Consider the following 104,610-nt stretch of genomic DNA (forward strand, 5'->3'; position numbering starts at 1 on the left):
CCTTGGCACACATGTGTTGCTCTGGATGTAAAACTGGGCTATCACCTTTCCCCTTTATTACTCTATTTTCTTTCTTATATCCCACACAAAGACCAAACACTTTTCAGAAAGATAAAACATGTCTGTGTGTCATATTAAAGCAAACAATTTTAGATTACTTTAAAGATCAAGGTATGTATTGTGAATAAACATTTATGTGCGCTATTCAAAAATACTGTGCTAAATTTATAATTGTGTAAGCTGCCACAGGACCTAAACTTTTGTGTTCTCACTCTATAGTTTACTACAAACATTACAGTCTACTGGCCTTGATTTTAACTATCATAACCAAACTTTTTGCAATATTCTTTCATTTCACAAGTGTCTACAATAATTAACCAAACACAATCTTTTTAGCTTCACATGGGGTAGGAATAACTTTTCATCTATTTTATATATGTGTATATTTATATATTTATATATATGTATATAACAAAATAAATTAAGTTTTTGCTTACATAATTATGGTCCAGAATTAAAGAAAAGTCATAAAAATAAATAAATTCAAGATTTTTATACCAAGATATGTTAAAATTAAAACTGGCTCAGAACAAACAAAAGTAGTACTGTACGCAGGCTTGTTAAAATTCCTGTAACAAGCATACACTTAAAATGTGAAAGCTTATTAACCCATGTATGACCACAATAAGAAAAATAAGAAAATATTCTTATTTTCTCTGGCAAAATATTTTCCTCATACCCACATACTGGTTTACTGGATATTTATAATTTATCTCGGAAAGAAAGCAGGAATTAGAAAAGCCACTTTTAAAAAATCATGTTATATTCAAGAAATAAATGACTTTTCAAAAATATGAGGAAAGTTTTTGAACTCAAGGGGAAAAATTGTAAAATAGTATCTCCCATAGACAATACACCTTTAAGTCTGGAGGTTTATCAGCAAAAGCTAAACATCATCTTTTAGTAATAGATTTCCATTATATAGATTTTTAATTACATAAGGAAATCAGTGTTTCCTTCAAACCATATTTAATTATTTGCTTAGGGTAAAATTACAATGTTGCTTTCCTACCTTTGGCACAGCAACTTTATAAGATAAATCGATCAATATCCTGTCTATTTTCATAAATGGAGAACTTAACCCTGCAGTCTGTCTTATTCGGTAAAAAGAACTTTCTACTTTATTTTTATTTAAGATACTTGTGTTTTCTATCATAAGAGCCACAGAACCTAAATGACATAGCTTGAAGAAGTGCATGCATGTGTATATTAGAGATTCTTCGTTACATAAAACTAGTTGTAAAAAGGTGCAACCAAAAATGCCATCTGATACCCAACGGAATGATCAAAGGTAAGAAAAGAGCAAGAGATAGGCTGCTGCAGACATCAAAATGCAGCCCAAGAAAACACCACCACTAATGAGAAGGAACATCCTCCATGCACACTGGAAGAGTCAGCTTTAGATGTAAACTGGTTGTTCCTGTGCAGTCAAGAGTCTGTACATGGCAGCTGGCATAGTCTTCATATGAATCTGGAAGAAAGGAAGAACTATTCAGTTGATGCTTCATCCCGAATAGTCAAAAGGACTGGGGCATTTGCATGGAGTCAGGAGTAGAATAGCTTCAGTACTCTCCATTCAAAAGACATTTGAAAGAGGATGATATATATGTTCAATTATAGCAATATACAATATACAATATCATCTGTTAGCTAACATATTAGTATAAGCCTATAAATAAAAGTTCCATTCAATATTTAGATCAATGCTAAACGTATGGATATATTTTAAAATGGGATATTAAACAGCAACTCAAATTTTAATGGGAAATACATGGAGATATGTCCATTTCAGGAGTCAGTCTATTAAATCATTGGATGTAAAGTTAAATGAGAAAATAACTAAAAATAGCTGTGCAACATATAGGGGAAGGGCAGGGAGATAATTTTTCCTTCTATATAATGGAAGCTGTTATTCTGTTACGATTGTGACTTCCGACTTCTCGTCCGAGACCCCACTCGGTTTGTTTCTGGGAAACTGGAAGGAAGATCGTCAAATTGTGATCATGTGACTGTGGGGACTCTAGCTGTAAGTACAAGATCTAGCCCCAACTACCCTCATTGTAAATTTCAACAGCCACTAAAAGAGTAGATTAAATAAGGACCACCTACATGACCTAAAATGTGATCTGTTCTCCACACAAGCTCTAAAACTAGGTAAAGAGAACCCAATTAAACAAATGTGTCAAAAGGGTTCACACACTTTTAAGCACCACTATAATTATGCATCTATTTAAAAAAAAAAAAACTTTCTGTCATCTTTCATGCCCTTCTAGTTCGTAAACAATTGAAAGAGAAAATGGAGCCAGTTGCATTAGTGTAATTCACTTTAAGTTTCAGTGTAATCCAGATAGACTTTTTGGTGTAGTGAAGGGCATATTAGATTAAATAGGTTCAAATTCCTAGTCTGAATTTTCATTTGGTTACCTTATCACTCAGCTAAAATAATCATATGTAATGGGTAAATCCATCCATGCATAAAAAGTATTATGGCATATACTTGCCAATAAGCCCATCTGTGGATAAACTGAACCTAATTTTCTGGGTGCAATTTGGTTCCTAAAATTCTAAATTTGTCTATGAGTATATATAGCAGGACTATCAAACTCCCAGCCCACGGGCTGGATGTGTCATGTGCTGGCCACGCCCACGCCCGGTTTAGCGGAGGGGAATATAGTCCCAATACGTCACGTGACGACATGAGTTTGACACCCCTGATATACAGTATTTTATGACTCTTATAAGATCTAAACAGCTTGAAAGAAAGGGGTATAATCCTGAACCCATCAAATACACAATATAAAAAATACAACAGGCTCAGGAAAATTTAAAATACTACTATCTGTATTAAAGAATGTCCTACAAGAATTTTAATTTGTGGCAGCAATAATGCAGCCAAGCCAAGCTTTCATGGGGCACTGATGGATGCCAGCTCTTACCTCACCAACAGCATTTGAGAGAACATGAACAATCTTTTCATGAGGTGTTGCTACAACACTTTGTCCATTTATTTCAATAATTCGGTGACCCACTCGGACTCCTCCTCGTTCTGCAATCCCTCCTCTCATAAGACTACAGATCTGGAAAGATATAAGAAATTAACAACATTGAAAAGGTACAATAGCAGATGCTTCAATAAGGCCAAGCATTAATTTGCACTTGTATGATTGCCAATTTGATGCAGGGATTGAAATGCTGGCATGAAAGCTGGCTGAGTGTTTTTGGACCAGTCTCTCTCTCTGTCTCTCTCTCTCTGGATAAAAATATAGTAATAATAAGATATCATGCTCAGTATTCTCATGACATGAGAATGTTTTAACAGGAAGCATTTTAAAAATATTTGTAATAAATAGGATTACGAACAAGGAATGATATTGAATATTACTTACTATGCCATTCTGTACACTGAAGCCTAGTTGATATCTGAGGTCTGGTCTTCGAATGAGTACAGTAGTTACTGGAGGACATCTCACTATGTTCAGTTTCACCCTGGCTTGTGTTTTTAAACCCTGGAATGCAATAAAGCAGGATTTTCACATTATTCTTTTGAAATCTGCAATGGACCTTAGTATGGCAAGTATACTTTAAAACAGGGGTCTCCAACCTTGGCAACTTTAAAACTTGTGGATTTCAACTCCCTGAGTTCCTCAGCCAGCAAAGCTCTGGGAGTTGAAGTCCATAAGTCTTAAAGTTGCCAAGGTTGGAGAACCCTGTTTTAAAAGAGTATTTTGGTAGCATTACATTTAATTTATTCTTAACATAAAGCAAGGCATACAAAAACAAATAATGATAAGATCTGCATCAGTTAAACCAGAGTGGGCAATTGATTTTCCCAAGAGGCCACCTGAGAAACTGGGGCTGTTGTGGAAGACTGCTGCCACTCTGGACCCGCTGCCATTCCTAAGTCCTGCCCTGCTAATGCTGCACGTTCCCCTCTGCAAATACCATCCTGGCCCCCGATGTCCCGCACCCAATGTGGCAAGCGCCATGGGCTGGACTGGGACTGCCTGTGGGCCAAGTGTGGCCTGCTGACCACAAAATGCCCAGGTATGAGTTAAACCCTGTGCTCTGAAATGAACACAGGGAGGACTGCAGATTAATCAGACTATGGTACAGACTCTTCAAGCTATTATGAAGTCCCTGGGCTGTGTAGCGATAACAGAATATTGAAGGAATTAGCTGAAGGGATGTTGGGACTTTTGTAAATTAACTTTGACAAGTCTTGGACAATTGGAGAATAGAAAACACAAGAAAAAAGGAGACTATCCTAAAAATTATTGGCCATTGAACCTAGTCTCAGTACCTATGAATTAATGCCCTTACATTGAGTTGGACAGTGGAAACCATTTTGACCCATTGGGACCACTTTTGGGGCCAATACTATTCAATATTTTAATTGATGATCTGGATTGATGGGTGGATATCCCATTTTCAGATAATATAAAATTTGGAGATCTGGCTAACATTCAGGATGCAGAATGAGATTGCAATCTAATCCAGACAGATTGGAAGACTGAGCTGAGTGACAAAGATGCCCTTCGTAAGGGAAAAATGTGTTATTACTTCCATATAGGAAAGAAAAACTTAGACCACACATAAAAGACAGGGAACTTTGTGCTCGGAAACCACTATATTGGAAAATGATTTGACTGTGGTCATAACATAAGAGCGGCGTGAAGCAGCTCTAGCAAAGTTAACAGAGTTCTGGGCAGCATCAGAGGTTTTGTATCGAAGCTACGTAATAGCCTTAATCACGTTTACATTTACAAAACCACATGTGGAATACTGTGTATGATTCTGGGCAACACATTTTCTGTAGGATTGTAACACCCTCAGAGGACAGCAATATAAAGGTATTACAGGAACTTGAGGTCATTGCTCTATGAGGACAGGATGAAGATACCTGGCATCGGTCTGGAGAAAAGACTAGGGAGACATGGAGGAAGTTGACCTATTTGAACTGATTGGATGGGCAGATAAACATGGGAGATGATCTCTCTAATAACCCTGGTAATGATTGTAATGATAATGACAGCCATATCTCAAGGTTGGTTTCTCATTCAGAAGCATTTAGAAATACACTTAAGCCATCATTGTATTTTCTTCACACTTTCCAGGGCCTCTTCCCCCTTGCCTTTGTATGATAGATTCATAGGGGTCCAAGGAGAACTTGACTCTTGATGAATGTATCTTTTCTTTTATGTATACTGAGAGCATTTGCACCAAGACCTTGTGTGTCCAATCACACTTGGCCAATAAAGAATTCTATTGTATTCTAAGAGAACAAGTAATGAAATATGTGTTGTGGTCTTATGATACAAACACTGCATTTTACATCTGCAGAATGTCATAGTGTATGTATGAAAAGATGGCACTTCTTGATAAATCTTCAATATATATGTCATCATTTTGATTTTATCTTATAGTAGCAGTCACTTATGGTTTTTTTTCCTTTGTGAGTTATTGCTTTAACTTATAAAGGGAATACTTAGTAATATTTCTATCAATGACTTTTATTATCTTCAATTCTTACATACTGAGTTATTTATTATATTTTAGTATTGCTAAATAGAAAAGGCTCATGTTGGTTAAGTAGAGTCAGGATCCTGCTTTAAATAAACAAAAAACAAAATCATTTTCTGTACCTTTATGATACTCTGGCATGTAGAGAGTGGTAGGCCAACTAAACTAGTCCCGTTGATAGACATGATCTGGTCTCCAATATTCAGCTTTCCAGATTTCTCTGCTGGTCCCCCATGCATCATATTGGCAATGATAACTGTAGGCAAGATGGATCCCCACCCGGATTCTACAATCACTACGCCCAGAATTTCACCTTTCTGCTTCTCAATGAAAACCTGAACAAAAATCAGAAATAATTTTCTGTTATGAAATGTAGTAATCCTGCAAAATAGCCCCAATTGGCAACACTTTTGCCTTACCCATACAACTACAATATGAACATTAAAAAAATGACTTTAATAAACAGTATATAAAGCGATTTTGTGTGTAACCATTGAGTGGAAATAACGCAAGTAAATATATTAGGATTTTACTTGAATATAAATATTTCCAAATTACAGGTACACTGCCTATTCTTCTACATGTAGTGCAGGGGTATCAAATTCGCGGCCCGCAGGCCAGATGCGTCACGCGCTGGCCATGTCCAACCCCGGTTTAGCAAAGGGGAAAAAAAGTTGTGACACATCACATGATGACGTGACATCATGAGTTTGACACCCATGATGTAGTGTTTCGAAAGTTATATTTAAAAACAGCTTTAACTGTATGTAGACTTTTAAATAACTTTTCTTACAAATATTTTACATCAACAGGAGAGAAATTGATGATAAAATAACTGGCTTTTTTCCCTACTGCCACATCACAGTGGTGTCCAACATGTCAAACATTAGAAAATTGTGTCTTCAACAGAATGCACTGCAAACCATGTTAATCCAAGGTGTGAACATTTTTAAAGATGAAAAAAAGGAGAAAGGGGAAGAGAGAAAATAACTGTTTTTTCAAACTCTAAAAGTAAATAAAATTCTGTATGGTATTGAAGGAAGTCACTCATTAACAGAAGCTTTATAATTAGCTGCAAAAATTAGGTGAGAGGATTCTTAGCTGAACAGCATTGCAAATAAAGAGGTGCATACATCTTTGCAGTTTTCAGACTTTGAGAAGTGGATCAAATCGTCATTGTACATATCTTGGGTATTGAGGAGGTCACTATATTCCTTCTGACTCAGGTCTTCAGGATTTATTCCATTTGCCCTTAAGAACTCCTGGTATGCCACACTGAATGCCTGGCCAATGGACTGTGCAATTAATTGTGCCTATAGCAATTGTAAAAGAAAAAAACATAATAAAATAGTTAAGGAAATCCAGTAGGAGCAGAGAAGTTTTAAAAGGTGGTTCAACCCCACCATAAGCTGGGTGGCGAAATATATGCCAAGTGCACTATATCAAACAATGCATGACGCGTGAGTGAAACCCAGGGCTTACAAAGAGCCTGAAGGAGGTAGATGAACCTTAAAATGTTATGTGGGTCCTCAATTTGAAAGGCTGCTTCAAATTATTGGCCTCAACAATTCCATGGATGTAGCACTTTATGGATTAGCAAGCATGAGGGAATAATTTTATTGTTCAGAATGTCTACTAAGCTCAAGCAATAAACACTCATCTGTACCCTCTGAGATTTTCCTTCGAATGTGGTGAAGCTTTACAGAAAGAAGTTCAACCCTAAAGCAGACAGACAAACTGTATTTACAGAGCGATTTTCCCTTCTATGTGTTTGATCTATTCACCTCTCTCATTTACCTCACCATTGTGCTCCTCAGCTCTAAGCAGCCTTCTTGTTTGTTCAACCCCCTTGGCATTAGAGTTCTATTTGAAAACCATTTCAGAAAAGAGGACTTATCCATATCTCTGTGATTTCCGTGGTCCTAGAGAAATTGGGAGAAACTAGAAGACTAGAAAAACTGACCACCTTTTTCTTACTGATAGGTTCCTTTCTAGCAGGATCAGCACACGCATACTTTCATGCCCTACTACTACTGACTGCAACAAACAACCTGATGGAAGAGGAGTCTGTATTAATTTCAAACACGGAAACAACAAATTTCCTTACATCTTCAGACTCAAAAACATGGCAGATCATTTTGTACTGCCTCTTCCCATCCTGAGAAGGATGAGAGGCCTCCACATTATCTTGAGAATTTGATCTTGGCATTCGCCTTCGAGCCATCAACACAACTATATTTCCGATATCTGCAATGTAGGAAATGGTCCTCAAAGGATGATCCATCATTGTTTCCTTAAAAAAAAAAAAGACCCTCGCATTAGTATTCTTTATCACTAACACAGTCATTTTAGAACACTGGCATTCCATATCAACATGTTTCCAAATTAAAGGAAATCTACATCACCTATACAAATCAAGGGAAGAATCAGAGTTGCCACCTGCCTGCCAGATTACAAGAGTCCCTTGTAAAGTACTTATCAGGACCATGACCTGTACAGGTAATCCTTGACTTACAACCAGTTGTCTGAGGATTATTTGCAGTTACAGTGGCCTCAGGATAGATGCTGTATGGCCCATAGAGCACTTCCAGCCATCATAAAAGTTGTGCTGCCCCTTTCACATGACACTGGGCAACCAGTTGCCAAGTGCCTGGGAATGACCAGTTGCCAAGTGCCTGGGAATCACAAGACTACTATTTGCAAACTTTTCTGCTGGCTCCTCCAGAAAGTCAATGGGCAGGAAAGGGACGTTGGATTTTGGGTCTGTTCCTTAAGGTATTTCCCCTCAGCTGTGTAGGGATCCTTCTCCATGCTAAAGGAACAGACCTTACATTTGGCGAAAATGCTATTGTTCTGGAAGGCATTTTCCTCTCCAGATAGTGAATGCCAATGTTCTGAGCTTTTCAGGATGATGATCTTTGCTAGTGTTTTCACTAGGTTAAAAGTGAAAAGCCTCCAGCGTCGCAGGGGATCTCTCCTCCAGAGTGGGGGGAAAACCCTCATCTCCCCATCTGATAAAAATGCTAGCAAATGTCATCATTCTCTTGACTGTTCTTCCTGATGGGGATTTAGGCTTCCTGTCCTACCAACTGGGAAGTCCATTTAATGACTCACAAGGTTGCTTAACAACTGACCAAAGAGAGCAAGGATTGAAATAATTAAGCAAAGCGGTCACATGGCATCTTGCTTAATGACCACTTTGCTCAGTGGCTGAGATTCTGGGCCCAGTTATGGTCATAAGTGGAGTACTACCTGTACCTTATTTTGAAGAGGAATAACTTAGTTACTATACATGAATTATGACTGATACTATATATGTAAGTTTAAATAGTTTAATCTAGGACTGTATTTTCCCCCTTGAAACTGTTGCTTGTTGGCAGTCTTGATCACTTAAATAAGCAATCATTGCAAAAGTTATGTTTAAAATAAGAAATGTAATTAATTAATGTAAACAAATTTGGAAGCAGTTAATTATTTCATCATCTTATAGAAATTCTAAACTAGGCTTTTTCATAGTAAGGCAAGAAGTAAATGGAAATAAAGAAGAAACAGCTCCATAGTATATTTCCAATCCTTGTAAAATAGACTATAGAGAGTTTGCTGTACCTGAGTGTCTGCATTTAGCACTTTTATTCTCTGTGTTGAAATGAAAAGATCAACTTCAGTCATGGGCTGAGATTCACCTTCAGGAACCTGCAGTTGAAAACATTTTTAGTTAGGAAGTGTATACTTCAGAAGCCATACTTTTAAAAATATGGGATTATATATAAATAAAATAAATCTTACAAAATATACTATTTGACTGTGAAGTTAATAAGAAGAAATTGTATGAAATATGAGTGATGGACAAAATTGTTAGTTTCCTCCCAACTCTGGTCCGTGCAATATTTTTTCTTGACATGAAAACACATTCTCCTCTGTCCTCTTTCTGGCATAGGGGCTCTCCCTGGATTCTTTTAAATCAGTTCAACAGCCAATCTTTCATTAATTATGGCTATCAAGGCACAGTTAGATAGGGATGAAGAGAGGTGGCATTATGCTGTTTTGGCTACCCAAAAAGAAGAGGGAAGAAAAACGAGCTAATGCCCTCCATATGCTCAGTATTCATTCCCCTCTTTCGCCAAAGTAAAAGCACAGTCATAAAAACAGGTTTTCATGTGTATTCATATTCATGACATTTTGTTTTAGGTCGAAGCATGAACTGCAAAAATGGTAAAATAATCTCACTTCCAACTCCCACTACAATAAAATTGATTGAGGATTGATGAAAAAATTAATATAATCCCAATGTAGAACTTGCTACAGCTATACAAACAGAAGTATTATTATGCTAAAATGAGCTATTTGTAACATATGTACAATGCATGCTAAATATCACATTATTTTTTGTGGTTCCAGCCCCACCAATTACTGTGGTTAAAAAAAAATATCACATGCCAATCACCAAATAATATTGATATTATTTTTTTATAACTAAAGGAGCAATAACTAAGTTCATTAAAACCTCAACTGGCATAACACGTCTATTTGTTGAAAAAAATAATTGTAAATGCTGAAAATGTTGGTCTTAAACAATGCTCTAGAATATCAAGTTATTGTATTTTGCTGCCTACTGCTGAACTGTATTTGCATCAATATACTTACTATAATGTGTTTTTATATACTGCATATAATTATAGAATTTAAATTTTATATAAGAAAAGTAAGTCATTTGGTTGCATCCAGCAATTTTGTTACATCCATTAATTAAGTGAAATCAAATTTAAATATAAAACTTATAAAATATAACTTGTCTTTTTTGGAAAGAAAGATTTCATCAGCTCTAAATTTGGGATGTGCTTTTAGCAATAGCATGTTTTCATTTCATTAATAATTATCTTATTATGGTAATGAAATGGCTAATAACAAGAAAATTGGGCCACTTGTTATCTGACGTGTGTCAATTTACATGGTGGTTCAAACATTTAATGAAGAACATTTGCTGGATGCAGTTTGTTTTTTTTAAAAATGTGACAAAGAGAAATGCAGAAAAAGTAAAATGAAATAACAAAACCTAGACAACACATCAAGCTGATGAAATTGTACTGCACCTTCTTTCTGCTTTTGGCTAATTTCTGGGCCATCTGCTTAGCATGAAATAAACAAAGAAAGGAGAATAGTTAGCTAACATCTTGTAGAGACTCTATGTCAACCAGGGATCTATAGCAGTACACCTGTTGGTGTCACCTAATTAAACTGTGTATAACAGTACATTAGAACAGCCTTTCCAACCTACAGTCTCCCATTTTTGTTACATTACAACTTTTATACATTTCAACATGGCTCTTGGTGTTGACTAGGAACTATGGTATTTGCAGTACAATACATTGATATCATTGTTTTTCAACCTTGAAACTTTTAAGATGTGTAGATGTCACCTTCAGCACCTTCACCTTCAACAACAACACCATGACATAAAACTAGCAACTATCAGTGGATATTATTTCCCCAGAGGCTACCTGAAAGAAACACAGCTGGATGGTTTGCTATGTTGATCCCTTTCTCACTATAAGGAGAATCTTATTAGTTTAAACTTACTTCTTAGGGACTGTGGCCTCCTTATAGAGCAGAATTCAATAAATGTCATCCATGAGATTATTTTCAAAATAAGGACATTGGGGTAAATCAATTCCAAACCAAACAAAAACAAATAAAACACTTTTGGTCTGCTTTAGATATACGTCTTCATGTCACAATGTGAGATTAAGTAATTATTCTGAATCGCAAATTACATATTAAAAATATAAAGTTTATTTTAATAAAATTCTAGGCACGGGGTTGAATTATTTCCTGATTTTTAATAAAATAATTTATTTAGTCCTGTTTACTTGATTTACTTGATTTATATACAGCCTTGCAAGCTCAAAGAAGACCACAGAGAGCTCCTTCCTCCTCTTTTCTCCCCACAATTAACAATCTTGAGGAGGATTGGCTGAGAGAGAATGACCGACCCAAAGCTCCTGCTGTTAGGATTTAGGGCTCCTTGTCCAATATCTTATCACTACATACACCCTTACAAATGCTGTTAGAGATGACAAATGCATTTCTATGAATGCAAGCCAAAAATATCATCCAACACTATTGCTCATTATGCAGTGAAATTCCAGATCCTGATTTCTGAGCAACGGGTTACCAGAAGATTTAATTAACTAGTGAAAGGAAAGTTTAACTATTAAATAAGGCTGCTTAATGTAAAAACAATGCATATCCTAAGCTGACTAGACTGTATGAAGTTTGCTCAGGAAGACGCACAAAAAAATAGATGCAAAAGGAAGTGCTTTAATTTATGATACACTGCCATCCCCATCTGCTCCCATTGCACATAGGAGTTTGTGCTCCCTCTTTCCACATAAACAAGAAAATGCCCATTAAGCAGAAACAGATCATATGAAAATATATTTGTTAATTGAGTTGCTTTCTTAATTCCAAGAGAATGAGAATATTAGATTAGATTATCTTTTTTAATAGACTGATAATGCACCAAACATTAAGAAACATTTTGCAACTTAGCTCTAATTTGAAACCAATGTATTATTTATGTTTCATCTGTTGTATGGTGGTTGATGAAGAACAGCAAAATGATGTGAACAAAGCTGATTTTGATTTCAAAAGAACCTCAAATATTTAGCAATATTTCATCTTTTTTTTTCACAGAGAGCATACAAATGTAAATAGAACCATGGGACAGACATTTGTCATACAAAATTATACAAATATACAAAATAAGGTATGACTTATTTCTGTGTTAGTAACTATTTGAGGTACTTTTAATGAAATGTTAGTTTCGTGCCACTTTTGACAATGTGAAACAATTCAATTTATAAATATTTACTGCTTTTAACGTGTAACATATTTCACTATTTGTTGTATTGCCCAAACTTCAGCCAAAGTTAAGCATCGTTAACCATCGATTTGTTTTAAGCTTAACAAAATCAATGAGGTTTAAGTAAGTCTTGCTGGATTGAGCAGTACCTATAAATTTCTAACATCAGTTATTTAAAAAGTTTAAATCACTTTTATAGAAACCAAACAGTGCCATTATTTGCATATATTTTATACAATTTTAAATTCTGCAGTAAGAGAGAAAGTACTCTGCTGATTTGCTATAGTACTTTTGTTGTATAATATTTTAATTACCATATTAAGATGTCCGGTGCCATAATCTAAATAGTTACCTAAAGACCCAGATGTATTATGTAAAAAGTTCTATTGAATGTAAATTAATCCTATTTTATGAAACATCGTCTGAATTGTATCTCTTCTATCCCTTGTAATCCCTGGTTCTTTGTGGACTCTGATTCATATATATAAATTCTGCATTTGCATAATAATTTAGGTTGGAATATTCTAAAATTTGAGATTTGGCAGGTCCCATTTTACTCTCGACATGTTATATGGGAAATAAGCTGTTCTAATCAAATGCCTAGGTTCCCTTTTAACTGCTACGTCTTGGCTTGTTGTAATCTATTGTTTCTGAAATCTTGTCAATCATTTTTGGCAATTTTGATTTTCGGGGCCCAGCTGCTGTTTGCAAACCAACAACTGTAGAAACAATATTCTCCTTTCAGATGAGCATTCTTTGTCTTTGGATAAAGGGAAGATAAATTTATTTGAATGTACTAGCTGCCTACTGCACTCAATTATAACAAAATATTAATCTACAAATTATGAAAGCAGATGGTGCATAAAAATAACAAACATGTCAATTCAATAATAGGACCATTTCCAGAGTATGGTTCATTACAGAGATAAAGTATGGATTATTCAGAGTTACAACTCAGGCATTAAGAGAATGACTGATTTTCACCTTAATTCGGCTCACTGCTTCCTGAGCCTGCATCATTCTCACATTCTTGGACGGAGTTTTGTCCGAAAGGAGTTGAGTAGAGCCAAGATAATTGGCAGCAAATATGATTCCATCAATTAAATCTTCAGGATCACAAGGCCCTGGAACTACAGTACATGAAAATTGAATTATTGGGCAAAATTATATTACTTACAGGAAAATAATAGAATACATTATTATCAGTATTAGCATATACAGGATGGAATTCTGGTGTGGTTAAAAATCATCATTCCCTAAAAGATTTGATACAATCAGAAATGAACAGAAGGACTATCTTCTCTATCAGAGAAAACACTTGATAATCTAATTTATTTTGACATTTGTTTGTTCTGTTGTGAGAGAAGTGCCCCTTAAGCGAAAGAACCTGAATGGATTTTTTTCTCTCTCCCCATCTCAGAAAGGCACAGAGTGCACTCATGCCTCTGCCCTAGCAATGGCCCTTATTCTTTAGTCTTGATTTAAGAGGCTCCCGATTAACGAGCGGCTATGCCCCTGTGACAGAGCTGAGGTTGAAACTGTGGAGCGTGTCCTTTTATATTGCCCTATGTATAACGCAGGCAGATCTAAGTTACTGTCTCTCCTTGAAACAGACCCTTCTAGACCCAATGTTAGTAATTTGTTCTTATATTGTCTAGGGCAGTGGTCCCCAACCTTTTTTGTACCAGGGACCGGTTTCAAGCAGAAATTTTTTGCAAGGACCGGGGAGGGGAGAAGAAGAAGGAGGCTGCTCTCGCTGCTCCACCAGCCCAGGAAGAAACTGCTTCAAAGAAGCGGGAGGGGGGGCTTTTCCTGTCGCCGCAGCTATTCCGAAGCGCCCGTTTCACCCCCCACCCCCACTCCGCACGCCCGCGCGCGTGCGCTTCAATCCACAGTGTCCCGTTCTGCCTGCCTGCCTTAGTTTCTGGTTGTTTGGGAGCAGCTTCGGCTGAGAATAATAACTATTCGCCTCTTTTACTCAGCCGAAGCTGTTCCGATTCAACCATTAACGAAGGCAGGCAGGCAGGCAGGCAGAACGGAGCACTGGGTTGAACCCCGCGCGTGCGCGGGTGGGCGGGCGGACGGGGTGGGGGTGGGGGAGAAACGGGCGCTTTGGAGGCGCTGCGGTGACAGGAAAAGGCCCCCCCCCCGCTTCTTTGAAGCAGTTTCTTCCTGGGCTGGTGGAGGAGCGAGAGAGCGACTGAGAGCGCTGACCCAGAGAGAAGGACAGGCTTCGGTTGCTTCCTCCCTCCCCTTCTTTCATTTGTGTCCTTGATCCCCGATCCCAGCAGCATTCACCGAAGGTGAAGAAAGCCGCCATTTTTTTAAAAAAAAAATTCTTTGCGGCCCGGTAGAGAGTGCTCCACGGCCCGGTGGTTGGGGACCCCTGGTCTAGGGGATGGCTCCTCATATATCACTTCTTTGGCTTCCAAATTTTTTTTAAGAGCTGTAACCATCAGAGGAGAACGCTGTAATTCCCCTTGGTCAAGTTTTTGGTGACCAATTGTTCATGATTAATTTTCCCATGTTCTTCTTTTGTTGTACTTGTGTTTTGATTTGTGACCGCAAATAAAGTATTATTATTATTAGTCTTGATTATCCATCATTAGCTTGAAAGGAAAGCAATACCAACTGACATAACCAAAGTTGTGGGCAAAAAGGAAATTAAATAATGGCCATGTATTAGCTTCATGACATGGCCAACATTCATCTTAAACAATAGCAACAATCCATGGAGTTAGATAGGCAGCTAGAAGTAGACATCGATGGACCAGAGATGAGCTCTGTTGATTAAAATTGTTTTCTATAAATTGAGATTATTGTTTTAACTTCAGACATTGTATTGTGAGATTCTTGCTGTTTTAACTTTACACGTCACCCAGAATCACTTCCATGAGATTGTGAGAGGGGGACATATGAATACATAAATAACTAATAATGTGTTGCCGCGAAGAGGCTCTGACATAAACATCTATCTTAATTATGTATCTGACATAGTAATACAAATGCATCTTTTGAAATGTGTGCAGTAACTTGAAAAGGGCAGAGGGGGAGATGAAAACTCTAGTTTTTCTTGTTTTAGTTAGAAATGTTTATACAATAGGATTAGCTGGATCATTATTGAGGCATTATGAAGACTTCTGAAAAGCCCCTCCTAGCTTTCAATAATGTATCCTTTCTCCAGACTGCCCTCAGTTTTTAAAACTTTCTTGGCCACAAAAAGAGGACAAGATTTCAAAATTCTCACAATTCATTGTGTGTGCATGATGATTGCCTGGACAAATCAGAAGTGATTTGCCATTATTTCCTACCTAGGGTTAGGGTTAGGGTTAGATTAGGCTGAAACAGAGTGATTGTCCCAAGGTTACCCAGCTGACTTTGTGACAAGGCAAGAACTACCATTCATCTTGCCTGGTTTCAAGCCCAGTGCCTTAATCACTAGATCAAATTGGCTTTCCCAATGGTTCACTTCTGCTTCTAAACCATGAAATGTACATATATACTTAGATTTAATCCTAGGGGGAAAAAATCTCACTTTGACTGTTGTATAGAACTCATACATTTTTAAAGCACTAATTCCTAAAACATGTTTCAGTAATTTATTTTATCAATAAGCGAATTAACAGGCTTGCTAATATAAGAAAATATAATACATTTCTCCTTTGGTCCTATTGATATGAGAAAAGACAGTAAAAAAGTAACCTTCTGATTGATATAGTTTGATTTGAGAAGTAATTTTATGCTTCTGTTGTCCTTGGTAGAAGGAGAATTCACAGATGAAAAGGTAGTATGCTCAAATAAAATCGGGTTCCAAAGAACATCTACATATGCATAAAAGAATACCATGAAGTATTAGAATTACTGCCTCCTCATTTTCTGAAGCTGTGGGGGTGCAGTGGTTAGAATGCAGTATTACAGACAAACTCACTGCTCAGTGTCAGGAGTTCAATCCCAGATGGCTCAAGGTTGACTCAGCCTTCCATCCTTCCGAAGTCAATAAAATGTGGACTCAAATTATTTGGGGCAATATGCTGGCTCTATAAACCGCTTAGAGAATGCTGTAAAGCATGAAGCAGTATACTAGTATACAAGTCTTGTTATATATATTCTTGCTATTCTGTTGAAAAAGTTATTTGCTTCTTCAGCAGTGGAATTTGTGATAGGGAAAACAGACTAACAATTCATATAATCTTCCACTTGAATCGGTACTATCACCTTGCTTAATAAAATAACACTTTCTAAGAACATACATTCAATAAAGTTGAGCAATTCAAATTGTTCAATTCAATTACGGTACTTTTTGTAAACTTTACTAAAAAAAGTTTAGGATAGAAAAATGTTGGGGTAAAAGACAAAGATAGATTTAAATTAAAACATCTATAAATACTTCATATTTTTAATTAGTTGTTGCTAGTATCACTAAGAAATGTAAATGTCATTCTAATTATATTAAGTTTTTTTGAAGATTAAAACAAATTTACTCTAGCAAATTAAAACGCAAAGCATATAGTAATTAGATCATGGAATTGAATCTTTTTGGTTCAAACAAAAGTCACACAGATCAAAATTAAATATGACAATGTAATATAAAATTAATATTCAACCAAAATTGCAATGGTTGAAATCAAACTATGTTGGCATAATTTCAAAAAGCCATTTGAAGCTTGGCCTGTGTAATTAAAATGTAGGTGCCAATAACTGGAAGAAACTGTTATGCAAGTATATTTGGAGAAGCATATCTTAATATGCTAGATGCAATTCATTCTCCAAGAACACATAGGATTGTAAATAGCCTAATTTATTGTTGACCTGTAAGGCAGTGATTGCAATAAAACTTAATTAGATTTTATTTACAGATCTAGAATATTCTGAAGAATGTTCAGAACAAGAACTAGTGTGCTGTGATAGCAAATGTTTCAGAGTAGGACTGCAAGATGCACCCTAACTTATTCTTGCATTGTGTCATTGTCCCACAAATACTATTATCTCTGGGGTTTGTGGTGTTTAAAAAAAAAGGGAAAGCGGAGTTTGCTGAATCCAGCGCTTTGCACAAAAGGGGTGAAATTTGTGTTGTAATGTCACAATACATATTTTGTTTCTTAATCCCCCATAGACAAGCACAGAAGGAGGGTTCTTTGGGCATATGGAGTAAAATAAAACATAATCCACCCAATAAGGTCTATGAATGCATAAACCAAAGGAAAAATAAGCAACTTACTTCCAAGGGAAAAATAAGCAATAAAAATGTAAGCCACTAGCTATTTCAGGTGCTATTTATTCAATTTTCAGGTCTGGGTTTCTTTTAAAAAATCTTTTTTTAAACTACAAACGTCCATACATAATATGTTTGAACATAATTTAGTGTACAGCCAGAGGGCATGCAGTTATTACTCCTTACTGTTGCTTTCAGTGCTGAACACCAGCATGCACAAACAAAACTCGCTTTAAGGTGTGCATAGATTCAGTTTATTTCGACGTATTATAGAGGCAAATTAGCAATGCAGAATTAATGATACATATATTGGACCTAATAGCTGACTGTATAGCACAAGTATCATATCACCATTTTTTTTAAAAAAGTAGCATTTTCAGATATGAGTTGATAAACATGATTTGAATCTAAAATTTATATGCCTTTTATATTGAAATGATTGTGTGAGTTAATAAAAAGGGCTAGATACCAATCCTTTACTATAGTTTGACAAAGGCACTAGATAGCACGTCAATTTAAAGTCAGTACAACGATTGTTCACTAGCCACTTACTATTAACATCACAGACTCTTGATTGTACAGATATGCAAACGAGAAAAAGATGTAAATGTGATCGAGATGGAGTTTCTTTCTTGAATCTGGCTAGGAAAATCATTATGTTCAAATCCTATACTAGATACAATAAGTAATGTAATGCCAAAACAGAGGTAATGTGAAATGTGTGCTTCCCTTTTCTCTGTCAAATAGCAGGTAAGAGGAAATTGGTGAAGGAATAGTTGCTAGTTTTGCCACCAATTCAGTCCCAAATAAGGATCCCTTAAAGGAACCTGACTGCCTGCACAGAACACCAACTTATATCCCCACTAAATTGGTACCTATTTATCTACTTACATAGAACATGCTTTCAAACTATTCGGTGGATAGAAGCTGAGTTGAGTGACGGGAGTTCATCCCACCACAGTGCTAGGGCTTGAATTGCTGGAGCAGACCATCTCCAGCATCGTTAAGCCAATGCACCTCTAAAAGAACTGATGCATTGACCAGTTTTAAGAACAGTTTTAAGCAGAAGGCAAAGATGGTAACAAAAACTATGAAGACATAAGATCAAAAATAATGAATAAAATGGGTTTTAATATTGAGAAGGAGGTAAAATACTTGATTTGTATTTTATCTCAAAATAATTATGCTAAGATGTGGCATGAAATTAAAAAAATATATGTTAAGATGGGTGAAAGCACAAATGTCATTGCTGGGGAGAATTTCTACAATTAACATGGCTGAGTGCTACGTTTTATTTTATTTATTTATTTGATTTGTCAATCGCTTACAAGATAATAGGTATAAGCATAAACATAGTGATGAATACATGAAATGTATACATATAAGAAAAATAAAAAGAAACAATAGGACAGGGTCAGTAGGCACGTTGGTGCGCTTATGCACGCCCCCTACAGACCTCTTAGGAAAGGGGTGAGGTCAATAGTAGACAGTTTAAGGTTAAAGTTTTTGCGGTTTGGGGAAGAAACCACAGAGTCAGGTAGAGTATTCCAGACGTTGACCACTCTGTTGCTGAAGTCATATTTCCTGTAATCAAGTTTGGTACGGTTAACCTTGAGTTTTTATCTATTGTGTGCTCTTGTATTGTTATGGTTGAAGCTGAAGTATTCATTGACAGGTAGGACATTGCAATGTATGATTTTATATACTATACTTAAATCGGACCGAAGGCGGCGTAGTTCTAGCTTTTCTAGGTCTAGAATTTCGAGTCTGGTGGCATAAGGTATTCTGCAACGCGTAGAGGAGTGGAGAACTCTTCTTTTGAAATATTTCTGGACTTTCTCAACTGTGTTAATATCAGATACGTAATGTGGGTTCCAGATGAGCTGTATTCAAGTATAGGTCTAGCAAATTTTTTGTATGCTCTAGTTAGTAGTGTGATATTATCAGAGAAAAAGCTATGTAGGATTAGGTTAACAACTCTTAATGCCTTTTTGGCTATGTAGTTACAGTGGGCTCTAGCACTTAGATCATTAGAGATGAGTATTCCAAGGTCCTTGACTGAGTTTGGATCATCCATAAGGTCTTGACTATTCAGCTTGTATTTTATTTTTTTTACAAAAGTTCTGTTTAGGACAATATTCACTTGATCATTGTATATCAATTATGTGGAAAATTATATCTAAATTTGTGTGGCAGGGGAAAAATCATGAGTTAGATATAAGGTGTTACCAGATACAAAAAAACAAAAAGCAAGACTGGGGTTACCTGAGTTGAGATTATATTTTGCAGGTTGCCGTTTATAGTTTGGATGAAAGAGTGGATGTTGCTGTAAACAGGGCTTTTGCAACTAGAAGAACATGATCTGAGATTTGGAAGGCATGGATATTTATGATATAATAAAACTAAGATTAATGTAGATTTTAAAAATAATTTTGTTAGATGTGCAATATTGAAAATATGGAACAGACATGAACCCAGACTGTGCCTAAAAATATCTTTGTAGCTCTTAGCACTAGAAGAATTTCACTGAAAAAAAATGATAAGTAAATACAAATGACTAATTTATGGTGATATTGCAATTTTTGTCAGGAAGAATCCAAAATAAAATAAAGAGAATATTGGAAGAAGAAGACTCTAGTCAATGGTTTTCTCATGTACAATTATTAGAAAGATTTAGGTATTGGTCTCAGTGTTAAGACTGAGTTTGAAATAGAACTGTGTACAAAGGATGAACATGTTATTATTAAATGTATAAATTTATGTTAAAAAACAAGTGAAGGAAGATATAAAATAGGCTAAAATTTGATTATAATGTATAAATGGAACAGTGGGAGAATATGCAAAAGGATTAAATATACATTATAATCTTTAAAGTGGATTTTTAATAACATGATTTATTGCTGGTATATTTCAATTAAAATAGTCTAGAATATATAAAAGTATTTCAAATTTATGATGGATATTTTAGCATACTTTATAGTTGTGTAAAACTTCTGGAAATTTTCAACTCAGTAATATTATATCATAACATATATTAATTCAGAAGATTTTAAAGATTAATATACAATTGAAACCAGAGGTATTACTTTTGGAACCAATCAATAAACTGTTGGAAAGAAGTCAAAGAACTTTATTTTTATACAAAGGTGAAGTTTTGACATTACCCAAAATGGAAGAATGGATGGTAAAGATGATAGAACTTGCTGAGATGGTCAAATTAATTGCTTTGATCAGAGAAAAGAGATTAAGTTTAATGCTGACCGGAGACTTCTTACAGACTTTTTGTGTGAAATAAAAAAAATTAAACTATGACATATGTTCTATTCAGTTTAATGAATAGAAAAAAAAATGATTATAGAAAAATGTGATGTAAGAAATGCTGTAATCCAGAATAAGAGTTAATTTACATCTATAGCTATAACTGCTGTAAAAAAAATCAGAAGCTACTTTTTAATATTTTGTTTCTTTTTTCCTGTGCTTTTGGCTTTGCCTTTTCTTTCTTTCTTTCTTTCTTTCTTTCTTTCTTTCTTTCTTTCTTTCTTTCTTTCTTTCTTTCTTTCTTTCTTTCTTTCTTTCTTTCTTTCTTCCTTCCTTCCTTCCTTCCTTCCTTTCTTTTTCTTTTTCTTTCTTTCTTTCATTGTTCTTGTTAGTTTTACTTTTTCTTTTTAAAACTTGTAATAAAGTTATTTAACTAAAACTCTAATTCAACTGCTGACAGACAAAACAATCAAAGTAGCTACTATTCTAATCAAGTTTATTGTTTTCTTTCCAGTGTTATTTCTTTTAACCAATTCCTATTTCTAAAAATCCACAAATTTTGAAAGTTGTTATTTTTTTAAACAGATGAATCCTTCAGGGATGACATTTCTTTCTCGAAAATCTCAAGTGATAAAGTCCGCTTCTTTCTCAGGTGTTCTTCCATTCTTTATGCATAAATAGAGATCTCAGAAAACATTCAAATGAATCTAAAAACTTTTCAGTTTAATAATTCATCCCACTTTATATATCTGTACAGACTAATTTAAATTTAAACAAAAGACAGGTTGACAGCTTACCTTCAACATAAGTTGGGAAAGAAGCCAAGCTCTTCCTTGACTGTAATTAAGACAAACAGGATATCAAACCAAGCTAAGCATGCTGAGGTTTGCATTAAAAAGCCTTTCATGCAGACCTGGCAAATTCATCACACAATGACAGTTATTACCCAATCTCTGTAGACAGCCTATTAAGAAATACTTAAACATGATTCAAAGTATTAGTTCTTTATTAATAAGTTATTCTGCAATGTATACCCTTAGCATTAATTAAGGCTTTCCAGATTTACATATGTATATAAATGTTAATATTTCTAACACACAAGATGTTATTAATAAAAATAATGCAAAAAATTCAAGGATTTCAATATTGAGGGTTTCCAGGGAAAAAATAATGAACGGAAGATGCCTCCGCTAAAAGCAGAGCTAACAAAGTGGCAGAATGAAAAGTTACTGAATAGACCACCACTTTGTAATTCCTCTCTGGACAAGGAGAGGACTTGAGATGATACACAAATGGCCCCGCACAAGGAGACCTCAAGACAGCAACCTCCAGTGGGTGTGAAGTCTGGATCTTTGTTCAAATTATGGATGGCGGCTTTATGGACACTGTGATGGCATACTTCCATTTCTAATCACTTTTGAAACTGCTTATTATCTGCTTTTCACCCATTAGGAACTTTTGTATCAATATGTTTTATAGCACCAGGTGAGTTTCCTTTAATCTTTAGCAAGAGAAGTTTTAAATATAAATTTAGGGACTTTAAAAATCATTTTTGGAATAAACAGCAAAAGGGTTATTAGAACTTGGATTTTGGAAACTTAAGAACAGATGAAGGGGCAAAATGCCTTTGAAATAAGATTTTGAAATTAATTGTAAGAATCCTTCCTGTTGGAAAATCCTGTTGTTTTTCAATTCTTTAAAAAAAAATGTTAGGATGGAACCTTGAAAGCTGGACACTAGACGGAACCAGAAGGAACTAAAGATTACAATTAAAGGAAAACGCTTAAATTTGACTTACTAATACAGAATGGAGCAAAATACTTTAACATGGGCCTACTGAAAAAAAAATTGTGTACAACAGACCCAGAAGTTAATTTTAAGAGTGACTGCCATAATAGATAGGCTATATTTAAAGGATATGATGGAAGAGGAACATTTTTTAGCGAACAAGACTGAGACTGATCTGATAGTGGAATTAAAAATGACAGGCTACAATAATGATATGGAAAAAAGATACACTGGATATACAAATGAAACTGATGGACGTCTTAGTAAGAAAAAGGGATATACAAATAACAAACCAAAATAGTGACCTGGATAACTTTCCTATACTGGATTTTCCCTACATTACATAACTAACGTTAAAAATTTGAAGCGTTTTTAGAGATGGAACAAAGAAACATGAAAAGAAGTCAAGTTCTAGGACATTATTTGAAAGGATGAAATATCAAGATTGTTAAAAGAAAGAACATAAAATTGATTTTTATTTGTTTGATTTCTATAGCTGTCCTGGGAAATGTACATCAAGGTTAAAATAGATGTAGTATGTTATTATCTCTGGTAATCCTTAATAGACTTTTGCTGACTAGGATTGAATTATTAGGCTTTAAGGATTTGTTTATAGCTAAGAGAAGAGATAATATTACTAAAATTGTTTAGACTTGCTGTGATTTAGTTATTTCTTTCGATATTTCTTTCTTTTCTATTTTTCTTTCTAGTTTCTTTCCTTTTCTGCATTTTGTAGTTTTTAGTTTTATTCTTTCATTTTTTTAGTTTGCATTAGTTTTTATCTGTTTATTGTAACCTACATACTATTAAAACTGTAGTTCCTGTAACCTTTAACTGGGTGAAACTTCATCGTAGTGTAACAATTTTTAAACCAAGGACCTTCGAATGAGCTAACTTACAGAATGCATTTAAAATCCAGCACCAATGTCTTCTATGGAAAGTTGGAAAATTTTATAAAATATTTTATGACATAAACATTTTAATAAAATGGTTTATGACATAAAACAAAATGCTGTAAAATGTTTCCTGTACTGATGTTTGATGTGCTCTAAAATTCAACATAGGCTATTTTTAAGGCAGATACATTTCTGAATGTATCCCTGAATTTTTATTAACTTTTCCAGCATGTTAAAAGCTCTATCATTGTTGAAGGCACTCTGGAATTTGGTAAAAAAATATATTTGAATTATGACCCAATGGGTCATGGGTTGTCTAGTGTTTAACTTAAAATGAATGAAGAGCATCTACGTTATTGGCTTCTTCATCACAAGGATCTTATAAGCAAGTCAATCAAGTTATGCGGGTTATTAGTTGTGTTATTATTACATACATAATTTTTGATGTGATAAATATTCATTTGAAAGTAAATAGGATTGTCAATGCTGCAATAGCTTAGAATAAGAAAATAAGATCCAAGTGAGAAAAAGTTACTACCAAATAATAGAAAAGAGTCTGCTAACAAGGCAGTTTCTGAAAATTAAGCATTAGGTAAAATTCTGACATCTGTTTTTACAGAAGGAATTGTCACTGGGATCATCATCTGATCCATTACATGCCTGCAATTATTTTTGATTCTATTGTACTAATAAGTCCTTTAAATAATTTATACAATTGCAATTGTCTACTGTATTCAATAGGCGTGATAATAAAGCAGCATAATTAGATGTATAAAGTTAATGAGAACAGCTTGCTATCATGTGCACAAACTTAATTTAACTGATATAAGAGGTGTGATTCATTCCAGCTACTGTTATTACCAAAAGTCTAGATTCCTTCTGAAATAGAATGTACATGGTGAAAGGTTTAAATTTATAATCTTTGTAACAAACAGCACTGTGTGTAATATTCTGATTAATCTTGCCTTAAGTATTTGGTTTTATACAAAAATGATTATATGATTCATATATAGGATAACCATTTGTCTGAAGTGGTGTAGTTTCCTGCCTAAGCAGGGGGTTGGACTAGAAGACCTCCAAGGTCCCTTCCAACTCTGTTTATTCTATTCTATTCTATTCTATTCTATTCTATTCTATTCTATTCTATTCTATTCCTTGCTCCATCACCTTGAACCATTGGTCTTGGTTGTGTTAGGTTCTCTTACAGAAGGGAATGAAGAGGAAGACAGAAAGGGGGAGGTTGTCAGAGATAAAATATGTCACAGCTAACTTTGGGCTCTGACCTCACTCACTCGCTTTAGCCTGCCCTCCAAGATGGCCCCTGGCACATTACTGAACTTTGAAGAAATGCAACTACCAACAGGAAGGTTCCCCACTCTAGTCTTAACACAGCAGATTGAGTGGGTGAAGAGACTCATCCATGAAATTTGCCAAAAGATTGCTCCAACAGTTACCAGTTTAAGTTCTGGGGTAGCTATTCTATTTTTCTCCCTTTCACAGCAAATATCATGGGGTGGGGGAGGAAAAATGATTGAATTGTGGTATTGAAGAAAAACTTGACTGGAGGCATTAGAAAACAGGTTCATATTGGAATTTTCATTAATGTCAGAATAAATGTTAATATACTAACCCCGAGGAATTTCATAAGTAATTATAGAAGTAGGAATGGTTTTCAGATGTGGCTACTAGATTCATTTTTTGATACTTTTTTTTCAAACATAGAAGAATTTAAAGAGGCAATTCTCCTATACTTTAGAAAACTTAACACTTTCTATTAGTCTTTAATGCCATATTCCCAAGTTACAGTTATTACTTTTGCAAAAAGGAATTTAATAGTCCAGATAATATGAAACAAACATAATGAGAAATGTACCCAGTATATATGCATACATCTATTATTAATACTATAGCATCACCGTTTTAAAGGCTCAATTATTGTGTTTGACTATATAGGGATATTTGGATTTTCATCTTTTTGGTCAGTTAAAAATCTTTTCTGCTTCTAGGGTCCATATTTTGTAGCAGTATTCAGCATAAAAGCAGGTGAAGCAGAAATGACTTAATGAATCTGGTTTCAGCTGCTAGTTTTGTGCATTCTCATACCTAGTAGACAAACTTGGTTCCAAAGAATCAAAATCTCTGATGCCTTTAAAGAACAAAGAAGGGGACTTATTTTTATTTGTTGTTTGGAGCAAATGTCTAACTTCTCCTATCACAACAAATATTATAAACATTACAAAGAAAGTCATTATTAGTTTATACTTATAAAACCTGAGAAAAGAAAAGCAACTGATATGTTTTGCCAGTATACTACAAAGTATGTAACTTTGCCAGTATACAACAAAGCGACAAAAACATTGCTTTATAGGAAGTAGAGTTACATGAAAATACAATTTCTACTTCTTTTTTATGGAAGATATTTTAAAAGAGAATAAATAAATCTAGAATAGAATAGAATTCTTTATTGGCCAAGTGTGGTTGGACACACAAGGAATTTGTGTTGGTGCAATACTCTCAGTAACACCCCTTCAGGATTATTTAGTAACCTATTTTTATAAACCTGCCTGCTTATTGACAAATATAAAATTTATTGGCACTGCAGATAGTGATGAAATCTTTAAATCTTTAAAGAAGAGAAATACATATCCAAAAATAGTCATATTTCCAGTTTGTATAATGCAAAACATAAAATTAAACTTGGAAAACATTTCTAATAAATGCACTGCTTTTAAGAATATTGCACTCTACCTCCTTATTGGTGGGGGTTTCTGTTGTACCACAGGCATCTTGATGGTGTTGTGTACTTGATGATTCAGCACCCTGAGGTGAAGATGGATCGGGAGATGGCGACTACAGGATATGCAAGGAAATAAAACTCTGAGCAAGTAACATACAACATTTTACTATTTTGGTCTCAGGATTCAAAATTGGATTGCGGGTTCCAAAAAAATAGTAAACTTGGTTAATTTAACTGAATTTCCACAATACTACATTCAGATTTATATTTACTCATAAAGAAATAAAATTGAGAGCTTGAGCAGTACTTCGAATTTAAAGAAAGTGCTTCAAAGCATTTTGGCAACTCTTTTAATTTTTGCATCTTCTTTCCCAGAAATGGGGGAGGAATGCATGGTGGCCCTATACAATGCCCCCCAAAGCCATGTTTGTTTTAAGCAGTTGTCAATAGATAACAAGCCCAAAGTACCCCAAAATTCTCGTTCCTCCCAATCCATATGGCTTCCACCTTGATGATATTCCAAAAGGTATTGAAAACCTGGATTATATTCCAGGTCTGGGGATAGGATGATGTAAGACTTTCCTGATGAAGACCCCTTTTCTGCTTTATTTCATTGTTCTAGCTTTTTCTTATAATATAAAGGATTCAGAATTGTTGGGAGTCAGGCATTCTTTAAATCTATGTAAATAAGTAAATAATGTTTTTTCTTCAAAACCTGTATTATCTATCAATTTCGGATTCCGTTCTAGCAATATTTACCCATGATAGTTCTGGAAATCAACAGGTTTGTAAAATTAATATAAACCACCTACCCCATTATTCTTGCTCCATTCATCATATACAGGTCCAAATGGTGGCCAATTTATTTTCAGATATATTTGAGAGTAAGGAGGCATCTCCCATCTTCTTTCTGCTCATCTTCCCTGCTTCTTGATACATGTTTTTCTTACATACTACACAGTTTGTATACCAAGACTATAGTTGCCTGAACATAATTCTGTTGTTGATACTAAGTTGTCAAGTTCAGATCCATATACGAAATATAGGCAATTTGCTCTGAATCGTTAGCACTGACACATCATACCAATAAGCAGTGCCTTTATTGAAAACTGTGGTTCTCTTGCAAGACCTGGTGCTATGATTGACATATTTTCACTCAACAAAAAATTCCAGCACAAATATTAACTTACTTACTACTTCCAATATGCATTTCCTGTTTTATGAGTTATCATATGCAAATTATCATATCATACATTAGGCAGAACAAAGTATATAATCTATATCCTTTATTTATTTATGACAAATTAACAAACTTATTTTTATTGTAATGCAATCTTACTAACAATTTGTAATTATGCTAATAAAACCATTTCAATGAATATTACCTATACTTACTAATGTGGGGCTAAACCTTAATTAAATCAATAGGATTTAATCCTGAGTAAACATGCACAGGGCAGCAGCATCAATCACTATTTATTCTATTTCTATAATTTACCTACCATATTCCTAAGGTACTCAATGTCGTACATCCAGAAATTCTCCATTTTGATGTTGCTGTTCAACAAGAAAATAATCCACTAGCAGATGGTAGCAAATTGCTTTTTCCAGTGGTATTATACGCTCAAGACTTGAAAATGAAGCCAGTAATAGGAGATGTTGCTGTGCTACCTATGTAGATTAACCTTCTCTGTTATTTAATAGCTGTAAGAAGGTCATTCTACTTTAGCAAATAGCTCCTGCTCCATAAAAGGCTGTCAGCTGTCTATTCTTTTTATTTTATTGCTTTTCAGGAGCCTATATCTATCAGAATTTAATCCTACTAGTGGCTTCCAAATAATAGCAATACAGTAGCAAATACTATTATCAGCATGTGAAATAGAAAAGAAGCATTTAGATTATTCAGTTTATTTTAAACTGATTCATTATGAGTCATTGTCAAAGCAACCAGAAAAATATTCTCCATGGTTCTTTTAAGAACCAATGATACATTTGAAAACTTTTCTACTGAATATGTTTTAAAACAATGTGAGCAATGCAGAGTTAAATACATACTGGCATAAATGAAATTGTTGTTTTAAATACTCATTTCAAAATACATGATTTCAATTTCAAATATTCCATATTCATTTCAAATATACATGATTTAAACATTAGTCCTTTGTATGCATTCAAAAGAAACAAATGAAACAGCATGGCTGATCTAATTGTTTATAATAAAAAACTGAAAGAATGAGAGCTTCTGAATGAAGTGAGACATATCATTTTATTGATACTGAATATCAAGAATCAGTCTTAGACCAAGAATGAGAAAAAAGAAGTGGGAAAAAATGATATGAAAATAGAATAAATGTAGGAATAGAAACTATATTGCTAAGTATTCCCCACTTAACAATGGTAATTGGAATAAGAATTTCAACATCACGCGACTGTGTTGTTTAGCAATGGCAGACCTCACTACTGTTGAAAAATTGGTCATTAAGACATTGTCACATGACCACAACTTCCAAGTTCCTGCTGGCTTCTCCATTGACTTTGCTTGTGGGAAGCCAGCAGAGAATGTCACAACTGTAACTGTGTGACCATAAGAGATTGCAAAGTGGAAATCCAGACTGATTGCCAAGTACCCAGATCGCAATCAAATGACTGTGGGTGTGCTGTCATGGACAGAACTCTGAGAACTGGTTGTAAATACCACTTGTGCCTTCACAAGTTCAAATAGTCACTAAATGAGTGCACTCATTGTAATGTTATTTTCCAAAATCCAAAAAGTGAGGAATGTGTGTGTGAGAGAGAATGTCTGATTTGAACATATTAATACAAATATCTGCAAATAAATTTTGAATACAGGATAACATGTGTGCTCTGCAAAGAATTTATCCGAACTTTGTAGAAAAGTATAATTATGTAATAAAGACTGTAACATATTCTACACTAGCCCCCGAACAATAGACAACTTCTAGCATCTAAAGGTTGAAGCATGATACATACACGCACACATACCAACAAAATTCTCAAAATTCTCTTGAAAAATGGAATTTTGTCTGTTTAAAAACCTAAATTAAAAAAAAAGCCAAAGTGATGTGACACAATTATATTATTGTCTCCTTGTGGCTGCTATAATTTTTAAACCAAAATGTTGGTTTATTTCTATTTTTTGTATTATTTATTTGTAATAGAAGCTGAACTAAGTTTGCAAAATAAAAGGAACTGAACTAAGAGGCGGGGACAGTTAATAAACTAACAAAGGTCTGACTATTACAGCATTTAAAGCGTGCTATTTTGGGATGTGGGTGTTCATTGTACAATTTAGGCGTTAGCACTAAATAAAATGCCCTTCCATCAGTATTCTGAAGTGCAACTCCAAAACTTTTTTTTTTAAAAGCAAATGCTGAGCACTTCCTCACATCCATATTGCTGGTCACAATCCTTTAGCCCCTTCCAGCACCTGAAACCTACTCAATTATTCAGTGCAACCTTCTCTATTCCCTTTATTAATAATAGATTGTCCCTGCTGTAGGAAAAAAAAACCCAGAAGCTTTACAAAATAACTTTAGCATCAGATTCAGAACTAAGTTAAAAATAGAATGAGCATTACCTCACAAAGAGGTGAAGACACACGTTATCTTAAAAAAATGTTAAAACTCCAGGTCATCAAACCCTATTACCCACGTGTATAATTTTCAAAACAACACGAAAACAAATCTGTGCTGTCTGAGGCTTGCAAACCAAGCAAAGGCAGTCACCGACTCTTCTTCAACATGGCTGAGAGGTATTCACTGTATGAGGTTATTGCTCTGTTGATCCCAAGAGAGAGGACACACAAATTCAGGAAGGAATGCCTTTATTCGATAATCATGTAATTGTATAAAATGCAATGTCTTCTGAGGAAACGACATTACAATAATATGTATTAAAGCTAACGGTTTCTAAACAGTGGTAACAATAATGGTTACTAAAGGAAACCTGGTTCTGATCAGAAAATTTGTGAGGGTCCAAAATGTCATTATCAAAGACAATCTGTAATTTCACAAATGTTCTAGCCACTTTTTTTTGAAGAACACAAGTCCGAAATACCCAATCTGTGCTCACTGGAGAGCCCAAGAACCCATTCCTTGAGACCTGCACAGCTCCTGATCTTCCCTTCTGACATTCAAAATTAAATTACTTTTTAACTGGGTGACCTACATGCGGTAAAGTGCTAAATCTTCATAGGCGTGGGGGTCTTAAATATATCCTTAGAAAAGAAAAATACAGGATGCATTCATTTTGCCTGCATTCTCCTAGGAAGTTTGCTTTTGCTTGGGTATTGTGAGTACATTTTGCTTGTTTGTTAATTATATTTTAATATTTGGGCATACAGAATGAGTGTTTTGCCTGGCTACATACATAGTAGTTTTTCTTCTATCAAATGGATATTGCACGCTTTGAGGGAACAAGCAAATATGCAATATAGCATTTGGAGCCGCAACCTCATTTTTGGCTTGATTTCTCGATGCAAGCTACTCTCTGAGCCTAATTGGTACATCTTTTAAACAGTGGTCTAAAACATAAGGTGCATCAGCATTGGTTTATATTCCAAAATATTTTATCACATCCCATAAATAATCCTAGCAGATTAATAGACAAATGAATGCATTCAACTTACATACAATGTAATGTAATGCAATATAGTAATGCCTAGAATGCCATTGGAGAAAGATAAAAAGTAAATCTGACCAAACCTGAGTAAAAGTCTGTATTTGGTCTTCCCTTGTAGCAATAAGAGGGCAAAACATCACTATTTCTGATCCTTATTGCATAATGCTGATAGCTGCATTACAACCTTGTTTAGGATGACCCACTTCCTATTGGGGTTCTTGGGCCACAGGATCATCTCCAACACTGTGGTGAGGGATATTCATGGTATCTGACAGGCAAAGTCATTCAGATTAGCTTAGAATTGGACTCTAACAGGCAAGTCCCAATAGGTTGCCCAAGGAAGAATCTTGGGATGTTATTTGGACTGAATTTGATTCTTACACCCAAGAAAGTGAACAAGGTGCTCTTGTCTGTTAGTCCAGCCCCCTGTTTGTTAGATCCTGGCTTTCCTGAGTTATTAAAACAATCCAGGAGATGACCATGGGATGGCTTCATCTGGTGGTTTGGGCCCCTTTGAGACAGACGGTGGTCCCACCAGCCTTGAAGGAGGTAGCAGTAAATCCCTTCTTCAAGAAGTCATCACTGGATAATTGTTGAAGAATTACCTCTGTTGGAAAATTATCAGCCAGTTTCAAATTTTCCTTTTCTGATGAAGACTATGAAAAAGGTAGTTGAATGACAGCTACAAAAGATCTTGGAGTATCTTGAATTATTATCTGAAGTGCTTTCAATCTGGCACCAGGTCAAGGTTCAGTGCAAAGATAGCACTAGTCATGCTTGCTGATGATTCTTAGTGGAGTCTTCGGGTGGGAGTGGTACATCCATCCTAGGGCTCCTTGATATTTGAGCAGCTTTCAATACTTCAACCACATTATCCTTCTGAACTGGCTGCAGGAATTAGGAGGCAATGCACTGTGCTCCAGTGGCTCCCTTCCTTTCGCAATGGTCAGTTCCAGTCAGTATAGACATGGGGGAAGAGATTGCATCCATGGCCCTTCGTGTATGGGATGTCTCAGGGCTTGTCACTTCTCCCCTGTCCTGTTCAGTATCTTTCTGAAAGCACTTGGTGACTTCATCCACCAGTTTGAGGTACACTATAATCACTATGCTGATGGTACCCAACTTTACATCTCCATCCTGAATGAAATAGGTGAAGCTGTCAATGCACTGATCCAATATGTAGAGGCTGTTTGGGTCTGGATGGGAGAGAACAGAGTTTGGCTCCATCCTAACACGGCTCCAATTGTTTGGACCTCCTGTTTTGGGGATATCACCAACTTTGGTCTTGGATGAGGCTCCACTTTCACAGCCAAGACTGATGAAGCTGCAGCTGGTTCAAAATGCAGCAATGTGAGCAGTAATGGGTGTCTCTCGGTGTGCTTATATTTCACCACTTCTATGTGAATTGTATTGGTTGCCAGTTGGCTTCTGAGTGCAATTCAAGGTCTGATTATTACATATAAATATTGGTATGAAATAGGATCTGTATATATGAGAGACTGCTTGTCTCCAACTGTTTCTGCCAATCCAGTATATTCCAGAAGAGTGTCTCCAGATCACCTCCATTAAACACTGTCATATAGAAGTGTGTGTTCTCTGTGCTGTCCCCATCCTCTGGAACAGCATCCCTCCCAGAGATTAGGGTGGCACCCACTCTGGGGTTCCAGAAAGCTTTGTAAACTTGGCTTTGATTCCAGGCTAGAAGTTGATAATTTATTTGTTAAATGCCCCCGTTTTGTTGTTTTTCTTTTATATTAAATTAAGCAGGGGTGGGATTCTACCAGTTCGCACCTATTCTCTAGAACCGGTTGTTAACATTCTAAGCAGTTTGGAGAACTGGTTGTTAGAAGAAATTACTGGCCTAATCCTGTAAGGAACGGAGGAAGGAAACATTCTCGTGTTGCTTACAGAAACTGCCTCTCCATTAATCCTTATTACATTCTTGGCAGGACTGGACTTCCTATCTCAGGAACTTGTCTGGAGTTTTTTTCCCTCTCCTTTGCTGGTACTTTGCTTGTGTGGAGTGACCATTCAAAGTTACAATGGCACTGAAAAAAGTGACTTATGACTATTTTTCACACTTACGACTGTTGCAGCATCCCCACAGTCATGAGAGGCCAGGCGAGGATTTGCATGCCTTGATGTGAGTGATATTGAGTTGGCCACACCCAGCCAATAACATGACCACCAAGCCATACCCACCACCTAAGCCACGTCCACAGAACCGGTTAAAATTTTTGAATCCCATCCCTGAAATTAAGGGTCACTGGTGCTCTCTGAGTTTGGTTATTTTCTTGCAGATGTTTCATTACCAAACTAGGTAATATCATCACTGAAATATCTGCAAAAAAACAACTAAGCTCAGAGAGAACCAAGGATCCCACAGTTCAACCCTGAGCTATAAATATTCTCTTCTATTAGTATATTACATTATTTTAGTCTGAGCTGTCTGCTTTATTCAATGTTTTTAACTGTTTTCATGTTTTTCCTTGCTTTATACGATGATGTCCAGAAGCCACTAGATTCGGGCAGCCAATAAATTAAAATGAACAAAAAATTCTACCAATGTCTATTATGTTCACCTTTCCGGTATTAAATTTCCATAGAAGTAAAAAAAATTGGCACTTCGCATGCCAAAAATAAAAATACCATAATGAGGAATTAGGGATACTACATTAAAAGCAAGATAATTTTGCAAAAAAAATAATTATTTTCAAAAGAACTATGGAACAATGTTATGTGGATTATGGCAGGAAAACCTCTGCTATATGGAGGATTTAAAAGGTCCCATATTTCAAAAGGGCTAACAACAGCTTAGCGTGATATTCTGTTCCTGCACGGCAACATGCTATTGATGACAAAAACAAGTTCATTAGCACAAGCGCTTAGAATTCTTGTCAAGAAAGTTCATGTTTTATGCAAGCCATCTTAATTTTTTTCTTCCTTTTTGTTTGATATGCAACAAAAATCAAAAGGTAGCCAAGAGGAAGTTCACATTTTAATAATTATAATTTTAAAGCACATTTAAAAAAATCTTTATTGTATGTAACATGATGTTTCCAAAGCAAATAAAATACCCACAACCCACCTGCCAAAGATATAAAGTAATAACTTAATGAAAATTCTGACATGTTTGCTTTCAAAGTGCAATTCAAAAGTTGGTATACTCACATCTCCCTCTAGTGGTCTTTGATCCTCGCCATCCCTGGTCGGGCTGATATCCTGTCTCATTACCCAGATGGGTTCTTTGGGTTCATCAGGAGTATATGGAGAACGAATAGTCCTTGTTTTCACTTCCTCAATAGCTTCCTTAATGTCTTTAATTGCCAGTGATATGGCATCCCTTTTTTCCTTGCTATATCTTTGCGCTGATTCGCCTGCATTAACAGGTGCTCTAGAGTTGGTTGAAACCTGATTGCTGCTTTCATGGCGCAGGTTAGCAGGAATGTTAGTGTCCACATTTTGTTCTGCTTCTGGCATCTCTTCAGCAGCTTTGTCCAGGCTCTGAGAACTCATGCTTTGTTTGACTTCAGCTACTATTTGGTCTATATCTTCCTCTTGTTCATAACTGTCCATACGAGGATACGGGGCAAATTCTGCCTCCTTTTCGGGACTGTCGGACTCCCCATCAGAGCGCTCATCGTAGTGGTGAAGGCGTGCACCCAAAGCTTCCTTTCGATAGTTGTCAGCTTCTTCTCTCTCTTGCTCGTACAGTCTAAGACCTTCCCGCACATCAAGGTCAGGCGTGTCACCTATCTCTTCATACACATGTTCCTGTAGCCCATAATCAGCGTAGGGCTCCGCATACTGCTCATCTTCCCCTCGGTGGAAGAGCCTGTGTGTGTACACATACCCAGAATACGCTGCATTCATAGCTTCCTCATGCTCAATGGAATGGAAGTGCAAGTGGTTGGGAAGAGTTCGGCTATGGATGGTTTCGGCATGCTCTGCCTCAGCATTTTCAGTGTACTCTTCTGCTTCAGGTCGGTACTGCACCGCATAGGCACTCTCATCTTCATTCTCGAGTACTCTGTCACCTTCATAGCTGTCTTCTGCTATGGCTATGACATCTCCTTCAGCAGTGTCAGTATGATAATGGAAGCCACTTTCGGTGCTGGCTGACCTTGCTAATGTGCTTTCCTCTTCTTGCCTAGAAGGTCGTTCATGGCTGCCATTGGCACATCTTGGGTAATGAATGGCATACTGTTGCTGTTCTTCTTCTACTTCAGAATGTTCTAGGTCTGCCTCTACAGATTCATTCACTTCTCTGTTTCCTAGTCCATCACTGACCTCTCCTTCAGGTGGTCCTTCAAAATGGTTCATGGCAGGTTCTAAGGGTATTTCACTTATTCTACTGACATTTTGTGTGTTGAGGCTGTAAAGAAGTTACAAAAAGAACACTTTATTACATACAAAAAAGAGAGATATTTTAAAACCCATTTCAACAATTATAAAAAGTTTGCAATTAGTTCGCATTTCCACTTTCACAAAAAAAAAGTCTCATAAATAAGAATTCTCTACAACTGGAGTGGCAAAAATCAATAATTATAATAAGCAGAAATCACTAACAACAATTGAGGGAATGAATGGAATAGGAAGACTAAGCGTCCAACAGAATAGAATAGGCAGATTGATTAGACAGCATGAGAAATATCAAGAAAAGAAATTATTGGAAATGGGAAAGAAAGAAGATAGAAACTAACTACACGGAAAAAAAGAAAATACAAAATGTGTGCAGGTGAAATACCTGTTTGTATATGCTTGTACCTATTTAGATATACTTGCCAAAAGCCAATTTCAAAAAAGAGGCAGAGACAAGATGAAAATAAATAAATACTCATTTAATTAATAATTATTGATTAAAATAAATTGCTTGTTTAATAAAGTAATCTAGTCATAAAATTACTTAGCCCTGTACCAAAGTAGGTCACTTTCCCCCACAGAACATACAAGGGTGAACGTATTTCCCTCCAGGAGACTAAGAAAATGAAAAAAAACAACAAATCCAGAATGGAGATAAGCCATGAGAAGGGAAGGGAAAGGAAAGGGGGCAGAATAAAAATGGATGGAGGTGAAGCAAGGGAAAGAGGTAACCAAACAGAAAAGGGACAGAGACAGATCCTACTTAGTCATTAAAAAAGGTTAAAAATCAGCAGGCAAGCATCCCCTGCCAAGTGATAACAAAACTTCAAAGACACAATTTTTATTTTTATTTTCAGTCTAACCTTTACTGCCTCCATTTCTTTATTTTTAACAGTATCTTATATTCTTGTCAGCTGAATGCAAAATAACCCCCCTCACCCAATTCACGGTAAAGGTTGGTAGAGGATACTAGGAAAAGAATTTGGTTTAAGGACTTGCAGACAGGTATTATGAAAAGTGGCAGAAATATATATTTATATTGCAAAGCTCAATGAAAGTTTTGATATACAACATTATAAATAAAGACAGTTCTAGAGCCTGAACCAACATCAAACCACGTACTAAAATTACATATAAATTGTAGTCATGGTCTATTACAATTTCAGAAAAAAAGTGTTTCCAAATTACTTTGAAATTCATCACATCAATAAATATTTAACAGATAAAACTAACGCAGGGTCACAAATCTCCTGAATTTAACAATGAGTGGCTTAAATAACATGTTACTCTTGCCGTTAAGCCCACTGACTGCAGTGCTGGGGAGACAATTTCATTACTACTCATTACTGGAATTGCTTGCACACGTTGTTTTAAGGCTTCATTGCTAATTCAAGAGATGGTAATTAGCCATAACTCTCTCTAAGCAGTAGCCAGAACAATTGAAGATAACTAAATTAAATTAAACAAAAGGACCCCATCCTCACAGCTTTCCTCTCCCCCTCCTTTTCTCCACACTTTCAACTTTCGCAGATTCTAGATAGATTCAACTTTGTAGATGAATTCAAAATGGAGACAAGCAAGTATGGAAGAAGGAGCATAAGCTCACACCCACCATTCAACTTCTGGGAACTTCACCCCTTTAAAGAAATGGAATGGCCCTTGGGACACACATCATACAGATCTTGTCATCAAAGCAATTCAAGTCATCTCAGAGGTAGGCTATTCATTCCAATGGAGGACAAGTTAATCAAGCAGGAGTGTTAACCCTACCAGGACTGTAAAAGACAAAGATTTAGTAGAGAAAAGCAAGAGGCGGTTGAAGGTAATTCCCATCTGAATTTCTGCATCAATTCTTGTGACTACCCTGTTTCTCCAACAATACGGCCTCCCCCAATAGGAAGTCCCAGCATGTTTTATAGGCATGAAATGAAATTAAGCCCCTCCCCCCAAATTAAGGCCTATATTAAAACATGTGAAATGGGGGGGAATGGTGGGGGGGCTTGCTGTTAGGAAGTACTTTTGTTGCACACCAGGATATGGTGCTGCCTGCATTGACCCTGATACGAAGTGCCCCACCAACGCCGAGGTCAACATCCAAGCTGTCGCTGCCCGCCCGCCTGAAGATGCAAGGGGGGGGAATTAAGTCACCCCTAAAAAGACGGCCTAGCCATTTTTTCGGAGCTCAAAAAAAAAAATAAGACCCGGCCTTATCATATGAGAAACACGGTAGTTGAAACCATTAGTTTGATATCCTCTCAGGATATAAGAAGTTCTTCCTCAGAGAAGAGTTCCAACATTACCTTCCAGTCAAGCTATATATAGAAAAGGATAAGACATTATGATTCACACTCTGACATGCTTCAATCGTTAATTGATGTATGCTAGCAGGTTTAAAGATGAAATGTTCCCTCAAATCTTTTAGTAAAACAAAGGGTAAGGGAAATCCAACAAAACAAAATGCTCTAATATGTGAAGGAGATCTCTTCTTCCTTCACCAGTAATTTTATTCTGATCCCATAAACATGCACATTCAAGGAATACTGTGTGAAAAAACAATCATGGAGACCGCCTGAATTTATGTTGTAACAAAGCAGAGGCTGGATTTTTTCAGCTATTCTTACTTGAAATACTTACTTACTTAGTTGATTCCATCAACTAAGGCTAAGCATGGCAGGGGGCAAATCAAAAAAGTAAAGGTAAAAAATTGGGTAACTAAAGCCCTGCTCCTGCTACAGATAGGCTGGGACTTTGATCACACAAATGACCATACAAGCCACCATCTTAATCACATACTGTCCTGTTGGATCTTAAAAAGTCAAGCAGCATTTTCTTTTGAAACTTTCTGATAAATTGTTTCAGGGAATGAAAGAAAATGTTTGGGAAGGAGGGTTCTAAAGTAAGCAAGTACTAAGGAGCCAGAAGCTGTCACATTTACTAGAGTTAACATCTTCAAACATTGTTACAGCCATTACTACTACTACTACTACTACTACTACTACTACTACTCCAGAACCTCAAAACACTACACTTACATCTATCTTTATAAATATCCTTTGGGTAAATTAGAGTGGGAAATTGCCCAAAGGGCATCAAATTTGCATTGTAGTTGATGACTGGCGTCAGTGGTCAAGGTTCAATTTCTTATTCAAGCAGCTGCCTACTTTATGCAGTGACCATACAATACTTTACATACAGATTGGAATGTATTTTTATTTTGTAATTTGGGAGAGAGAGGGGGAGAGGGAGAGGGAGAGAGAGAGAGAGGGAGAGGGAGAGGGGGGGATATTCTTACATTTCCTGCACAGCCTTCACACAAGAAAAGCAGATAATTAGAAGATTTATGTTTATTATTTATGAAACATATTTCCATGCCACTGCAATAAAAAATGACTTGCTAGCACACAAAAAAAAAACATATAATATATTGCAGTTGTGTCAAACTGGCGGCCTGCGGGCCAGGTGCGTCATATGCAGACCACGCCCACCCCAGCCCCACAAAGGAAAAAATGTCACAATACGTCACGTGATGGCAATGTGATCCTGTGCATTTGACATCCATGGTATATTGTAAAACAAAACACATACAAATATTAAAAATACAATAGCACAATAAAAAGAGAAAGTGAATAAAAGATAGCGACAAGAAATCAAGGGAAGGCCCTCCAAAAAGTTCAATCTTTAGAATTTTGCAGGAAAACCAGCAAATACAGAACCAGCCTGATAACCATAGGGAAGCTCTTTGACAATATTGGTGCTGTAATAAAAAAGTCCACTGAAGCTCCTTCAAAGTGTGGATTTTGCAGGAGTTTCTCCCTGCTAGATCCAATTTGGCAGGTTGAAGTTGGCATGTGCTAAACCATGAAGTTGGCATGTGCTAAGCCAGGGATCCCCAACCTTTTTGACGCCGCGGCCCGGTTCCGGCGTCAGCTGGGCGCCGCCATCTTTTGACGAAAAATCACTTCCGGTGATGTCACCGAAGTGATTTTTCGTCAAAATGGCGGCGCTAGCGCTCGGTGAGCTTTTTCGGGTAGAAATGGCTTTCTACCCGAAAAGCTCACTGAAGCGCTGGCGCCATCTTTTTGACGAAAAATTGCTTTTTTACCAAAAAGATGGCGGCGCCCAGCAACCAGCGGCCCGGTAAGGCTTGTTCCGCGGTCGGCACCGGTCCGCTGGACCGGCGGTTGGGGACCCCTGTGCTAAGCCATGAAGTTGGCATATGCTAAGCCATTTATAAATTCAAAAAACCAGAACCAGATTAAATCCAAAAACCAACTGGCAATCAATGCAATGCAGGGGCAGCTGCATTTTGAACCAACCGAAGTTTCCAAATATTCTTTAAGGTCAAACCCAAATAGATTGCATTACAGTAGCCTAGATGGGTGATGCTAAGGGCATAAGTAACTTGCAAGCAACAGAAACATCAGCTGATGTTGGGCACAAGCCCCTTTGGCAATGGCTTCCACCTGTTCACCTAGAGCAGGGTATCAAACTCATGGTTGTCACAGTGGCGTCACATGATGTATCGGGACACCGCCCGTGGGCCGGGAGTTTGACAGGCATAATCTAGAGGGAGTCAGGAGGAACTCCAATTATTCATTCCTTATTTTATAGCGGGGTGTCAAACTCAAGGCCCAGGGGCCACATCTGGCCTGTGGGGTGTTTAGATCTGGCCCACAGAGCTGTCCTGGAAACAGACAAGGACCAGCCCGTGATGCCTCTGCCAGCAAAAATGGAGCTCAGGGCTTCAATGGCCTCCTGCAACCCTCTGCCAGCAAAAATGGAGTTTGGGAGGGCCGTGCATGACCCTCCTGAGATCCATTTTCACTGGCAGAGGGTTGCAGGAGGCCACTGCAGCCTCTTGAGCTCAATTTTCACTGGCAGAGTGCTTGGGCCACCATAGGCACCACTGACACCAGTGACGTCAAGCTGGCCACACCTACCTGGCCCCCAAGGTCAAACACAACCCTGATGCAGCCCGCAATGAAATTGAGTTTGAAACCTCTGTTTTATAGGAACCAGAAAGCAGATTTGCCAAGGCAGAAGGTATATAGATAAAATTAAAAGATGCAGTATGATTGTTTGCAGGAGTGTTCCTCCCTACACAGGTTTGGACTCATTCCTAACTTGCCTGATTACAATGAGATATGAACATGCCAATGTAGCCAGAATACAAGGAGATTCTCATTCTATAGGAATAAAAAGGAAGAGGCATGTTTATTTTCAAAATGGGGGAAATAGGTGGTCATGTCACCTTTATTATTTTCTTTTCCTGTACTTGTAAGGAACCTGAGCATACAATGTTCAAGCTTTCTTGTAATTTGATGGCAAGTATGTGCCTTTCTTTATGAAGATTTCTCACTGAACAAGTTTCAGGGTTTGAAATAGTTAATTCAATCTATCATGCCTCACCAGATTTACCTTGAAATCACCTTCCAATTTAATTCAAGCAGTGAGTGGTTTTCTGTTGGTTGAATTAACTGATCGGAGACAGCTGAGTACACAGTCTGCTTGTTTCCTAAATACAATTAAAACTTTAACGAAGAATGGCACTCTGGATTTAGATCTCAAAACAAAGAACCATGAATTTCTAAATAGGCCATGACCAAACTGGGATAACGGTTCCTCTACAAAGATATGCTCATTTTCCCCGCTTTTGGGGGGGGGAGGGAATAAAAGCAAGATACACTTAAAATATGTCTGTTTCTTTTCTATCTAGTCAAGAAAATGAATTTATTAGAATGCCTTTGAAAAAGATATCAAGAATTTATAAACAGCATTTTTTCGTGAGCAAGAGGAGGAAAGAGCAAGCCAATTTTGTGTTACCAGCAAAATGGAAGTTATATTTGTCATTTCTTTCCATTTACTATAGCATAAAAGTATTGTATAAAATCTACTACGTACAACTTGTTGTTCCCAATTTAGGCAAATCTGCCTTCACCATCTCCTTAAAAAGAGTAGTAAAGGAAGGGGGGAGAAAGGGGGGGTAGTGGGTGGGTAGGAGCTGATTCTCAGTATTGTCTTTATAATCTAACCAGTGCTGCTAAGAGATCTACTTGTCAGAGTCATGGCTTTACATGGGATACCTCTTAGCCTCTGCCTCCCCTTCCTGCAAAAGAAAACAAATTAATTGCTGGATATTCCAGGAAAGAAATTCAAGATTAAAAATATGGCCAAATACACCCATATAGAAAAATAAAGGTTGACAAATTTTAGCTTTCCTGAAAGGACAATTGAATTATAATTGTTTATGAGCAACATAATATACACAACAATTACAGCTCCCAAATCTATTAGCAGTGGGTAGAGGTGGGGAAAATAGCTCTGAAGTCAAGCAGGCTTCTGCTACTGGCTTTATTAAATTGTTCTAACGGGAGGCATTAGAAGGCAATAACCTAGAAAGTGAGATTGTAAATTCTAATCCAGCTACTTGGATGACTTTGGGCCAGCCCCTCTCTCTCAGCCCTAGGAAGGAGGCAATGTCAAATCACTTCCAAATTTGTCCAGGCAGTCTTTAGGAGTCAACACTGACTAGAACAGGGGTGTCCAACCTTGGCAACTTTAAGACTTGTGGACTTCAACTCCCAGAATTCCTCAGCCAGCAAAGCTGGCTGAGGAATTCTGGGAGTTGAAGTCCACAAGTCTTAAAGTTGCCAAGGTTGGACACCCTGGACTAGAAGGACCTCCTCCAAAAGAGGGGAGGGGAGGGATAGGGATAAAAGCAGCTACATATGAACTATACTATAATAAACAGTATAACTGTTTCTTTTCTAACTGATAAATTCTCATTTTTTTTTCCAGGTTGTAAATTTAAATCTAGCAATGAATGCTTTGCTCTCTATTCTTCAAGGGCATTTCACTGACAAGAAGAAGCATTCTTGGCTCTTCTTCAAAGCTGAATCCAGAGCCCCTCTACTGCCACAAGAGACTTCAGGTCCAGCCTCTCAACAACACTGAACTGACATGCTAAAGTTCCTAAGTTCCTTTCCATTATTTAAAAGTAGCAGAAAATGAAAGATCAGACCGCTCCCAGCATGTGGAGGACTGCCCACCCACTCTATATACAGTATATGTAAATGTCTGTGAACATTCATTGCATTCAACTTAAAGAAATTATTTAATAGGATTTCATAAATAGTCAAGAAGATAGGGTAAGCTGAGACAATGGGTGACTGGAGGCATTTTAAATATAACTGTTTCTTTTCTAACTGAAAGGTAATTCTTATTTTTTTCCAGGCTGTAAATTTAAATCCAATGCTGAACATTTTGAATCTCTATTCTTCAGGTGCATTTCTGACAAGAAAAGCCATTCTTTGCCCTTCTGTAAAAATGAATCCATGCAAAGGTGCTGCTTATTCCTATAAATAACTCATGATAGCCCAAGGACAACTTCAGATACTGCTTTGTAATCAGAACTGTTGGACAATAGAATTGGGGGAGGGTGAAACAAAATTGCCTGTATTTATATGTATTTTAAATTGTCTAATAAAATTAACAATCATGCTCTTCCATTTCAAAACTGTTTAAAATTCACAAGAGAGTCATGGAAAAGGGAGAAAACTGCCCTAGAAAACATTGTAATTTAACATAAAAATTTAATGCTAACACTTGAAGCATATAATGGAAAATATATAACTTGCAGCTAACACAAAAGAATAGCTTCTGCCTTGATTCACAGCTATAAAAAGGGCATGGCCAATGACTATATGGGAATATGCCAGAAGGCTTAGACACTACTCTATCTTCCCAGGAAAGAGTTATTAAAAATAAGAATTGCTCATCTTTAGAGTTTAAAGAAAGGCTGCATCTGTTTTTTCTTTCCCAGGCTGAAAGCTACTTAGTCTTCAAATAGTATATTGCATGCCACAGCACTAAAACAAGAATTAAATCCAATGAAATAAAACTTGTATAGGTGTAGTTATGTACAACTTGTATAGTTACATTTCCCATGCATTTTATATTCTTCCCTTTCCAATTCAGAGAGACACTGGTTCAAGTTGTGTGCCCTGGTTTAAGCTCATACGGTAGACAAAAGAAGGAGATTCAAGTTACCACTGTAATAGCCAGACTAGGGATGAACATACACACAGGATTAAGAAAAATAATCAGTATGCATATTTGCTTGGTATAGAATAGCAAAATAGCAAATTACTTTTATGATTTTCTAATCAATACTCTCTACATATTTTGATATTATAACTCTTAAAATTTGGGAATTTAGGAAACCTGAATAAAAACATCATTATGTAGTTATTACTGTTACATCATTCTAATAAACAAAACAAGCAAATATTAGGCTATGAGTTCAGGAACAGGTTGCACAGAAGTATGTCCAATTAACACTAATTTATCAGGCAATAACAGGGTAAGTTTGTTAACTTTCACTCCCTCTGCTGGCTGCACACTGCAAGAAAAGCATGTGCTATGTGTATATTTCTCTGGCTGTCTATGTTCAACCATTGTAGTTATGCTGAGCTACAAATTCCCCTCAAGTTTTACAACTAATATCCTCTTAGTTAAATGCAGAAGGAAAAGATGGATTTTTGTAGTCATCCTACTAAGGATTTAGGACTGAAATTGAACACAATAAATCCAATCAATTTACAATCCAAAGCTGCTCAGGAATCCTGTAAGCCTATTCACCTATATATTTATCTTTCAGAGAAATCGGACTAGTCACAGATTTTAAAGGAACTAAATAAACCAAGATTTGTGCCTGGATTTTCAATCTGTATTGTTTCAATATGAAACAGATATCAAGAGTGAATTATTCCTATTCCAATGCAAAATTGTATTTGCTGTTTAGGTACAAGGTTATGTGCAAAGCCTGATCTTTGGAATATATAGTTGCCAATTTTCAACCTGAGCCCAATGTACACAGTACAAAGATTATCAATACACATATAACCCACTCTTGCAGGTATAAATTATCTCTTCAGTAGCCATGTAGGATGCTGCCTTGTTATATACATTTTGAGAAAGGATATGGGATGCAACAGTACTTCTCTGTCACTAAGATCATACACTATCACAACTGCGGCAAGGCAGAGCTTTATGGATAGCATGATGAATGGCAGATCCATAACAGACACATCTGTGTACACCAAATAAACTGAATGAAACATGGTGCTTAGACCATTCACATAAGGGCACTCAAAACCAGAAAAGAGTTCTAATTTTTGGTTATTAGTAGCAGTAGTAGGGAAACCTTATTTTAACAAAGCCAGTTTACACACACACACACACACACACACAGAGAGAGAGAGAGAGAGAGAGAGAGAGAGGGAGAGGGAGAGGGAGAGGGAGAGAGAATAGTTTATAAAAATGATTAACATGATTCTCCAAATTTCCTTGCTTTGATAAATATATAGTAAATCTTTAAATAATCATGAAGAGGCAATATTATATGTCTGGGAACAAATCATTCCATATAAAAGAAAAACCACCTGTTTCCTTTAGATACATGAATTTGAACAATAAATAAAAAGGCTGGCCAACATTCTCTGTATTCTTCACAAAGGACATTTATGAACAAAACATGCTGCAGGCTAAAAAAACATTTTTATTGGGAAAAAAGTAGCAACACATAGTTTCAATAGCATTAGCTCCTTCAGAAGATGTTTCTTCTACCATCCATACATTAAGCAAGGGCAAGTGATATGTTTTCTTTGCTCCATTTCTAAAGGTGGGTATCATTCAAGCAAGTTATACTGTATTATATTTCGACATGAATAAACAAAATTTTAGAAAAATGAAAATAATTAAACATTGAAGGGTCCTTGGCATCTCTGAGTTTGGTTGTTTTCTTGCAGACGTTTGATTACCCAAACTTCATCAAAACTGATGATGTTACTTAGTTTGGTCAATGAAACCTCTGAAAGAAAACAACCAAGTTCAGGGAGCACAAAGGACCCCTCTGAGTTACAAATATTTTTCTCTATCGGAATTAAACATTTTTATTTAAGAATTGTTAGATTCAAAGTTTTTGTAGAATGATCAGAAGGTAGCTTTAGAAACTTAACGATGTGGAATATTAATACAATCTTAACTGCCAGGGCTGCTTTATCAATAGGTGGAACGTCCAACAGGTATTAAGGCATCTATCATAACAGCTTGAGTTCTAGAGTTTCTTGGACTCAGCAGTAGACATTTCTTGCACCAAAATAATATATGGTGAAAATGTTTCCACTCCCCTGGTGGTACTTTTTAATTAGTGATCATATTTAATTTGCATGAAATGGACAAGGGGCACACTGGATCAGCAAACTGAAGATGAGCTAAAGCCAAGAAGCAATGGTGTAATCAGAAAAAGAATGATGACCCACTGTTTGGACTGCACACATCCAGGAGGCAGAGGAGATGGAAGCAAGGCGTATCCCTCTGGAATCGGGATCTAGCAGATTTTGTCAGTTAAATCTGAAGCCTGCTAAAGTAAGGAATATGAAATCAAGGGTTTCATGTACTAGTATTCAAAAAAGTCTGATCTGGACTAGACAGGATATCAAAAGTTAAAACCTATCTCCATGCAAATTCTTCCCAATTTCAACTATATGTGAAAGATGCTATACTTTGTTTGGCCAAAAAAGATACACAACACTTTAACTGAAGAGACTGCCTCTGAAGAACAAAACAGTAACAAAAAGAGAAAATTTTAAAGAAATCATATAAGCTCATAATCAAAAGGGAAAGGAATAGTAAGTAGAAAATATTAATATGTAATATATTACATATGGGCAGCTTTTTTATTCTTATGTTCTACAAATGCAATTTGAAGCCCTTTTTGGAGACTGAGTTGAAGCACTGCATAGCCATAATGATTACAGTTAAGAAATTTTATTCTTGCAGAGGATACTCGGTGAGAAGCTGCAGTAAAGCTAGAAGAGGAAAATCCACGAAAGAGGATATATACCAGCATCTCCAGTCTGGTGCCATCTAGATGTGTTCAAATTATTATTTTCAGAATTCCCAGTCAACACGGCCAACACATTGGGATGGCACCAGTTTGAGTATGAAATATAGGACAGGTTGTTCCCAACACAGATCCTTTTTCAGTACTTCTCAAGAATTCAAAAAAGGACATCACAGAGGGGGTTTCATTAAAATTCATTAAAAGTAAAATTAGTTTATTTTAAAAAGTCATTTTGAGATGCAGCTCAATATAAATCTTAACCTACTATAAATATCTGCTGCCCGTCACCCCACACAACATGCTAGGATAAATGCAAACCCAGTGTCTTGTGGTTAATTTATGTTTAACTTGAACCAGAAAATTGAAATTGAGAAAACCGTGGTTCAGTTAAAACTTCAGTTCTATGGCAAAGTAGCCATATATACATATCTCTATGTAACAAAGAAATAAAGATTATTTTCTATATTTTTTTGTTTTATGACAGTAAATATCTAGTCACTATTGTCTGAAATTGGTAAGGTATTCAAGGTATTGGTCATTAAAACCCTTTATGGCTTGGTTCCAGAATAGCTGAAAAACTGTCACAATCCAATGGAAATAGCCCACCCCACCAGAATGGACCTATTTCATTGGGCAAATAATTTTGGTTGGCAGGTTCCAAGAAGACTCTTTTCTCCTGTGGCCACCACCTTCTGGAATATTCTCCTATTGGAGGTGAAGTCCACCCCCACACCCCTGGCCTTCTGGAAGAGCCTAAAAACTTGTCTCTACCTCTTGACCTAACCTTAACACTCTTGGCCTGGAGTCCTAGCAACTATTTGCAGTTAATTGCTGCATTGGGAGTGGATGAATGGGCAGAGAAAACCCTATCCATCATCTTGGTTTTTAGCTTTTTTATTCTATTTTTCCAATTTTAATTGTTTGCTAACACTTTTTACTATATTTCAAGCTGGCCACAGTCGCTGTATCAGTAAGATGGGCAGAACATAAATTAATTAATTAATCAGACTTGATTATCACTTTTATATTGGTATTTTACTACACAACAATACAGCAGTAGCACCAACTTTCAACTCCAACTGAAACTTCTAATGATATTATTAGTGACATAAGAACTAGGAGTGTGGTGACATTTTAAACCTTTGCAAATGACAGAAGACTTAAGCTTTTGTGGAATATATTCCATTTTATCAGCTGAATGAAGTGTCATCGTAAATTAGAAGCATTCTAACTTCATAGTTTTGAAGGTAGGATAAGGAATGAAAATGCATAAAGTACAAGCAGTAACAATTATCTTAATTGTTCGTCAAACAGTTGCAGGCTTAGAATACTCACGCACTGTTGAACTGATTAATGTATGAACTAAATCATTTGCTTCTTTTCAGACACAGAATTAAAACTCTCTGTAAGTTTTCACATTTGATTCTATCTTTGAGTTCCTTTGTTCAGGAATTATGAGTTGATGCTAGTAAGCAAGTGATTAAAGTAAGCCCTTGATTTAACTAACAGGATGGTCTACAGTAGAATGTAGATACAACCAAATTGGATTTTATTTATTATTTATTTCATTCAATTTATTAGGCTGCCCATCCCACATAAGCAATTCTGGGTGCAGAACACAATTAGAAATATCAATATCATAATATAAAATAAAAATAAGAACACAGCCAAGAAGAGACCAAAAAATAAAAAAGACAATTGAAGATACCTGTCAGTGTAACTCACAGCTTCACAAAACTTCCTGAATCTCATGCCTGGAAAAATGGGGGTGGTGGAGGGAATGGTGTTCCAGTGGGCAAACAAAATGACAGAAAAGACATGCTTCCTGCGCCCACAGATGAGACTCAGAGCACGCCCCTCCTGTGAGATCTGATTGGGTAAGTAGAGACAACTGGCGATAGGTATTATCTTAAGTATCTTGATCCTGTATCAAGTACACGATAATCAGCATCTTTTTTAAAAAAAAAACAAGTTTTATTGATTTTTTAAAGACAAACAAAACATAGGACATAAAAGTATAAAACCTCCTTTCTAAAAATTACTTATAAGTTTTAACAAGGCAAATAAAACATTATTTTTTAAGGCATAGTTCCACATTATCACATTTCCATTTAAACACATATATATCTTTTCCAAATTTCTCATTGTTTCTCCCTTCACTTTTATTCAATTATATTTCTTTCTATCAAGGTTTTATTAATTCTCAATCAAGCATAAACACACAAAATACAAAACATAAAACAAGACATAAAAAGATAAAACCTCCTTAATTATCATTTCCAAATTTCTCTCCCTTTAGTTTTATTCCTCCAAGGTTTTATTAATTCACAATCAAAACATAGCTAACCAAAACACAAAACATAAAACATAAAACTTCTTTTGAAAAGTGGCTTAGCCCCGGGTTACATCTTTTTTTACAGACCTAAATCAAATTCATGCTCACCTTATATACCATTCATATCTTATTAACCATTCTATATTTTCTATATAACTTCTCCCTTCTTTTCACTCTCTTAATTATATTTTGTTTATTTCATCTTATTTCAAAATCATTATGTTTGTATCTTTTGTCCGTTCTTTTCCAATCATCTATTTATCTCTTCTCTTTAGCAAAGAATTTCCCCTGTAATCACTTTTAAAGTGTGACACCTTTCTATCTTTCCCCTAAAGTAACACTTAAAATAATACATAATTTCCATCCTGATTCTGCTTAGTACATTCTACATGTTGCATTTTAAAATAAAAGAATAATAAACTTATAATATAGTTAAGTATATAATTTCCATTCTAGTTCTAATTCTAATTAATACATTATTTTAAAATAAGAAAATGAAATAGTAAATTTATAATAACATTAAGACAATAACGAATTAAACTATAACTAAGCATTAATACACATTCTCTTTAATATTTTATTAAATATTGAAATCTATCATTATTAAACATTTTAATATTTTAATATTTTGTTAAATCTTATAATATTCCAATAGACTATTTCACATACTACAATACTATCTTATGTACTCTTGCAGAATCTTTCTTTAATTATACACTATCCTTTATCCTTTATCTCTTAAAAAAATCTGCTTTTTGGCATCTTGTTTCAGACTGTGGTTTTTTTCCCCTTTTTCCCTCCCTTTCTTCTCCAGTCTGGTCTTTTTGCCCCCCCCTCCTAACCTCCATCTTTTTAACTTCCCCTCTCTGTTGTAATTCTCTTTTCAATTGCTTTCTAACATTGTACCTTTTTTTTCACCTTATTTTTCTTTTTCTTGGTTGTTTTATTGAATCTTAAATTCTCATTTTTCCTTCCTCTCTTTCTATTTTCTTTGTTAATTGAACTTTTTTGTCCATTAAAAATGGCTTCTTCCTTTTCTTCTTCTTCTTCTTCTTCTCCTTCTCCTTCTTCCTCAAGTATTTGCTGGTACGTAGAAACCGCCATTTCTAAAAAGTGGAAGACAGCTCCCAAAGAATCCTTGCCATTTTGTTCTCTTTCTTTTAATTTTTCATATTCCATTTTTAGTTCATCCACAGATGGTGCCATTGTAAATTTTTAAGAACAACCCAGATGTTTTTAATCTTAAAGTAATTTCCAAATGTCAAAGTTATCAAACAATCCAAACAGACAGAAATTATTTCCTCTTCTTCTCTTTGCAATTTTTCCTCCTGGGGCAAAATCCCAAATATATTTTAAAGCCGTATTACAGTTAGTTGCTGGTCTTATAATCTTCAAGGTGTCTCCTCCAACAAATTTTTAAAGATTTTTTTTAGTCCTCTCCTTCCCACTTATAACGAAGAGCTTATTTTTACCTTAAAGAAGCAGGTTTTTCTGTGCTCATTTGCTTTCTCCGTAAGGAAGGGGAGTGAACTTTCCTTCAGCACTTTCGCCGCTGTAGCAACTTCTTTTGGAAACAAATGTATCAATCCAAAAGTCAGGTTTCCAGGGTGTTTTAAAAGTAACTTAATGTCCCGGTTCAGCCAAGAAAACTTCTCCTTCTGGTTCTTCCTCCTGCACAGTCTTATCCGGTTGAAGATTCCTTTGTGGCTGCAATTTCTGACAGCTGCTCCACCGCCTCAGGAAAAAGGAGTCTAGCCGGCTGGGGAAAGGGGGTACGATATCCTCAGACCCCTGCCCGGATCTCCTCTGTCTTCTGCTGCCCCTTTGGGGTAGCGACAACCCCCAAATCCAGTTGGATCGGGGGTACCTCAGTGGCGAGCGCAGCAGGGACCCGCAGAGAAGCGGATTCCTGCCGCCGCCGAAGCCTTGCAACCCACGATAATCAGCATCTTGAGTTGCACGCAGAAGCCTATTGGGAGCCAGTGTGGTCAGGAATCAATAATGTAATATGAGCATATCTAGGCAAGTCCATAATTGCTTGGGTTGCTGCATTCTGGATCAACTGCAGCTTCCAGATGCTCTTCAAGAGCAGTCCCAAATAGAGCGCACCACAGTAATCCAAACACACAGTAAATAAAGCATGATTTTGCACAACGCTGCTAAATCCAGGGTTTGTGCAAAACCCCTCCTGGCTGTCACCTGTTCCTAAAGCAAGAACTGCAAGTCCAGAAGATCCACTACATTGCATACTGGAACTAGCTGGGGTACCACAATACCATTTTTCAGCCATACGGGGGCACTAAACTCACTTGTTATGATTCAGCTGAAGCCTTTTCTTCCCTATCCAGTCCCCACAGACCTCAGATACCAAGAAGGATCACTTGGCTGAAATGACTCAGATTAATTACAACTGAATGTCATGAGCATACTGATGATATCTTGCTGCATATCATCAAATGAGCCCCAAACTCCATGGCACCCTACAAAGATGGGATATGGGCTTGGACCTTTTTCGCCCATTAACTCTGACCGAAACCAATCTTGGATAAATGCACATGAAAATTTGCTTGTCATACAGGGTTGTTACTGTGAAGAAAACAGAAAGTGGGAGTATTATGTACAATACCATGAGTTGTACATAAGTCAGGACTTTATAAATCTGATGATAATATCAAAATTTAACAACAAAATGCACATGTGAAATACAAGCCAAGTGGTTACATTTTTAAATGTAAGGGGGGAAATTAAAAGGGCCTAGAGCCTAATTAATCAATACTATATACAGAAGACTGCTTTGAGCAAATGTTCTTTGAAAATATGTATATAATTGGTGGCTTGAACAATTAAGATTTTTGACTTGTGAAATCTCTACAGGTCCTAGAAGATATGATTTGCGCACTAACATACAACTGTCAAACCTTTTCACCAAAAATATTTCTAAAAGACTGTAATTTAAGCCAATTCAACCTTGAAACATTGTAGAATCTTCTTAATTGGGGATTTATCTTTTTGTACTCTGACAAAATAGAAGTTTTACATTTTTAAAGCAAATTATGTAGTCCTTGATCCTTGACCACAATTGGGATCAAAATTTCCATTGCTAAGCAAGGTGATTAAGCAAATCCAGTTACCCCATTGTCAGAAGCTGACTGGGAAGGTCACAAAAGGTGATCACATGACCTTGGCAGGTTGCAACTGTTGTAAGAATGTGCCAAGTGCCTGAATTTTGATCATATTACTGTGTGGCAGACGTAAGTGTGAGTACTAGTCATAAGTCATTTCTTATAACTTTGAACTTTATAACTTATAACTTTCTTATAACATTCACTAATTGAATGGTTGTAAGTCAATGACTATCCATATTCCAACAAAATAAATTATGCTCAGCAATGGATATTGATCATGAACTAACAACTTACAAATGAATTTAGAATAGGAAGAGTAAATTTAACATATTAATCTAAGAAATTATGTCTTTAATTAATATTAGGATGTTAGCTGATAAGGAATAAATGTGAAAGTTGTTCGATATTGGACTTAACTTGTAAAGGAAAAAATGTCTTGATTGCATGGTAACTGTGTCATTTTCCCCTTATCTGCAATCAGCTTCAAACCAATGCAAACATAGGGCATATTGTTCATAGACTCCAGGACATCTTCATTAAATGAGTTAAATTAGGAAAGTGCAACCAAGCCAGTCCATCCCCTGGTGACTCTGTGGTCAATGATCAGCATCACAACCTATTTCTAGTAATAATCTGTAGTTTTTCCAAGAATGTTTTTCCTTGATCTTGTCAACCTTATCCTTGTCTTTCAAAGTAAGGATTGCCAAATCTAACCCTATGTAACAATGACATTTTCAACCATGGTCTTGCAAGTTTTTTGTCAGGATTCCAGCAGTTACTCCAATTAAATCATGAGCCTCGAGCCACACTTCCAAAACTAAAAAGGATTTATTTGAAGTTAACATTCTACCTCCGGCACTAACCTGGGTGGAGCCAACTCTGAGATACGTAATTCACTGTCACCCTTGATCCTGCTCCCCCCCCCACCCCTCTGGGTGTATCATCTAACGAAAAACATCCATAGCCAAGAGTTATCAATCATGCTCTCCAATTAGATTTTTTTGTGGCAGAAGCTTCAGCCATCTAATCAGTCCTGAAGAAAATATCAATGGAATGTACTTTCGATTCCACACTGTTCCCTCCTCTTTGAAACTCCCTCCCTTCTTTCTGTTGTCAACTATAAAACGTGTATACAAAATGTTTTAGGAGTTGACATTTTTTACAAAACAAACTTCCTCTAAGGGAGAACTTTACTCCAAAATTAAGTCAATCGTTTAAGCAGCTTTTATTAGCCAGGTATAAAGGTTGAAGTTGGTGAGGCAGGAATCTATTATTTTTAAACCAGAGAGAAATAAGTCAGTTGCCTTGAAAGGCCAACAGGGAAGAGTCTAGACCAGGGATATCAAACTGGATTTCTTCGAGGGCTGGGTCAGCCCTGTAGTTCTCCTCCCAGGTGGAGGGGGGACGGGATGGCTGGCCTCCTACAGTACTTTGCTGGCCAAAATAGGGTGCAGCCCCTCCTCCCCAACAGCCCGTTTTTCTGCCTGGAAAATACAGTACTCTGCAGTACTCTGCCGGCCAAAATGAGTGTGGCTACCCACAGCCAGTTCTGGCTGGCAAAGTGCTGCAGGAGGCCGTCCAGGCAGAAAACAGACAGTGGGGGCCGCATTCGGCCCCCCGTGCCCCGTTTTGGCTGCCAAAGGCACCATGGGCCGGTCCTTTGCTATTTCCAGGCCAGCCCTGCAGGCCAGATTTAAGCACCCCATGGGCTGGATTCGGCCCACAGGCCTTGAGTTTGACACCCCGTTCTAGATTGATCAGTTGCAGTCAGACAGAAAGAGAAAGAGTACTTGATTTTTGTGTTCTGTGTATGAGATATTCTGAATTTATGACTTTGTTGTCCACAATAAAGCACTGTATCTAGCCATGTTTGTAAAAAATCTTACCTGTCAGCAAATTCCTAAACTCTTAAGTTGACTGTTTGAACTGTTAAAATGTATTGACACACCTGAGGTAAAGTCTGACACGAAGATGGTCAAGCATTCAATAAATGAATGATAGCTTTGATCTTTCCAAGTAATCTGTCTACATCTTCTTGCCAAAGAAGATGAGTCTCATCTATTACAATTGGATAAGCAGACACCTCAGTCATGAGCATACATTCTTAATTTAGACAGCCTATGCAAATTAAACTCAGCCAAAATCAAATGAGAAAGACTTAAACTTACATACAGCCCAATGCTGATTGCTTATTTATAACTGGCCCAATATAAGATGCAATGTATTAAAGCAGAGTTCCCCAATCTTTCTGGTTTTGCGACCAGTTGCGGGAGAGGGGGGATGATTCTGCACGAAGGACCAGCAAATGGTCATGCACGCAATTCTATTTGGGCATGCATGCCTGCCACTTGTGCAAATGGAATGTGTGCACACACACTAGCCTGCTGCTTGTGCAAGTGAGGATGGCCCGGTTCTAAATGGCTCATACAAGGGTTGGGGACTCCTGTACAAAACAATACAGTTCTTTTCTTCCTCTTAAAACATATAGAAACATTATTTATGCAGAAAATGGGATTGTTTTCTCTGAAAAGGGACTTTATAATAGATCGGTAGCTTGCAAGTTAGGGACAGATTATCATGGAGAAAATCCATCTTTCTGGTTCCTTGATGTCCAGTTGCAGCTTTCAAATGTAATCCCATAGAGCCGATGGCAGCTAGATAGATCACTGAATGATTCTGTGAGCAACTCAATCTGCCTGCTTTGCCTGATTTTGGATAAAAGTTGCTTTTTTTATAAAAAATTCAATATTTACATACATGGTGTGTTTTGAGTTAATTTTGTGAGTTTGCTTGCTAGCAAATTTTATGTGACAGACTGAGCTAGCCAATGACAGATAGATAGATTTCTGAATGAATCTGTGATTCTGTGAGCAACTCAATCTGCCTGCCTGCTTTGCCTGATTTTGGGTAAAAGTTGCTCTTTTTTAAAATAAAAAATTCAATATTTACATGCATGGTGTGTTATGAGTTAATTTTGTGAGTTTGCTTGCTAGCAAATTTTATGAATTTGCTTGCAAGTAAATTTTATGTGACAGACTGAGCTAGCCAATGGCAGATAGATAGATTTCTGAATGAGTCTGTGAGCAACTCAATCTGCCTGCCTTGCCTGATTTTGGATAAAAGTTGCTCTTTTTTATAAAAAAATCAATATTTATATAAATATTTATAATATTTACATACAAGCCATGCCCAGCCAGTCACGTGACCACCAAGCCACACCCACAAATTAGGCCACACCCACAGAACCAGTTAGTGGTCCCTGGGATCTAAAAGTATGAGTTTAGTGGTCCCTGAGGTCCAAAAGGTTGGCAACCCCTGCCATAGAGTACATTGCAGTAATCCAAAGTAAAGTTACATAAAGTAGATAAGTAAAGCATGAGTGATTGTTGAACAGAAACTGATGCAACCGATGGATGGATTTGTACAAAGGTCCTGCTGGCCTTGGCTGCCACTTGCTTCTCAGAAGAATCTCCAAATCGCACACCAATTCTGTCTGAAGGAGTGCTATCCCAACCCAGAGCCAAAGATAGAAAATCTTCAGAACTGGGAGGCCCTAAAACCTACAATCTCTTGGTTTTCTAGGATTAAATTAGATCTTACTTCTACTCAGACAGAGTCCCAGAGCCTTCAGGCACTGAAAAAGAACCTCAAAAGGAAACATTTGTACAATCTGGGGCAGAACTGTATAAATACCACCAGTATACTGATTGTATTTAGACCTATGCTGATGAATGACTTCACCCAGAAATTTCCAGTAGATGCTAAATAGGACGGAGAGAAACTCAAGCCTCAAAACATCCGATAATCCAGGACTGAATCTTGGACAGTATCTATCAATACTGAAAGGAACTGGCCTCAGAAGAAATGAGAACTATGTACCATGAAATGAGAATGTACCATAAAAAAGTACACCCTATTTTCAACATTTTGAGTCGCTCCTGAAAGATACCATGACTGACTATATTGAAAAGCCACTGAGAGATCAAAGAGAATCAGCATGGATACAATACCCTATCCTAAACTTGTTCAAGGTCAACCACTAGCAGTGCAATAATCTGGCCTGAAACCCAACTGAAAAAAGATCCAAATATCTTCTTCCTCTCGGGACCTTTGGAACGGCAAGCCTGCCAATCTCCCTTTAACTTTTTACAACAAGGGAAGACTGGAAAGAAATGAAAAATGTTGAGATCCATCAATGGCTTCTTGAGAAATTAAAAATCAAGAGGCCCACAGGGATCCATGCAGACTGTTGACTCAGGTGCAATGTGATCCAAGGCCTTTGCCATGTGCTCATTCCAAGCAATAATCAAGGCCTCGGTCAAACCTTGCATCAGAATTTCAGAAGCATCACAAATTCCTTCTGTAATCCAATGGGTCTTTCAGCTACAAGGGAGATTGAATAGGGCTTCCCTTCCTGTGGTAGGAACAGGTTAAAAAAAACTCCAGAGTTAACAGGGTATGATCACATAATCAGGGTATGGCAAGGGACTGATAGTAACATCTCCCAACACCATTGCCCTAAAACTGAAAAAGAAAACTCTAGATGTGCAGTGTGACCTAGAATAATTCAGGACATCACTAGCTGTGTTGCCGTCCTGGCGCCAAAGCCTCGGTGCTGTAGGAGAGCGGATTCCCGCTCTCCGCGATGGCACAGGCTCCACCGGATCCCCAGGAGCAGCTGATATTTAATTTTTGTTGGTCTATGTTTTTTCAAGAGCAACTAGCTACAGCTCTTAGAGACACATCCTTCCCTAATGAGGGGCTGAGTCAAAAGCTGGGTGCAATGACAAGAGAGGCAAGTCTTATCAGCTTGACAGACTCAGCCCCTATGACAAAGGAGGAGGAATTTTCCCTAGCCTGGACTCTCGCAGCAGCATGGAGAAGGGCATCACTAGCTTGGATTGGTTCAAAAATGAAACAAAACCAAACAAAACCAAAGAAAACAATTTTGTGATATTATTACTGCATTCTATGTAATTTTTATGTAATAGTTTAATAGAAACTATGTAATAGTTTCAAGGCAGGTCCTCAACTTTTTATCTGGTGGATACAATGGAAATATTAAGAGCATTTAAGGGTGTTCTTGTAAAACCACTGCAAAAGAGAGCTTGACCATTCACAGATTTATCAGAATACTATCTGCAATGTATTCTTTCCCCTTTCTTCCATGTATTCCCTAATATTTCTGCTCATTTTGCCCTTCCAAAGGACAGGGAACATTTCCAAACTAAACACTGATGTAGTATTCATTGTTTTAATTTTTTTCTGGCAAGTGATATGTTCATCTCAATCTCAAAGGCATTCTTGAAAATAAAGCTGATCCAAGAATTTCACAGATGAAAATGTGGCATAATTTCTATTCTATTTCCAGATTTCTCTTACGGTACTGAAAGGAAACAAATGGAATTTAACACTTGCAAATCATGTGATTTGAATGAACGAGCATGCAAAGAACTGATTCATATATAATGCTTTTTAAAAATCTGGCATTATTGTTAACTCTACTTTATATGAATGATATGAATGTTTAAGGAATTATAGTGTAGCATCTTGGAAAATTATAAAATGTGCACACAGATAAATATTTCTCTCTAAAGTTTAAAATACTTGTGATAATTTAATATCTCCAACATATTGTACATATTATTTTCTTTTTAAAAATATGTATGCTTGCCATTTTTTTAAAAAATGAGGAGAAAAACAAAGTTTGACAGATTTGTCTAACTGTACACTATGTATGTTTAGATAATATACATCTATTCTGTGTACAAGTACTTCTCATTTATGACCACAACTGGAATGGACAACTTGGATATTAAGTGGAGCTACTACTAAATGAAACCATAATTGTGCTTATATTCTTACTTTAGTTTTCCTTTGCTTTATAGACCTGTGAAGTCATAAATGAGAGAATTGGTCATAAACTTATTTTTTTCATCACTGTTGTAAGTGCAAATAGTTGCTAAATGAGACAGTTGTTAACAAGGACTACCTGTAATGATCTGGTGTTCAGCCACATGCTTAGATGCCCTGAGGAAAAGGAGAGATGGGGGAGTTAAAGATGCAGTGGACTTGATTGTACCCAATAAATTTCATTTTAAAGAACTGTAGTCTTTAAATGTTTTTTATCACCTTTTTAAGCATTAGCAGCTCAACAATAAAAATAGAAGTGTGAACTGCTGAAAAGGACAAGTTAACAATTAGCATTTAAAGTGGCAGATTGAATACTGTTTATATAAGCAATAATTTTATGCATTTTGCTGGATACTGAAATGTACATATGTTTAACTATACATTGCAAAATGAAAGACAATTCTAGAAAACCAAATGGCACTCTATGATTCAGCTTTCTCAAAACTAGCAATATCAAGTCATACTAAAGTATACTCTCATTCACCCCGATGTTTAAAAACCTGCTGGTTTTGGATAATGACAAGTGAAACTCAATACTACTAGAAGGCAAAGATGGGTAAAGACTATCTGTCTGGTTAATACATACATTATCCTCTCCAATACTAAATGCTTAAACTCTCTCATCCAAAGTAGGCCATCTTTCTGACTTCTTCTTGAAGGATGTTTAGTTGACATCTGATTTATATGGTCTTTTTATATGATTTCCTTCTAATTTGGTGAATCTAACATTACCCAAACGTTTTTAAAAACGTAATTTAGAACAGTTTTCTAAATATTGAAACTTACTATGAAACTATGAAAAAGTGTACTATAATATACAAGACATGGAAAGTTATTTATTTGTTGAATAGACAAAAAAATAACAAAAATTAAAATAGACTATAAACTATAAAGTTTTTTAAAAATAAAATACACACAATCAAATTTCATAGCCATTACACATATCAAAAAAAAGTTGAGACTACACATAGTCATTGACTTATGATCACAATTAGTACCATAATTTCCACTGCTAAGCAAGGAGGTTGTTAAGTGAATTGTAATCTATTTTACAACCATTTTTTGCCATTCTTCAGCAAATCACTGCAGTTGGCTTTTCCTATTGACTTTGTTTTCCAGAAGCTGGGTGGGAGGTCAAAATGGTGATCACATGACCCCAGGACACTGCAACCATTAAAAATACATACTGGTTGCTAAGAGCCCAAATTTTGATCATGTAACTATGACAATGCTGCAAATGCAAGGATCAGTTGTAAGTCACTTTCTTCTGTGCTATTGTAACTTTGAACGTTTGCTAAATGAATGTTTGTAAGTCAATAATTATACAAAAATATAGTTGTATATAAAAATTAGGAATAGAATCTCCTAAAGTTGATTACAATGATGCAAAAACACATAACTTTACAGAGATTATTGTATGCTAAACTGATCAAGCTGACACCTATTTTGTGTTGAAAGGCACTCCTTGAAATACTGAAGAACACTAAAGAATACTAAATATTAAAATTCCATGAATAGATGCAGAAATGATGATGTGGCTAGACCAGAGCCAAAAAAAAGCATTTTCACTGATAATGCCAGTACTGTACAGAGATAATTTTTTGACATACATAGAAACTGCAAAATGCAAGAATCACAAACCAAGGAAAACCTGAAACTGTCAAAATGGAAATGAAGTGTACCAAATTAGATGCTTTTAAGTCAATTTAAGAACTCTGGGTAATTTTAATTCAAATCCATTTCAAGGAATGGCATGGAAACGACATTCAAAAAGAAGTTTACTAAGCTTATGCTGTGTTAGAACCCATAAACGACAACGTCTGCTAAAATTAGTTGATATTTAGTAAAAATATCTCAAAGACTCCTATTACAAACTACAAGGCTAAATGCAACATCAAAAAAGTAGTATCACTAACGCAAAACTTGGTAGAATGGAGGAATGGGGAATCACAAGAGGATTTGAACTGGATGAACATAATTATATAGAAAAGTATTTAATAAAGTTTTGTGAAGAAAATGTTTTATTCATCGCCAATGTCTGTTTTAAGCAGTAAGAATACAAATTCCACATATGGATGTCGCTCAGTGGACAGCCTCAAAATAAAATTGATAACACCATGAGATGGAGAACAATTCAGTCAACAGGTGCATAAGGAAACAAATTTTTAAAATAATAATGAAAATTATTATTATTAAATTATTATCTTAAAAGTTAAGTAATGAATTTTAAGTAGTAAGATATGATTGTGAAAGGCGGACACTGACAAAGAGTAAAAGAACAAGTCAGAGGTTTTTAAATTACAGATTCTATAGAACGATTACTAAGAGTATCATAGAATGCAAGCGAAACTAATCAGTCCTAAATTAAAGACAGACTAATCCTTTGAGACAATATGTAGAAGATCTGGGTTTGTGATACAAGTGAATACTGGACTACAACTTATTATATTCAGGAATTGGGGGGGGGGGGTAAGAAGGAGGAGGAGGAAGAAGAGACAGATGACAAGATTAAAGAAATTATTGGAATGCTTCTTATTGGAAAATAGGAATAATAACTTTGATAGAAAATGCCAAATTAAGTAATGGGTATACATACATCAACATCAAAACCAACTTCATATTTAAAAAATAAAATCTGATACAGAATTAATTCAACTTAGAAACTGTTTTTTGATTCTAACTTCACAAATGGATTTACACAACATCCAAAGTTTTAGTTTCTCCTAACAAGTAGTATAATATATATTATATTATAATATTTATGTTTTTCCCCTTTTTTAAATTTACCAAATCTGATTCAAATAGTGATTTACAAAATATTGATTTACACTGTACAGCACACACACATTGACACACATGTATTTTCATTTTCCCCTTATTTTTACAGTCCTTGCTAGTCTTCCATTTATAATTTGTTTTTCTATATTTGTCTTGCTTCTTTTTCTGATTATATTTATAATAATAACACTAATAATAGAAAATACTGGATTATCCTTGGAAGACCTATAATTCTGCAGTTAAAACAAATTGCCAAGAATGGTATATATAGCTATCAGGAGTTACACTCAATTCAGTGACACTATCCAATTAACCAGACTAGACAAATCTTGATTAGTTTATATTAGTATGTGAATCACATTCAGCAGACAATAAACCCTTGATTTAACAAACTAGTGGATGAAACAGTCACCTGGTAAAGCTGAATGTCTTTGAAGTGAAATTTTGAGCAAAACAAGACTCCCATACAACTCCCATCCCGCACAAGCCCAAAAATTGAGCTGAAGCCATGGAGCAATTTCAAACACTAGACATTTGGTCACCTTTGGCAACTATAAGTGTAGTAGACTGGCATGCCAAAGACAAATTCAACAAAATGAGGATAAGCACTACAGCCAGAACAATCACTTACTTTTATAGACTGAGCTGGTCCAAGAGTCAGAGGAACTTCCAAAGGACTGGGAACTGGGCAGCATCTATTGAACCCTCTGCATCTAGCAGAATCTGTCAATGAAATCCAAACTGTGCTAAACTAAGGTGCATTAAATTGAGAGATTGCAAGATTTTAATAAGTATTACATGCTTGGGAATGATAATGATAGAAGACTGAGCCCGCTTGTAAATTTTCTAAACGTACCTCTCAGGCCACTCTTGATGCTGGATCTTAGGCTGTTAGTCTAAGATCTCTTAATCTAAACCTTGGGTTCTTACTCTAAACCAGGGGTGTTCAACCTTGGCAATTTTAAGACTTTTGGACTTCAACATCCAGAATTTCCTAGCCAGTTATAAATACATGCCAATTGCCAAGCATCCATATTTTGATCATATGATGATGGGGATGCTGCAATGATCGTTAACTCGTAAGTTACTTTTTCACTGCTTTGTAACTTTGAACGGTCACTAAGTTTGTAAGTTGAGGACTACCTGTAGTCAAATGTCAGCAAAGTAGAAATCAGGTCAGACTACTACGAAGCCCAAGATTAAAATGAATCCAAGATCCTGAATCTTGTACGTGAACAACTTCCAAAGGCAAGCACAAGCTGTTTGTTGAAACAACAGACTGACAAATTAATAGTGCACGTTAGGATTCTGCATCCGGGATATGGACAGGATAATCTTTACTTGCCTAAGCACCATAACTGTTTAGTTTTCAAAATATTTATATTTTGTTTTGTACTCATCAAAAGTATAATCATTTATTTCTCTTTTTTAAGGAAAAAACCCTCCAGTTTTATGCCCAAGGTATCTTTGCTCCTACTTCTGTAAAATTCTTGTTGTTTATGCAAATGAAAACCATTTTTTTTTCAAACCAATGGAAAACACCTTGCTCTAAACAATTGGATACATGCATACAGAAGTGGAAATGCTAGCAAATATGTGGATTTGAAATGGAACAATTTATATAGTACTTTATCCAATGGCCTATTTGCTACTTAAATGAAGCCTATATAAAAAAGGTGAAGGTTAAACATTTTTTTTATTTTTGTTTTCTATTATTTTCTACAGTATTCTATTTTAATATAATTCATTATATTATTTTAAAGATATTAATGAATGTACAATCTAGTTACATATCAATTGCATCACTTGGTATATCAAACAGCGTTACATATATTTGTTTAAGAAATATATGAAGTAATAGAGTAACCCTGTTTTACCTTCAATCTGTTTACTGTTACTAAATCAAACATTTGAAAAACCCACTCTGCTACTTTTCATACTGTACTACTCTACCAAAGCAAATTTTCTAGATATATAAAAATGCATAATAACAGCAAGAAGTGTGAAACTAAATATAATTTCCCATGCTAGTTTTCTGTAATGAAAATAATTTTTCTAAATATGCATATTTATGTGTTTATAGTTCCAAGAAAAATAGACTGTCTAATAATATTACTAAATACCAAAACTATAGATCATTTGCTCAGTGTCTGTGTTTGTAATCACTTGGCAGATGGTATCAGGAAGAGAACTGCATAAAACAAATTAATGTTTCCTTTACCAGTTTCCACTTCAGTGACCTGGATGTCATTGCTTAAAAGCACCAGCTCAGCTGCTATTCAAAGGTTCTGTAATGCTTCTTACCGCCTGCCCATTCATTACCCTTGAAATGCTAATGCATTCTATGCTTGTGGGGCATCTCTCTGAAACGGCCTACAGAAAGCAATTAGTGAAAAGGTAAACAGAAACAAACAACATAAACAGAATATTTCAGTGAATAATGGCACTGTGAAATATAAGGTCTCCCCTTTGCAAGAATACCAGCTGCAATTTCCTTAGACAAGTCAGAGTACCTCTATCTGCTCCAATGTAAGATATTAAATAGACAGAGATAAGCCACATTTACATACCATTCAATAAAAAAGCTGAGAAGGAAACAGAATGACCAGAACATATCCAGTAACTAACAGATAAGCAGAGATTTACACCAGACAAATAACCAAGGAAAAAACAATATCCCAATCAAGGCACTACCAAAGAGCAAACCACCCACCCACCAATACCAATATAAACAGGGTTAACAAACCCCACAAACGCTAGCACTAATGATGTTATCTACTTAGGTAATGAAGCTTCTGCAATCAAACAATCAAGCTCAGAGAGGACTCCAGATGAAAGAAGAGGCAAGAAAAGACAGAGAGAGTAGTAGAATCTAGCCAAACTGAGCCAATCTCCTGAATCCCAGAGATAAATCCCCAAACCTCGGGGACAAAAAAAGGCTATGCTGGGCTAGACCTACTAATACTTGGAAAAGCAACCATTAGGAAATTCCAGGCTGTAGATTTGACTAACTAATTAAAAAAAGTCACAAAGTAATTACACCTCCACTGTTTTTTGCTTGCCTTGCTTCGACTTTTTAAAAAAGTTGGGTAGTAATACCTTTTATTCCTAACTAGTTAAGACCTAGTCCATGTTCTTACAACATGTATTGAATGCTTCTGTACATTCTGCTGCAATTAGCTATTTTATAATAACTATTTTTTAAACCCTTTTCTAGTTTATTTCCTCTATTCTGCATGTCTGTTTTTAGAAGAAAAGCTTCTACACAGAGAATTAGGGATATGAATATAGCTCATTCAGATGCATATGTGGGTATTTTTAAGAAAAGAGGGTAGACTGCTAGTTGATCATATGAAATGGGCTACCTCGTCATGTAAACTGCAGCATTTATCTAGAGATCTCAAATAGTTTTTCTGGGGAATGTGGAATATGTCATTATTGCTGGTTTTTTTGATCATCCTGAAAAATATTTTTTTACTATTTATTAGCAATTGCTTGTTTTTTGTTCAGTTTGTTTTCTGTTTTCATTATATGACATTTTTCTCCTAAATTTAAAACAATGTTCGTCTTATCTGAGCAATTCCCATAAGCAAATGAATCATAGTAATTCAAATATATTTTGTTCAGTTTGCTTCTTAGGGGCATATCTGACTTTTATTATTCTCATTTAAAAGCAAAAAGAATTATATAATATTCTCCTTTAAAAGGGCACGTAGATAAACAAATGTATATGGCATAATTTGCAATACAATTCTTGCAGTGTATATTTTTCTACTCTAATTTATCAGTTATTTTCATGCATTGTTCTATTTTGGGAGACATCTTCATATGTAAGTTTATTTTTTCTTCAAAACGTATTTGCATTTTTAAAATTTATATGAAATATCTATGGATGTCTGCCTTTCTGCCTGTCTATCTTTTATCTAAATTTTTATTTCAAAAATTAAAAATGTTCAAAGCTCTAGCTCTCTGGGTAGTTTATAATAAAACAAACTAAAATGCAGTCTGAATAAAACATATATAATAAAATGCAAAATAAAAATACTGTATACGCTAGACAGCTGCAAGACAATTATTCAAAAATTAAAATTTCACATAATTATAATTAAATCTGGCAATTAATAAAGAGAAATAATGGTAATAGTTGGGTAATCATAATATGAGCCATTTTGTTGTGCCTGTTATGGCATATATAGCATCTAAATCTGGAAATGTACTATGAAACCTAATTTCCCATTTCATTTAAAATTGGGAACAATAATTATAATTCAGAATCAGCAAGTTTAAAAGCAACTTCAAATCTTGGATGAAGAACAGAGAAGGGGCTGCACTCATAGGAAAAAAAACACACATGAGTTTGATAATTTAATCAAGGCAAAATATCTTCACTGTATCTTAAAATAATTCTGCAGAAGAGTTGAGGTTTCATTCCTCTTTAAGATAAATACTTGTTTTATCTAAAATACAAAATGTGTGTGCTATCAAAATACAGACTGAAAAATTATATTGCACATACCCATACATGCTTACATAAAAACATATATACATACATTTCTAGAATCCATTGTCAATATATGAGTGCATCGATTCCCAAATTTTCATCTAGTGGACATACTGGAAATTTTGACAATGTGTTGTAGGCCAAAATTGCTGCTGAGGAATCTTGAGCATCCACAAAATAGTTATGTCAGATATATAAAAAAATTCCCAGAATGCTGCCATGCCTTTAATACTATTTGAAGGCTATAGATGTCTTTGCAAATAAAGATGATGGTACTAGTGCTTTGTGTATTGGTGACTCAAAGGGATTCACATTGGGGATCTGCCATTAAATGAAAGTATTTCTATCCAGCAATTCAAAGGAAAATGCCTTTTGTATTTACCTTTTGCTATTCATAATAACAACATAAATCCATTTTTCATCACCACTATAAAATCTGCTACATTTAAGTGTAAATGATTAGATGCACTTTTTAATCCTGAGAAGTGTGAAATCTTCAGCTGCTGTAAGGATACAATGCACAATACATTTAAAAGAGCAGGAATGTTTATTATTTTCCTGCAAATGCATATCATAATATAGGGAAGAAAGATTTCCAATTATTTATTAACTGAAATCTACAGCTGTTATGCAAAACAGTGGTTCAGGCACAGAATAACATGAAAAATAGGACAAGATGAGAAAATAATTGCCTACTCAAAAATTCTAAAGCTTAAAGGTAACTAGCAAACCTGGACAAATACAGCATAACATTTCAATTGCAAAGGCTAAGAGATTACCACAGGACTAGCTTAGTCATGGAAGATAAAATTTAAATCATTGCAGATTATGCTTTTTTACTATGGCCAAATTATTAGAACTTAAAAGCATTACTTATCCCTAATACATTTTACAATCCCCACTTTATTCATCTGCATAAGAAAACATTCCTTTCTTTTATGAATGGACAACTGAGAGCAAGAAAGAACTCGTTCATTATAGCTAAGTTAAAAATTCAACCATGTCTTGTCTATCTTTCAACAGATAGATAATTACAACTCTAGGACATTTGGCCAGACTGCCACTAACAGAGGACTGAGTAGTGGTGGCTGCTGCCGGTTCGGACTGGCTCCCCTGTACTGGTTGGGCCCACCCACCCGTCCAGGTGCTATCCCGTCCTATATATGTCACGTTTTTGCTCGCGTGCCCCACCCTCACAGCCCAGCTGATTTCCGTGTCTCGCCTGATCAACTCACCCTGGCTGCTGTGCGCAGGAAATTCCTGTGGTTTTGCAGCCATGCGCAAGCCGCGCAAAGGGGGCATGTGTGCACTCACATTTTCGGCAAAGTGGTCATTAAAGTATGTGCAGCCCACCTCTGGGAGTGGGTGGCTCAGAAATAAGTATCTATGGCTGTCCTGCCTAGTTGGAGACAATAGTAGTCAATGGGTCTGAATGCTCAGGATTACGGATAGGCCAACTTCCCCCAATGATGTAGTTAACTCCAAATCTGTAGCTAACTCCAAATCTGCATGTCCACATTGGGTGGGAGAAGTCTAGAGGCCTAGGGTGAGATGAGAATACACCTACGTGCTCTAGATTTGCATTATTTAAAGAGGAAGATATATATCGGGTCCTTGGTGCTCTATGAGCTTGCTTATTTTCTTGCTGACGTTTCATTACCCAATGTAGGGCAAATAGGCAGAAGACTGGCAGAAGGCATCCATGAACATCAACCAGCAGTCAAAAGACACGATGAAAACTCTTTCATTTTACAACATATAGACAGACAACCATAGTTTCAATTGGGAAAATGTGACCATCCTAGACCAAGCCAAGTCCCCAAAACACTAGGGAATTTCTAGAAGCTTGGCACTCTGAAAATTAGCCAACATTAACAATATCTATAGGCTAGGCAAAAGAGACAATCAACTAGCCAAAAAGGGAACAAAAAAACCCAAACACCTCTCCAACAGCAATCAGCACCCAGATCTGCATAGATTAACTCCAAGATACAATCAAGTAAAAATACCCCAATCAAGAAATAGCAAAGAAGCCAGCAATAAACAGCCCAACCAAAGAATACCTAAGACCACCCGCCAACACTGACAGGGCAAGACACTAGAATATAAACTGAGAGAAAATCCCCACTCTACCAGCTGGAGGGGTGTGTGTAATGAAACATCTGCAAGAAAACAAGCAAGCTCAGAGAGCATCAGGGATCCCTCATTTCAACCCTGAGCTACAAATATTCTCATTTATTGAAAGATATATTGTAGAATGGGTGTGTTGATGACTTGGAGGAGTGAGTTGAGGGTGTTAACAGTAAAGCCCAACTGAGTGGGTTTCCAATAGTTGACCTTGGGTATTGGTTATTTTGCTCTTTCATTATTATTATATTACTGTGGTTAATTGAGGCATGTACACTCCCAAATTCACAGCAAGGTAAGAATGAGTCGCTCCTGGCAAGAGGATGGATGTTGTAGTGGTATATTGTCAGGTAAAGGAAGATATGGGGATGGCACTTAGTAGGCTGTTTCGAGAAACTCCCAAACTTGTGGCAAACTCAACTTTTAATTGAGATGCTCTAACCTGTGGACCAGTTGGCCAAAGAACTTTGTCACTACCAATCAGCCAATCAGATTTTGCTAGCCTGCCTCAGGTACCTAATGGATCCACTTCTAGTGAGCCTTTCAGAATTTACACATGCTTAGTAGTGGGCCTTATTCAAGATGACAATGAAGGTGTTTACCACAAAGAAGTAGAGGATTTGGTGAACTGATGTAACAAAAACAGCCTCGTTTTAAACATAGAAAAAAATAAAGTGGTCATTGTCAATTTCATAAAAGGCAGACACAGCCAAACACTTTTATGTATTAATGATTCACCTGTGGAGATGATTAGCAGCATCAAGTTTCTGGGTGTGCAGCTAACAAGTAGGCTAGGTTGGTCCCTTAACAGTGAGACACTAGTGAAGCCGACACAGCAGCACCTGCATTTTCTGTGTTGCATGAGAAAGGGCATTGGTACTTACCTGATACGCCCGTTCTCTGTGAGCTGTGAAGAGCATCCAGAAGTGGGAGGTGCTTCAGTCTCTTCTGGAAAGGCTGGACTTAAAACTCTGGGACGCTCCTCCTCCTCCACGAAACACCTCCTCAGCGTCCCCCAGTTTTGCAAAGACTGAGTGCCAAAGTCCGGGACTCATCACCTAATCTAGATCCCTGACTGGAACGGAACCCCACCAGACGGAAAGAAATGGGTGGGGCTGGATGCTCTTCACAGCTCACAGAGAACGGGCGTATCAGGTAAGTACCAACGCCCTTTCTCCCATGAGCTGTTCAGAGCATCCAGAAGTGGGACATACCAAAGCTTGGCCTATCCTTAGGGAGGGACTCCATCTGGATCGAAATCCACTCCTAAACTCTGTGGACCCTCTGCAGGACTCTTCTGCCAAATGAAGCATCTGCTGAGGCATAGACATCAATTTTATAATTTCTGACAAAGGGAGATGGTGAAGCCCAAGCTGCCGCTCTGCAAATTTCGTCTATGGAAGCCCGTGTGGCCCATGCTACTGATGTTGCCGCACAGTTTGTTGAGTGGGTTGTAATGCCTTGAGGAACTGAGATGGACTGGCATTTGTAACTTTTAGCTATGGTGGCTCTCAACCATCTACCGATGCTCGTCGACGACACCTTTTGTCCTAAAGTGGATGGATTGAAGGATAAGAATAGAGCCTCAGATTTTCGAAATGCCGCCGTGCAGTCTAGATAGATGCTTAAGGCCCTTCGAACGTCAAGTCGATGCCATTGATGTTCCAGTCTATGAGATGGTTTTGGACAAAAATTTGTAAGGACCAACTCCTGTGCTCTGTTGGAAGGCTGAATTTACTTTAGGAGTGAACGATGGATCCACTCGGAGAATCACTCTGTCCACATGAAACACGCACAGGTCCTTTCTCATTGACAATGCCGCCAATTCAGAAATCTTCCTTGCTGATGTGATTGCAATTAGGAAGGCCACCTTATATGTCAGGAATTTAAGACTAGTGGTTCTTAAAGGCTCGAACGGGCCAGTTGTAAGTGCGGTTAACACCTTGTTGAGGTCCCAGGTGGGATAGCGGTGAATTACAGGAGGTCGTAAGTTTTCAGCACCATTAAGAAAGCTGCGGACATGTGGATGGTGCGCTATGGAACGGAGGTCACCCCAGATAGGCCCTTGGTCAACCCCTCCTGTAAAAAGTCCAATAATTGTCCTATTGATGGGGCAGTTGGGTCGATCTTAGACCCCTGGCACCAGCGACAGAAGGCTGACCATGTGGCCTCGTATATATGATTTGTTGAGGACCGTCTGGATGCTTGAATGGTGGCAATAGCATCCTCTGAAATCTGTTGGGCCTTTAAACGGCTCCGCTCAACCTCCATACGGCTAGACTGAGCCATTGTGGGTTCAGGTGAAGTATCGGCCCTTGGGAGAGGGAAACATTCAACGGTGGAATTTTCCAAGGTTGTTCTCTCGACAGGTCCTGTAAATCTGCGAACTACGTTCGCCTGGGCCAGTAAGGGGCGACCAATATCAATTCCGCTCGTTCCTCCAATAACTTCTGGATCGACCTGGGTATTATCGGGAGTGGAGGAAATGCATATAGAAGTCCGGGAGGCCACTGACATCGTAGGGCATTGATGGCCTCCGTCCCCTGAGTCGGGTACCTTGAAATATACCGGGGCAATTGGGCATTGAGAGGAGAGGCAAATAGATCGATCACCGGTTGCCCAAACCTCCGCACTGCTTCCTGGTGTAGGCGCCACTCTGCCAGGTGTAGGCGCCACTCTGCCTGATCTATCGTGGCCCTGCTGAGCCAGTCCGCTTGTGTGTTTAAGGCCCCTGCTATGTGTTCTGCCTTGAGCGAAAACAGATTGGCCTCGGCCCACTTGAACAACTTGGCTGTCTCCAGCATCAGAAGTTTGGAATGGGTACCCCCCTGTCTGTTTACGTGGGCCTTGGTTGTGATATTGTCTGTCAAGACCAGAACGTGACATGATTGGAAAAGGGGTAGAAAACTGCGTAAGGCCAGGTGAACTGCTTGCAGCTCCAACAGGTTGATGCTTTGTGATTGTTCGGAAATAGTCCAAATTCCCTGCACAGTGTGGGATTGGAAGTGAGCTCCCCATCCTACCAGGCTGGCATCAGTTGTGATTGTTGCCCTGTAAGGTTCCTTGAAAGGACACCCCTTGTTTATCGTTTTTTCCAACCACCAGCGGAGCGATCGGAGAACATTGTGCGGTACCTTTATCCAGACATTGGAAGTGGCTCTTCCGGATCGCTGGAAAGGTAGCAGGAACCATTGCAGCTCTCTAGAATGGAATCGAGCCTAAGGCACAATGGAAATACAAGAAATCAGTTTCCCTAACAGTTGAGACAGCACTGCCAGGGAAACCCTCTTTAAGGCTCTGATCTCTCTGGCCAAAGACTGGATACTGTTTAACCTGTCCTGAGAGAGAAAGACCTTGCTCTCCATGGTATCTATCACTGCCCCTAAATGAACTAATCTAGTTGAGGGGATCAAATGGCTTTTATCCCAATTTATGAAAAAGCCATGACCCTGAAGGGTCTCCAGAGTAATCTTGGTATCCAATTTTGCTTGATGTCTGAAAGATGACAAAATTAAAATATCATCCAGATAACATTGTAAGCGAATAGATTTGATCCTGAGTGAGGCAGCCAAAGCCGCGAAGACCTTGGTAGAAGTCCTAGGGGCCAAAGCCAGACCGAATGGCAGGGCGATATATTCGTAGTGCCGATCACAATAGAAAAATCTAAGATATTTGTAGTGAGCAGGTCTAATTGGTATATGTAGATAAGCCTCTGTGAGATCTATAGAGGTCAGGACATCGTTCTCTCTGATGCTGAGCAAAATGGACTGGAGTAGTCATCTTGAATTTTCGATAAACCAATGATCTGTTCAGACGTTTGAGGTCCAGAATTGCCCTCCAGCCCCTCGAACTCTTTGGGACCACAAACAATAGAGACTAACAGCCTTGACCCCACTATTCAGATGGGACCTCTCTAATGGCCCGAATATGTAGAAGATGATTGATAGCCTCCTGCATCAACACCCTCTTAATGGGGTCCGTGGACCTAGGGCTCCTAATGAAAAAGTTCGGGGGAGGATTGAAACTCTAGCGCCAAACCAAACCTAATAGTGTCCTTGACCCACGCATCAGAGGTGGAGCTGTCCCATTGATTAGCAAACAATTTTAGCTGCCCTCCAATGGGAACTGCTGTCAAGGACTCACTTGGGGCGACGAAAAAAATCGGCCTCCAGTGCCTCTGGGGTTTCTTCTGTTTTGGCCTCCCCGCTGACCTCTATCGGAAGATTCAGACCTATCCTGTCTAAAACTGGGCCTGTAGCCTGATGTTCTCTGAGATCTGGGAAGGTATGGGCCTTGATAGTAGGGCCGAAAGGAGCCCCCTTCAAAACGACTGGGGCGTTCTGTTTTCAGACCTCTGAGAAAGAGGGGGAAGCACTTTTTTCTTGTTTCTATTCTCTATAAGGAGGGGCTCCAAGACACTGCCAAATAATTTATCCTCCGATATTGGGGCTGATGCCAACTTGCATTTATGCTTGGTATCCGCCTGCCAATGTCTGAGCCATAGCAGTCTCTGTGCTGATACGAGAGATGCTATGGCCCTAGACGAGAATTTGACTGCATTAAATGTGGCGTCGGCGGAGAATTCTGCTGATGCAATAATTTTATCTATGTTCTGGTGGTCTCTGACATTTGACGCCAGCAATATATCCCTCAAGTGGAAGAGCCATCGGAGGGAGGACCGTGTAAAAAAGGCCGCCGCTGTAGCAGCCCTAATGGCCCAGGCGTCAGAAACGTGTGCCCTACGGAGTGCCAACTCTGCTCTCTTTTCTTCCGGTCTCAGGGCTTCCTCGGCCTTGTTGGGAAAGGTTGAAGAAGAGGCCAGTGCCACAATGGGCTCATCCACCTCCGGCGTTTTGAGAAAATTTGAAAACTCTGGTGCCAAATTATATCATTTATCGTACCCTGTTGGGGCTGGGTATGATGCTGCTGATGCCCATTGATTTTGTACTAAATCAGCAAACATACGAGGGACAGGAATAGTTTCCGCCTCATTAGCCGGTTGTGAGAATATTAGATCCTTAGATTCGTCCTGAGACCCTGTTGACAATGGATGAGGGTTTGATGTGCTTAGTTTAGCGGTGTTCTTTGCCTTGAACAGTAAGGATTTAAAGAGGTGCGGGCGAAAAAGGCTAGAAAAAGTAGGTTGGTCTGGAATGAGGCCCTCGTCGTCCGACATTCCCCGTTCTAGCAGGTCAGCCTCTGACAACCCCAAGTCCATCTGATGGATCGACCCCCCCTCCATGGAAACATCCTGATCCTCAAAGTCCACCTCCTCCCGAAGACCCTGGGCTGGTATGTTAGGAATATTGGGGAATACCTGAGTTTGATGTTGTCCCATATGCGCAAAGGATCGAGCGGACAGGGATCCCGCATCTGAAGTGGCCGAGAAGTGTCTGGTCCTGATGGATTGCTGAACTCCAGCTGCAATGCCCCTTTGAATCGCCATCTCCATCCATTGCCTCATGTCGATGGGGATAGTCTCAGGTAATCCCTCCTCCTGTCTTAGGCCGGCGACCGTAGGGGTGAAGGTTGCCTCTGGGATTGGCTGGGCAGTGCTCATTGGAGGAGATGTGCCTATGGGGGGTTGTCCAGAAACAGCCTGCCTGGGATGGGTAGATAAGTCCAAGGGCCCCATCAATGGGTTTGGGTTCTGATCAGATTGTTGTGTCATAGCCATCTTGTCTGCCTCCCTGGCTCGATTCTGCAATTGCCTTTCCAAAGCTAGGTGCCGTCTATGGGCATCCTTATCCGCCGCCTTAGAGGCCTTTTTGGGGCCCACTGGTTTATCTAGGGACTTATTCTTTAATTTTAAATTTTCTTTTTTAAAAAATTATGATTATTATTATTGTTGTTGTTAATATTTATACTTTGCGGTGATGCCTTCCCCTGCGGTTGAAAGTAGAACGCTCCTCCAGGAGAGTAAGATTATAAACATATACATACATACATACATACATACATACATATATGCGCATGCCCATATACATAGACATATGCCTATATCTATATGTATAACTGTGTATATGGTAAACAGTATCTAAGGGTCCCCAACAAGGGAAACCCCCAAGTGCTCCAAGCGAGAAAAACTCTGGATCCCTGATCCCTAACAAGGGAAACCAGCTATACAGGCTCTGAGGTGAATCCTTTCCCATCAAAACCAAATGTCCCGCAATTTAAATGGCACTTGCAGTTTCAGTCCAAAGAAATGATCCAAAGGCAATTGCAAAGAAATGCCTGTTTAATGACTAACCTGCTTATCCAACGTTAGCCAGACAAGGGAGAGCTAAACCCAGGGAGAACAAAGTGGAAAGGTACTGCCTCAGTCCCCAGAAAGGGAAACCAGTGAGGAATGGCGCCTGTGATAATTAGGTGCGAAGTTGAGCCAGCCGTTGAAAAGGGTGGGAAGCAGAATCACCGTTGCTAATGTCTGAGCCGTCTAATGAGCCGCTGCTGCTGAGGCTCTAACTTGCAAGTTAAATGCTGCTGTCAGACGAAACGGCAAGGTGAAGTGAGCCGCGGCTGTGAGCTCTCCACTCCGATCGCAGAGAAGGCAATCGGAAAGTTAGATGAGGTAATTGCCTGAAGCAGTAGCCTCAAGCTGCCTGCGGAGTGGCAGGCTCAGCTATTTACAAAGAAACTGTTTTGTTTTTTTAACTAATCGAGGTAACCTAATAGAGGGACAAGCCTGAAAAGGCCAAATTAAATGGGGAAGAATTTTAAAAGCCGAAATAACCCAAGAGCAAACCTGAATCAGAAAACTGTTCCAGTCAGGGAGTGCACAACCTCTTACCACGAAGGCTGAGCTAAAACTGGGGGACACTGAGGAGGTGTCCCGTGGAGGAGGAGCGTCCCGGAGTTTTAAGCCCAGCCTTTCCAGAAGAGACTGAAGCACCTCCCACTTCTGGATGCTCTGAACAGCTCATGGGAGAAAAAGGGCGTTGGTACTTATCTGACATGCCCATTCTCTTTGAGCTGTGAAGAACATCCAGTAGTGGGAGGTGCTTCAGTCTCTGCATGTGTAGGCTGGGCTTAAATTGTGGAACGCTCCTCCTCCTCCACGGGACTCCTCCTCAGTGTTCCCCAGTTTTGGCGAAGATGAGATAAATAAACGCCCTCATCCTCAATGCCCTAAAAATTCGTTGGCCGAAACAGGACCCCAACAGACGGAAAAAGGGTGGGGCTGGATGCTCTTCACAGCTCAAAGAGAACGGGTGTGTCAGGTAAGTACCAACACCCTTTCTCCCATCAGCTGTTCAGAGCATCCAGTAGTGGGACATACCAAAGCTTGGCCTGTCCTATGGGAGGGACTCTGTCTGGCCTGGAATCTCCTCCTGGTCCCTGTGGACCCGTTGCAGAACTCTTCTGCCAAAGGAAGCCTCAGCGGATGCAAACACATCAATTTTATAATGTCTAATGAATAGCGATGGGGAAGCCCAAGTTGCAGCTCGGCAAATTTCAGTTATTGGTGCCTGTGTGGCCCACGCTGCCGATGTTGCGGCGCTCCTTGTTGAATGAGCTGTTATGCCCCATGGCACTTGAAGGGATTGAGTCTGATACGTTTTCACTATTGCAGCCCGTAGCCAATGGTCTATCATAGAAGGTGAGACCTTGCATCCCTGAGTGTTGGGCTGAAAGGACACAAATAAGGCCTCCGTTTTTCTGAAAGCCGCTGTACGATTGATATATATTCGCAATGCTCGTCTCACATCAAGCCTATGCCATTGCAGTTCCATCCCTTGTGATGGTCTGGGGCAAAAATTAGGAAAAATCAGCTCTTGTGCCCTATGAAAAACCAAGTTAATTTTGGGTATAAATGTAGGATTGGGGCGAAGGACCACCCGGTCAGCATGGAAAACACAAAGATCTTGTCTAACAGACAAGGCTACAATCTCCGAAATACGACGAGCAGAAGTGATCGCTACAAGGAAAACTACTTTATACGTCAGAAATTGTAGACTTGACGATTTCAAGGGTTCGAAAGGGCCCTTAGTGAGTGTGACAAGGACCTTGTTAAGGTCCCAGGTGGGATAACGGTGTACCGCTGGAGGGCATAAATTTGTGGCTCCTTGAAGGAAGGACCGTATGCGTGGATGATGGGAAAGAGACAATAGGCCTTCACAAGTGAGAACTGATGCCAAGGCCGCCACCTGTCTTTTCAACGTATTAGGTGACAACCCCTTGTCAAGTCCCTCTTGTACGAACTCTAGAATTTGAGCCACAGGAGAGGTAGGATCAATTCGACACTTGGTACACCATTTGCAGAAACTGAACCATGTGGCATTGTAAATGCGAGTTGTTGAGGGGCTAGGCGGCTAGGATAGTGGCGAGTCGATGGTGTTAATTGACTCTTCTTCCAATTTATTAAGAAGCCATGCTTTTGTAGGGATTGTAATGTGTTCTGAGTGTCTTTGACTGCTTGATGGGCGGAAGGTGACAAAATCAAGATGTCATCAAGATAACACTGAAGTCGTACGGGGATGTCCCTGAGATGAGCAGCTAGAGCTGCGAGGACCTTCGTGAAGGTCTTAGGGCCAGAAGCTAGTCCGAAGGGAAGGGCCACATATTCAAAGTGGTGGTTATTATAACAGAATCTCAGAAATTTATAGTGGGAAGGCTGAATAGCAATATGCAGGTACGCCTCCGTCAAATCTATGGACGTGAGGACGTCCCCTTTCCTGATGCCCAGTAAGACTGATTGCAGGGTATGCATTTTAAACTTGCGATATACTAAGAAACGGTTGAGACGTTTCAGGTCTAATATCGCTCTCCACCCCCCCAAATTTTTGGGCACAACGAAAAGATGTGAATAGAAACCTCGCCCTCGTTGAGTGGTAGCTACTGGTTGGATGGCTCGTATATCCAGTAGATGTTGGATAGCCGATTCCATGAGATTACGCTTAATCAGGTCTCTGGAGAGAGGGCATGACATGAAGAAATCTGGGGGAGTGGATTGAAACTCCAGTGCAAGGCCGAATCTAATTGTATCTCTGACCCAAGAATCAGAGGTAGAGGAGTTCCATTGGTCGGCGAATAATTTAAGGCGTCCACCAATGGGGATTGGGTCCCGGGAGTTATCTTGGACGCCGAAAGGACCTATTTCCTGCTCCCCGAAAGGATCTTTTGGATTGACCACCCCTTCTGCTCCTGTCCACTGAGTCGGACCTATCTGACCATTGTCCTGGTCTGAATGGTGGGGGTCTCTGGTATCTGGGTGAAAGGATCCCTGGTAAAAGGGTCGAAAGGATCCCCTCCGAAAGGACTGGGGGTTTCTAGGATCTGACTTCCGAAAAAGGGAAGGAAGAATTTTCTTTTTGTTATGGGTTTCGATTAGTAGCAGATCAAGGGAAGGGCCAAACATCTGTCTCCCGCAATGGGGGATGAGGCCAGCTTGGATTTGTGTTTGAAGTCAGCTTGCCAATGTTTTAACCATAGCAAGCGCCGCGCTGTGACATGTGAAGTAATGGCCCTGGCTGAAAATTTGACTGCATGATAAGTTGCATCAGCTGAGAATTCAGCAGCAGCAATAAGTTTAGCGATATCTTGGTGCGCTCTAAGATTAGAATTAGGGACGTGTTGCTGTAAAAGATGGAGCCATCTGAGAGACGACCGCGTGAAGGAGGCGGCCGTGGCTGCTCTGATGGCCCACGCGTCAGACTGATGAGCTCTGCGTAGGGCTAGCTCGGCCCATTTTTCCTCCGGCTTTAATGCCTCCAGCGTATCACTGGGAATGGAGGAGGACGCTAATCCCACTATAGGTTCATCTACCTCGGGAGTACTCAATAATTTTGAGAAATCAGGGGCCAGATAGAAATATTTCCTGTCATATCCAGTGGGGGCTGTGTACACCGCTGCAGAGGCCCACTGCTTCTGTACCAGGTCCGAAAACATAGGAGGAACCGGGATCACCTCTGCTTCAACTACTGGTTGGTTGAAGATCAGATCCTCTGGTCCCTCTTCCGAAGGATTTGGTGTGGTGGACGGAGTCGACTTGTTTAGGCGTGCAATGTTTTTTGCCTTAAACAAGAGAGATCTGAAAAGCTGTGGGCGGAATAAGCCTGTAAAAACAGGTTGGTCAGGAATAAGACCCTCATCCTCAGACATTCCCCTTTTTAAGGGGTCTGCTTCTGACAGGGGCTCACTATCATGTATTGATCCCGATTCAGTCTCTTCCATTTGATTAATTTGATCCACTTCCTCCTCCTCCTCCTCCGGCCCTTGGAGGGGGGCCTCCCCCTGTAAATGTACCTGGGTATGGTGCTGCTCCTACCTGGTCAATGACCTCAGCAATTGGGACTCATGATCGGTGATCACAGGGTATTCCCTGGTCATGACTGCATGTTGAAGCCCCGCTGCGATTCCCTGGCGAATTGCCAGATCCATCCAGGCTTTCATCCTTTCTGGAACCTCCTCAATGAGACTATCGCCTTGATGAAGACCAGCAGCCATTGGAGTGAATGTGGCTTCAGGAGCCCTTCACGTGGTCGGTGTCCCGGGCACTTGGGCCTGTTGACCTTGGGGAGCCAAGCTGCGCCTGGATGAGGGAGAGATCTAGGGGAGGAGGAGGGTGTGAAGAAACAGACGGACTGGAGGAGGAGAAGTCCTGTGGTACATTGTGCGCCTCCCGAGTGCGCTTGTCTATCTGCTTTTGTAAAGCTTTATGGCTTTAGAAGTCCCCTTAGCCTGCTTAGGTTTGTGTTGAGATTTGGCTTTTGCCTTCAAGGATGAGGTCTGAGAGGTGCTACCATCTGCCATTTCGATTCAAATTGGAATTACAGTATGCTTGTTATAAAATACTGAGAAGGCCCAGGGACCTGATCTGAGTCAAGACCGGTTGCCCTGATAATGTTTTTATTGCCCCCCCTTTTTTATATATATAGTACCTATGTAAAATGAGTTGTATCTCAGTAATAATATTTTATTGACATTAAAATATTATACTGAAGAAAAGTTTATTATTATATTATTATTATTATTATTATTATTATTATTATTATTGCTCTTATAAGCATGCATATATATATATATATATATATATATATATATATATATATATATATATATATATATATATATATATATATGTATGTATGTATGTATGTATAGGAATGTTAATTAACACAATATAATGTAAATCCAAAACAGCCAAATTGTCAAATAGTCATGGGATAAAATTCAGATGCTTGGCAACTGACTCATATTTATGATTTTTGCAGTGTCCCGGAATCATTTGATGATCATCTTTTGCAACCATCTGACAAGCAAAGTCAATGGGGAAGCCAGATTTACTTAGCAACAGTGTTACTAATTTAACAATTGCAGTGATTCACTTAACCATGTGGCAAGAAAGATCATAAAATGGGGCAAAATTCACTTAATAACTGTCTCACTTAGCAACAGAAATTCGGAGCTCAATTATGATCATAAGTCGAGAACTACCTGCATTGAGGGAATGAAGGCTGTTGGTTCCACACTTCCAGAAAGGAAGAACAGCCAAAGGCAGGCAACACGGCTTCCCTATACAGTAGTGGCACCCTTGCTTTGGAATGGCCTCCCATTGAAAAATTAGACTCCTCTCCTTCCTACTGGTCCTTAGAAAGCTATTAAAAGCTGAATTATTGCAAAGAGCATTTCCATGATTTGTTGACTTAATTTATTGCACCATTTTATTGTTTCATTCTCTTTTACTTATTGTCATTTGTGTTGGCATTATATGGAGATGTTTAAATTGTCATTTTGCTATGTTCATTGTAAGCTGCCAAGAGTTGATTGATTCTGGTGGGTATGAATCCAATAAGTAAATAAAGAATAAATAAAATAAACTTGTCTTGGGTCCAAGAAAAAGCAATACATTGCTTTTTCTTGGACCCAAGACAAGTTTATTTTATTTATTCTTTATTTATTTATTTATTTGCAAATTATTTGTAGCAGTATTTAAAATTGCTGATTTAGAAATTCCCTACCAAAAAAGTTACATTTCTGCCTAGATCCATCTCAGGAAGGTTTAAAAAAAAAAAGCCAAACTAAGTTAAAGCCAATTATTCAAAAGTGACAATATATTTTTCCATGGAGGATTACGGTCAGTGTTAACAAAGTAGAAGAGGTTCATTAAAGAAATGTAAGAAGCCACTAGTCATCTACGGCAGTGATCCCCAATCTTTTTGACGCCGCGGCCCGGTACCGGCATCAGCTGGGCGCCGCCGCGACGGCATCAACTGGGCGCCGCCATCTTTTTGATGAAAAGATGGCGGCGCCAAGCCCGGTGAGCTTTTTCAGGTAAAAATGGCTTTCTACCGGAAAAGCTCACCGAGCGCTAGCGCCGCCATCTTTTTGATGAAAAAAGTGCTTCCGGTAAGCTTTCTACCCGGAAAAGCTCACCGGAAGCACTTTTTTACCAAAAAAAGATGGCGGCGCCCAGCAACCAGTGGCCCGGTAAGACTTGTCCCGCGGACCGGCGGTTGGGGACCCCTGATCTACGGTACATAGATACTATTTTTCTATTCCTCTCAGTTATCCCATATGCAGAATCCTGAGCTAATTACGGAAGTCCACCTTAACTCTTAAATAAGTGCTTATTTCTCTTATTGTTTGATTAACAGAGCTAGATACTAAAATAATTTCTTTTGGATGGATTCCCTAGAACACTTTATCATATAAGTAAGGATTGTAAGTAAGTAACTAAATACATATTTGTCAAATGATTTTTGCCTATTAAGAATGGTTATGCTTGTGGGTCCATACACCCACAATCTAGAAAGATCAGAATCAATAGACACTAAAACCTGCAATGCAGCAATATTACTGACAGAAAAAATGGGCAATATAATAGGCAATATGAGAAAAATGTGTCAGTTTCTCAAGGAAGCAGTATGTTTTTTTAGAGTTGCCTCCTCCTGGCTATCTTTTCAGTTTATATTCAACCAGTCAATCTATGAATATGTTTCTTTCACTACTTCTCTAAAATGCTAGCTTCGCATTTGACAGAAGGCAAAACAACAGTCAAAAGACATTACTCTTAAATTAAGCCAAACCCATTAGGGCTAAATAAAAATGTAGCTTCAAGCTAGAATAGTACTATGCCTCCATGAATTACAGGACACACATACTCTCACATTCTATGTAGTTCCACTATTCTTATTTAGGAGCCATTTGAATTTCAGATTTTATGTCCCCTTTTAACTCAAATATCGCAACCTATATACAGCTATTTTATAGCCACCATAATAGTGATATTAATGTTTTATCAATTTATATCTATAACAATTTATAGCAGCAAATAACTGGCAGCACTTTACTTGAGAAAATGGGAATGTTAGTGCGTAACAAGACTTGGGTGTAAACAAAGTACCATAGTGGATACCACAGAAGTCACACCATGGTGGTTCCAGCTTTGATTTTCCAGCTTCCCTTTCTCCCCAGCTGGTACAGCAACTATTTTTTTTTTCCAGTAACCATGGTTTTCTTCTTGTTAATAAAATAAAAAGAGAAACATAGACTGATGGACTAACAGATCAGAGCCACTGTAATTTATCTCTTTCCCAACTCCAAAAAAAGTGTGTGTGTGTGTGTGTGTTTGGAGAGGGACTATTAAAAACTGAAAAGAATTTGAGACACCGTTGAAGATATGGTTGCTTAACTATGAACCACATAGGTTCACATGATGAGGGGTACTGATGCCTCATTGGACCAGATAAGCCCAACCTAGGCTACAGGTTGCCATAAATGTAATTTCATTCATTATCTCAATTCCACTGACATCCTAATGCAGCAACAATATAACTGTGTATCATGCAAATCAGATAAGGATTTTAAGCTGTTCACTGAGCAATTCAAAACTGAAAGTTTGAATATGAAGTATGCTTCTTACTATCTTAGGAAGAAACTAATTCAACACGTGATTCTTTTTTCATATTTACTGGATACCTCAGAGTATGATTTAAAAATCTTGTTATTAACTTTATCATGTTAATGTGCAAAGGGACACTTTCTCATATTATACAGACTTGTGCTTCTGTTGCCCTCAAAGCTATCAGGCTCTGTAGGGAGCAAAATAAACTCATATTCCATTCCTCCAAGGCTAAAACTACTGTACATCAAAAGGGATCAAATTGCTGAGGAGAGGCATAGTCCCATTTAGAGTTGGTACATGACTTGGGGATCTTCTTAGATTGTTTTACTGCTTAAGCAAAAGTGAAAGACTGTTTCTGAGTTTTGGCTGAGGCAACTTTGCTCAATTTTGGTATAGCTCAAGATCAATGGTGCTATTCTACCGGTTCGGCCCAGTTCTGGCGTACCGGTAACGCCGAAGATCAGCCGAGAACGAACCAGTTCTCTTTGAGAGCTGCTGTTGGGCCTGCCCATCCGCCCAGGCTTTCATACTGACCTTTATTCCCTGCTTTTGAAGCGCAGCTGCTTTGCACGGCACAGCAGATTTGCCGCGCGTCAGCTGTTGAAGCTACAGGGATTGTAGGATGTGAGTAGGAAAGCCTCTACACTTGTGCCAAGTGCGAGCTTGGCATGTGCGTACACGCAAAGTGGTGGTAAACCACTTTGAAACCCACCACTGCTGAGGATACTTTAATGATGATTATTGTATTGCATGCCATATGGGGAAGACTTTCAAGACTATCTGGAGACAAAAGCTACAAGTAGCTTTTGATTTATGATCACACTTAGGACTGGAACTTCCATCAGTAAAAAATGCAGCTGTTAAGTGAATTGTCGAAGTTGTGCAACAACTTCTTCTAATTTTTTTGCCGGAGTTGTGCAACAAACCATCACAGTGAATCATACAGTTAGTTGTTAAGCACATCTGGCTCCTCCCACTGACTTTGCTTGTCAGAAAATCTGTGGAAAGCCCACAAATGGTGATTAACTGACCCTGGGATATTGCAACCATATATGCTAGCTGCCAAGTATCCAAATTCCGATCACTTGAATTCAGGTATACTGTGATGATTGCAAGTTCGAGTAAGTCACTTTTTCCACTACTGTTGTAACTTCAAATCATCATTAAACAAATGTAAATCAAGAACTACATGCAGTTCAGAATGCAACAGTGATATTGTTAGCTGGTTAAACCAGCCACTGAAGGGTAACACTTCTTCTGAAGTCACTATGGTAACTATTAATCAATTTCCAGACCAATTCTGATCTGCTGGTAGCTATCTCTGAAGTTCTGTATGGTGTTACATCAGCTTAAACCACACACTGCCTTGTCAGAAACAAATCTGCTCATTGGTGAAACTAACTCTAGACCCGTTAAGAGTTCTGTCTCCAACTGAAGTGAGAACAATATGGACAGAATGACAGGTTTCTGTGATGGGCCCCACACTTTTACCCCAGAGGTCCGTAAAGCTTCTTCTCTCATACTTTCTAGATCTTTAAGAGCAATTTTATTCACCAAGCCTTCAACTCTAGTTAAGTTTAATTCACCTTGGGGAAGGATTGATTTATTATTTAATTTCTTACTAATAGACTTGTTTACTAGTTGTTTTATGTTCTTACAATTTGATTTATTATTATTGCTGCTTTTAGGATTTTAGTGTGTGGTAAACTACTCAGAATCTTTTGCTTTGGATGGGCTGGCTATGAAAACTGTTAAATAAATGAATAAAATATTGTATGGCTTTGGTTTGACATATTAGGTTTTGTAAGTATTATATTTTTAAACCAATACTATTTAAGATGTGAACATACCTTTGAATTACATTTGAAATACATTCAAAGGTACGTTCACATTTGAATTATATATCCAAAATTTGGAAGAATTATATGAATAATGAAGGACACTGGCCACAGGGAAGAGAGTAAAAAAAATCACTCTTTAATGTTGAAAGGAGCACAACTCCACATTTTCTATCTTAGATTACTAATATGTATTTGCTTTCTATTTATCAATTGGCTCTCTATTGACTTAATGGAAAGACTGATCAATATTATTTTGTGTAGACAGGGTTTAATTATGTATTTTAAAACTAGGTTAATTATTTCTCATTTGCAAGGCAATGGTCTAACAATTTCTTCTATTTTTTTCTTTTTCCATATATATTAAGAAAGACAATTTTTTTTAAATTGTCTGGTTTTTTTCTCAGCAAAATTACAACATATTTAATCGTTATAAACAGAAATACAGTTAGTGAAGCTCTCTGAAATATGGCATATTCACAAAGAGTTGCTGGATTTCTGCTAGTCACTCAGCTAGTGAAGGCAAACTCAAGCAAGACAAAATAAGCTAATAAGCTTGCTAACTGCTTCCTCTTGCCTTCTTTAATTCTGTGACCTCTAGATTGGTCATAGCAGCTGGAGAATTACAGGATTTGCTCCAACATACCTGAAGAACATCAACTGAAGAATGCTGGTCTTCTAATTCACAAAATATCTCAATGCTGATATATGACAGACAGATTGAATGAGAGAAACATATGCAAACATGTACAAACAAAATAGAATGGTAAATAAACATTATTGTGCTGTATTCATTTTCAGGACACCATTGGCTGATAATTCTTTTAAAACAGTTGTGATAAAGAGTTCTAATACACTAATCACAAACCTAAAACATATTTTAAAATTAAAATACAATCAAACTTTAAATAAGACTACAAACAAAAGGTCAGTCATAGAAAGAAAATAATCCATAGGATCTAACTGTACCTTTATCCTTATGCACATTTACTCAAAAATAAGTCCTGTTTACCAGAACATATAGCAAGTAACTGTGATTAAGACTGCAGCTACCCAATATGTCTATACATTTGTATTCAATAACAAGTAGTGTGTCCAATTTGGTTTAGTCCCAGGAAAGCATATGTAGTGTTTCAGCTCCATTTCCTATGTCGTGGAATGAAGAAGCAAGCACATCATACAAATCTGGATTGATATGAAAAAGATAAAAGCACACCACTAAAATATGTTTTGTACCCTTTTTCAATTTCTCAATCTCAGATAAATATGACAATGTGGCATTGATGCCTTTACAAGGTGAGCAGCAAAAGGTACAAACATTGTGGAAAAATGTCTCATTTTCATAGCAGTGCAGAAGAATATTAAGGTTCCATGAAAAAGACTGCATATAGTTGCCATTACAGGAGTTTATGAAATATATAAACAAAGATATGTCCAAAAGCCCACTGATGGAGATAGATAGATAGATAGATAGATAGATAGAGATAGATAGATAGATAGATAGATAGATAGACAGACACACACACACACACACACACACACACACACACACACACACACACACACTGTACTTTAACGCGTACCTCAATAATGAGGAGCATTCTTCAAGTTTAGAGATTTATGCTACTTAACTGATATACTCCTTTGAATTTATTTATACCTAATTTGCAAGATCGGAAGAGGAAAGGGTTAAGGCAAGCTTTTTGTTAATTCTTTGCAATATGTTGAAGCTCATATAGCACTTTAAAAAAAAATCTTAATTATCACTAGAGAAAGAGAGCTAATTTCATCTTCTCAGTAAGCCTTGGAGAAAAATGAGAAAGCACTAAACGAAGCTTCTAGTCACTTCCCAGGTACTTCATTTATCACCTGGGCAGTAAAATAAATGGTCAAATACTCAGTCACAGCCACCTCCACGAGAAATAGGGTTTGTTTGTTTTTTTAAAAAATAACAGTATAGCATAACACTGAATGAAAAAAGCAGTACTGGGTTTCACCATATGTTTAGATGCCCTTTTTAATAAAGAGGGTAGGCTAAGGCACTTTCTGTTCCCCTGAAGGGGCAAATGTCAGCAGGTACACTCTTCTGCGGGTTAGCAGGTCGATAGTGATAAATGCGGTCAAGAACCCAAGCAGATGGCAAGAGGAGGAGGAAGGTGGTCCTCCATGAACCAGGAGATCTAGGAGAGCCAGCAGCGCCCCCTTCAGAAAAAAAAAATACCCCTCAGGACCTCCCCCCCATTTGCCATGTGTAAGTAGTACCCTGTTGCGATTCGCCACTCCCCACATCTCTCTCACTACACGTAGAAATCCAAGCAACCGCGGGCACCTTCCGCCCACCGAGCGAGCGAGCTTCGTCTCGACCACCTTTCGGAATAAACACGCGCGTCATTCACCGCCTCGGTTTTCCACCGCAGGCAGGCGAAGTCGCCCCTCGCCTCGCCATCCCCAACGCAGCTTTTCCTTCCTTCCTTCCCTTCACCCTCAAAGCCTCACAGCGTCTCCTCACCACCGCCACCGCCGCCGCCGCCTCCCTCACAAGTTCCAAGCGCTCGCCCGGGACTGCCGGACTGTTGAATCCGGCGGCCGTCGCCGCGTCCTTGTCGCCCCCTTTTCTCTTGTCGCATCAAGTTGGGGAAGGAGGGGAAAAGAGCGAGCCTGTGGCTCCACGGGGGCGAAAGAACGGGGGGTGGGGGGTGGAAGCGAGACTCTACCCCGTTCACACAGGTTAGATGACACGCAATGTGGCGCGGGCACCTCCTCCGCCCCGCCAGGGCCTCTCGCTCGATAAGTCGCGGAGGATCCGGCCGAGCTTTTCCGCCCCTCGCGCTCCGCCGCCGGCTTCGGCAAACCTTGCGGGGCGATTTTTCTGCCTCCTCGACTGCAAGGAGCCTCGGGCATCCCGGCCCATCCCCCCCCACACACACGGAGACGGCAGCCGACGCCTTTTCCCTACCTTCCTCTCTCCGCGCCTTTGCGCCAAAAGCCGCGCGCGACGCACAGCAGCCGCAACGGGTCTGGCTGGGATGCGGATGGCGGGAGCGGCGGCGGCGGCGGCAGCAGCAGCAGCAGCAGCAACGCAGTGGCAGGCAGGAAACCTGGGAAGCCGCTTTTCCTTCAGCCGCTAATCCGGCCTCCCGCTCCACCATCTTCCTCCGCCTCTTCTCGCTCCTCCTCGGCTCAGCCCAGCAGCCATCCGCGACAGCGCCTCTTTCTGCCCCCGCCTCCCGCGCCTCCTTCAGCCCGCCTCCGAAGCTTCCCCCGTGACTCCGGTGGGGCGACCAGGCTCGCAGCTCCGCCGGGGGGCGCTTCGCTTAGACCGGTGCCACGGAAACGGAGGAGAGGCCTGAGGGTTTGTTTTTTTTCCTCAGGCGGCGGAGATGGCATTTTTTTTTTCCCCACGGGAGGGAAGGAAGGCAAACCTCCGACCCGCGGATCTCTCTTCGGGTGTTGGGAAAAAAAAAAAGCGGTTCGCTTAATCGTTGCTTCGGTTGCTGGGTTGCAAGCCTATGTTGATCCGAAGCAACGACTTTCTCTGAGGATGTGCAGAGAGGCCGCTTCTCTATCTCGGAGTGCACATTAAGGTTAGAGGGTTACAGGTAGTCTTCGATTTACAGCAATTCGTTTAATAACCCAAGTTACAGTGGCACTGGGGGAAAAAAGATTTATGCAAATGCTTTTCACGGTGAGAGTGAAATGTTACCTGTATGAACCAGTTGCCAAACATCTGAATGTTGCTGCGATGGTTGTGTGAAAAATGATGTTACCTGTATGAACCAGTTGCCAAACATCTGAATGTTGCTGCGATGGTTGTGTGAAAAATGATGTTACCTGTATGAACCAGTTGCCAAACATCTGAATGTTGCTGCGACGATTGTGTGAAAAATGATTTATGATCATTTTTCACACAACCGTTGCAGCATCCCCATGATCAGCATCCCCATGATGACATCAACATTCAGATGCTTGGCGAGACAGGTCATACAGGTAATTCTCAAGTTACAACAGTTCACTTAGTGATTGGTCGAATTACATGATAAGCGCCTCTAGTATTTACGACCATGTCCCGAAATTACGAACCTTGCAGCACCATGGCAGTTATTCACCCTGACATACGATCACAGAGGCACTGTAACATTCACCCTATTGCCCCCTTCCGCTCCCCACAACTGCTTCCTCCTCCCATCCTGCTGCGCCAGACTCACCTTGCAAAGATCTCTCTTCTCTGCTGTGGTTTCTTTGCCTTTGAGGGAGAGGGGAGCAGAATGATTTCTTTTCCAGCCTACCAGTCGGCTTGCAAATGCTTTTCCTACCAAGAGTGAAATGGTCGGGGTGTGTGTGTGGAAATCAGGCACCCATTCTCTGCAAAAGTGGATGGGTGCCTAAAGTCGCGTGAGATCACACCCCTAGAACATTTCACCCTCGCTGGGAAAAGCACTTGCAAGCTGACCAGTAGGCGGGAAGCGAAATTGCATTGCTTCCAACCTACAAATACTTTTTGTAGGCTTGCAAATACTTTTCACACTGAGAGTGAAAGGTTCCGGGGGTTGTGATCTCACATGACTTCAGGCACCCATCCACTTTTGCAGAGAATGGATGCCTGAAGTCGCATGAGAACATGGACACACACCCCCAGAACATTTCACTCCCAGTGCGAAAAAGCATTTGCAAACTGACTGGTAGGCTGGAAAGGAAATTGTCCTGCTCTCCTCTCCCTCAAAGGCAAAGAAACCGCGGAAGAGAGGAGACAGATCTTTGCAAGGTAAATGAGTCTGGCATGGCAGGATGGGAGGACGGAAACATGAAGTATCTCAGTGGGTCGGGGAGGCCTTGGGGGCCTGTTCCATCCCTATCGCCCCGCCATAGTCTTTCCCACCCTGAGATACCTCATGTGCACTTAACGATCTACACATTCGATTAGCAAATGCGTGGGTGAAAGCAGAGAGTGATCACGTTCCAGTTAAGTGATTCACTCCTACGAATCCTTGAGTTACGAATGTGATTGGCAGGCTCCATGACATTTGTTACTCAAGGATTATCTGTATTTATAACGGTTGCAGTGTCCCAAAGACATGTTACCTTTTGTGACCTGACAAGCAATGTGAATGGGGAAGCCAGATTCATTTAACACCATGTTACTAACTTAAGCAATTGTAGTGATTCACTTAACTATGACAAGAAAAGTCATAAAATGAGGCAAAACTCACTTAACAACTGTGTCGCTTAGCAACAAATTTTGGACTCAATCATGGTTGAAATTCGAGGACTACCTGGTATTGTGCTGTTGTAGCTCTGTAGTACAAAATAAGCTTTGTACACAGGAGTAGCCTGGTATTGTGAATGAGCAGGCATCTTGACTTTTTTGCTGCTTTTCCCAATGTAAGTTTATTTAGGTTATAAAACTGCTTTTATTTGCAAATTTGCAGTTCTATGTATTATGCATTTTTATCCCACCTTTATTACTGTTTTCCCCTAGAAAATATGGCAAACATGCATATAGTATTCTTCCTTCTATTTTCCCCACAACAACAGCAACCCTCTGAAGTGGATTGCACTGAGAGAATGATTGGCTCTAGGTCAGGGGTCCCCAACCACCGGTCCGCGGACTGGTACCGGTCCGCGGAACAAGTCCTACCAGGCCGCTGGTTGCTGGCGCCGCCATCTTTTTGATGAAAAAGTGCTTCCGGTGAGCTTTTCCGGGAGAAAGCTCACCGGAAGCACTTTTCATCAAAAAAGATGGCGGCGCCAGCGCTCGTGAGCTTTTCCGGGTAGAAATGGGTTTCTACCCGGAAAAGCTCACGAAGCGCTAGCGCCGCCATCTTTTGATGAAAAGTGCTTCCGGTGAGGTCACCGGAAGCACTTTCATCAAAAAGATGGCGGCGCCCAGCTGATGCCGGTACCGGGCCGCGGCGCCCAGCTGATGCCGGTACCGGGCCGCGGCATAAAAAAGGTTGGGGATCACTGCTCTAGGTAACCCAGTTGCCTTCTATGCCAAAGGCAGGACTAGAACTCACAGTTTCCTGGTTTCCAGCCTTAACCACAAGACCAAACTGACTCTATTGAATATTGCTATCCTGTTATCCTTAACACTACTTGGAGCACATTCTAAAAGGGTAAATTACTCTAAGCCTCACTGGAAGAAAGATCTGATATAAATAAACAGAGACTTGTATCTACTTCAAGAAGATAATAGAAGAGAAAATAATGAAAAGCATTTGTAACAAAGGCTTCAGGTATTTTTTTTTAACCTAGGCATCAAGCCTATACAATATTCTGATTTTCTTCTCCCTTAATCTCTCCATACAGCAAGGAAATATGGTCTTAGACATGCATTTTCTTACCAAGATGGATCCTTTGAAGAAAATCAGGATGTGCAGTAAAGCTGGTATCATAAGCTAGAGATCTTTACAATTTGCAATATTCAGAACTCCTAAAACAATAAACTTTATATGTGCAATAAATAATCCCTCTCAAATAAAGTAGAGTTACAGTTGGGCAAGGAATAAAAATATCACTCTTAATAAATTTTAATTGATAGATCAAAATAAAATCACCAAACAATTTAATTTAAAACTGTTTCACAGTACTATCGTATATTGGAAATAAGTAAAAAAAAATCAATCTGTTACTTATTTTTCACATTTCTGAACTGCCCATCACTCTCAAAGAAAAACCTACGGTCATTTTCTAAAGGGAAAAGATAAATTTGCATAATTCTTAAAATCTGGATTTCATTCCCAGTCTTCAAAGTCGGGAGACAAAATAAAATAGAAGGCTTTTCCTTGCTTAAACCAGCTTCTCTTAAATTGTTTTGGATTTGCTGTAACATGGAAAAAACACTGACTGTAAGTTGTTTTTGGCTCTTTCCCAAAAAGAGCCACAGTAAGACAACAAACAGCCCATATTTTTTCTACAATATTCCCTCCTGGTGCTTGCTACTTGTAAATCTCCCCCCCCCATCTCTCTCCCTCCCTCCTTCCCTCTGCCATCTTGTAGCTTGTTTGTTTTCCTTTTCTATCCTAGGGCAGATATTCAGTGCTTTGCACAGAAGCCTTGTGCCCTCCAGGCATGTTTAATCCTCCTTTGACAGGCACGGTATTGGTGATAGTGTTTTAAAATTAATAAATAACAGGTTTCATAGAGTGCTTAGGAACCCTTGAAAATCAGCTGGGTGACTTTGGGCCAGCCATTTTCTCTCAACCCAACAAACCTCACTAGTTTGTTGTTGTGGGAAAAATAGGAGGAGGAAAGATTATTAGGTATGTCCACTGCCTTGAGTTACAGGTAGTCTTCAACTTACAACAGTTCATTTAGTGACAGTTCAAAGTTACAGCGGCAGTGACAAAAATGATCTATGACTGTTTTTCACACAACCATTGCAGCATCCCCATGGTCATGTGATCAGCATTCAGATGCTTGGCAACTGACTCCTATTTATGACAGCTGCTGTGTCCCTAGGTCATGTGAATAGCTTTTGTGAACTTCTGGCAAGCAAAGTCAATGGGGAAACCAGATGCACTTGACAACCATGTTGCTAACTTAACGACTTCAATAATTCACTTAACAACTATGGCAAGAAAAGTTGTAAAATGAGGCAAAATTCACTTTAAATATTTCATTTAACAACAGAAATTTTGGGCTCTGTTACAGTTGTAAGTTGAAGACTGCTTGTACTTATAAAAACAATAAGAGCATGATATAGAGTTACCTTTGGCAAGATAGGCAGCATACAAATTTAGTAATAAAACATATAAATAAATAAGTTAATGAATGAGTGACTAAGGCAAACAATAAACAGTCAATAATACAAGACTTGGTTCCTTGCTTCTTCAGCAATTATATCAGGGAAATGTACAAGCCAAATAAGTGCCTTTACCCTTTTTTGCTTATCTACAGAAGCCATAGGAGGAGATGTTGAGACCCCAGTATGGCCTAGAAAGGGTAAAAGAGTCCTTCTTTGGGCTCTTTTTCTGCCTTCCCTTAGCAAAACATATAGAAGATTGAAGGAACAATGACTTCACCTCATTTATTCTCTTGCAATCTCTCTTTGGGCAGCAATAGTAATGAGGATTGCACCTAGTGCATAAAATATTTCCTGCCGTGCTGCTCAGAGAGGGTAAGAAGAGGAAGCAGCACATAGCTACTCTCAATTCTGTCTCTCTGGAAAGCAGCAGGAAGGTGGTGTTGCTAGGATTTCTCAGCATAAGGCCAGGATGCAGCAGTACAGAAGCCTTAAATTCAGGTACCATGTGGTTTGCCTTTAGAATTTATTTGTTAAAGAGTTTGTCTTCTTGGGGAATTAGACAGTAGGAAGTCAAGGGGAGGAGAAGTAGAAACAGGGAGATTGCAAAAAAAAAAAAAAATCAATATGCAGAGCATACAATATTTTGATCCAAAATTGTGACCAGAAAAATGCCACTATTTAACCAGAAAAAAAGAAAGAAAAGGATATGCGGCTCTTTTGATTTACTTACTGATATATGCTGTACTAGGTTTATTCATTAAAGTGATTGTATTACTTATTTTGTGTATTAACTAAAAATGCCTCGAGTCCATTAGGATTGAGGTAGTGGATAAATTATACAAATAAATGAATAAAATTCTCACTGGTCTATCAGTTCTTCAGGCCCTTATAATATTTAAGTGTGTGGGAAGCCCCCCCGCTCCCTATAATGAAATTATTCTACAGGACATTAAAAGATAGAATATTTCCCCAAAAGGAGAAGGGGAGAAAAATCTTTAACAATGGCAGAAAGCAGCCTCAGTCTTCCTGCCATAGGAAACCAGCCTCAAGCAGAAGCTTGAAGAGGCTAGTCTTTAGAAATGGATATTTTGCATCCATTCAGAAAGCTGGGCCACACTGTTCATATACAAAGAATAGCCAGAAACCCCAAAATAGGCAAAGAGCCCAAACTGATAAGATTAGCTCAAACCAAACACCTAGGATTTGCATTTCCTCTCTTGCCTGTATAGCCAACCACGACCCCTACATGATCCCATAGGAATATGGCAACAGCCATTAAATTAAAGGACATTCTTAACACAGGAACAGGCATCTCAATCACAAAGTCCCAAAGAATGTATAAAAACCCACCTACTCTCTACCTCATTTTGTCAGCCACCCCAGAAACATGCTGCCGTCACTGAAGTTTCTGGCTATCAGACAGAGACCTTTCCTTCCGCCTGTCTCCATTTTACTTCATCTTTCTCCCAACTGGGAGCTGGACCTGATTTTTCTTCCAATAAGTATTTCAGTTACTTATGAGTTGCTTTTATCATTTTCAGAACTAGATGATTTTCATAGGAGCATGCAGTCATTAAAATGTACTTACAGCTAATCTTCAGTTAACAACAATTTGTTCAGCAACTGTTAAGAATTGTACCAGTGCTGAATATTGTAAGGAGACTTACATCCAGGCCTCAAAATTGCACCTGTTCCAGCATTCCCGCAATCAAATCATCACAATTTGGGCTCTTGGCAAATGGCTCACAATTACATTGGTCACAGTGTCCTGTGGTCATATGATTGCCATTTGCAACTTTCACTGCCTGCTTCTGATAAGCGAATTCAACAGGTAAACCAGCAGAAGGTCTCAGATGATGATCATGTGATATCATGCCTAATGACTGCAACTGGAACTGCAATTAAAAACCACACGTCACATTTTACAATCATGTTGCTTAGCAACAGAAATCCTAGTCCTGATTATGGTCATTAACTGGGGACTATCTGTATAGTTAGTATTGTTATGAGTCCAGGTTCACAAATCAGTGCTTCACCAATCAGAAAGAGCAGGTTAGACAGAGCTTCGTGGAGCATCTGTATGGCCATTAACAGTCAATAATGATTATGGCATATAATCATCTAACCAGTCCATCAGTTTGTCTGCAAAAAATTTCCCTGTGTTTTGGCAAAAAATCTTTTTGGCAAACAGTGGTAATGGAAGATCAATTGTAAAACATGAAAAAAAAATTGTAGCTTTGTGATGATACAGCAATAAACCTGCATTTATAAGCCTTTCAAAGCAGAATTATGGTACAGGAAAATCAGTCATACTTAAAAGACATGCAAAAACACCAGGGTAGATATTTACACGGCTGGAATTGGAGAGGAATGCAGATGCTGCATGTTTGTTTGTTTTTTAAAGGAGATACCTGAAAGTGCCAGAAAGGAGGAGTTGTTTCAAAGAACTTTTTTGTGGAAAAAGGATAGCTATGGAGATTATTAATTCTTAATAGACCAATGTTAATAAAGTCATAGCTTTCAAATAAAAAAGACTTTTCATAATTAATATGGAGAGAGAAGGTTAAAGAAATATTGGATAAAAATGGACTTGTTTAACATTGTAGATCAGTGAGCGAATGGGGCAGTCTGCCAACAGGCTACAAATGCCTGAAAGAGTTCAGTGTACACAGATGGATTAAAAAATACAGTTCTGCCCACTTATTCTCTCTCATTATGTGGCACGAAGAATTGGGCTAATGGGGTAATGTACCTATTGTCATGCCACTCAAGATCAGGAAAGTGCAGTGTCTGCTGGAGGTGGGGGTGGTAACTTGTGGTAACTTAATATTTTTCAGAGCCCAAATTCACAATAGACAATTTATACTACTATTTTAATAGCAATAGCACTTTGACTTATATACCATTTCACAATGCTTTACTGCCCTCTCTAAGTGGTTTACAAAGACAACATATTGCCCCCAACAATCTGGGTCCTCATTTTACTCACCTCAGAAAGATGGAAGGCCGAGTTCACCTTGAGCCTGTAAGAATCGAACTGCTGGCAGACAGCAGTCAGCAGAAATCGCCTGCAGTGCTACATTCTAACCACTGTGTCACCACGGCTCTTCATAATATAATAATACAGTATATAATATATAGTAGTAGTAAGTTTATCCTTATATAAAAGCAGATCATTACCAGCAATAAAACAATATAATAATTTCCTGGAATAATAATGATTATAAAACTTTTCTGATACTGACACAATGGTTTTATACATCTGTAGACATAATGAGAAATAAGTTTCTTTCAGTTACATAAAGTTCCTGCAAAAAAAAATGCTTTAGAGACCATTTTAAACTTTAGGAGGTCAGATTTCAGATCTAATTCAAGGCCGAATCAGTTCTAAATAGTAGGGGCTGAATGGGAAAAAGCCCTCAAAACTGAGGGGGACATTTTAACAAAAGGAAAAATTAACTGACCTTGATTATACAAGAACATGAATTGGGAGGATACCAATAAAGAAAAATATTTGCAGCTCAAGATTAAAATGATGGGTCTTTGGTGCTCTCTGAGTGTGGATATTTTCTTGCAAACATTTCAGTACCCAAACATCATTGGTTCTGGTGAAGCTTGGGTTGTTTTCTTGCAGATATTTAATTAACCAAACTAGGTAACACCATCAGTGCAATCAGCAAAATTACTTGTAATTTTGTTACCTAGTATGGGTAATGAACCATCTTCAAGAAAACAACCAAGCTCAGAGAGCATCAAGGACCCCTCAATTGAAATGATGTTATTCAAACAAGCAAGTATTCCTATATACATAAACTATAAAGTCAGCACCTGTAATTTAAACTGATAGTGTTCACAAAGATCCAACCATTTTAGGTACTGATGAAAAGAAGAAATAGGGGTGTATCTGCAGAGATCTGGGCAGTTCCTTCCAGATTTAAGGCACTGAAAATTTATTAAACTGAGAAGCCACTGTAAGTTTTTCCATCCTGTCAGTATTGTGTTTGGCTGAACTGAGAGCCTAAAAGGGGAACAAGAAATTAAAGTTTCTGAAAAAATAAAAACTTAGATGAACAGAGAGAACTCTACAATTGTGCTTTGTTTATTGCATGTGTGTGTTCCTGCCTGAAAATAACTTGGTGTTTATTTATAACAACTGCACACTTGACAAAAAGTTCAAAGTATTGGAGCAGCAGGTGCAGGTCGCTACACTTTGACAGATGAGTGTTGAAGATTCATCAAATAAAGAAAGGAGATGTGGTATCCTAGTTGACTGAGGAGACCACAAAGGTGCAAGGAGAGTAGATGGCTTAAGCAGAGCTAGAGATATTCTCTACCACTAGGTCAGCCTTTCAGGACAGCAAAAGTCAAGAAAGAAGAGCAGGAATTCTAGGAATACTCTCTTATTATTGTAGATTAACAAAATATGGAAAACCTGTAAGTCTCTCTACTCCATCTTTTACCCAAAAAAAAAGACTTGGTCTCACATAATCAATAGAACATTTTATACCCACCATCCCTCAGACTGTAGCTTGCTGTGAATTTTATTTTCTCCATAAATCTTCTCATTGTTGCCCTGTAATTCTTTAAAATTCTGCATCCGTTTTATCATCTACCTCTGCGTTGAATTTTAAGAAAAAATCATAGATGTGTATAATCTTGGTTCTGTGTAAACTTTTCATCTTTCTCAGGGTCCCTCTTCTCCAAAATTGCTTTTTATTTTTCCAGTTATTTGCAAATACATTAATCATAGTAGGTTCCTACCTTTATTAAGAAGTTATAAGTCTTGTGGAAAAAATTCCAATATTCTCAATTAATGTAATCCACTGGAATAATGTTCTATAAAATGAAATAAATGGAATGAGATGACAGAATAGATAAAAAGTAACTGGACATTCAGAGAGCCACAAATAGGGAGAGTGATTGCTTGTTAGTATTGGCTTAGAAAAATATATGTCACTTTTAAATATGTGGTTTAAGCAACATTGTTTCAGATGTTATGAGGAAAGCTTGTGAGATTTATTTATTTATTTGTCAAAAGCTTACAATATAACAGAAACAAGAATAAATATAAGTTTAAATACAAGAAATAGGAACTAATAATTGGGGACAATAGGACAGGGACAGTAGGCACGATTGTATGCACGCCCCTTACAGACTCTTAGGAATGGGGTGAGGTCAATAGAGGTTAGTTTGAGGGTAAAGGAGTTGGGGTTTGAGCAGGTGACAACAGAATCAGGTAGTGAGTTCCAGACATTGACTGCTCTGTTGCTGAAATCAATCGAGTTTGGAGTGGTTTACATTTAGTTTATATCTGTTGTGTGCTCTTGTGTTGTTAAAGCTGAAATAACTGGTAAGATGTTGTAACATGATTTTATGTACTATGCTTAAGTCCAATCTTAGTCGGCATAGTTCAAGGTTGCCTAAGCCTAGAATCTCAAGTCTGGTGCTGTAGTAGGGTATTCTGTTGCGAACAGAGGAATGTAGTACTCTTCTGGTAAAATACTTCTGGACTCGCTCAATTGTATTTATGTCTGATATACAGTGCGGATTCCAGACAGCAGAGCTGAATTCAAGTATTGGTTTCGCAAAGGTTTTGAATGCCCCAGTTTGTAAAACAGTATTACCAGAGGAGAAACTTTAATGAATGAGGGCTACAGGAATGATGAGAGACTTTGATTGGGCTAAGTTTTTGCTAGTGTCAGAAGTGGTTCTCAAGGGAAAAAAAGACATGATAGAAAAGAAACAGAAGTGAAAGTGAAATGACCTGCAAGAATAATGAAAGTTACATATTCCCTTTTTTAAAAAGATAATTATTGATGGTAAAATGAATGGAAAACTGCTTGGAGTATTTTGGAACACAGTGCCCTATGAAAAATTGTATAAAACAGTAATAAAATAAAACAGCCATGAAGAAAACTGATGTGGAAATTTTTTGAAACAGCAAGCAAACATATGGAGCGAGGCTAATGTGTAGTATGAAAATGGATGTTAGTGGAGTAAAGCAGGCAAAAGCTATGAATGAAAAAAAAAAGCCCATAATATATATGGTTGCAAAGGTATCTCCAAAGGAAGGAATGGAATTAATAAAAGCAATCAAAGCAATCAAATCAGATTTGGAATGAAAATGAAGGGATGGATTAATAGGAGTATTTAGAGATTTGTTTGAGTACACAGGAATATGTTGAAGAATGGAATTGAAATTAATATTACAAAGGTCAATGCCTGAGAAAAAAAGGCCAAAGAGAAAACATATTCAAGTTTTGATTGGGTAATTTTGATGGTGGAAGTATCTTGATTCCAGCAAAACACAGAACAAAATATGCCATGACCTCCTTGTTAGCAAGCTATTTAAGTGTGACATGGTTAGCATGATAATGAAGCTGACAAAAAGGTCAATTTAAAATTGTATTCAGAGTGTTATCCATAGATGCTCATCAAACTGATTTATCTAGGTTGCCATAAAATTTGGTCCTGCATCCTGTACTTCATTAATGTTTTTCATTAATGATTTGCACTAAGAGATGGAAGAACGCTTGTTAGATTTCAGATGGCAGAAAATTGCAAGGAATAGCTAACGCTCTAGAAAGCAAACATACATTTGAAGTGGACTTGATAGGTTAGAAAATAACAGACTAAAATTTAGCAACACTTTAGTAAACTTCACATAGAAAGCAATGATCAAACTACAAATATACTGTAGAATGGGTGGGAATGGTCAACTTGGTAACATTACTTGATATAGCTTATTATGAACTGAATATTAAGCAGCAAATGAATGTGGCAAAGGGAAGGTTACACTGCGACAATTTTTTTCTACTCCTTGGAACATAATAGGTCCATTCTATCTTGTATTAGTCATCCAGAATATTATCTCCAATTCTGAGAGCTACATTTTAAGAAAGGCTTCTGACTAATGTAGCTGGAGTGTTCCTACTCATGAATCCAAGCAAATCAGAACTCGGATCCTCCTCAAAGCTCTTTTTTTTATTGAATATATCATATTGGCACAGATTCAAAAGAAAACCAACTCTAAACCTTTCCCATGGTTTCAGTTTAATTTAAATAGGAAATAACCCCATCCCCCAATTATCATAGGTCACATTGACCAATTCGGTTAATTGGCAGGCTCTCCAGGCATTCCTTCCCCGACCTTATCTGTTGCCAGTAGAAATGACCTTGGTTCTCATGAGAAAGCTTTCTGTTGTGTCTAGTAAGACATTCCAACCCCCTTTCCCGCTTCCCCTCTGTATGGCAACTGAGAAACAGAAAAATGGTTGCTGCTAGGTTCAGTTCAAAGTTGACAGGTTATTAAGAAAGGGTCGAGGATGATGGGGGAGAGGAGGGGGGTCTAGGAACTGTCCTATGAAGAAACATTGGAAAAGTTTAGCCTTGAGAGGAGAAGGCCAAGTGGATGTTGTAGCATTTCTCAAATCCTTGAAAATGTGTCACAAAAAATAAAGATTTTAAAATATGCAGTACATGGAATAATGAACTTAAAAATAGAAAAAGGCAGATTTCAACTAAAGATTGGGGGGGAAAAGGTACTTATAAGTTCAACAGTGGGACCAATTTCCCAAGAGATTGGTTGTATCAAACAACCAATTTGAGGGAATGTTTTAATTTGGATTCCTACATTGAACAGGGACTGGACTTCATGGCCATGTTCCCTTCCACCTTTAAAACTTTTATAAGAAAAAAAGTGAGGAATACATAGTCAGAAAATGTATCGTCAAGAGAGAGAAATAAAGGCTTATACCATTTTAAAACTTAGAATTCCACCTTCTGACTTTCATGAAACTTTTAAGCTCTAATGGTTTGGGAAATATTTTATATAAAGACATTTCAAATAAGACCTAGTGAACCAGTCATTATTTTCAGAATCAGCATAACTATTAATTCATACAGATCTAAACGGTAAAAAAAGGATTTTTAAAAAACCCCTTATATTAAATATAATACAGTATATTTTTAAAAAACACCACTATTCTTACTTGTCATTCTTACAAATGGAAAACTTAATTTTCTTAAAGAAGTAAATTAAATATAATTTGACAGTAAAAAAAACAAAACCAAACAAACTCAAGTCGGTAACCTGAAAACTTTTGTAAGACACATACTAATGTAGATTGGAAAAAAAAATGCCTGTTAACCTGACAAAGACAAAAATGATAATAGAGCATTTAACAGAGCAGAGCAAAATTTATTCAGAAGTTGTTCTTTATCTCTATACTGTCCATCCTTTATATGTAGATAAAAAATCAGTATGAGTTATAAGAAAATGAGGTTCCCTGAAATGTGGATATTCTAAAAATTCTCACATATTTTTATATAAATTCTAAATGAAAAGTATCCCTTCTGTTCTTGATTGCCAGCTTGGTATGGGGCAAATTTTTGATATGTTAACATTTCAGAGGTTAGAGTCCACTCAGTTCTTCAAATACTTCAATAATAGCATGATTTTACTGTGACTGTTATTAATGATAACAATATGATTATACCCAAGTGAATACAGTAGAAATTTATCATTTTAAGCTTTCTCAACATGGTGCCCTTAAAATAGGATGGGATATCAACTCTTATTAGACTGGGAATTTTGGTACCTGGTAAGGCATCCTACAGTATCTGAGAAGCTTTCTATATAGAAATTGAGATTCATTTCGTGATTTCTTTTACTTTTGCTTTTTAGAGGGCATTGAAAGGTTCCTAATAATCTCCCAATAATCACAAAAGGTGGCGCAAAACCAACACACACAAAAAGCAACACACCAATATGCTTAGGTCAGGTAACAGAGGATTTGGCACTCATACTACAGATAATTGAAGACACAAAGTGTATACACAGTTCGTTTTAATAAGGCTTCATATTTTGCTTCAAATCTAAGACGTTTTCTCTTCCTTCAATTTTTTGAATACTGATTATGGAAATACTGTAGGTCAGTGTCACTGCAGATGAATGAGTTGCCAGAGAGTTTTAATTTTTGTTCATTCAAGTCAAACAAGACAAAATTGAAAAGGCTGCCCAAAGGACATCAGCTGGAACCAAGCAGTCTGTTCATTTTGGGCCTTGTCATAATTGCCTTCAATTTCATTTGAAGAAAAGGTGAAGAACTGAAATGCGCAACAATTTGCAAATCCATTACATTCTACATCATGTTATCCTCCCACCCATCCCCAAAATAATATTCAGTTTTCTCCCCTGAAACATATTGTACGCAAAAAATTTTGAGTAAAAAGCAAAGCTGGGCCATGCTCTTTTATGGGTAAATCCATTAAAAATAATAATTTATATTCAGTTGAATGCATTTCTTAGACATCACTATTGGTGGGGGGAAACTTTCATCAGGCAGTCATCCATAGTTGTGATGGTTTAGTTTCCATCTGCCTGTTATTAGTACTCTTATTTATAGGTTATTGTGCAAATACACCATTTAGGTTTTAATTTCTTTTTAAAAAATTGAAGCACCAGATCTTTGTTTTTTTAATTTCTTTTTAGACAGAACCCCATGCTCCAAGTGATTATACAATTCAACAACTCTTGTGTGAGTTTTTTAAAACATACATGGAAATATAACCCAAATATATATGCATACCATTTAAAATGATTAACTCAAGATTTTTAGAACTGAAGTTAAATGAAATCCACTGTCCTACTTGAATTAACCTAGGTGTCTTCATGACCAATATAATTTAGGGAGAGATGGAAGAATAACCATCTATTATTAAACAACTGAGAATAGGAAAAGCTTCTGCAAGTTAATCTATGAGGCCTATTTTAATATATTGCTCACCTTTGATTACAATTTACCTATAGAGACCAGGTACAAGTATCTTTTGATTAAAGAACAAAGATAAAAGTTATCATTTGCAAAAATCCCCAAATGAACAAATGTAACATCCAGGAAAATGCTGTCAATTAGATGCTTTAAATATTTGGGGATAGTAATCTGTACCTTTAAAATATTCCTTGGCCATCTAGATAAACTACTAAAACCTAGTAGTAGTGTTTTGTACAGCATCTTGTACTGTGCACCAGTAGGTAACAACTAGTAATGTGATTGTCTCAGCAGCTGTACCATTCTTTCAGTATTGTGCAGCATATTGTCTACGTATTTCAATACTTACAGTATAAGACTATTTTTAATTGTCAGTCTTTTGCTATAACAAAACATTACCGGTACTTTGTATGGTCAATTTCTCATGAACGTCTATTTCATTGGCCAAGTCATTACCAGGATACAATATGATAGAGATAGAACACGTTACATCTACATAAAGGAAATTAATCCACATTAGTTTCATTAAAAATCTGTTCTTTACTATATCACTCATTTTTGTTCAAAATCTAAACTGCTTTTTTCTCTTTCATGGTAATTCCAGTTTTTTTGTTGACAAATATTCTTATAAAGCAATTTGTATGTGGATGTTATTGGAAGCTCTTCAGTAGGATACATTTTGAGCTGTGATGTATTATGACCATGACAAGGGCTTCTTCACGAGCTTACCTTTTCATTTCAATGATTCTCTTCGATATCCTTTGAATGCTAGGAAAATACCTATTTTTAATTATCCCGTGCCTTTTAAAATAATCATACGCGGTATTTGATTATGTTCCAGGAAAAATGATTTGAACTGATCAACCCACAGGCACAAATGATCAGGCTCAGTTGATACTTCAAATACATTATGTGAAGACCAAACCCTCTGGAGAAGTCTGTAATGCTGGGAAAGGCAGAATGAAGAGAAGTGGTTGACAATTAAGAGGATGAACTGTTACTATGTTGATGGGGGAACAGTTGAAAAACTTGAAGTACCAGGGTGATCACACATTGTCTAGGAGAAAATCTATCTATGCATTGCTAATAGTCAATGCCAAATTGAGAGCACATAGTCAATCAAACTTTTTATTAACTTTTTCTCATTTAACCTGCCTCGTATTTATTGTTCCTGTTCTTACGAATAGTTGATTGCTGTTTTAATATTTAAGAGGAAATTAATGTTTGACAGGGTATTTCTGGATGTGATATGCAAGCAGAACATAGCTGAGGAAGGTTAAACACTTGGTATTATGATTGTGTCAGGGTTGACAGATTGTCTTTTTTCTTTTAAAGGATGATGTAATGTATTTTACTGTACACAACTAGTGGAACACATTTAAATTTACTTTCCGATTGGAGGCATAAAAGTGCTTGTAATAAATACACTATTGATGTCCCAATTATGGCAATTTCTATGCTGCAAGGAGTTTCTCAAACTTCATGATTAAAAAATGACCCACTTCTGATTTCTTGTCAATCATACTGACTCCTGCAGGCTACTTCCTGTCAGATTTTTGGGGCCAAGTGAAATACATAGATTCAATAATAATGATAATAACAATAGAGTGCTGAAGTGTCCAAATGCCTATTTGATATGACAGCTGCCAGAAGCATGGAGCCTTCAACACTGAAATCTCCTGGTACTTCAAACTCTCTAAGTGACAGCTGCTATTCAGGAGACTGCCATGTGGAATATAGTACAATCCTGTGTACTCTGTAATATATGCATGAGCGACGATATCACTGTTTGGTTCTTTGTTTTTAATGTTTGTTTTCAATGTTTTCATTCAAATGGACTCCTACAGGAATGTAGCTCTATCATTCTTCACACCTAAATGATACAGTTGTCATTCCCATGATCCAATGTTAAGTGTTTGCAGTAAGTTTAACTAAAGCAGAAGTGTCCCAGTGTGGCAACTTGTGGACTTGTGGACTTCAACTCCAAGAATTCCCTGGCCAGCATGGCTGACTGGGGAGTCGAAACCAACAAGTCTTAAAGTTGCCAAAGTTGTACATTTCTTATCTAAAGATATGAATAGCGGATGAAAATCTTTAAAAAATGTATTTTAGTGGATGGAAAAATGAAAGGAAGACTGAGATTCTAGGAGAAATTTTTATTTAAAAACTGCCTATATATAACCAGAAAAAGTACACTATTTTTTCTTTTTATACACTAATACAATAACTTACACTGTGCTTAGTACTAGAACATTCTATATAAACACATACAAAATCCCCATAAACACCCAAATGTAAATGATAAATAGTGAAAAATTCACTTTGCTCCTCAATGCCTTAATCACTATTGTGATTTTGCTTATTAGAATTGGAAGATATATGCTTGGGGATGGAAAGAATCCCAAGCATCAATCTGTAATCTGAAGTTTGATATAATCAGAAAAAAAGAAAGAAAGAATTAATTTAACATACATAAAGCCAAAGTAGGAAATCGGTGGTTGTCCACTTTTACTGTGACAACAAGCTAGTAATCTTTTAAGCAGAATAACATTTCCAACTCTTCTCCAGGTCCACACAGAATTTAATAAAATCACAAAATTAAGCAAAGTAAAAGATGCCAAATCTCTAAAGAAGGGATACAATGAGAATGAATATGGAAATACTAAGGGTTCCTAAGTAGTTACAGTACAATAATTTAAATCTAAATTATAGCAGCAATTAAAAATGATGAAAGCAGCTATAAAGGACATTTTATTGCACCAAAATAGGTACCATGTAGTTTGAAAATGGCAAAATCAAGGAAATTACACACAAAAGTATCACAAAGTCTTCTACTAAGCAATACTGTAGTATAAAAAGGTTTACATTTGTACTGCATCACATCATCATAGTTTCACTGCATTTGATTTAATACTGAGGCCAATAATAATTCGAACCATATTTTTACATCAGAAATGGATCCTTTTGTGAAGCAGTTTGGCATATTTGACTTATTTTTCTGTAGGAAATAATAACAAAAATCTACAAGTTGGGGACAAAAATCAAAAAGCTGAATTCAAAACACTTCTGTGGTTTATTGAAACTGTTCAGACTGTTCTGTTTGTTTAGTGAGTCATCCTAAAAGAAAAAAACTTCATTTTTAACCAGATGTGTTCAACTTTGTCAACTTCAACTCCCAGAATTCTGAGAATGCTGGCTGAGGAATTCTGGGAGTTGAAGTCTTGCCAAGGTTGGACACTCTTGGTTTAAACTGTACATTTGTTTTTTAAGAAAATGCTTTTTCAAGGTATCAATTACTGTTTTAAATCCTTTGTCAGTATTTTAAGTAGGAAGTAGTGATATTTAAAAATATATAAATATAGCTAAGATTAGGTACTGATAACAATACCACAAATGAAGGGCAGCATAGAAAGAAGCCAAGCCTGTCCAAGTACATTCTTCATTGCCTTAAAACTACTATGACTCTTAACGGTTTGTTTGTCAAGATTATTTGTAGATCTCCTACTTTTTCTTTTACAGGGTGGCTTAATCATTAGCCTGCAAAGATTGTAAGCTACTCCTAAACTCAGTCAACTATTCAAACTGATCAAGTATCATAATGCTATTACAATTATTGTCAGGAAGCACTGAACAAATATGTGTATGTCAGCTGATTTAAACTTTAAAATGAGTTTGCTGCAAATGTTTTTTTTTACACACTTCCTCAACATAATCTGTTTGAAACCATCCAAAGAACATCACAAATAGTTGGTTGGAGGAGGAGCTATAACTCAAATTAACATGTTAGCTAATGTTCTGCTCTATACTCAAGATATATTATTTTTCCTTAAGGGCAAACCAGTGGAATTCCAGAATGCATCTATGCAGAGAGACAAACTAATTAATATTTACTTAATTTATTCTACCCAATCTGTACTATCCAACAGTTTTGGAGTAGTGTACGATATTTTGAAGAGTAGCATAAAATTAAATGAATACATACACAAATCCTTCCTCATCAATTTAAGTACATGAATGAGAAATTTGGCAGATGTTAGAATCATGCAACAGCCATTCACAAATCGCTATCAATTAGAACATCTGCAGTTAAATCAACAACTGCATTGATATAGTTACTGCTTTATTCTGTATGGAAATGGAAAGATTCTAACTTATTAATTGCTAGCACAACGTAGAACAAATTCAGAGCATCAAACTGGAGTGCTTTGAATTAAATTGAAGTTAACGTGCTGCAAGTAATTTAGTATTTGTTACCACTTATTGCAGTACAATGCAACAACTAGAAGATCAATTCCTTCTGAACAATAGAACAAGCTATTTAGATTTTTATTTTTGGTATTACACATACAACTTCATTTCACTTTTTCCCCAGTGAATGAAAAACATTA

At 37.8% G+C, this 104,610-nt stretch overlaps 1 protein-coding gene across 3 annotated transcripts; it reads right to left on the reverse strand.

Annotated features, from left to right (window-relative positions):
* Window positions 1-542: 542 nt before the first annotated feature.
* APBA1 (amyloid beta precursor protein binding family A member 1) lies at window positions 543-85,941 on the reverse strand. 3 transcript variants are annotated; one of them, XM_087957796.1, is made up of 13 exons: window positions 85,662-85,941; window positions 34,146-35,349; window positions 26,345-26,446; window positions 21,710-21,749; window positions 13,427-13,572; window positions 10,671-10,703; window positions 9,187-9,273; window positions 7,688-7,873; window positions 6,714-6,893; window positions 5,703-5,915; window positions 3,447-3,566; window positions 2,997-3,137; window positions 543-1,531 (listed from the first exon to the last, which is right to left on the reverse strand). In XM_087957796.1, the coding sequence occupies exons 2-13, from the start codon at window positions 35,295-35,297 to the stop codon at window positions 1,460-1,462; spliced, it is 2,472 nt and encodes an 823-aa protein (XP_087813922.1). In that variant the 5' UTR covers window positions 35,298-35,349; window positions 85,662-85,941; the 3' UTR covers window positions 543-1,459. The 3 variants fall into 3 exon arrangements, with proteins under 3 accessions (XP_087813922.1, XP_087813924.1, XP_087813925.1); XM_087957798.1 differs by lacking the exon at window positions 85,662-85,941 and adding an exon at window positions 57,695-57,732; XM_087957799.1 differs by lacking the exon at window positions 10,671-10,703.
* Window positions 85,942-104,610: the final 18,669 nt, after the last annotated feature.

Source organism: Notechis scutatus, chromosome 2 (genome assembly GCF_049901735.1).
Source record: "Notechis scutatus isolate UNSWTSFEM ecotype Mainland chromosome 2, rNotScu1.2, whole genome shotgun sequence".
In the NCBI taxonomy this organism is placed as follows: Eukaryota; Metazoa; Chordata; class Lepidosauria; order Squamata; family Elapidae; genus Notechis; species Notechis scutatus.

What these genes read in the sequence shown, in the direction of transcription:
- APBA1 (XM_087957796.1), bottom strand. Translation starts at nt 35,297, where the DNA reads ATGAACCATTTTGAAGGACCACCTGAAGGAGAGGTCAGTGATGGACTA. An exon ending in AGTCTGAAAACTGCAAAGAT is followed by an intron (nt 5,916 to 6,713) that starts GTATGCACCTCT and finishes ATTTTTGTTCAG; the next exon opens with GTTTTCATTGAGAAGCAGAA. An exon ending in CATGCCAGAGTATCATAAAG is followed by an intron (nt 3,567 to 5,702) that starts GTACAGAAAATG and finishes ATTGCATTCCAG; the next exon opens with GGTTTAAAAACACAAGCCAG.